Source organism: Sphaerodactylus townsendi, linkage group LG15 (assembly GCF_021028975.2).
Source record: "Sphaerodactylus townsendi isolate TG3544 linkage group LG15, MPM_Stown_v2.3, whole genome shotgun sequence".
In the NCBI taxonomy this organism is placed as follows: domain Eukaryota; kingdom Metazoa; phylum Chordata; class Lepidosauria; order Squamata; family Sphaerodactylidae; genus Sphaerodactylus; species Sphaerodactylus townsendi.
The window spans coordinates 14,979,729-15,116,692 of record NC_059439.1 but is presented as its reverse complement, the minus strand read 5'-3'; the positions used below and the strand labels follow the sequence as shown (position 1 = coordinate 15,116,692).

General features: G+C 44.6%; 3 protein-coding genes across 3 annotated transcripts; 2 read left to right on the top strand and 1 right to left on the bottom strand.

The window, feature by feature from the left end:
* Positions 1-15,941: 15,941 nt before the first annotated feature.
* Positions 15,942-92,424, bottom strand: IGF2BP1 (insulin like growth factor 2 mRNA binding protein 1). Its single transcript, XM_048518130.1, has 15 exons — positions 91,812-92,424; positions 90,218-90,278; positions 37,899-37,947; positions 36,962-37,013; positions 34,541-34,604; positions 31,043-31,324; positions 29,703-29,837; positions 27,892-28,014; positions 27,395-27,530; positions 26,595-26,717; positions 25,494-25,610; positions 23,355-23,429; positions 22,008-22,139; positions 19,769-19,882; positions 15,942-18,197 (listed from the first exon to the last, which is right to left on the bottom strand). Exons 1-15 carry the CDS (start codon positions 91,984-91,986, stop codon positions 18,105-18,107), a joined length of 1,731 nt encoding a protein of 576 aa, XP_048374087.1. The 5' UTR covers positions 91,987-92,424; the 3' UTR covers positions 15,942-18,104.
* Positions 92,425-93,028: 604 nt separating this feature from the next.
* On the top strand, positions 93,029-116,448 carry LOC125444004. Its single transcript, XM_048516443.1, has 7 exons — positions 93,029-93,094; positions 111,386-111,521; positions 112,091-112,186; positions 113,437-113,568; positions 114,290-114,409; positions 115,465-115,557; positions 116,286-116,448. The coding sequence occupies exons 1-7, from the start codon at positions 93,031-93,033 to the stop codon at positions 116,446-116,448; spliced, it is 804 nt and encodes a 267-aa protein (XP_048372400.1). The 5' UTR covers positions 93,029-93,030.
* A 5,610-nt stretch (positions 116,449-122,058) lies between these two features.
* Positions 122,059-136,335, top strand: SNF8 (SNF8 subunit of ESCRT-II). The gene is made up of 8 exons (XM_048517657.1): positions 122,059-122,208; positions 125,775-125,825; positions 128,198-128,336; positions 130,164-130,268; positions 131,241-131,313; positions 132,347-132,488; positions 134,023-134,097; positions 136,114-136,335. The coding sequence occupies exons 1-8, from the start codon at positions 122,155-122,157 to the stop codon at positions 136,249-136,251; spliced, it is 777 nt and encodes a 258-aa protein (XP_048373614.1). The 5' UTR covers positions 122,059-122,154; the 3' UTR covers positions 136,252-136,335.
* The last annotated feature ends 629 nt before the right edge of the window (positions 136,336-136,964 follow it).

Sequence of the window (136,964 nt, the reverse complement as noted above, 5' to 3'; positions counted from 1 at the left end):
ATGAGGAAGACTGAATCTAGCACTTTGCTCATGCGCACCCCGCCTCCCAAACAGGGGCAGGTGCATACAATGCTTGCTGTTTGATTGGGTGATTATTCTGGATTTGTACTGTGTTTTTTTCAAATGGTTTCAATAAAAAACAAATGCACTATATTGCTTGATATCTCACAGAGGCAGGCTGGTAAAAGAATGTTGGAGCGGGATTTCTTCTTTTGGTTGGCTGGACAGGCAAGAACCTGCAGGTCCGCATTGGATCTCAGTCAAGTTAGGAACATTCATGTAGCATCTCCAATTGCAAGGAAGCCATGGTAGGTGATATGAGTGACATCAGACAGAGACCCCTGGAGAGCTGTGGCCACTGTGTGTTGATGATATTGACCTTGACAGACCAAGGAGCTGACTCAGTATAAGACTCAGTCTTATACTTGGTAGGTAGGAGCCATGGAATACTGGTACCAGTGTAGGTAGGAGCCATGGTACGCTGGTAGAGCAGTGGTCCTACATGCAAGAGGTTCCCGGTTCAATCCCCAGCAGTTACAGTTAAAAGAATCTGGTGATGTGATAGGGTGATAGGCCTCTGTCTGAAACCTTAAAGGGCCAAAGTAGTCAGCTCACACTGCATTGGGAGCACAGGCAACTGCTTCTACCTGCTCATTATGAAAATGTGGCTGATTAAAACTATGCACACATTCTGTTTCAATCCAGGATTTAAAAAAAACCCACCTCCCACCTATTTCTCCTTCTCCCAGAAGAAGAATTTGGATTTATACCCCCCTTTCTCTCCTGTAAGGAGACTCGAAGGGCTTACAATCTCCTTTCCCTTCTCCCCTCACAACGAACAACCTGTGAGGTGGGTGGGGCTGAGAGAGCTCCGAAGAACTGTGACTAGCCCAAGGTCAGCCAGCTGGCATGTGTTGGAGTGCACAGGCTAATCTGGTTCCCCAGATAAGCCTCCACAGCTCGAGTGGCAGAGCGGGTAATCAAACCCAGTTCTCCAGATTATAGTGCACCTGCTCTTAACCACTGCTCTTAACTCCCAGGCAGCTGGCCTCAATTTCCTCTTTCCATCCGATTGTTTTTGGATATGGCAAGCTTCAATAAGGTCTCTATTATGGGCGAATTCATGGTTGGACACTTGAATACGTGCACCTGGTTTTCCAAAAGCTGGAGCTGAGTCAGAAGACGATGAGGAGTGTTTTCATGTAGCTGTTGAGAGACAAACCAGAACACAAAGGTGTTTTTCCCCTCCTTTTATTTTTTAAAAAACGTAACAGTGGAGTCAAAGCAGTTTGTGGCGGTAACCAAGCTGGAAGTAAAAATGGAGCCGACGGCCCATCCATAATTGCAACTTTTGAACCTGAGCCAACTAACCTGCCCGATGCAAAAATACAAAGAGGGGAGTCAAAGAACAAGGATGTAGAAAGGGAAGATAATTAAAAATACAGTCAACCAAAGGAAGGAAACAGCTGCTAACAGAGTACAACCGTTCAAGGACAAGGTTTGAACACACAGTGATTTTAAAGGACTTGGAAGACCGGGGGGGAAAGAGAGAAACATGTTTGTGAAGTCAGTATAATAATGCACAGCAGAGACCTTCCCAAATCCACAACAGGCCTTGTGGATCATTATCAGATCCCTCAGACAGTAACAATTGATTGCCGTGACAGAAAATAATCAGCACCCACACCCAAGTAGCAAATGTATTCCACTCCAAGAAATGGGAAGAACGCAGAGGTGGGATCCAACCAGTTCTCACCACTTCTCTAGAAGTGGTTACTAATTTTTTTCTGAGTGCCGAGAAGGGGTTACTAAAGCAACCTCCCTGCCCAATAGGGACTGGAGGTGTGTGTGTGCGGCGGCACCACTGTTTGAATCCCACCACCATCGGAACCTGTTATTACAATTTTTGGATCCCACCACTGGAAGAACATCTGGCTGTTTCTTCCTTACCTGACAGAACTGTAGAGGACAGAGAAAAATTGGAGACATTCACTGAGGATAAGGCCTACTAAATTGGACCTCCATGTTCACAGGTGGCCTACCTGCCTGTTGGAAGATGAACAAAATGGGATGGCAGGTTCCTTTATCCTTCCGACAGACATCTAGCTGATTACTGTTGGAAGCAGAAGGCTTCGAGTAGACAGATCTCCATCTGACCCAGCAAAGTGGTTCATCTATCCTCAGAATTCTCCCCCCTTGCTCAAGTGAATGTTGATAAACTTGAGCGCCGTCAAGGTTATAGGTATTTTAATGTAATGTGGAAGTTTGGTACCCTTGCACGAGGGATGTAAGAGAAGAGATTTCACACTTGTGGGGTCTAAGGCACAATTCAATCAATCGCTGGTAAGCAGCTATCTAAAACCTGTTTGAATTTAACACTTAAGAAAATGAGTCCTGATGGTAGATTTGAAGGGGAAGAAAGGAAACAAATACGGGAGGTTTTTTTTTTAAGTAAGTCATAAAAGGGGGAGAGAGTATGGCTGAGGTTTGGGGGCTCTTACAAACTAACACGTTTTAAAATCAGGTCGGCCAACTTGTAGAGGAGGCGTAGATACCGGCTCTGAGGAACAAGGACTCTACGAAAGGTTTAATGATTGCCCCAATTCAAAGTACCGGTAACTCCCTCGCCAAAGCGGAGTGAGGTAATGAAGACACTTTTGCTCTGCTATGTCAGACTGGAAGCACTAAGACGAGAGATGTTTAGATCCAGGAAACACAGAAACCTGCAGAAACTGGGTTCCCACTAACAGTGGCACAGGATATGCACCACGCACCACATGCGTGGGAGACCCACCTCTAGCCATTAGCTGAGCTGTGTAGCCACTCTACGATCCCTGTGTGCAACAAATCTCTTGGAGGCTGCAGCTGTGGACCTGCACCTGTTTGCTGCTCCCATGAGTCTTTGGATTGGGACCTGCAGCTCACCTGGTGATTTCCTGGTTAACAGATCTGGTTTCCAAGCCGAACCACGAGCCACGCCAGCTACGCTGTTTGGGTAGCTCATAATCTCATAATACTCTGCCGTTTACCAAACCTGCTTTAAAATACAAAGAGAGCCCTTAATTTCTAGGGTTTGATTTTTTTTTTTAGCAGAACAATATTTCTTTGGAAAAAAAGAGTATTTTTCTCCCTACACTACACAGCATTGTGGGATAATCACTACCTATTTATTTCTTTTCTTTTTTTTTAACCTACTGGTGCTAAGAGGTAGATAAACAAACATGAATTGGTTATATTCATATCATATGTATATATGGTCGTCATGCCCCTTGGTTGACATGAAGTGCAGCTCAACAGGCACTTTACTAGGTGTTGATTAATTCATTGGTTGTGGGGGAAGGGGCTTAATTGAAGGTCCCAGATGTAACCACAGGACACCAAGTATTTTTGTTGGTTGGTTTGCTGCTGTAGCAAACATTCACAGCATGGAATGGCTCTGATTAAAAGAGGAGAGTGTCGGATTAAAAAAAAAAAAGATGGCTTGAATTCCTATTTGTGGAAACAAGACTGACCAGGCAGTCTTTCGAAGCGGAAATAAACACAAATGGTAAACGTCGGAGGGTTTCCACGTAACTGGTTGTGTGCAAACAAAGGCTGCCGCGTCTGTGCGTTAGCAAAAAAAAAAAAATGCTCACAACCTTAATAGTCAGGCCAGTCATGTTAAGACACTTGGGTGGTTTGCAGCATCTGATATGCACCCTTTTCCAGACTAACTGTGCAATCCAAAGTGGGGAGGGGGGCTGAAGGCGCATTGGGAGCAGCCGAAGGGTTACACCAGTGTCCATGCCACCGTTGCCTGCAAACTGGCATAGATGCTGGCGCCAAGGGTGACCAGCCACTGCAGCACCCCTACCCAGAAACCCTTGCAGCAGGTGGTTCCCATCAGTCCCCGCGCCAGAGGGGAAGGAGGCATTCCTGGAGATGGATCTGACTTTAGTCAGCTCTCAAAGCAATTTTGGCCCAGAACGCCCTCTCCCTGTGCTGCAAAAAGATGGCATAAGTTGTCTGGAAGAATGGGCTGCCCGAGGACAGGTGAGCATTTTCTCCCTCTCCTTCTGCACCTGTGCTACCAATTCTCCTATAGAAGGCAACGTGGCCAGCGTTGTCCCTGGCTGCTGCTCTATTCCCCTGCCCCTTTGGATTGGGCTGTAAGGCTACCATTTTGACTAACTCTTGGTAAGCATATTCAGTGAATACAGGAGGGGGGAAGTCTTGCGCTATTCGGCTCTCTTCCAAGTCCTTGAAAGGCAGGTCCCTTCCGCACATGCAGAATAATGCACTTTCAATCCACTTTCGCAATTGTTTGCAGGTGGATTTTGCTATTCCGCACAATAAAATCCAGCTGCAAAGTGCATTGAAAGTGGATTGAAAGGGCATTATTCTGCATGAGCGGAAGGGGCCCAGAAAAGGCAAACGTGACCTTCACATAAGCCGGCAAAGACCTATGATTGCTTTTGTCAGTCGAAATAACTCTTTTCAGGACTTTCAAAGCTTTCCTTTGCTTTAACACTGATGAGCTGAGCATGGTGGATATTACTTTGCATGCAGGTAATGAAATGTCCCCAAGCCTTAATTCTCTTAGGAGGATTCCGCATGGGCCAAAAACAGTGGTGTAAAAATGGCATGAAAACAGTGTAAACTCTTTTACACCGTTTTCACACCTCTGTTTTTGGCCCATGCGGAATCCGCCTTAGAAATGGTTTGAGTCACTCATATACTCCCACCATTTATTTTTGTAAAACCCAGAAAAGCATCACTGAAGGATGGCCTGTCTCCCTTGCAACTCTATCCCCGTAGCTACTTAGATTCTGACCGTAGCCATTCCATTCCAGCTGACCTCTTCCACCACCTTTGAAAGATCTCAGCAGCAAAACTGGGGAAGTAGCCTATCATATCCAATCGATCTTTGCCAGAAAGGCAACCAAAGCCAGTTTTTGAAGAACAAGAGTCCTCTTTTCACAATTATGCCTGAAAGCGCTTTTGCCTGTTCCCCGATCACATGCCACATGCCAATCACAAAAAAGAAGAAAAGCAGCAGGCTTGAAATACATAATTAAATGTACCGAAGGGGGCCATAGGTTTGTTTGTTTTTAAAAACAAGGGGTTAATTCTAGATGAACAGGCTATCATGTATCCATGATGTGCAAACATGTCAACGAGTCAGAAGCTAATGATCTGTCATCTTTGATCCAGTGGCTTGAATTCATAATCCACTTCCTTCTTTAGTACAGAGGTCGTGAGAAAATACTATTTGCTTTTAAAGGGGACGTCCCAAATTATTGGCCTTCCTGTAATAAATCCCCACTGGGTAAATGAGTTGGTGCCCATGCTCCAAGCTGAAGACTTCCTCGTTTTTGCATCATTTGGCAAATTCCAGTCTGTCACTACGAGCAAAACGCTTGACGTGAGTGCCAGGGAATGAATCCTGGATCGATTCTTGGCTGCTTGTGTGTCTTTGTTTTTCATAGGGACTTTCTAAACACCCTGCTTGCAAACAACCCCGTCTGCTGCAGAGTGATTTCAGAAAATTCCAAGTTACATGTGGCCGGCAAATCAGCCACCCCAGCACACAAGTGTTTTCATGTTTCCAGGCGCCTTTCCTTGGCTGAAAAATATGTTCCATCTGTACTAGTTCCCAGACTCTGTCAATCTTTTGTCTTCCGGGAGCTTTATGTTTCTGAGCCCCTCTAGGACAGCCATAGATTGAGGAAACTGGGCTCCCTAGGTTCAGGTTTGGTGCAGTTTGTTGTCTTTAAAAACTCTCTCAATTACCAAAGGAGAGGCTGGGTTGTCGAGGGACCTTATTCGGCTCGACTGCTTCTGAATTGTGCTCAGAGGCAAATCCAGTGGGACGTTCTGGGCATGGGCTCTTAAAAGGCGCTTATGCACAATTCTCATTCAAGGGAACTTGCACATGCCATATTGGGCTGTGTTTTCTTCAGCTGCATGAAATGTTCACACAACTGTCATTTCCCATTTGATCTCCTTAAAATTTTTTAATGCCTCCTAGCATGCTCATAATGCTTGGCTTGCAAATGCTGTCAGCTACCCACTTGACATTTGCTGCCATGGATCTTTGGACCCCTTTGACGTAACAGAGAAACACTGCCAATTCTTCAAATCAATGGTTCCCAACCTGGGGTTGATGTACCCGCAGGAGTACGCACCAGAGCGTTTGGGGAGGGGGGTGTGCGAAAAAAAAATGTAACAGGTTTGCTAATGCGGGGGTACAATTTTAGAGAAATGGGTTGCCAAGGGGTACGCGAGTGAAAAAAGGTTGGGAACCGCAGCTTTAAATCCATAAAATCTGCTATCCTGCGTTTGCATCTACGGCTTATTCCCCTCCCCTCAAAAAAGATAAAAAGCAACAGTCTTATGAGGGCATTGGTGTCCTTCTAGATCCGTGGTGGCGGGGGTGATGGGAATTGTAGTCCATAACATCTGGAGTGCCAAAGGTTCGCCACCACGGATCTAGATGTAGCTACCTAGGTCTTGCTGAGAATGATGCATGTTGACCTTTCCAAAAACCTAGAGCCAATCTGGTTCACATGCTCAAGCTGTGTGTGTGTGTGTGAAATCAAAAAGGTCTTATATCTTGGATTAATCTTACATTATCTACCAAATTGGGCCTCGTGGCTAATTGCCCAATTCTAGGCTATATACCACACATGTGAGGCCATTCCCAAACTTTGTGTTTTAGATTCAAAGGGTACCCCTGGCTGTCAAGCAAATTATCTTACATAGCAATGGAAATCTTGTATTCCTCCTTCCGTGAATGACTGGGTCAATGATATGTCAAGGGGGAGAATCACATATATCAGACAGGAAGTTCCTGAGAACTGCTCTTCCATTTGGCAAGGTTTCTTGTATTTGTTTGAGCAGTATTGCCTCACCTTCTCCATTCCTTGCTTAGCCGCATGCATATAACTGCCTCTTATCCCTGCCCCAATTCACACTCATCCCCTCATTTAAAAAAAAAATCTCTACTCTTAGCTGCCTGTATTTGTACAGCTCTTACTTTATTCTCTTGTTGATGGGCCACGTTGGGGAAAAAGGTGGATAGTAGGGTTACATGGAATTTGCTATATGTGGACAAACAATTGAAAAATCTTAACTGGGGAAAAAATTAGCAGCTTGAGGGACCATTCACCAAGTTCTATGGGGAACTGTGTATATCTGTGAGAGGAACTTTAGAATGCAAATAATGATGTCGTGTTTAATTTTTTGTTCATTACAGGCCATGAAGTTTTGAATTTTGCCTTGTAGGAGCCAATGGATCGAACTGTTTTCAATACTTTAAAAAAAATGAAAACAGCAAGATGTTTGGTGCTTGCTCATGGCATGCGCTAACGTAACAGATCTGTTATTTCTCAGTCAGGTTCTTCTAGGATACAGTTGAGCAAGAAGTTCTGCAATGGGACATAATTCTATTACCGAGTGCCACTGTGTGAATTTTCCAGCCTATTTCCCATTACAGCAAGTGGGCCAAGGGTGTCCCCTTTCGCTGTTATTATTTATCTTGAGTACTGAGATGATGGCAATTAAAATGAGGCAACAAAGTCAAATAGCTGGTATGTCAGGGCGTAGCCACTAAGGTTATGCTGATGATTCCATCTGTACCCTGAAAGGCCCTGAATAATATTTTGTAGGATTTGAAATACACAAATGTTTCAGGGAACTGAAGTTAAAGAGCATCACCTCTTTGGAAAAATGGCCTACTCCTGTTATCCACCCTAAAAGCCCATGCCAAGAAATTCCAGCTTCCTGCCAGATAAGCCAAGGTCAACATGTGCTACTAGATGCAGTTCTGACCAACAATACATGTCAAGGTTTAAAATAGCAATGCTGGCCAATCCCATCATTATAGAAATGAGTGTTTATCACCAGCGGATAATGGAGTTTCCTAATTGCAGAACCTTGGATTTGGGGTAACAGACCTCACAAACCAGATGGCATTTTTGGCCCAGATGTTTAATTTTGTTAAAACAAACAGTAGCTCTCTGACCCAAAACCAAAGTGAAAGATCAGATCTTGAGGAAAGGGAAGCCACTTCCGAACTGTATAAACTACACTTTCTACATTTTCTTGAGGTAACTGTCCCACCTCCAGGGGAGGATCTAGGTGCAACCCCAGAGTGATCTTCTTTTACCTGATTCACTTAGGGGTACAGCTTCAGAGTAGCTAACGCCCATTTGTACACTCACATACATCTTCCAATCATTTAAATCCATTATCTCTCTCTGAAGTTTGAGGTAGTTTTTGCATATGTGTAAATCCTGTCACTTCTGACATCTGCATATTCTCTTTGTTTTTGAAAAAGCAATGCAACGGTAGATATCTTTACACATAAACAACCCCTTCTAATCCTATTTTAAAACCCATTCAGTCAAGCCCTTGAGAAATTTTGTGGACATTAGATTTAGATCCCAAGTATCTTTAAGTGAAGATTTTTGGATATTGGTAGTCTTTTTGGGGGAGGTTAAAACTTGGGATACCTTGAGAAATCTTCAGAAAACACAGTTTAAAAAACAACAACATAAAAATAAGCCAGACTCTGGACTCCAAAAAGTGAAGTACAATTAAAGACATTCCAGTTTTGGCCTCAGGAAAGCGACTAGTGTGTGTGTGTGCAGTCAACTTTCCAAAAAGGTATTGGCTGTTAATTTCTACCAAGTTCTGCTTCTATCATTCAAGTTCCACCTGGAACTATCATTCAAGTTCCACCTGGAAATCTAGTCCAATGATAGACTGTAGTTTTTATATTGTGTACGCCTCACATTTCCATTAACAATCTGGAAAAAAGAATCTTTCTTTTTTAACTTTTCAGAAATCTTGGTATTTCCCCAGCAGCACTGATCAGGAGGGAAGCTCACTTAGAGCTTTCAATACCCATAGGGGTTTCTGATTGCCACGGTCCCCATTCAGCTCTCAATATCCCAAAGTCTTTGGCCCCAACTCTTTCAGTTATTCCGTTAGGCCAGATCGCCCTTCTCCCCTCAAGTGCAGCAGCTCTTTTCAGCAAAGAATAATCCAATCAATTATGTAAATTCAAGCCAATGCATGCCAAGTTTCTGCTGAACTTTGTAGCATCTAAATTTTTTTTTGAAACTTTCTCCACCCAGTGGATTCTTTCTGCACCTTGTTTCTCACAGAATCACAGTCCATTTGCAAGGAATTTTGGAGAGTGTTTGAAGGTACAGGTTGAGCTCCTGTACAACACATACCAGACCAGTTTGATCTCACAACTATCCTCCGTGAGCAGAGTGTGGAACCTAAAATACACCCACCACTATGTTCTGGCTGTGCATTCCAGAGAAAGATGTCTTTCAGGAATCTTATATGCTATTCCTGAGGAATTCTAAAAAACTTCCAAGGAGTCCTTTGGTTTTCAAAACCTGGTCTGAAAAGAACTAGTGAAATAAACGCATTGTATATTTATGCCAGGTATCTTAAGTCATGTAAAATTTATTTGAGGAAGTGGGGGTGGGAAGCAGAAATTTCATATCAGTATCCCCCCCCCCCCCCCCACATCTTCAGGGACCTTCTGGCAGTGCAGAGAATTCTGTATTAGAGATCCCCCAAAATCTTCCATGAACTAATATAATTACCAAGGTTCTTGGCAAATGGGAATGACATTTCAAATCATGGCGTTTTTTTAAACATGTGTACTTCCTTCTGATTTCAGTGAGACTTGAGCATAATTTACTTCCTCCAGATTGTCCCCCTGGGAGTAGGATGTTAAGTGACAGGCAGGATCGGCAAAGCAGCCCAGAGCCTGAAATGAGCAAAAGATACCTTTTTCAATCTCAATATCAGGGCAATTTGGGATTGTGAGCAAATAGCAATCCCTGAAAAGGCAGAGTGGAACTCAAGTGGAGTTCCTTTTCACCTAGTGTTCTCTGACTCTCAAAGGTCATAGGTAAGTATAATAAACCCAGATCGACCACACCAACCAATGACTGAGGTCTCTTTCTTACTGAGTGTCCCGAAGGACAAAACGAAAGGATGAAATCCATCCAATTATCTCAGTTAAATTCTGATATGCAGCCAAAATCATTGAGGTATTAACATAACTAGCAGAGTACGATTTCTTCCCCTTTAAATAAGGAGTCAGTTTTATTGGCTTGTCAATTAGAAACTTCTTGCCATATTTTCTTCTTTAAACATTTCCGGCGTTTGTACAAGCTATCACTGAGCCATTGTTAGACTGCTTGATGATTAAAAATGAAGAAAAGGATAGCTGTGAGTTCTCAAAATCACAATAGAAAAAAAATGGTTGAGATATACTAAATGTGGGAAAAAAAATATCCCAGCATCCTTTCTGTCCAAGAGCTTGTACAAAGATTGTTTTATTTTCCTTTTTAAAAAAGCAACCCCTAGAGTTTTTACTCACCAAGCATCAATTGAGGTAAAGCTTGGAATAATACGTGAGAATATGTTGGGGCGAGGGTGGTTATGGGATTTTTGAGCTGGCCGTACCACTGCAGTTACCACCACTACCAGCCTACTGAATTTCACACAAATGTCATTCAAAATGGGGGCGGCGGCAGTGGGCGGAGCCAGGTAACCAATTCATGTACAACAGGCACACCAGTTTGCAAGGAGGTTCAGACAACCTGATTGGATACTTGACTGGAGCCCTATACATCACTCTACTGTGTTGGATACTTATAATGCTATCTTAAGCAGAGCTACGCCTTTCTAAGCCCACTGACTCCAACGGACTAAACTCTGACTGACTTTTGGCAAAATGCCAAATAATGTTCCCACTCTCACCCCAAACAAACTTTACGTATTTGGCTGGACATTCTAAAACAGAGCACAGCAACAATTTGATTCTAATAGGACTGAGGGGACCTTTCCCTCCTCCCAGCTTTAAGGATGTAATTGGAACCCAAATACCCAAATTGCTTGCTGTCAGGAAAAAAAAATCCACACACCTTATTTGCTATGGCTGATGTCTGAATAAAAACAAAAATAAAAAACCCTGATCTATGCAAGTCTGTATTAAAAGCAGAGAAGCCAGAGATTTTTAAATAAGGAAATTAGTTTTCCCCACTCCCCACCCCCTTTCTATAGGGTGAAGAGAAACAAATGGATTTGAAATAAAGCCCTCCCATCAGACCCTCCCTAACTTATATTCCATTTGTGGTTTCCATCTGGCAACTTTTTAGGTTTATCAATGGCCTGGAAACATGATCTTGGCCTACAATGAGATGTTCTATGCAGAAAAACAGGTTAGAAACCCCACAATTTGTTATCAAAGGGGAAACCTTTAGTGTTTTGATAGATCTAGAATCAGGGAGCTTTGAGAAACGGCTTTTCCAACCTCCAGTTGCTACAAGGAAAGGGTGGTTATTCAAAAAATAATAATATACATATAGTGGCCATATACAGCACCCCCTCAAGAACCCAAAATTTCCCAGCATGTAAATGGGTTGAAGACTCTCTAGGCCACACATCAACATCAGCTTGGTGTCTTGCAAAATCGTTGACAGCCAGTATCTTTGAAAACTGTATGTGGAGAGGGTTATCTACTCCATATATGTGACTTTTAATTTTTTTTAAAAAAACCTTCCACATACCTTTCAAAAAATGGCAGCTAGGTTTGCATCTTTTCCGTGAGAAAGTACAAAAACCACACAAAAAGTTTGGCTCTCATTTCTTCTCTATTGTAAAAAAAATAATGGCCTGTTTCTCCTCAGGAAAACTGAGGTAATCTTTGTCAAATATTTCACAGCACCATAGCGGAAAAGAGGGCCCAATATTTAGAAGTTCAAGAGCTGGTTTGAGAAGAAGTCACTCCTGCTTGGCCATTCATCAACCGTCTCTTTAACTGGCCTTTTCCATCTAAATACACTTAACTGGTTGGTTTCTTTGGTTTGCATGCAGAGATAGGCAAGTTTAGGCATTCAGAAACCCACACGGAGCCCCATTTATTTTCTTCCCTGTGGGTGTCCGGTGGTTGTCCCTCATGGTGGCTGGTAGACATTCTGTCATCTGATCCCTAGCACAAAGAACCCATGAATGACTACTGTTTTCAGACGGTTCTCCTCGCATTTTGTAAACATTGGGAGTGCAAACACTTCGGCACCTCCTAGGGATGAAGAACACGCATAATAAGCCCAAATAATCAATGAAAAACCATCCAGAGGGTGGGAAAAATAAGACTTCCCCTCTACACCAAAACAACGCCACCCACATAGATCAACTGCAAACGCATTCTAAATTTCAGATTAAGTGTACTTAGAACCAACCAGTTTACAGACTGCAAAAATAAGTTTCACCTGATAGGCCTTTCCAAAGCCATACAAATTCATACACTATTATTAAAACACCCTCAGGTTTCAATTCATTCCACGTTCCTGAGGGATAGAATATTACCGTTTGATTCCTGTAATAAGGCAACAGTTAAAACTGCTAGTTTGGAAGGGGGGGGGAGGGGAGTAATCCGCCATCTTTTCCGCTACGTCTGATAATCTCCGTCGTTCTCCATAGAGAGCTTATAACACTGCTGACCTGCATAATAACTTCTGGCTCATAAGAAATTATGAAACTTAACTTCTCTTTTCATTAAAAAAATAAAATATTCAAGACTATCAGCTTTTATATAAAATATCAGCAAGCCCAAAAAACAAAACAATTGCTGAGGTAACTTCATACCTTGAGGTAGCTTTTTTTTTTCCTCCCCCATTTTTCTCTCTTTTCTCTTTTTTCTGTTTTTCCCCCTTTCCCTTAAAACACACAGCAATGCCTGACCTATCTGCACATACCACTTTGTTGCAAGGTATAAAAAGGACAGTAATTGCTTCCATGTAAACAGCCAGATCCATGCAGCTGCTTAAGTCAAAAATGTCAGTCGAGTTTTAGGCACATGGAAATACATTGGAAATCAAACTCTACTGCTCTTAAAGGACTTGGGACGTCTGGTGGGTCAAATCAGAACAGAAGTCTTGTCTCTGCTAAAATATATATCAAGGTTTAGCACAAAGATGGTTGCTTTCCCCCCCCCCCCCCCAGGAAATTCCTATTTTCTACCCTTCTTTCTAAAAGGAAGGGTGACATTCAATCCATTACAGGGTGAGACCTGATCCTAAAAACACATAAATACTGATGTTCTCGCATCCCAAGCGAGCATGCCTTAGGATCATAGGTTCAGCCTCAAAACTTTGGTCAACATCATACAACAGGTTTCTAAAGTCCAGTTGCTCCAACAGAATTTTACCACCAGGGTACTGAGGACCCAAACATTCATTCGCCTTAGAATGTTCCAAATTAAATCAACAGGACAGATACGGCAGCCTTGGGGTGGAATTAAGACCTCTGGATATTATTTTCTACCAATTTAGCAATGCTTTATAATAACCAATCCTCTAAAGTTAAAACCTGTTGCTAACTGTCATGGAATAGACAAGTAACCAGGAAAGAAAAAACCCCAGACCTTTTTCATTTCAGTAGGACTCTTTCCCCCGCTCTATCTCAAAGGTTGATTCAATGTTCTTTAAGAACAAACAGCAGAAAGTTTGTTTAAACACCATTAAGGTGGCAATCCAATGCACACTTACTTGGAAATAAGCCCCAATTACTTCAATAGGCCTACTTTCAGGTAAGCAAGTATTAGAAATGTGCTGTAAGGCTGCGATCGTATCCATGCCAACTTGGACGTAATCCTTGAAGTAGTGAGAGGAATATGTCACCACTGGCGTTTGGTTTTTTGTTTTGTTTTGGGGGTGGGTGGGGGGGAAACAACACACTTTTGCTGACACTAATGCAAATCAGTTTCAAATCCAAATCAAGACGGATTAGCAGTGGATTACCTGAGCGCAAAGCTCTCTGGAGTACTGTGGGAAAATTTTCCCTTAAAAGGACGGCCAGATTAACAAAAATAAAATGTCTGTTTAGTGCAGAGACGAAACTTGGTTCTGTGAGCAGGCTGCTATGTAAGCAATTCCTGTCCTCCACAAATACTCACAATCCAATATCATTTTGCACATTTTTTTCTTTCTTTTAAAAATTCGCAATAAGAGTGACTGGGATCAGTAACCGTAATACATTCTTTTGATGTCTATATTTGGTATCGTCTCATAAAGACCTCTTTACGGCAGAAAAATTACCCCCCCCTTCCCATTTTGATGTATATGTTTTTTAAATGTTGATTTTTCAAAAAAACCCACATTTTGCACCAATTTCAGCTTCTTTCCTCCCCCCACCCCCAGACTCCCATAAAGAAATCCAAAGTTTTCCAAACATATTTGTTTAAAAATCATCTGTTATTAATTATTCTTTTTTCTAGGAGACGGATGTGGGCCAAATAGATGATTAACTGTACCTGGCAGCTGGGAGTCAGCTCCTTGAAGTTATCCCTTCTCTAGACAACAGTGTCGTTATCACAAAATTCCAGGTTAGAATTCACTATACCCAATGTCGAAACAGCTGGGAGAGATGAGACTGCCCTTGGTTCCTAAGCAGAGCTATACCCTCCTAAGTGCACTGACATTATTTGGCACAACTCTGCTTCGGATTGCACTGTGCATTTACCAAATAGCACTGCAATGCCCAAAAGATGACTAAGCTGCCCACAAAAAGCCACAAACTGCATATGGTGCTTTCTGCTGCCTTCTGGATCAAGATGGCCAAGCAAGACTTCATTTTCCTGATGGGGTCTAAGCACAGAGGTTCCCTAGAAGCAGGCCGCCTGGTGCTTTAAGAGAGCTAAAGAAGGTTAAACAGAGGGAGTCCCTCCAATTGTGCAGCAATATCAATATCAGAAACTTCTGTGCAGCAATCAGCAATATCAGAAACTTCTGAATAGGGTAAAAGCCCTGGATTTTCCAAATACAGTCACTCTAGGGAAGGAGACTGGAAGATCTAATTCTCATAACCTAGGATTTTGAAATTGTTTATCCAGGGCAAATAATTTGAAAATGGCTATTTAGGGGACATTTAACCCTAATAATAGCAATAAACAATAATATCATAATATGGCATATACGCTAGCCCTTGGATTGCTTTATGTGCAAGGAAAAAGTCATTCCTTAAAGGCAAACGGTGACAAACATAGAGCAATCCAAGGGACTGTGTGCATAATATATTATGGTATTCTGATATGCAAAGGATAACGGCTGCAATTTTACAGGAGCAGCCGTAGAAACTGGTGATCAAAGGTAGAGAAGCTGCCCCTCCGCCCCCAAAATGGCAACTGCTTGATTAATATTTCTTCTCCCAATGTGACTCAGAAGACATTTAAGGTGGCAGAGTCCCATACAATCACTCTTTAGCAACCCCTCCCCCATGCCTGTGTGCATTTACAACTGGGATAGGGGGTGCAAGCTGACCCCTAAGCAATAGCTACAGGCAATTCATTTGAGAGCGGCAAGAATCTAAGCAGGAGCGGCGTCGGGGAGCACCTTCAGCTAGACTTTTGGTATTTTAAAAATAAGTGAATGCAAAAAAAGCGTACGAGGGCTTTAGGCTGCAATTTGTAATCTGTGTGTCTGAAGCTTGTCCAAAGCCTTTGTACAGGTACGTTCCAGCGCAAATTATATGTGCTGAAGTCATTCTGCAATGATTTAACCAAGCAGAGTGACACCCTTCTAAGGCTATTGTCTTCAATATAATGCCCATCTACAGAGAAAGAATGTGTTAGTTGCAGGAAGAAGAATCACCCCTGAAGTGGTTTGGAACTTAGGCTTTGCTGAGGTTTCGTCTTAAGGTGACCAGATGGTCACCTTTGTGATCAGGGACGGGGGGGAGGGGGGAGGCGGTCGCATCCGCGCAGCCGCAGGAGCGCACTGCCTTCTGGGGCTTGCCGTTTGCTGCCCTTTGACAGGGTGGCAAACGGCAAGCCCCAGAAGGCCGTGCTCCTGCAGCCGCGCGCGCGGGAGGCTGCCGCACTGCCTTGCGCCCCAGAAGGCAGTGCGGCAGCCTCCCAAAAATTGGGACAATTTGAAGAACCTGCAGGACGCGGGACAAATTGTTTAAAGGCGGGACTGTCCTGCCAAAAGCGGGACGTCTGGTCAGCCTAGTCTTGATAGGATTGTCACATCAAATCCTGAATCCTCAAGATCAAGAGGCATGATGTCTGAATTGCAAACAACACATTCCCCCTTCTCTTTAAAAAAAAACCCTTGTTATAGCCTTGCACAGCTATGCTTGGTGTTCTTATGTGAAACCTTGTGACCTTTACTTTGAAAATAACAATCAGATAAGAGAGGGAGGGGAAAAACTAATCTGTGCGTCTCGTGCCTAAAACCAAATTAAAATCAAAGAAAAATGCAAACACATTTCTTTTGTTTTTAAAAAAATCTATGCCTTGTAACTTGATAGCTTACGAATATAACAGTTTTCTAGAATTCATTGTCAAAATTTCTGTTTTGTCTGCAACTTGTTTAGCAACTCATTTAAGTTAGGATTCTTATCTACAGGTTCGGTGAATTAAAACGGTGGCATGTTTTCCCAAGTGCTTGGTTTTACAATTGTTTCAGAAGGGGGCGGGCCAGAATTTAACTCCTTGCTACAGGTTTTTCAAAGAAGCTGACATAATTCAGACATCGCACCAGCTTGTATGCTGTGAAACTGAACAGAGGTCCGTCTCAATGTCTAAACTGACAATACCATAATTTGCAAATTTGTGGTAAACCAGAATCAAAAACCATGGTTTCAAAGTAGGCTAACAAGCCATGGTTTGATCTGATGAATGAACTGACAAATTAAAGTGTGTGACACTGTTCCGCCAGTCAGTCCCCAACACTCCAGAAATATGAGTCCTGAAAGGAGACCAGCAGTTCTAAACTACCTTCTGCTGACACACTTAACAAGTCAGACTTGGTTTTCAGTTGTAAACTATGGTTAGTGCAAACCATTGGTTTGCTGTGATGTCGGAACCAAGCCACTGTTTGAAAAACAGAAGAAACAATGTTAAAATAAAAGAAGTGTTATTTGTTTGTTTTCCCAACCTGTTGGCCAATTTGAAGTAAAGGGCGGGGGGAATCCATTAATATGCACAGATAATTCTAGGATCAAAAAAGATAAAAGTGTCAGAAGGATGTACACGCCAAGGGAGCTACACCAGGGTGGAAGATTAGTATGGTTCCACTTCTGAGATATTTATCTGAAGGCATTTTGATCCAGAGGCAGCCTTTGGGTTTCCTTGTGGCCACAAAAACGTTGGAACAAACCAAGCTGCAGAGGCCACTGCAGTGATTTCAGTGCTTTAAATTGTGGTGCCACATCTGGAGAGAAAACCAGCAGCAGCAGCAGCAAAGCAGGATCCTTTGGCCAAGCAATATGCAGATGTTGCAGGGAAAGAGCAATTCATTCAATCGACTGCTCGGGGCTGTTTTTCCTAACACATAAATTCCAGTCCGAGCAAGGTTCTCGTCCCACTGCTCCACAGTTGGGGACAAACAATTAAAACCAGCTCCAGCCCTCTGGAGATATAGTTGAATGAAAAGAGATTCTGGAATGGGGTCCCCCAACCACTACACACTGACTTTTGCAGCCACCAAAGTGTGGGACTCAAACGGAACCTGGCTATCTAAATGGTAGGAATCTAAGGTGTGTTAGCATCAAAAAGGGATCCATTCCCACTCAGTTTCCATCTCCTGACAATTAGTTGTGGTTGGAGGACAGGTAGTTGCCCAAGTAAAGATAATTTTGTTGCTTTTGGGAGGGGGAAGGAAAGGGAGACAAGATTTTACTGTACTCCACTCTTGATCTAATGCACAGCAAACTGTGTGTGGGAATTCTGCCCGCCCCTCTGGACAATTTCATAAAAACACACACATTAATCAACTGAACACAGATTCTGGGGTCTGATTAATTTTTTTCCCTATTATTTGATCCAATTTTGCCCCCTCAAATATATATTTAATATACCACATGCCTGAGGAGCCAATCATATCTGCCTTTGGCTCTTGAGACATTTAAGTCACCCGTCTACGTGAAAGTTACTAATACCCGCCTACGGTAAACTGATTCCCAGACACTCTTAGGATTCCGCGTCAGTGCGTCACTCTTTCTGCTTGGCGTTCGTTTCATCCGTTGTCATTGTCATCCGTTTGTCCATCTTTTTCTTTCTCACACACCCAGGGTAAAGCAATTTCCTATTTCCTTCGCACTTGCGCCTGGCTGTTCTGTCCCTTCTGATGCTGTTGTTTCACCTGAGCGAGGATATCACGTATTTTGCGCTGCGCCATCTGGCAAGAAAGAAGGAGGGGGGGAAGACCAAATGCAGATGAAATGTCTCTCTTCCGGATAAGACTGCCCAGGCATTCTGGGAGTTCCTGGCTGTATATGGATAAATATTTGTCACTGTGTCAACAAACTTTATTATCTGGTCAGCAGACTTCTTTTCAGTAATACAGTCATTAAAAACAAAATAACCGTATTTGTACATGTCTGGTTCACAGAATTCCACTATGTAGGATGCAGTCTCAATGGCTACATTAAAAAAAAACATTCTTTCAGCAATAAGTCCAATTTACCCAGGAAAAAAAGGACAATTAGCTTTTCTGTTGAACGGCCTGGTACCATCTCCATCTTGGGGAAATCAGGGAAAACTGCTACCCTGAACTGCGCCTGCAACAATTCAAACTGGGATCAAAGCCATCAAAATTCATAATTTATGCTCTTGTCAAGTCAAAGCTGACTTATGGAGATCCCACAGGGTTTTCAAGATAAGAGGGGTTTGAAGATGGTTTGCCACTTCCTGCCTCCCCTCATGACTCTGGTATTCCTCGGAGGACTCCTATCCAAATATTAACCAGGGTCGACTCTGCTTATCTGACAAGATCAGACTAGCCTGGGCCTACCTAGGACGTATTTCCATACATTATGACTGGATTCAGATTTCTAATTAAACCAGGGTTAAATAAAAATGTGCACAAACTGGAATGGAGGATTGGTGTCCGGGATGGGGGCTTCCCCTAAACTTTATGAGCCGAAGGGGAAAAATATCTCATGTTCTAATAGTCAAGTGTGGCTTTGTTTGCAGATACTTAAATCTGCAGATCAAGGCTACATCAATATAAAATGGTTTTAAAAACTTGGAGAACCCCCCAGATTTCCAGAGAAATCTAAAAACTAATAAAATTCAGTGTGGGGCTTAATTCTTCCCCAAGACAAGAGCGTTATCTGTGCATGGGCAGACAACACACTCCTTGTTGGTAGGGGCCCAGTGCCACATTGAGACCGACAGTGGCAGTAGAAGGGGATGTTGAGAGCTTCAGCAGTGCCAGTTGCTGATGGGAGTGCAAAGAATGGGCCCAGTAATGAGGGCAAGGAGCTGGCAGTATGTGTGAAGGACAAAATGGTTATCACTTCACAAGTATCATGGGTCCTTTTCTAATTTTCTAAGGGTAAAATTTGAGGGCACAATTCAACAGGCACCAAATTCAAAAACACAGCATTAAGCCTTGCACCATGTTTCAAGATGCCAACGTTTCAAGATGTGACCGCTGTGAAGTGTGCACCATGCGTCATGACAGAAAATCCTGTGATCAGACTAGATTATGTCAACGTAATACACGGGCAGCACCTGGAATTCATTTAGCATCATGTAATTTACTTCTAAGATTCATATTTTCATGCAACTGAGTCTTATTTGTGTGGATTGTTCTCCATAAGCTTCAGGGCTAGAACCCTGCTTTTGGACACGTGGGCAAAAATTCATGTATCATTTTTGTTTTTAAAGAAGTCCCTTTGATCAAGTCATCTTTGACCACGTTTCACCACAACCACTGGGAAAAATGACCAACTGACATCCTACCTGGCTGGCATAGAAATGTCCTATGATTTTAACAATCACTTGCTCGTTCTCATCCGGGGTTTGGTCCCGCGGGACAACTACCTCAGCTGCCGTCAGATTCTGCAGTTCGTTGACCTGAAAGTGGGAAATCAGCAATGAGTTAACTGTAATGAACAAACGAACACATACCGTATGTACTCGAGTGTAAGCCGACCCGAATATAAGCCGAGGCTCCTAATTTCACCACAAAAAACTGGGAAAACTTATTGATTCGAGTATAAGCCTAGGGTAGGAAATGCAGCAGCTACTGGTAAATTTCAAAAATAAAAATAGATACCAATAAAATTACATTAATTGAGGCATCAGTAGGTTAAATGTTTTTGAATGTTTATTTCAAAGAAAACCAGTAAACTAGCTCTGTAAGTGGAAAAGAGGGTCAACAAAAACAATATGGTATCAACAATAACTGTAAATACAAAAACCTTAGCTCAATCAGCAACCAATCTAAAACAGAAGAGTTAAAATCCTCACTCGAGTATAAGCCGAGGGGGGCTTTTACAGCATAAAAAATGTGCTGGAAAAGTCGGCTTATACATGAGTATATACAGTAACTTCTTCTGCCAAACCCTACCACAATGGGGCTGCCAGAACAAATTCCAGCTAGACTGTGTGTTCCATATCTAGCTGTCTTCACCTGATGGGGTAGAATTGAGGGAAGATGGCTGTCAGCATGTAACATCTAAGCTGAGCATTCTCTCTCTCTCTCTCTCTGAAAGTATTTACAGCCTAGGTATGTCCTAGGACAGGAGCTGAAAATCAATAGTTTAAGGCCCTCTACCCTTCAGATTACAGTCCATGGCCTTAACCTGGTGGACATTAGGCCAAAAATACCCTTTGTCTAGGATAATATCTGCCAATTTCTCAATTTCACAAGAAAGTAAGTGGGAGGCGTTTGGTCAAGGTATTGCAGGTGTAACTAGGGGCATCTGAACTGTTGGAATTGTCTTTGGTAACATGATTTTAAATACTTGCCATTTGGTCTTCAATTGTTAACTTTTAAAGTTATTTCACATCTTCCATTATGGCAAGGGATTCCTTGAGTTGTAAGGAAATGCAAATGCCTTAGTTGCAAATGCCTTAGCAGACCAGGTGCTCGGGAGCAGCAGCAGCAGCAGAAGGCCATTGCTTTCACATCCTGCAGGTGAGCTCCTAAAGGCACCTGGTGGGCCACTGCGAGTAGCAGAGTGCTGGACTAGATGGACTCTGGTCTGATCCAGGAGGCTCTTTCTTATGTTCTTATGAAAGATGGGGATGTATACCCTTGAACACTTAAATAAATAGGCCAATTTCAACGTACTGTCATTTCCTCTCAGGTAGTTCCACACACTCCAAAAATAAAACTTGTTTGGGTGTAAATGGGGAGAGTCCCTCAAAAAAAAAACAACAGTACTGCTTAGCCATCAGACAGTTGGGGAACACTGACCTGGTACATTTTCCAGGTTGAAAACAACTAAGAATTCAACACCAGTATCATAACAGTTCTACCCAAAGCAATGCCTGCTCCACACCCCTGCTGATGTGAGATGAATTGGGACTCAATAGGTCAGCAAACCCCATATATCCTGGGTTTCTGAACGCTTATTAAAGTCTTTTTTTAAATCCATTTTTCTGACTTGATGACTTAATTTTTTTTCATCTGCATCAATGGTTTTTAGAAAATATTGCTGGTTTTATTGAGTTGGATGACAATCTGCTTATGCAAGTACTAGGGATATTTCTAGCATTTCCTGACTGTCCTTTCTGACCGCAGGAAAGTTGAGCCCAGGGGTTGGGGATCCATGTGAACTAAAAGCCACGTGGATTGGGGGGAGGGCACATGCCCCCTCTTCCATGAACACAGAGAAGAAGAAGAAGAAGAAAAGAAGAAGAAGAAGAAGAAGAAGAAGAAGAAGAAGAAGAAGAAGAAGGAGGAGGAGGAGGAGGAGGAGGAGGAGGAGGAGGAGGACGAGGAGGAGGAGGAGGAGGAGGAGGAGGAGGAGGAGGAGGAGGAGGACGAGGAGGACGAGGACGAGGACGAGAATTGGATTTATATCCCCCCTTTCTCTCCTGTAAGGAGACTCAAAGGGGCTCCAGATAAGCCTCCACAGCTCAAGGGACAGAGTGTGGAATCAAATCCGGTTCTCCAGATTAGAGTGCACCTGCTCTTACCAGCTGCCCAAGTTTCCAAGATAGCTCTTGACACACCAAACCCTCAACGCACCGTTTTGCCTCCTTTGCCAATGACTCTCCCTGCAGCCGAGGCCGGGACTCGGATGTGTGTCTCTAGCTTCACTTCTTCTTTGGGCCCGAAAAAGTTCTCCTCTTTAAGCTTGCCATAGATTCGTCCTTGAGCCTGCAGAGCAAACAAACGACCAAGTTATTCAGCTCTGCAATTCACGTCTCCTAGCCTTGCTCCATCCAAATGATGCAGGACTGGCTACGCTTTAAACCCTGAGCATTTTAAAACTGCCCACTCTGTTGGTCTCCCACACCTGAGAGGGAGATTGGAATCTCCTTGGGAGAGGGATTTCTCTCACTTTGCTTGTGTGGCTCTGCAAAGCGCCACGAAGATGAATGAAAAAGCGGTTGTAGTCCTACTTTATTTAATCTATTTGACTTTATTGATAGTCCACCTTTCTCACTGGGACTCAAGGCAGATTAGCAGCAATGTAATTATAATTAGTAACAACAACAGTCAGGGCATTCACTAAATTTAAAAAAGCCCTATTTGTTCATGTGAGAATTTTGGTCAATTAATGAATTGTTCAACTTACTTCTGAACTTACTTTGTTCAACAATACTTCTGAAGCAAAAAGCATACTTTTCTTCATTTTTAGAACATGTCCGCATGTGCCTTAGCAAGTGCCAAAATAGGAAAAGCATTTCTTCCTGTGTGAAAGGGAATTGTTCCTTGCTTCTTGATAGTTCTTGCCACCTACTTTGCTTACAGTCCTCCACTTGCAAGACCTGAGCAAGGGTGTTAACAATAGGCCGTTTTGGAAGATGCTGATTCAAGTCGGAAGCGACTTGACGGCATTTCGCTCGTTCGCTCGCTCTTACGCACAAACACACACACACACGCACAGTGTCCATAAGTACGTGTACTGAATATGTGCATGTGTATGTATATGTGTACATGCGGGTGTGCATTTAAAATCCATAGCCTGAATATGACTAATAGAATCGTAGAGTTGGAAGAGACCACAAGAGCTATCAAGTTCAGTCCCCTGCCATGCAGAGACACACAATCAAAGCACTCCTGACATATGCTCGTCCAGCCTCTGTTTAAAAACCTCCAAAGAAGGAGACTCCACCACACTCCGAGGCAGTGAATTCCACTGTCTAACAGCCCTGACAGTCAGAAAGTTCTTCTTAATGTTTAGGTGGAATCTCTTTTCCTGCACCTTGAATCCATTACTCCGTGTCCTAGTCTCTGAGGCAGCAGAAAACAAGCTTGCTCCCTCTTCAACATAATAGATTTTAGAAATATGTAAGAAGCTAATGAAATACTTTATCATCAATGACACTCTGGCAAAGAGCCATGCAAGTTAACATGGAGGAAACAAACCTTGAACTGGGCTTCTGGTGGTCCAGTGATGATCACCATTCGTACTTTTGAATCTGGTGTCTCTGGAGGTGCAATCTGGAACACACGAGAAGGAATCGAATGAGACAAATTGACTCACTGATAATCTAACCAGAGGACAACATTTTTGGTTGGAGGAAGACTGGGTTGGCTGTTCTGCACTGGATCACAGAAATATCCAACAGTGTATCTAATTGTGTATACTTAAGTCTGGAGATTGGGGCCACGGACAAGCACAACAGATCTTTCTATAAACTTGAGAAAAGGCCTGTTTTTTCAAAAAAATCTGAAATCTTAAAAAAATTAGCGTGTGTGCGGGGGGGGGGGGTTAGGGCTCCCCATGATAAAAAGAGCACCTGTAGCTTTAACAAATTGATGCCTTCAATGGCTATAACTAGGCAATAGCAACAGTAGTCAAGTCTTAGTTTTTGTCAGGAAACGACAGGGGGAACAGGGGAGATATTTTCCAGACTGTTTTGGTATTTGAAAGAGGACTTCTTGAGGCCAGGCCCAGTAGCAGCCACTGGGTGATTTGCTACCACACAACGTACGTGACTCACCTAGGTCTGGCTGTTTGCTGCTGTTCCAACAGCAGCCACTATGAAAGCCAATGCAATCCTCAGATTTCAGACTAGGATATGAGAGACACATGTTTGAATCTGCATTCTGCTGTCGAAGCTCACTGGGCGTCTTTGGGATAGTGATATACTCTCAGCCTAACCTGCCTCACGTTTCATAGGGTTGTTGAATTGGTCTGCAGTGAAATTGCTAGATTTGAGTCCAGTAGCACCTTAGAGGTCAACAAAATGTGATCTCTCACAATCAACTGTACAATAGAACAGGTAAGGATCATGTATGGTGCCTTGAGATCTTTGGAAGAAGGTGCTCCATAAATACATATACCAGTTCAACGTGGAACCCTCGGTTTCTCATTGCCTTCGCTGTTTTCTTCATCGGTTTCGGGTTTTCATCCCTATTTTTTTTCAGAAGTGAAAAATTTTGTTTCGGTTTTCTAATCAATTTGTTCCTCAATTAATTCGTCGACGGTTTGCCATCCCGGCTTTCTCACTTACCAATTTGCAAGTAAGGTGCAAGGGTTCTGTGGAGAAAAATCACCTCCGGGACAAAGTTTTCGCGTTGCATGGCCGCGGGTTCTGCAATCTTGTTTCCCACGCTGACAAATGTCTTGCCCCATTTCAGACAAATCTTAAAGAGGCATCAGAAACAGACCTCTTTGGACAGCTTTCTGGTGCGACATTGGTCCACTGGCTCTGAAGCTGGTCCTAGTGTTATTGTTTATTACTGTTTTCAGCATTAAACACTATGTTTGTTCACCAAAAATGTGTTTTTGGTATGTTTTTTGGAGTGCCTCGAATGGATTAATTGGATTTACACTGATTCCTATGGAAACGTTTGCCTCGGTTTTCATCGGTCTCGGTTTTCATCGATACTTTTCGGACGGATTACCAACGAAAACTGAGGTTCCACTGTAGTTAGAAAGGGAAAACATCTGCCAGGAAGTTCTCCAGCACAAACTCCAGTGAAAGGACAGGAGAGGTAAATAAGATGGGATACTATACTCTGTTCCACAGAAAGATGATAGTAGGGTTGTATATTCCTCTGCCACAGAATACAGCATGCCAGACCTTCTTTGTTGTAGAATGCTCTGTCTGGGCCCTAGTGCCTACTTAGCCCTGCTTACCACATCCATTTGAAGTCTGAAAGTAAAAATACATTTTGGCATACATGCTTTTGTATCAACGTACCATGTTCAATAATGCACAAAATATTGGTTTTGACAAAGGTTTTGTCATTTTGACAAAAATGAATGATAATTCTCATATTCGTTCAGGACTATATTCCAATGCGGAAGCATACAGCTTTCTCAACCGCGGCACCTCAACTGACTGAACGATCATCGTTCTGTGGAACAGAGTATACCAGGTTTCCCACTTGTGGAAATGTCGTAAGGGACCCCTTTGGACCAATGAAAAAGCTACATTAAGGATTGTAGGACCTGTGAGTGGACAAAAGTCACTATGTGAAATGGAACAGAAAAGCTGGATCCGAGCCATGGCCCAGGACAAAAGCGCTCAAGAGACACAAGAAAGAATGGAGAACCTTGATTGAGGCACTTGCAAATCTGGAGAGTTGTTTGATATGTTGTCCTTTCTTGCCGATGATCGCGCCCACAGCCTGCGCAGGGATGAAGACGTGTACCGTCTCTTGCTCAGGAGGCTGCCGAGAGAAGATTTTTGCGGCGGTTGATCAGTCATTGATTCCGACTGAACAGCACAACAGGATTTTTAACTGGTTAAAAATCAGCTGTCTGTCATCCAACCCTGCCTACTTGTTGAGTTACTCTGATGTCATAGAACATTTATGGGACACCCTGCCAACTGTGAGAAAAGTAAAATTGCCAGGCCAGGTTTGATCACAGAGTTTCCAGAAATTCCTAGAGCTGCCCTAAGCCTCTTGCGGGTTTTCCCTGGAAGCGATGTAGCGATGTCAGTGATGTCGTACGCCCCCCCCCCTTGTGTCCTTGCCCCCAAGGCTCCTTCCGCACGTGCAGAATAATACACTTTCCTTCCACTTTCACAATTGTTTGCAAGTGGATTTTGCTATTCCACGCAGTGAAATCCAGCTGCAAAGTGCATTGAAAGTGGATTGAAAGTGCATTATTCTGCATGTGTGGAAGGGGCCCAACCCTTCCAATTATTGCCAGGCTCAGCCTAACAACCCTAGAAAAGGCCTTTGGCCAAGTTTCTAAAGAAACAACAACTGAGGTGATAAATCTGTAGTCCGGACTTTATCACTACTGACTGTAAGAGGAAGGCTCATATAACTGGATGATCCATACCAGGGGTCTGCAACCTGCGGCTCTCCAGACATCCATGGACTACAATTCCCATCATTCCCAATTGGCCATGCTGGCAGGGGCTGATGGAATTTGTAGTCCATGAACATCTGGAAAGCCGCAAGTTGCAGACACCTGATCCATACCAAACTCCCTTCCCCCCAAAAATTCCCCGCCCCCCCCCCCCCCCAAAAAAAACGTACCCAGTGAAAAGCTTACGTCAAGAAGGATTTAGCTTATCCTTTCCCCCGGCATGTTAGTTTTCATCCCCGCCCCCATCCCAAATGACAGTCAGAAAATGCCTCAAAAGAAAAAGACTGTAACCAGGTCTCCACATCATAGCAGAGTTTCGGCAGTCTCCTTACCAAAAAAGAACTATAAGGGGCCGCTCCAGAGACGCTACTCGGAGGTGGCGGCACAGCATTGGAAGAGGCAGGGAAGAGGCCGACGGCAGCTAGGTTGAGGCCAGGTATCAGGTGTGACTGCAGCTAAATGAAAGAGAGAAGTAATATCAGATGTGACATGATGTAATAATAAATGTACTAATTTTACATTTTCTCCAGGCCTATCAACACAGAGAGGTTAGGCTTTTACCTTGGACAAAAGTGAATTGCAACTGTGTGTGTGTGTGTGTGTGTGTTTAAATTTCCTATTAAAGGCTCTCTTTCTCTATCTAGTCCTTTTGCAGCCTTTCATTTAGTGCATTTATTAAATCAACAAAAATTGCTAGTCCACAAGAAGTGACGTTGGATGGGAAACCACTGATCATGACTGTGTCCACTGTGTGTGGGGCCTATATAAATCTAAAATATAAATAAAATAAATAAAAAATTATCACTTTCCTAGCTTTTAAGTTTCTGCTTCTTTGGGGTGGGGAGAGGTGAGTTTCACATGTGTTTTTCTCCCTCTAGTGATCGATTCAATATGAACAAGTTTAAGTGCAGCATATCTGCGGGCAGATTTAAACTGCAGGTTTTTACACTAAACATAATCTTGGGTTACATTGAACTGACCACTAGAGGGAGCAAAACATGTGTGCAACTCCCACCCTAGGGAAAAAAAACAGGAACTTAGAAGAAAGGAAAATGAGAATGCAGAAAATTCCTATGTTTTGATCCCAGGGCAGAGGGATAGAGAGAAAGACATTTGACATGAACACACTCACGCTCATGGCCGCCACATCATTCTCGTAGGCTTCCCTCACTTTCTTCATGATTTCCTGTTCTGCTTTGCAGCAGTTCTCAATGGATCCTTTCACAGTGATGGTCCTTTCAGGGTTGTATAGGGTCAAGTCCTGCAGACTGCGGAGGACAAAGAACACTTATTTGTTTGGGAGTTCAAAGAGTTAGAACCCACTTTTTCGTACTCCAAACGGACTGACAATTGACAAATTCCAAACAACGGCTCCGTACAAAAAGTTTATCAGTAGAAACAACTTTTAAGGTTTATGGGACAAAAACAGCTGCTGCATGCCAAAAGATATATCAACACCGACCATTTATGTCCCAAAAGTCCCTCTAAAGAGCACTGTCTCTCCAGCAGGTAGCGAGCTTTTCAAACCTCCTTGACTAAGCAGTTCCAAGGCACTGGGGTCACAGAGGATCTTAGAACGGATCTGTGGTTTGTTGTTGTGGTGGTGGTGTAAGAAATTAAAAGCCTTACGAAGAGATGGTGATCTTTGTCTCCGTGTCCTGCTCCACTTTCTTCAGGTTGCGGCCCTCTTTGCCGATCAGCCGCCCCACGAAGTTGTTATGGGCCAGGATCTTCAGAGGCACTTCATCAGCGCTTGAGAGGAAAAAAATACATTTAGAGGGTTGTCATGGGCCAGTGTATCCTGCTCTGCTGCTGGCCACTCTGGGGCCACCTGTTAAGTCTCAGTTTACTGCGGGAAGAGCAAGCCCCAAATGGTACGGCCCTGACCAAATGGGGCGGTATAAAAATCCAATGAATGAATGAATGAATGAATGAATGAATGAATGAATGAATGAATGAATGAATGAATGAATGAATGAATGAATGAATGCATGCATGCATGCATAACGGGCACAGACCAGGGGGAGGGCAGTTTGAATATGACTCAAAAATAGCTATCACGTGATTAGAGTGAGGAAGGGATTCATCCAGGCCAACAGAGTTACAACACAAGGGTTGGTCCTCATGAGGCAACCAAGGTGGCATTTCTCTCTCTGTGAATCTGCTGACATACCCTCAGCTCCATCCCGCAACAGCTGACTCCAGCTTTTCCAGCTTATTCACTCTTTTTCCCCCTTGCCAACCAGGTCTTTGGAAATAAATATTAAGCAATCTTCATTTTTGTAAACAGACTTATACAAAGGAGGAAAAAGAAGAAGAAGAAGAATAGGAGGAGGAGGTGGTTTGCAGTGGCGTAGGAGGTTAAGAGCTCGTGTATCTAATCTGGAGGAACCGGGTTTGATTCCCCGCTCAGCCGCCTGAGCTGTGTCGGCTTATCTGGGGAATTCAGATTAGCCTGTACACTCCCACACATGCCAGCTGGGTGACCTTGGGCTAGTCACAGCTTCTCGGAGCTCTCTCAGCCCCACCTACCTCACAGGGTGTTTGTTGTGAGGGGGGAAGGGCAAGGAGATTGTAAGCCCCTTTGAGTCTCCTACAAGGAGAGAAAGGGGGGATATAAATCCAAACTCTTCTTCTTCTGTATTTATACCCCACCTTTCTCTCCCATAAGGAAACTCAAGGGGGCTTACAAGCTCCTTTCCGTTCCCCTCCCCACAACAGAGTCCTTGTGAGGCAGGTGGGGTTCAGAGTGCCCAAGAACTGTGACTAGCCCAAGGGCACCCAGCAGGAATGCAGGAGTGCGGAAACACATCTGGTTCACCAGATAAGCCTCTGCCACTCAGGTGGAGGAGTGGGGAATCAAACCCGGTTCTCCAGATTAGAATCCACCTGCTCTTAACCACTATGCCACGCTGGCTCAAAGCAAGCAGGTCATCTGCAAGTTTTCACAATTTGCATCTTTCATCCCAAGTTCAAAACCTGACTTGTTCTTTTTTTGTCTTTGAAGGGAGAACGTGATGTGATGTCATCCCATAGATCAGTAATGACCTGGTGCTAGCACAGGGGACCACTTTTACCTTTAACGGCAAGGCAAATGGGGAACAGAATGCAAACATGGGCATCGGCTTTAGAAAAGCCACTATATCAGCTGAGACTCCCTCTTGGCCTCTGCCCTGCCAATCTTGACACATCAGCTGCCTTGAGAGAAAATAAAAAGGAAGGGTGCATAGCTTAACATGCCCCAAATCAGCTCCTGCCATCTCCCACTGAAACTGTCAAGTAATGACCCTTTGCCCAAATTTCCAAGAACTGCAGCTGGTCAGAGTAGACGGTATTGTGGTGGTGATAAACCAATGATCTGGGCACTCTGGCTGCTTGGGGGAGGAGCGGGAGAAGCAGGCCTTTGTCTCCAGGTCAGACCAACAACAGCCCATCCTTACGTCTTGGTGTCTTTCGCCTCCTTCTGCATAATTTCCAGGATCATCTTGCAAGCTGCAGAGCATCCCTCGGGCGTCGAATGGATGCTGATGGCTTTCTCGGCCGCCCCTGCGTTTTCCTTCCGGTGAACATCGATTCTGTGCAGGATGGGGAGGGTAAAGAAAAACTGCTTGAGTACAGAAATTTTTTTAACAAGCATTCATAGTGTATAAGAGTCAGAAGCCTGAGAGCCAGAGAGAAGCTTCAAATTCTATGCTCCCCTTTAGGGACGGTTATATAATGAGGTAACCAAAAGTTGACTTCCCAACTAAGCCAGCTGCCTGACATGAGCGAATGAGTGCCTTTTAATGGCAGACTCAGACCCCTTCCGCACAGCACAGGAAGAGCGGGCTGAAGGCAGGATAAAGCAACCCGCTCTCCTGTTTTCCCATTTGCATGCCTCCGTGCAGGCAGCGACCGGAGTCCGCAGAAAGAATGCAAGTTGCTGATGTGCCTTCGCACAGATGCTCAGGTTTCCCCCCCCCCCTTTCCTCCCTTTTTGTGTAGCTACGTGGGCAGGCTGGCATGGACCCTCACAGCCATACTGATGCCTGTGACCCTATATGGTAGTGGTTCTCAAGCTGTGGGTCGGGACCCCTTTGGGGGTCAAACGACCCTTTCACAGGGGTCGCCTAAGACTGTCTGCATCAGTGTTCTCCATCTGTAAAATGGATAAATGTTAGGGTTGGGGGTCACCACAACATGAGGAACTGTATTAAAGGGTCGTGGCATTAAGAAGGTTGAGAACCACTGCTGTATGGCTACGCAGCCACAAGGCGAGGACTGTTAAAAACCAGGAAGGGCAGCTGAGGAAAGTACTTCCTGGGGCAGCCGTTCGCTCAGCCGTGGCTGCAATCAGCTTAAAACTAAAGAATTGCTGATAGTGCAATTCTTGAAAACCTGGATTGGGGGCGAAAACACAGAGCGGACTCACGTTAGGAGCGGGATCTATGTGAAGTTTCCCCCCAACACAGGATTTATACCATGGTTAGCCCACGTTTGTTGGCCCATGTGGAAGGGGCCTCAGATTCCAGTTCCTTTCTTCTATTCTTAATAATACCTCAAAAATGGCTTCCTGGGGGGAAAATCACTTTATTGTAGGGCGGCCTTTGGATCCGTTCTCCAAGGCTCTCTGCCTGTCCCCAGTGATTTTGCATAACTGCTCATTCTAAGCTATGGAGATCTTCCAAGCCAGAGCTGCGCTTTCGATGTGTTCATCTGCTCCTAGTGCACTCCTGGTGGTAAAATTAACATTATAGGACAGCTGCAAACAGGAAGGATCGCTAAGCAACTGCCGCCTTACTTGGACTGCGTCTGCTTCGTTATGTTGCGAATGGTGGCGCCTTCTTTGCCAATGATGGCTCCGACATATTGGGTGGGGACGAGAAGTCGGAGGGGGATGTCCACTGGCTGCTGTTTCACAGGCGCCCCCGAAGCCACAGGGGAGCCCTGCCTTGGGGCACCCCGGGTCCCAAAACCGCCTCGACGCCCGTTCTCCGCGCCTTGCACAGTCTGTTCATCCGGGATGTAGGAGACCTTCAGCGCATGGTTTTCCATCTGGTGTCCATTAAGTTTCATGATGGCTCTGAAGAGGCAGGTAGAGAACAAAATGGTGGTGGCAGAGTATGGAAACAGATAAATTAGGTGCATCTCATATATTATGTTCACGATCGTTAACACCTGGCAGTCGTCAAACAACGTCTGGAACAACATTTCTCAGGAATGCTTTAGGTTGAGCCTGCATTGAACAGGGGGTTGGACTAGACGGCCAATTATGCCAATAAAGGTTGTTGAAGAAGTTGACTAGATGGCCAGTAAGGCCCCTTCCAATCTTATGATTCTAGTTTACCAGGATGGGTCACAGTCCAAATTTATTTATTTACTTCATTTAGACCCTACCTTTCTTTCCAGTGGGGATCCAAAATGGCTTATAATGCTCTCCCTTTTATCCTCACAACAACCCCATGAGGTAGATTAGCTTAAGCGTTGTGTAGTGGTTAAGAGCGATGAACTCTAATCTGGAGAACCGGGTTTGATTCCCCACTCCTCCACCTGAGTGGCAGAGGCTTATCTGGTGAACCAGATGTGTTTCCGCACTCCTACATTCCCGCTGGGTGACCTTGGGCTAGTCACAGTTTGCTCTGAATTCTCTCAGCCCCACCTACCTCTCCAGGGGTCTGTTGTGGGGAGAGGAAGGGAAAGGAGTTTGTAAGCTGCTTTGAGACTCTTTACAAAAAAAACCCTGGGGTCTAAATCCAAACTCTTCTTGTAAACATGGCCCAAGGCTACTTACCAACCAGCCTGTATATTAAGGAAATCCAAATGAAAATCTCACAAATAATCTCAGATCCTCAAAAGCTACCAAGAGCCTCTCTGGGTTATCTGCTGCAGAAGAGGACAGCAGGTAAATCTGATTTGCCAGCACACATCACATGACTGCTTAAAGGAATTTATTATTCATTGGAAAGCTTGGGTCTCCATAGAGCAGGGGTAGGGAACCTGCGGCTCTCCAGATGTTCAGGAACTACAATTCCCATCAGCCCCTGTCAGCATGGCCAATTGGCCATGCTGGCAGGGGCTGATGGGAATTGTAGTTCCTGAACATCTGGAGAGCCGCAGGTTCCCTACCCCTGGCATAGAGGATGAATTGGTGACTAGTTTTGTTCCCAGCTTGATCCGACACAAGTGTTTGCAAGTCAAAGCAGCGGTTCACAGAACTTTTCAAGTGTTCAAGGTTCACAGCGGTTCACAGAACTTTTCAAGTGTGACCCACTTCAAGTGCACTACTGCTCAGGAACCAGGGATCACCTACTGGTGATCCCTGGCCCCAAGGTGATCCGGCTGGCCTCTACAAGGGCCAGGGCTTTTACAGCTCTGGCCCCTACCTGGTGGAACAGGCTTCCAGGTGAGATCAGGGCCCTGCGGGATTTACAAAGTTTCCGCAGGGCCTGTAAAACAGACCTGTTCCGCCAGGCATTTGGCCAGCCGGGATGATATCAACTGCAACAAAAAGCAAACATCTAGCCTCCCGTGGGTTCATAAAAGGGGGAATAGAATAGCTGAAGCCATCTTTAGTCTAATTTTATGTATTTTAATTAATTTATATATATGATGTTTTAACTTTATATTTTGTTGGAAACCGCCCTGAGCCTTCGGGGAGGGCGGTATACAAATACAATAAATAAATAAATAAATAATAAATAAACCACAATGCAGTTTTCAGGACCCGCCTGCAATAACGCCATCTGATTCTCTCCATCTCCAACAAAAGCAGCAAGAATCCCTTATCAACCAAGTTTATCTTTTTTAGGTTTAGCTTTTATAAATACAGAGAGTTATCATGCATCAGACTATATTCCATGCCCTAAGCAGAAGCAAACCCAACAACTAAACATTCCATATGGTTGCACTTGACTTCATTTATCTTCTGCCTCTCCCCCCCCCCATAATGTCTCCTCCACTTTATCCACAAAACAATTCTGTTAAGAAAATTAGACTTAGAATGTTTGATATGAGACTGGACTGCAGTTCCCACAAGCTGCCTATAGATGGAGGTGTTGCCATAAACAGTACCTCTTCTTGGGACAACCTGATCCCATCATCTATAAGGGTCTACCTGTAATGACTGTAACTTGAATGCTAACCTCAATATTGCTGCCCTTCGCAGTACTTCTACATATTGTGTTATGGTTAGAGGAGCGAGACAGAGGTTTTGGGTAGGAACAGATCATGCTGTGTTGGTTAAGATTAGGGTTTAACAGATGTGCAGTTTACTGGGCGTAAGTAACCTGTGATCATTATTTTTAATGAGAATGTGAACTGGCAAAAGCCAGTTCAGAACCAAGTGTAACAGTTCTAGGTGTCATGTAGCTTACAGAAGGCTTCACTGCTCTACGTACCCACATAAAATATCTAGGTACCTGAAAATCCTGAGATTTTCTATCTGGGGCTAGTTCCACATTTTGGCTGAGAGATGCCACCTTTGGCACTGCTCACTCACACAATAGCAGACATGTGGAACCAATTTTCCTAGCAGCCGCTTGCAACTTTATCTCTCCCCATCTGAGCACATGGTGGTGGAGTCAACACACACAGGTTCCTCAGGAAGGGCAGCTAGCCCTTCCTGAACTGATGGGAACTGCAACTCTTCTGTGGAAGCATTCTGAGTTACCCGGGGCTAGACACTCTTTCAGCCTAACCTATCTCACAGGGTTGTGATTCTGAGGATAAAGAGGCGGCAGAAAGAACAGTGTAGCAAGGCATTTTGCGGTCCCCATTGTGAAGTAAAGCAGGCTATACACACACACACACAAAATATAATAATAATAATAATAATAATAATAATAATAATAATAATAATAATAATAATAATAATAAGAGGAAGAAGAAGAAGAAGAAGAAGAAGAAGAAGAAGAGGAAGAGGAAGAAGAAGAGGAAGAGGAAGAGGAAGAGGAAGAAGAGGAGGAAAAAGAAGAAGAGGAGGAGGAGGAGGAGGAGGAGGAGGAGGAGGAGTTTGGATTTATACCCCACCTTTCTCTCCTGTAAGGAGACTCAAGGTCCTTTCCCTTCCCCTCCCCATAACAGACACCTTGTGACGTAGGTGGGGCTGAGAGAGAACTGTGACTAGCCCAAGGTCACCCAGCAGGAATATAGGAGTGTGGAAATACATCTGGTTCACCAGCTAAGCCTCTGACACTCAGGTGGAGGAGTGGGAAATCAAACTTGGTTCAGATTAGAATCCACCTGCTCTTAACCACTACACCACTACATCACCGAAAAACTGCAAGCTCTCTTAACTTACTGTCTGGTTTGCTCCCGATTGGCATACGTGACGTTGACAACCGCTGTCTCGCTGTCGGTATTCACTACACAAAGAAAAAAAAGTCTGTTAGTTCAGAGGGAGATTACTTCCAAAAGTATTTATTATGACCTATTTTTTTTTATTTAACATTTCTATGCTGCGTTTCCCCACCACCACTACCACTCAATATATCTTGTGAACCAGAAGGCCTCCTAACACAACAAAAATAAAAAATTATTCCAACGTCACTTCTTCGCTATATAAACAATAATCTCAACAATAATCAACAGCTTAAAACCCAAATGAATTCTCAACGAAGTACCTTACCAAAAAAAAACAAAAACCCAGAAGGAACATTGATTCTACATCAGGTGTCCTGGCATTTGTATCACTGCCGCCGCCGCTGCCCCCCAGCGCTGAGCATGGTTAAGAGCAGCATTCTCAGATTCGATCCCACACTGCTCCACATGAAGCCTGCTGGGTGGCCTTAGGACAATCATAGTTCTCTCAGAACTCTCACTCCACAAAGGCAGGCAATGGCAAACCACCTCTGAACATGTCTTGCCTTGAAAACCCTATATAATGTGGGCGGTCCTGAGGCTCCAGATAAATTCATGGGATCATAATTCCCACTTCGCCGGGGCTGATGGGAATTGTAGTCTATGAACATCTGGAGTGCCATAAGTTCGCCACCATGGCCCTACGGGGTTGCTCTACGTCAACGGTGACAATGGCACTTTCCACTACCCCCACAGCCTCCAAGGTTATGAAATAGGATTAAGCCAAGGCTTAGAATCCCAGTTTGTGAGAAGGAAACGAACACCAGTTTGCCCCCATCACCTGCATTTGGTTACTGACCTGGTACCAAACTTGATGAATTCTGATACCAGGCAAAGATATTCTGAATGTTTTGATCATAGTTCAATTTGAAGAAGAAGAAAAGAAGAAGAGGAAGGAGAAGAAGAGTTGGATTTATATCCCCCCTTTCTCTCCTGCAAGGAGACTCAAAGGGGCTTACAAACTCCTTGCCCTTCCCCCCTCACAACAAACACCCTGTGAGGTAGGTGGGGCTGAGAGAGCTTGGAAGAACTGTGACTAGCCCAAGGTCACCCAGCTGGTGTGTGTTGGAATGCACAGGCTAATCTGAATTCCCCAGATAAGCCTCCACAGCTCAAGCGGCAGAGCAGGGAATCAAACCTCGTTCCTCCAGATTAGAGTGTACCTGCTCTTAACCACTCCGCCAGATGGTCTATCCGTGGCTTAACCTCTATACTTGATGGGTTTGTTAATTCATTCACCACCTTGTTAAGAGTAGGTTTGCTCTGCTATTCTGCCTATGTTAACTTTGGCCCATTTGTCAGTATGTTTACTATACTGGTTCACTTTACTTACACTTGTTTGCAAGAGGCTTTTAACAGTTTTAGTGGGACCACTGCTTTGCATTGCTTCCTCTGTGAGTTTTGGTGAGATCTTAACAGTGATTGTGCTTGTAACTCATCAATGTGTATTCAACCATCTGTGGACTTGAGTGCCACTATCCCGCTTCCCTCTTCTAATGCAGCCCCCTGAACCTCTGTGAAATTTTGTTCTGGGGGAAGGTCAGTGGATGGTCAGGAACAGAATGTGGGGTAAAATGTAACAGTAGGGAGAAATGACCATCCCCTATTCTGCAAACTGCCTTTTTGATTAAGGAACTGCAGTTCTGTGTTGCCCCAAGAACCTCTGGGCTTGAAGGGTGGGATATAATTGTCTTCCCAAATCAGGAACAGTGCTCTTTATGGAGGAAGAAGAAGAAGAAGAAGAAGAAGAAGAAGAAGAAGAAGAAGAAGAAGAAGAAGAAGAAGAAGAAGAAGAAGAAGAAGAAGAAGAAGAAGAAGGAGGAGGAGGAGGAGGAGGAGGAGGAGGAGGAGGAGGAGGAGCAGCAGCAGCAGCAGCAGCAGCAGCAGCAGCAGCAGCAGCAGCAGCTTGATTTATACCCCACCTTTCTCTCAAGTAAGGAGACTCAAGGTCCTTTCCCTTCCCCTCCCCACACAGACACCTTGTGATGTAGGTGGGGCTGAGAGAGAACTGTGACTAGCCCAAGGTCACCCAGCAGGAATGTAGGAGTGCGGAAACGCATCTGGTTCACCCGATAAGCCTCCGCCACTCAGGTGGAGGAGTGGGGAATCAAACCCGGTTCTCCAGATTAGAATCCACCTACTCTTAACCACTACACCACGCTGGAATGGTGGAAGAGGAAGGATACATAGGAGCCGAACAACTGCTTCAGTTTGTGCCCATTACAAACAAATGGGAATATCTTCTGACATCTCTATGCGACCAATGACAAAACCCCTGTTGGAATTCAGTGATACAGTTCCTGGATTTTGCTTCGAGACTCCCTCCCATAAGTTTTCTAAACATTTCCATGGAATCTCTTACCTTGTTCGCAGTTTTCCACAGTACCATACTGAGCAAGCAAACCATCCAGAACCTAACCAATTTTTTTTTAAAAAAAAGAAGGGGGGGGAGAAATTGTGTTATGTGGAATATTCTTGCCAGACACAGTTATAAACAGCAGACATATTCAACTACTGGTCCTGACTGGGAATAGAGGGGATGCAGAAAGTTAGAACAGTCCAGCTGTTACCAGGTTTCCACTGTGTTGGGGACAGTTGTACTAAGAGCAGGGGCGTACCGGCCAGGGGGAATATGAGGTCAAATGTCCCCAGGCTGTGGCCATTTAGTCAAGTGGGGTGCACTGAGCTCCATTTTCCCTAGATACGTCTCTGACTAAGAGCAAACATCAGTAGCCCCTGAACTCCACAACTACCTCTAGGCATACCTGTTCTGCCACCCACCCCCTGCCCAGAAAACCTTCTACCTCTGAGGCCCCTTCCGCAAAGCAAATGTATAGTTGGGATAAAGAAACCTGCTCTCCTGTTTTCGCATTCACATGTATCTGTGAAGGCAGCAATCGGAGTCCACAGAAACAATCCAGGTTGCTGTCGCGCCTTCACATGGAGACGCGTCTATTTTTAAAAATTACTTTCCACACATGCGTAGCTACGCAGGCATGCACAAATGAGCCTCCACAGCCCTGCTGACATCCCCCAATACAAACAGCTGCTCCTGCGTAGCTACGCAGATGCAAGCTGCAAAATACAGTTTTAAGGAAAAGGGAGGCAAATAAAATGCCGCTTGCCTGGCCGTTCACTCGCAAGCGGCTGCAACCCGTTTTTTTTAAAAAAAGGATTGCTTCTTTAATGATTTTTTAAAAACCTAGGTTGAAGGTAATAACATGGAGCAGACTCGTTTTGGGGGCGGGATCTGTGCAAGGCAGATTCTAGACCACAGACGTTCCAGTCACCTTACTTACCTCCCATCGCAGCTGAGGAGGGATGTTTCGTATCTGAATCTTGCGGCTCCTAAAATAAACAGGGGAGAAGTTTAGATTTCTGCCCCATTGTTTGAAGCTATGTCAGAGATTCGACTTCAACTGACTTTTAGTAGGCAGACCCACGAGACATAAAACAAAGTACAAAACGGAGCAAAAAAAAAATCTACACGCTTCTTAAAGCAAAACTTGAAACCAGGACAAAACACATCAGACCAGAAACAAAGAGGTGAACGAGCTTCCCTTAAGATCTTATCCCCATGGTGACGAACCTTTGGCACTCCAGATGTTATGGACTACAATTCCCATCAGCCCCTGCCAGCATGGCCAATTGGTGTCTTTCTAAATAGATAGATCGACCGTATATTTCAGATAGAATTCCAATTGGCCATGCTGGCAGGGGCTGATGGGAATTGTAGTCCATAACATCTGGAGTGCCAAAGGTTCGCCACCACTGTCTTATCCTGATCACCTCCAACAAAAATTCAGCTGTTTTTCCAGTTATCCCACCGTCACTGTTATTCAGCAGGTGTATTGTCTTTATATGCTCAGAACAACCTATTTTATTCCCTAGTGCCGGGGCAAGTAATGTCAGACATAATGTATGATGAAGAGATGGGCTTATAACTCAGTGTCAGAGGAAGTGTTTGCAGAGAAGGCTAGCAACTCCAGGTTCAGTGGCTAGCAACTCCAATTAAAAATATTCCCAGGACCAGAAAGACTTTTCGATCCCTGAAATTGTACAAAATGGACAATACTGACCAGCAACAACCAAAACAACTCTGTGTACTCTACATATTTTCGTCTTGGAAGGAATTCTATCTGAAATATACGGTCGATCTATCTATTTAGAAAGACGCCATGGTGTAGTGTTTAGTTAGGGTCCCTTCTGCACAGCTCTGGGAGAGTGAGTTGCAAGCAGGACAAAGTAACCCGCACTTCTGATGTCCCGTTCACATGCCTCTGTGCAAGCAGTGAACGGAGCCCACGGAAGCAATGCAGGCTGCTGTCGTGCCTCTGCAGAGAGGTCCGTGTTTTATTTTTTTAAAAACCCTCACTTCCCATGCTGCGTAGCTGCGCAAAGGGGACCTTTAAAAACCGGGAAGCAATTACGAACGTTCGCTCGCGAATCCGCGTTACAACTAAAGAATGGCAGATAGTGTGATTCTTGAAAAACCTGGATGGGGGAAGGGAATGGAGCGGACACACATTAGAAGTGGGATCCGTGTGAAACCCCCCCCCCATGGGTTTTATCCCATGGTTATCCTGTGTTTAAAGGGCCTAGGATCAATTCAATTCAATTTATTACAGTCAAAGACCAGCAAATTACAGGCAGGGACCGACAAATTCTATACAGCAAATTACAGTCAAGGATCAACAAATTCTATAGACACTCTCAACCTTGTAATTCCCAGTGTAATTGTAATATATAAAATACTCTAAAATCAACACTGAGGCCTAATTTGTTTCACTTGTCCCATACATACGGTAACTTAGCGTTAACTTTTTTTCCTGGAAAGAATTCATAGTCTCTGCAGCCTTTTTTTCCTGACATTATTAGTAAATTTAGCCCTTATTACCTAATCCCGTGATGATGGCTTCCATTTATTTACCGTAATCCTTTTCCCTTGCCTGCAATAACTTGCATATCAAACTCTGGATGATCTTTTATAAACAGTTTTAAGATAGTGACCACCATCACATTCTGTTACCACATCCTTCGATATCGCCATAAACTTTTAATCCTAAATAGAGTTATGGCCTTCTGGGGCCATTAACTTCAAAGGTGGTCTTAGATGTGGAACAGGTTCTTTGACCCAGTCTCAAAATTATCCTGCAAAATAGATTATTTGATACCTTTTTGAAAACGTTGGTCAGAACATAAGCTGTAACAATATCGGTTTTCATCAGGCAAGGTTTTGGGTCTCGCAGAAAACCACATCCTGGAGAGCCAAGGCATCGTTCAAACTCCTCTCCTAATGCTTTAAGGATTCGGGATCTGGATCCTCGTCTCCTACAACCCTCTTGAGCTTTCTGAAAATGGCATCCGTCGGAAGGAGATGGGGCGCACAAAATTACACTCGGAAAGAGTCAGTGAGAATCTCAGGGGATCAATAAAGAGAGAGAGGATCTCTATAAAGGGCCTAGGGGTTGTCTATAAAACATGCTCTCGTTTTAATGGCTTGGGAAGATTGAGGCCGAGGGGGGAAAAAATAAAAACAAAGATTGGCAGCAAAAGATTATGAAAAGGGCTCAAAGGACAAGGGCGACTAGCTACACTTCTTTTCTTTTCTCATTTCACTCTTCCCAAATCCTGCCTCCCGAAATAGAATCTTTGGGAATTTTCAATGCCAAAATTAACCCATTCCGCTACAGCAGCTGCTGCACGCAACTACAGGTGGATTGTGGATGCTGCCTCCGCCTAGCTGGACATTCCTGAATTCGCCAAGCGGCTGTAATTTAGGGGTGATGAAATGTAAATACCGTAATAGATCCTTGGTCATGTGGGGCACAACCTGCTGTGACTATTTCACGCATGCAATCCCATAGTTTATCTCTCCGTGTCCGTCACATCCTAGGAGTTCTGCAGCCGGCCGATCATCTCCTCCCCATCCCAAATTCTGAAAGGAAACACCAGCTCTATTTGAAAGACCGGGTACAAGCAGGGCTCAAAAGGCATTGCAGAGACGGCCATTCCAAATTGTTTTCTCTTGCTCTCGTGGCACGGTTCATGGCGCCCAGAGCTACATCCTCCTGGGACCACTCAAGGAAATGGCCTTAGAGGGGCACACTTCTGTTTAGGACTGCATGCATTTGTAAAAAGCAACTGGGGCTCAAGAGGTTCTGAAAGTCAAAGTCAATCGTGTAGGGTTGGATTAGGTGGCTTCAAACTGGGTTAGGAACATTCATGAAGAAGAAGTCTATCAGCGGCTACTAGCCACGGTGAGCAAAAGGAAACCTCCACATTCAGAGTCCATAAACTTCTGAATACCAGAGATAGGAAGGAACATCATCAGTGACCTCTGGATCTATTTGTTGGCTCTCCAGGGCAACTGGTTGGCTGGCTACAGTGTGAAACAGGATGCAAGAATAGATGGGACAACGGGTTTGATCCAACAAGGCATCTCTTACGTTTTAGGCAGGACATCTGACCAAATCACAGTGGCGTAGCTTCCATGGGGAAGGGTGGGGTCAGGCGCCCCAGGCGGACACCGTCGGGGTCATGTGAGAGGCAGAAAATCACCCCCACACCCCTACTCCTTTCTCCCTCACTCCACCCCGCCAGGCCTGGCAGAGGCTTCTGCCAGGCCAGTCTCATCTGGCCAGGCCAAGCACCCTTGCCCGGCCCCACCCTGCCAGGGCCGGTGGAGGCCACTGCGTACGCCCCTGCCAGGCCCTGCTCCACCCCGCCAGGGTCAGAGGAGGCTGCTGTGTGAGACTCTGCCTGGCCCGCCAGACCCCACTGCCAGCTAAGGTAAGTGGGCAGATGCCCCATGGGGGGCAGAAAACTCAGAGTCTGCCCCAGGCTCCATTTTCCCTAGTTATGCCCCTGACCGCCTGTCTCAGAATCATAAAACTAGCCCAACACTTTGGAGTATGAAAGTTGAAGCTCAAGCATCTCTGAGAGATGGTTGTCCAGCTCCAACTCCTCTTCAGGTAATGCCAATGACCAGAACATGGACTTGTCAGACAAAGGGACCAAGAACTCAGATGTGGACAGGCCCGAGCACCTGAAACCACCACAGAAGAAAGCTGTTGAGATATCCCCAGGAGCCCACTGATGTGCTTAAGTAGCCCCAGGAGTCTAAGTCAACCCTTTCAATGTGGGGTACAACCCTGGCTTCTGACTGGGACTTGGACTCTTGACCCCAGAGCCCACTGCAGCACCTGAGCTCACCCCCAACTGACCTCTCAAGCCTCTCAAAGCCCTGAATCACCGCGACTCTATGGCCCTTTCCACATAAATCACCTAAAACATCTGTAAAACGTTTTCAACCCCCATTTACCACAATGTTTGTCTGCACTCACCCCCTCAAAATGATTCATGACTGCCATTGGGTTCCCCCCACTTTTAAAGTTATTTGTTGAATCAATGCATCTTGCTGCGATTCTCTTTTACATAAAATAATATGTAGCATTAATTATGGTATCTCCTGTGTATAAATTAATTGTTTATAATGCACCTAATTTGGCCCACATTTAATGTTATAATGCATACGATGACAATACACTCATGAAGACTTCAGTGTGCATAAAGTTTAGTGTTATAAAGTTTAATTTTATATTCAATTATGTCGGTAGTCTAGTTTTTGTCCAAATTATGTTATTTTATTAGCATTGGGTAACTTATAATTATGCTTGGGGAAAATGAAGAGAGCATATCCAAGTAGATCTACTTAAAAATAATGACGGACGAGTGCAATATGATCTTGCTCATTGGCAGAATAAATGAGGACATCATCCCAATACAGTACGACTCCTTTGAATAAAAACTCTTGTAAGACCTCGTTTATGAGGCTCATGTACATCCCGGGAGCTCTGGACAAACCAAAGGGCATCACTTGGTACTCAAACTGACCATAACGGGTGTTAAAGGCAGTTAAATGTTCAAAGCCTTCAGCAATGCAAACTCCTGAATAGGCTTCACGTAAATCCAACTTGGTCAAAATCTTGCCCTCCCCCAGAGAAGCCAAAGGATCCTTAATGAGGGGAAGCAGGTATTTGTTGGAGGCAGAAACAGCGTTTAAACCATGATAATCCGTGCATAAACGAAGGGAGCCATCCTTTTTCTTGACAAATAAAATCGGAGCCGCAAAAATACTTTCGATTGCTTTCCAAATAAATTGGCGCGCCAAATCCTTATCCAAGAACTCCCGCAAGGCAACATCCTCCAAACGACTCATCGGGTACAATCTGCCTTTGGGGAGTTTGGTTCCCAGCAACAGTTCAATTTTACAGTCAGTTGGCCTACGCGGGGGCAACATCACATTCGGCCTCCTCAAATACACGATGCAAGTCTTGGAATGGCTCAGGAATGCAAGATCCAGCAATCCCCTGGGCATTAGAGACAGGTGAAGGGAATGCAGACTCTGCAGGTTTAGACAATATATGGTCACCCCAGGGGGGTTCTGTAAACCGTACGATGCGATCCACCTACTTGATGATAGGATCGTGGTCTTGCAGCCAGGACATGCCCAACACTACAGGGTGTTTAGCTATGGGAACCACAATAAAACTGCGTCATTCCCAGTGTTGAGCACTTTGGAGTAAAACTTTTTCCATCTTGAACATGGGTGCCACCCCCACCCCACCCCACCCCCAGTGGGATCCCATCCATTTGGAAAAAGTGAATGGGTTGTCGAAGGGGAATAGTATGTAAACCCAATCCTTCTACCACCGACGGGTGCATAAGACAATGAGAACAGCCAGAGTCAATAAGAGCAACAGAGGGGTTGGTGTAGCGCCCAGACTTGTAGCAGAGTCGTCCCCGTCGTAGGTGGCTGATTTGTTGGCAGGTATAGCAACTGCTTTAGCTGTACCTTTCTTAGTGCTTGGGGTTTTTGCTGTTGGAGCCTTAGTAGACTGAGATGACTTGGGTAAGGATTTGGGTGCGCCCGGTTTGGCTGGGCAAGCTGCTGTCATGCGGCCATGCTCTCTGCAACACAGGCACAAGCCTAGATGTCATCTCCGGGCAGGTGGTTGAGTGAGAGGTGCCGTAGGTTTACAAGGCGGAAGTACGACAAGGGCCAACAGGTTTAGATTCCAACACTTTGAAGCGCCAAAGCCAGATATCAGCATTCACTGCCATAGTGATCCATTTCGCCAAGCACATCGGCTCGCCTCTCATAAGGATCCATTCTTGGAGCTTTGGGTTTAGACCTTCTGAAAAGGCAATAGCAAACATCTGGTCAGGCCAATCAGAAATCCGGCTTGCTGGAATATTCTGCACAAAACATAGAGCCTTGTCTCAGATTTCTAATGTCCTGTTTGGCCTATTCATCCATGTGGGATTGTTCAAACCATTCACAGAGGGTCAGCAGAAAGAGAGGTAATGTGAGCTCTGGAGCAGCCCACATACCATTCCGTTGCATCACCCTTAAAGGTAGTAGCCATATCTCGAACTCGCTCACCATCATTGCGGTAGTACTGGTCAAAATCATGCATATAGGTATCGACCTGGATCAAAAAGTAGGGTAGTTTTGGGGGGTTACCATCAAACCATACAGACGACTTAGGGCGAATTGCAGGTACCACCAGGGCCCGCTGCACATATTGATAAGGTATGCCCATATGAAGTAATTGCTGATGATGATGGGGCATCTGCTGCGGAACGAAGGTACTGAGGGTCCTGGGGATCATTTGTGGAATTGATTGTGGAATGGGAGCACTCCGGACGTGAGCACTCTGGGATGGATTGGGGTAGGCTGAGGCGAGGTCTGCGCAGGTTTGCTTATGGAAGCACGGCGAACCGACTGTGATGCAGAACTTTGCCGGCTGCATTCCAACACCTTCGCCTCTGTGCTCTAGCCTCCATTTGTTCCAGCTTAATTTGCACGTCGAGCAGTTGTAGTTCCAATTCCCTACGACCGGTTCTGTCAGACCCCTCCGAGTCACACCGAGATGGCACTTCCGAGAAGCGCAATCCCCGACCCACAGACATTCTCGCTGGAATATCCGAGCGGTTGACTTTGGCAGAGCACCTCCGGGAAAATTGGTGGAGAAACTAACACTCATTTGTTTGTAATCCACAATCTGCGTAGAATGGCCTCCACCCGGATTCAGTAGTGAAGGTTCTGTGGGCACCGAGAAATCCACCAAGGGGCCCCCGCCAGTGTCCGTGAAACGATAATCTGATGGAAGCATGGTCAGCTGGTGATCTCGAGTCACAGAAGGAGGCAAGTCAGCCGGGATGTCTATCCCAGGGTCGGACCACGTTAATGGATCGTAGGATGAGCCACCAGTAGCTCCGAGAAGCTGTGGTCCCAGATCAATTCCACTTGCCACTCACAACACCGGGCGAGAGGACTGAAGAACCGGATGCCGCACCCACCTGGCCACCGGTCCCGATTCAGTTTGATAGCCTTCAAACGCATTACCGAATTCCTCCCTTGCAAGGTCCTGCAAACCAATCTCTCCCCTCAGGTATTTCCCAGCACGTATGGCTGAGAGAGATTGTTTAGTGTCCTGGTCAGGACACAAAAGGGGAAACTCTGATGAATCCCGAGAATCAGAGCCTTGAAGGAAAAAAACATCCAACTCCTCCTGAGTTGGTTCCATGATAAAAGATGAAAAGGGAGAGACGTCTTAATGTCAGAACATCCTTAAACCAGTCAATTGAAACAGTTGTTGATGAACAATGGTTCCTTTGTTGCAGGTCAGAATAGTCCAGTACAGTACAAAGACATCTCTGGCTGCCCCAGCCAGGATGTATCTATTTTAAAGCAACCAACATGCCCATTGCCCACACCCTCCATACAATCATCCCACAGCTGCACTACAGACCAGAGTATTTGGCCTTCACTAGCTGAGCGGAGGAGAGATAAGCAGTCAGGAAGCAACCGAAGAATAGCTTCAAACAGCAGATTCACACAGACCAGAATTCCCATCCCCCAGTACTCGGGCCACCCCAACAGCATTTCTCCTGGCCACTATCGCTGAAGCCATGGATCTTGCAGAAAGTACCAGGGTGTCCAGAGTAGGATCAGCTATGAAGGAAGCGGCTATCCTGACTATCTAGGCCAGAGATGGTGCCAGAGGTGCCTCTCGGTGGGCACGTGCAAACAGAGTCCCCCCCCCCTCCCCACACACACACATCTAGGCTGGCCTAGGCTGCTGGGCTCGATTATTAGCATTAAACTTAAGACCTAGTTTTGGGGAAGCAGTGTAGGTAACCCTGTTAAGTGCTGTTAAACCCCACTGATTTTCATGCAAAGAACTAAAGTGCAATCCTTTTCCTGGGAGTAAGCTCGGTTGCTGGCAATGGGGCTTGCTTCTGATTAAACCCTCCTAGGGTCATGATTCACCCATTGGAAGAGTTGCATGGTTGCTTCAAAGCAAAGCCACTGACTACCACCAAGCTTACTCCCGAGTAACGCATGCCTCTGAGCCAACCGTTTCAACGTTGAAGGCACACTGATATTGCTGAAGATGTTTTTCGGTTTAGCCAAAATATTTGTTTTCACCTCAAAGCAGGGGAAGTTGCCTATGATGAGAAGGAAAGATATTGCCACTGGTCCCTGAAAGGCACATTATACAAAACTGAGATGGAAAAGACCCCTCCCTCCAGCAAGCCTGGCCTAGCATACTTGTCCGACCATGCGGCTGAAACAACATATTTGAATCTTTAAAGATTTTAGTTGAACAACTGCACTGCTGAAATCGATGCAGGCTTGTGGTCCACACTAACAATGCAACCTTCTGCACAAAGAACACCCCCAAAGAGCAAAGTTGGAGAGCAATAAGAGATGTTGAGTAAAGAGATTCTATTTCTGTGCTCTGAACTGCATCTTCCTTCTCTGGCTGGGGTAGGAATTGGTTATAGACACATGTTTTCCTCGATCAGCTTAAATCCTTCTGACCCCCTTCCTATAGCACGGCATTCTTTGCATTCCAGACGCCTTAAACAATGGCTCCTCCATTCATTCAGGGACACCGAACAGCATTCAGGCTACAGATTTCGTTACAATTTCCATCCCCCACTTTTTAAAAAAAGGAAGGGGAGGGGGGAAACTCGTGAAAACGAGACAAAAATCTTTGTTTCCCATCCCTACCCCTACCCCCTCCATCCCAACCAGAAACACATTTCTGGTTTCTTTTTCATTTTATACTAAAAGACATTCTTAGACTACCGAACGTATCTTTAAATTTTGTGGAGTTTTTTTTTAAAGGCTAGTTTAAACAATCATTTCAGTGTTTGTAGAATTCTTGGTGCATCCACAAATATGGGGAAGTGTGAGACGAAAAAAAGAATTGCACGGAGAATATTTAGAGTGCATCCACATGGCAAGGATTCTCACGGCCACCACAAAATGCAGAGGCCTTCACACTGAAAATAAAGAAAATCACAGTTTTGTGTTCACTTCCCTCCATCAGCCACCATTTTATCTGCAGTTTGCCTCCGGCATGAAAAGCTTTTTCCAGGTACTCTAAAATGCTATTGCACTGTGGCGTTGTAAATAACCATCTAACGCCACAAACAATTACTGAATTCCCAACTTTCATTTAAAAATCTCCACCTGTTTTTGTTGTGGAGTATAACAAAAGGGTCAAGAGACTTTTAAAAAAATATGAAAACAAGGTTCAGAGGAACTAGCGGATCATGGCAGCAGGACATTGTAATATTATTTCGCTATAGCGATCTGAACACCAGTTCTAAAAAGGAAAGTTCTAAACAGCAGTTCTAAAAAGGAAGAGAAGAAACTTTTTAAAAAGTTCTCTCATGGTAGTCAAAATTACATATGCATTTATCACACATTAAAATCATCTACACATATAAAAAGCCCTCAGTAGCCTACCTCATACATACAAAATAACCCTTTACAGTAAACAGAAGGGTCCAACAGGACACTTTTTTGACCCTAACAGACATGTTTGGCCCAACAGCCTTCCCCAACGGTCAAAAGTAATACATTAATGTAGTGTCAAGCTTCCGGACTACAAATAGCAGTTATAAAGCCTTTTTAAAAATGACTGAGACCAATTACTTATAAAAAAACAAAAAGGGAAAAAAGACCATCAATTAGTTGTACATTAGGTGGCTCTTTAAACATTTTCTTCACCTTCTAGGTATTTAATCTATGGATCGCTGTGTGGTATCTCTGGACTTTCCTTTTTAATTCAGAAAGAGTCAAATCACACACACACACACACACAAATGTACAAAGTATTGCTCATACACATAGTAATAGGGTTGTCTGAACCTCAGTGCTCACAAACAAAACCTTGGCCCCTTCCGCACATGCAGAATAATGCACTTTCAACCCACTTTCAATGCACTTTGAAGCTAGATTTCACTGTGTGGAATAGCAAAATCCACTTGCAATCAATTGTGAAAGTGGATGGAAAGTGCATTATTCTGCATGTGCGGAAGGAGCCTTGGGGGCAAGGACACAAAGTGGGGGTGGGGGGGCGTGCGACATCACTGACATCACTACATCATTTCCAGGGAAAACCCACAAGAGGCTTAGGGCAGCTCTAGGAATTGCTGGAAACTCTGTGATCAAACCTGGCCTGGCAATTTTACTTTTCTCACAGTTGGCAGGGTGTCCCATAAATGTTCTGTGACATCAGAGCAACTCAACAAGTAGGCAGGGTTGGATGAGACAGCTGATTTTTAACCGGTTAAAAATCCTGTTGTACTGTTTAGTTGGAATCGATGACTGATCAACCTCCACGTGCATTATTCTGTGTGTGCGGAGGGGGTCTACACTTGCACATAAAGCAGCAAAGTAGTGCAGCCAGCATGTATACCTTTCCATCATAATTTTGTAGCATCAATGATTGAGCATGGAGCGCATTTGTGCAATCTTCAAGATGGAAACACCTCTGAACCAAGTCAAGTGTGGACCATCAAGTCACCATACTTGCACGGTAGAACAAAGAAGACACTAACTCCAGTCTCAGAACCAACCCGGCAAACACAATAAGCTTGGTTTTTTAAAATGTGTTTCCATGTGGCTACTGAAGATGAACAAAAAAATTATGAAAACACTGAAGACCATAATCAAACTGCAAGAAATGTAAGAAGTTACAGAAAATGAAGATTATATCGAAGGTTTTATTTGTGCCATGATTATGCAAGAAGACATAACAACATAAGAAAGAGCCTGCTGGATCAGACCAGAGTCCATCTAGTCCAGCACTCTGCTACTCGCAGTGGCCCACCAGGTGCCTTTGGGAGCTCACATGCAGGAGGTGAAAGCAATGGCCTTCTGCTGCTGCTGTTCCCGAGCACCTGGTCTGCTAAGGCATTTGCAACCTCAGATCAAGAAGGATCAAGATTGGAAGCCAGAGATAGACTTCTCCTCCATAAATCTGTCCAAGCCCCTTTTAAAGCTATCCAGGTTAGCGGCCATCACCACCTCCTGTGGCAGCATATTCCAAACACCAACCACATGTTGCGTGAAGAAGTGTTTCCTTTTATTAGTCCTAATTCTTCCCCCCAGCATTTTCAATGGATGCCCCCTGGTTCTAGTATTGTGAGAAAGAGAGAAAAATTTCTCTCTGTCAACATTTTCTATCCCATGCATAATTTTATAGACTTCAATCATATCCCCCCTCAGATGTCTCCTCTCCAAACTAAAGAGTCCCAAACGCTGCAGCCTCTCCTCATAAGGAAGGTGCTCCAGTCCCTCAATCATCCTCGTTGCCCTTCTCTGCATTTTTTGTATCTCCTCGATATCCTTTTTGAGATGTGGCGACCAGAAGTGAACACTGTAAGACAAAAATAGCTTTAAAAAACACAGTCCTGGTTGGAGAATTCAGCATGTCAAGAATCTCAGATCTGTTTGTTTTTAAAACAAGTTTCCAGCTTGAATGGCATCAAAGAGTTGACTGGAAGTATCTGTACACCTCTCAGTATAACCTCAGAAGGCAGAAGCTGAAAGAGATCCCAGAGGGGTTGGTTCTAAGGTGTCAAACTCTGGTCCTCCAGATGTTCATGGACTACAATTCCCACCAGCCCCTGCCAGCATGACCAATTGGTCATGCTGCCGGGGGCTGGTGGAAATTGCAGTCCATAGTCCACACTTGAATTAAGAAGATTCTTTAGACAAGAATTGTTTCTAATTTTATTTATTGCAAATTGCTGGCAGCAGGACCCACTTAATAAATGCAGGAAATGTTTTCTCACAATTGTTACATAGGCAGACAAGATCACTTAACATGATCCCCTAATGTCCTTTAATCATCCTGCTTTGCTCCATCATTGTTGTAAAAAGAATCAATTATCTATTCTTTTGATACATTCATGAATCTGAAGACTGAGATTCTAATTCACATTAGCAATGCTGAGCATGAAACCAGAATGTAATCTTGTGGCTTTGGTGCATGTCTACCAGCTGTTGATGCATCCTCAGTTTGCAAACACAGCACACTATCCATATGCAGTTGTTGGGCAAACAAAATGCTAGGTTTGTGCTTGGATACCGAGGGACAAGATGCCCGTACGCGTCCTTACAGACTGGGTTGGAGCCCACAATCCGTCAGCAGAAGGTACCAACCGTTGTGGATCTTTCTCAGATTTTCCTCCCTCCCAAGTTTATCCTTGGGGATGTAGAACCTGTGTGGTCTAACAGATACATGGTTCAAGATCCTAGACTGGGGACAGCTAAAAGGAAGAAGAAGCAGAGTTTGGATTTATACCCCACCTTTCTGTCCCATAAGGAGACTCAAGGTGGCTTACAAACTCCTTTCCCTTCCTCTCCCCACAACAGACACCTTGTGAGGCAGGTGGGGCTGAGAGAGTTTCGAAGCCCAAGGTCACCCAGCAGGAATGTAGGAGTGCGGAAACACATCTGGTCCACCCGATAAGCCTCTGCCACTCAGGTGGAGGAGTGGGGAATCAATCCCGGTTCTCCAGATTAGAATCCACCTGCTCTTAACCACTACACCACGCTGGACAAAATCACCTTGCCTCCCCCATTAGAGCACTTCTGCTGATGGAAGAGAAGAGGGTAATTTCACCCCCTTTTCCTTCTCCAATGCAGTCTCCTTAGCTCCGTGGCAATTAGATCATGCGGGTCCAGAAACTCTAGGGAAAAAAACTTTCCCAGGTGCAGAAATAACAGGGGGAAAAGACAAAACTTGTGTCTGTGAAACAAGGGATCCAACCTGACATATTCATGATGACATGGCTATACAAGAATCAGGTGCATTCATCCCTAATGGTGGACAGTGCCATAAAGTCGTAGCTTACTATGGCAAACCCTGTAGCATTTTCAAGACAAGAGATTTCAGAGGTGTTTTGCCATTGCCTGCCTCTGAGTACTAACCATGGATGGACAGCCTTGGTATTGCCCCATCCAGTTACTAACCAGAGCCAACCCTGGTTAACTTCTGCGACCAAACAAGATTGAGTTATCTGGGCCATCCGGGTCAGGCTGTTTTTGTGGGGAAGGCGGGGAGGGTTTGGGGGGTGTTTATTGTTGTTGCCGCTGTGCAGTTACAGCTGAGTTATGGTGATCCCAAAGGGTTTTCAAAGCAAGAGACCTTCGGAGATGGTTTGTCATGGCCTGGCAATAGGTCAGGACCCTGGTATTCCTTGGAGGTCTCCTATCCAAATACTAGCTAAAATCAGGGCTGAGAGTGAGTGACTGGCCACCCAGCAACCTTATGTGGCATGAGCAGGGGTTTGAACCTGGATTTGCCATGTCCTAGTAGTCTGACATCTTAATCACTGGCTGTCACTTTCCTCCTTACTCCAAGTTCAACTTGCAGAACTGATCAAGGACGTGGAGAGAAAAATATCACCATCCTTTCATCCCACCTGGAATGGTACTCCTGCATTCCCTCTCTTACAGATGCCTCCAGCAAAGTGGTTGGCTCTAGGACCGTAGTGGCAAACCTTTGGCACTCCAGATGTTATGGACTGCAATTCCCATCAGCCCCTTCCAGCATGCCCAATTGGAAGGGGCTGATGGGAATTGGCCATGCTGGAAGGGGCTGATGGGAATTGCAGTCCATAACATCTGGAGTGCCAAAGGTTCGCCACCACTGCTCTAGGAGATTCTACCGTGCCCTCTGTAAAAAGAGGAGTAGAAAAGTAGAGAGAAAAGACATAAATTTTGAATCTAGTGGGTACAACATCAGACTTTCTTCTGAATGTCAACGTTTATATGTCATTTATGCAGAGGCGTAGCTACCATGGGGACATCCGGGGACATGTGCCCCGGGCGCCACCTTGTGGTGGGCGCAAAAATTGCAGGTTCGTTTGTGGCTTTTTCTATTTTTCAGGTTTTGTTTCATTTTTGGCCTGCAGGGGGCGCAGTTTTTAGGCTAGCGGCACCAAAACTTCAGGCTATTGTCAGGGTGACTCTCACTGAGTGATACCAATAAAATCTGGTTGAAGTTTGCGTTCAGGGGTCCAAAGTTATGGACCCCAAAAATGGGTTGGACCCGACACTCATTGTTTCCAATGGGAGCTTCAATAGTGAAATGGGGCTGCCATTTTTGAGGGTCCATAACTTTGGACCCCCTGAATCAAACTTCACTAAACTCTAGGTGGTAATCATAAAGACAGTCTCCTGCTGATACCACCCTGGTTTTGGTGAAGGTTGGTTCAGGGTCAAAGTTACTTGGACCCCCAAAAGAAATGCTTCCCCATCCCCCATATTGTTTCCAATGGGATCCTAATGGTAAATAGGGCTTACCCTTTTGAGGGTCCATAACTTTGGGGCTTCCTGGAACCAAAACTTCACTAAACCTGGTGGTTTCATCAGTGAGAGAGTCTCACAATGAAGATAGCCCTCAAAAAGTTTGGTGCCTTGTTAGCTTAAACATTGCTCCCCTGACAGGCACCCTCAAATTTTCCCCAGGTTCTCTCTTTGGAGTGGATTTAAAGGGAGAATCTTGGCTCTCCCTAGATTAAAAAAAACCGGTATTGAAAGGTATTGTTGAAGGCTTCAAAGCCAGATTCAACTGGTAGTTGTGGGTTTTACAGGCTGAGTGGCCGTGGTCTGGTATATCTTGTTCCTAATGTTTCACCTGCATCTGTGGCTGGCATCTTCAGAGAGTTATTATCCACAAAGACAGAGTCTGTTATAAGAGAAGGCTGGACACAGTGTGTAAGGGCCAGACTTCTCTCTGTGATGCACCTTTGAAAATACCAGTCACAGATGCAGGTGGAAACATTAGGAACAAGATATACCAGACCGTACTCTGCCACGCAGCCCAGAAAAACTCCACAATAATCAGCTGGCCTTGAAAATGAAATTGCTGTTTGGGGGTGGGTAGTCTACCCTGAAACAGCATCACTCTCAATGCATTGTTTAAACTAGGGAGTCTTCAGAGTATCCCCTTACAAGGTGGATTTAAAGAAAGGAGAATCTGGGCTCTAGTGGTTTAAAACAACATTAAAAAGTGATACTGTTTCAGAAGGGTGGATCAACATTTCAACCCTCAAAATAACATCACTTTCAATGTTGGTTTAAAACTAGGGAGCCCTGGGTGTGTTCAGGATTTGTGTGTTGGGGCATGTTCTATATAATGCGATGGTGACTTTTGGAGGATGACCTGGTGCAAAAAATGTTGTTTGTTCGGTGGTTGGGGGGGGGGGAGGGGCTGGTGCTGTCTCATTATGAGGGGGGGGGGGCGAAAACTCAGATTTTGCCCTCGCTCCATTTTACCCTAGCTACACCCCTGTCATTTATGTATATTTATGGCTATCAGATAGTGCAGTATGTTGAACTCTTGCAATAGTATTGTTTTTAGTTAAAATTAACATAGTATTGTTAATTAACACAGTATTGTTAAAATAGTATTGTTTTTAATTAAAAATTAATTAAAAATTAAAAACAATAGTATTGTTTTTAATTAAATTAAATATTCTAGGGTTATGATCAGTTACAAAGAGAAAAAAGATTTTAAAATTTCATTATGTGTACATGATTATATGTCATTTACAAATATAATAAAATATGTTTAAAAAAGAATAGTTGAGACTGTGTGTGTGAGTGTGTGTGTGTGTGTGAGAGAGAGAATGGCAGAGAGCTTAGAGAGAGGGAGAGAGAGCGCCAGCATGGCCTCTATATCAGGGTCTGGTAACCTCTGGCGGTTCCCAGATGTTCATGAACTACAATTCTACAATTGGCCAAGTGCTGGCAGGGGGGCTGATGGGAATTCGGTAGACCATGAAACTATCTGGGAGCGCCAAAGGATTCGCCACCACGAGAATATAGTGAAAGTTCTCAGCCTGGAAGTGGGTACCACCCAGCTTGGATTCATGCCTCCCCCCCATTAGAAAAAAACAACAGTACTTTAGTCGCGAAAATGCAAGTCACTTCGCCCCTGGATCCCAACTGTGTGTTCCGGTTTTGCCCTGACCCCTCTAGTGTTACAAATCCAGATTTCTTCAGCCGTTTCCCCTCATTTCCCTACAAACACCCTCCGCACATGTGAAGGGGTCAGGGGAGTACCTCCCAGGGGGACATATGGGGTCAAATGCCCCTGGGCTGCAGCCACTTAGTCACATGGGGGTGGAACATTCCCCCACACACCCCTCCTCCTCCCCCCCACCCGGGTCCATACACTGACTTCAAGACCTGATGCAAAAAACATTGTTTGGTCATGTAGGGGAGGGGGGGGGGACTTAGATTTCACGCCAGGTTACATTTTTCCTAGATACACCTCTGGTAGAGGCTGATGCTGGTCCTCTGCTGATTCGCATCAGGGATGCCTTGTAACACAGGATGATGAACCATAAACAAATAAAAGAGGCTTAATGCCATTCATGCAATCTGCTTGGCTCTGAACCCCCCCCCCCCTCCCCGAAGTCAGCTAAATTAAGTACCAGTCATGGCACTTAACATTCCACACACGTTATTGGGCACCGCCTGCTGCAGAGAGGAGGAATCATGATCAAATCTTGCCAGGAGCTGGATTCTTATCTGCCAGATGCAACCAGACAGGGCTGGAACTAGGGGGAACTGTGTCCGGGGTACACGTTTGCCCTGTGCCCCTGCTACGCCCTGCCACACCACTGCCATGCCCCAGAACGCCACAAGACCGGGTAAGTGCTTCTGTGTAATCACACACCCACTGTCCCCTTGGCGCTACGCCATTGCAACCAGATGATTTTACAGGGGAAAGGTGGTGGTGGTGATGAAAAGTCACATCACTGTTGGAAAAGCTCAGCTTGGCATTTCCAAAGCGACGCAGATGAAGAGGAATAAACAATTTACCTGGGAATCTGCAGCTGCGTCCCTCTAGCTCACCATCCGGCAAAAATTTCTCCCAACCCTTTTGCTCTTTGCAGCTCCTCCACCCCATCTCCATCTAGGAGTCAAGTTTAGTTAAATTACTTTCTCCCTTCCTTCCCCCTTCCTGCAGTGCAAACCTATCCTCCAAGTTATGCCAGCTGGAACTGGGATAGGATTGCAACTAAATCCCTCATGATGGCACAGTTCCAAGTTATAATGCTGGCGTAACTCTAAGTGAGTCCAGTGCAGATGTAAGGAGGATGGGTGGAATTAGGAGCATGGTGAGGGAAGAATGGAGGTGCGGTCAGCTTCACAGTGCCTCCTTAGGGGGTACCTGCCCTCTCCACCTAAAGTGGCACAGAGAAAATAGCCAATAGAGCCAACAGAGTCAGTAGAGCCAACAGAGAAAAGACCCAGATCCAAGAAGAAGAGTTGGTTTTGTACCCCTCTTCTTCTCTACCTTTAAGGACTCTCAAAGTGGTCTACAAACACCTTTCTCTTCTGGTTGTTGTGGGCTTATGCCATGTTGTGGGACAGAGCTCTGGTAGGATCTTGTTCCTAACGTTTTGCATGCACAGCTGTGGCTGGCATCTTCAGAGGTGTATCACAGAGAGAAGTCTGTTATAGAGAGAGCAAGTCTGGACACTGTGTATAACAGGAGCTTCTCTCTGTGATACACCTCTCTGAGAGATGCCAGTCCCTGGCTAAGCAGCTGCTTTGGAGGCGAAACGTTAGGAACAAAGATCGATCCTACCAGACTACGGGTTAATACCAGTCCACAAAGCTACTAGCAAATAACCCAGTTGAGTCCAATGGGCCGCGGAAAGCTCTTTGATGACAATATACATTTGAACTCCTTTTCTCTCCTCTCGGTTATAAACTTGGCACCTCTCTGGAGGTAGGTGGGGCTGATAGGAATCTCTGAGAGAACTATGACCTAGCCCAAGGTCACTCCAGCAGTCTTCAGTATGAGAGGCAGCAGGAAATGGAATCCAGTTCATCAGAATAGTTGGGTGACTATGGGAGGGTCTCTCTCTCTCAGCGTAACCTACCTCACAAGGTTGTTGCTGCAAAGAGGCGGGAAGGACGATCTTGTAAACTGACTGTGTTCAATGGAGTACAAGTAAATAAAAAAATAACATTTTAAAAATGAGGTGGAAAAGAAGAGAATGAGACGGTGAAGAAGAATTATTTGGATTTATATCCCACCTTTCTCTCCTGTAAGGAGATTCAAGGTGGCCCTCATAAGCTCTTCCCTTCCCTCCTCTCCCCAACAGACACCTTGTGAGGTAGGTGGGGCTGAGAGAGTTCAGAGAGAACTGTGACTAGCCCAAGGTTACCCAGCAGGAACGTAGGAGAATGTAAGAAACACATCTGGTTCACCAGAAAAGCCTCCACCACTCAGGTGGAGGGAGTGGGGGAATCAAACCCGATTCTCCTAGATTAGAAGATCCACCTTGCTCTTAACCACCACACCACGCTGGATTGGAGGAGAGACAGCAAGGAAACAGGGAAAAGTAAAGAAGCATAAAAAATAGGCAAGAGACAGGGGACACATTCGGTAATCCTTCACGGTATTAAAATGGTAATAAAGTAAAATAACCAGAGATCTGGGCCCACATCCAAACAGATCTGGTGAAAAATCCCAGCCCCATATGCGTTGGTCAGCCCCAAAGAGGAAGCTCTGTTCTCTCCATCCCTCAAGCCTATGTTCCTGTGAAAAGCTAAATAAATACATAAACCATCACCATTTTTAAAACCAGCTGTAGTGTGGGAGTATTTTTTTCATGCGCTTGCACTGAAACCATATTTGCGTATACCAATGAGCAATTGGGGGTGGGAAATTTGTGGGGAGGCCATTCTCTGAAAATCCTACCAGCTAGAGACAGAAAGAGCAGTTCTGTGGGATGCACAGGGCAGAAAACAAAGGCCAAGCTATAAATCTCTAATACGCCCACTGCAAAAGCATTGCCTGTGTATGCTGTTAGTGCATGAAATGACACAACATGGCACATGTTCAGAGGCAGATGAAAAGGGGTCCCGAGTCATGATCCACATGACTAAAGTAATACTTTTAATGAAACAAGTGGGAAGGTTAAAATAAATGCAGCTTCTTGTCTAGCAATAAAGCCAGAGAGGTCCGTGTGCGAGTCTGCATAAAAAACCCAGGAATCTCATGGCCCATTAAAGACTAACAAGACTTTATTCCAGTATGATTGCTTTTGTGGCCCAATGTTCGCGGGGAAATAAAATCTTTGTACTGGTTGTTTGTGCGCTTTCCGGGCTGTGTGGCTGTGGTCTGGTAGATCTTGATTCTTAATCGCCAAATGACCAGCGACACCCCGGAAAGCCCCTGGCAACCACCACAGTTGAGTCCGGCCGCGGAACGCTCTCTCTAAACAACAAATACAAAGTCTTTGTAGTTTTCAAGATGCGATGAGGTTCAAAATGCAATGAGATTCCCTTCTCTTCTTGGTTAAGTAATGCCTCATTTGCACTTTTTTCTGTATGTGAGCCTTCTGAGAGGTCTGAGGTCTTTGGAAAAGTAATAACCAAAGTGACCCCGGTTCAGGCCTTTGAGATCACCACTCCCAAGAACCCCGGTTTTAAGGGCTTCCCCTTCCCAGATGGAAAAGTTGCATGGAAGGCGCAAGGCAAGGAAATGTCGGGGCGAGCAAGCTGCCACTCCAGCGGGCTGGGATAAACTGAATGCTCTTGCCTGGTGAGCAGCCCAGCTATTTCATGCGGATGGAAAGTAAGCCCCAGCTGTTGCTGGACAAAGAAAAGGGAGGGCTTCCCGGCTGACCCTTGGAAGCCCGCATAAAGTGACCTTCAGGTTAAGGGGAGAAAATGCGGCTTCCCTAGACTTTGCACGCACCTATAATGAAGAGGCAAGCTGCTCCTTGGGATAATTTGCTGTACATGCGCTTTGGAACAGGCACAGAAGGGCATCTCCTTCTTAAGGTCACTGCCCCTCCCCCTCCTGAGCCAAGCCGATGAGCGGACAAGACTCGCCTCTCGAAGAAGGCCAGGGAGAGCGGCTGGGAATTAATCCAGCTGCCCTTCTCGAATGTGGGGCACACTGGCCAAGCTGTTGCCCTGCAGGGCCAATCTAACGATTGCCTCCCACTGGAGGCCAATGGCCTTCCCCTTGATGTTGCCTCCCACTCAGGAGGTTCAAAACGTGGAATACATTGATTTCCTTTCGCTCTAGGGTTTGCCGTTTAATTTGGGTTTGGGGAAATGAGAAGGGAGGGAGGGACCAAATGGTAGGGTATAATGCCACGCAGCCCACCTTGAAAAGCAGCCATTTTCTCCAGGAGAGAAACAAGAAAGAAAGAAAGAAAGAAAGAAAGAAAGAAAGAAAGAAAGAAGAAGAAAGAAAAGAAATGGAAAGAAGAAGAAAGAAAAGAAAGAAAGAAAGAAAGAAGAGAAAGAAAGAAAGAAAGAAGAAGAAAGAAAGAAAGAAGGAAGGAAGGGTAGGAAGGGAGGGTAGGAAGGAAGGGAGGGAGGGTAGGAAGGAAGGGAGGGTAGGAAGGAAGGAAATGGAGGGAGGGTAGGAAGGAAGGAAGGAAGGAAGGGAGGGTAGGAAGGAAGGAAGGGAGGGAGGGTAGGAAGGAAGGGAGGGAGGGTAGGAAGGAAGGAAGGAAGGAAGGAAGGAAGGGAAGGAAGGAAGGAGGGGGGAGGGGAGGGGGGAGGGAGGGAGGGAGGGAGGGAGGGAGAGAGAAAGAAGAAAGAAAAGAAAAGAAAAGAAAAGAAAAGAAAAGAAAAGAAAAGAAAGAAAGAAAAGAAAAGAAAAGAAAAGAAAGAAAGAAAGAAAGTAATCTGTGAGCAGCTGTATATAGTGTTGATATGATAAAGTGTCTGTGGAGACTGAAAGCAAATCCCACATTTTATATACTACATTGATGCTACTGAAGTGTCAGCGGAGACTGAGAGACAAATCCCATATTTTGGTATACTGTGCTGATACTATTTAAATATCGTAGCGAAGACTTGAGGAATAAGTCCCACTCAATTGTATACGGTGCTGAAACTTTGGAGATTTGTATTGTATATACATGCCCTCCACATCCCCACCCCCCTGCATTTCCTTTGTGGGGTCCGTAGCTTTCGTATCATACCTCCCTTTATGTGTTTCCTCGTAAATCAGAAAGTCCTCACACACCTCCTTAAAGGGAAACGTGGCGCCTCCAGCCCTTTCAAATGGCCATCTCACTCGCCACACCTCCTTCTACTTTCTCCAGCTCTGCAATATCTTTCTTTCCTTTTTTTTAACATACAAAAGCTTTAACCAGAAATGCCAAGTTCTGACCCTTGGACTCTCTACATGCAAAACATGTGCTCTATCAGTGAGCTACGGCCCTTGAACCCACAACGGGGTCCGAAAAAGGCAAACATCAGGTGCCCAAATACTCGATGGGACAACGAGGAGTTTGGCTGGAGGCTGGGCACAAAAAAAAAAGCCCTGCCAGATGGTAATGTTGATTCCTGTGATTCCACACACACTAACTCCCCCCTCATCCCAGCACCTCCAATCATTAAGCGACCAGCGCTTGGGTTACCACAGCTGTTACTTATGAGTGCAACACTAGGCATCACAAGCAAAGTTGCCTTTAGCTCAGCAGCACAGGGAGGCTTACGTGACTCAGAGAGAGCAGAGTCAGGGTGTTTAGTGGTTAGAGGGTAGGACTAGGACTGAGGTGGCGGACCTATGGCACGGGTGCCAGAGGTGGCACTCAGAGCCCTTTCTGTGGGCACGTGTGCACAGAGTCCATCGTGTGGAGGGGCGAAAAATCACCCCCCACACACACATCTGGGCTGGCCTCGGTGTGATTGTCTACCTGGGAGTAAGCTCAGTTGCTGGAAATGGGGCTTGCTTCTGAGTAAACCCTTCTAGAATTCGAGTCGATTCACTCCATTTGAAGCGTGAAGCTTGGTTTAGCCTTCACCAAGCTTACTCCCCGAAAATGCGTTTCTAAACTAAAACCCTCAGTATTCAGGTTAAATTGCCGCGGTATTGGCACTTTGGCGATAAATAAGTGGGCTTTTGGGTTTGCAATTTGGGCCGGTCTCGGAAAAGGTTAGTTGCCATCACTGGACTAGGATCTCCGGCGACCCCCTGCAAATCCAAATCCTCTCCCAGGAAGTTCCCCAGGTGACCTTTGATCCTCGGCTGACTCTTTGTTCTCACCTCTAAATCTTCCACTCTATCACCTCTCAGGGTTGTTGTGAGAATGAAAAGGAAGATTGATGCTATAAGCTATTTGGGGAAGGAAAACAGGAGGAAAAACAGGATGTACACTCTGAATTGCTGTGCAGCTCTCAACTGAGCTGCAACCCACTTAAAATCTGGCCCCGTTTTTACATGATGCTGTCACAACCGGGTCTACAACTGATAACTAATCGATAAAACTCATGTTCATATGTTAGAGTGAATTAACAAACATCTGACATGTACATGTGTCTTCATCTCTTTGTTGGAAAGAGCCAAAGTACTTCCACTTTGCAAATGAAACCAGGGACCAGTAGCTGGATAAAGGTGCGGTTTCAATCACACGTTCCAGTTGATCGTAACATAAAAATTTTAAGCCATCCCATGGGAATTCAAAAACCAGATTCACGCACATTTTAGGGTCACATCCTCTCTCTCATGGGTAAAACCTCCTTCCTAACATCTCTTTCCTTTCTTCCAGTGGAATTAGGTAAACAATACAGCTTTTCTTACATTTATGCCTCGCGAGTGGTGAAATGGTTTAGAGCAGGTGCACTCTAATCTGGAGAACAGGGTTTGATTCCTCGCCCTGCCACTTGAGCTGTGGATGTGGAGGCTTATCTGGGGAACTACATTAGCCTGTGCGCTCCAACACATGTCAGCTGGGTGACCTTTGAAGCTCTCTCAGTCCCACCTCACAGGGTGTTTGTTGTGAGGGGGGAAGGGAAAGGGGATTGTAAACCCCTTTGAGTCTCCTTATAGGAGAGAAAGGGTGGTTATAAATCCAAACTACTACTACTACCCTGTTTCCCTGAATATAAGACATCCCCTAAAAATAAGACATAGTAGAGGTTTTGCTGAAGTGCGAAATATAAGGCATCTCCCAAAAGTAAGACATAGTAAAGTTTTTGTTTGGAAGCATGCCCGACAAACAGAACATATAGAAAAAATAAGACATCCCCTGAAAATAAGACATAGCGCATCTTTGGGAGCAAAAATTAATATAAGACACTGTCTTATATTCGGGGAAACACGGTACTACTCCTCTTCCTCCTCTCCGCGTGCTCCCTTCCTCTACTCTAGCTTTGCTGAAATCATGCCAAGTTTTTGATAATGGTGAACCTTGGGAACAAATTCAAATATGCCAGATCTTGTGCATACGCACAGGGGGTTTCCTCAACAACCACTGATTATGCTCATCCCTTATTTCTGATCTGCCATTTAAATGGTACATTTTAAACGAAATTGATTATAGAACAGTGGTGGCGAACCTTTGGCACTCCAGATGTTATGGACTGCAGATGTTCCCATCCCAATGTTCTCCAGCAGCATGGCCAATTGGCCATGCTGGCAGGGGCTGATGGGAATTATAGTCCATAACATCTGGAGTGCCAAAGGTTCGCCACCACGGTTATAGAACATTGGAGATTTTCAATACTGAAAATGGTCTGAGACAGCCACTCTGACACCCTTAATATCCAAGTCAGGGTGTTCTGATCTGTAAGATGTGAACACACAGACCTTTCTTCCAAAAAAAGATGAAAGAAACCAGTTAGGAACTAGAGACAGGCGAAGGAGACACACAGAAGCAATGAGTCAGTTGCAATCGGCATTAATAGGAATCGGAACGTCGCAGCTGCCAAGTTAGTATAACTGGAGGCCATTACACGCTGGGAGGAGCAAGGGTTGTGGCAGCCGGCTTGCCAATCGTCCTCCGGAGTTCCTCCCAGGCATAAGGGGCAGTGTTTGGGGAAACTGGATGGCAGCGTACAGCTATGCATGTCATGGCATCCAATGTTGCAATCCCACAGGAAGCCACAGAGCTGCCCAGACTTGGCAGGGTTCGAGAAGCCAGCTGCAGCTGAAAAGCGGGCACGTGCCAGGCTGCAAATCCAATCCACGGCACGGAACACTGTGATCTCTCTCTCTTTTATTCTCATTCCTCTGTGAATAAAGCCAAGTTCCGCAAAGTGCAAGGCAGACCTCTGGAGAAGAGACGGGCAGCTGCTAGGAGAACGGCTCCAAGGTCCCCTCTGGCCCTTCTTGGCTGTTATGTATACTTGGCTCTTTTATGCCAGATTAAGTTAATGTGTCTAAAATTTTGAGGTCCCTCTCCCTTCTCAACAGCAACCTCCCAGCCTTACGTACAATGCCAACTACAAATAGCAACGGTAAGAAAGTGGTTCTGTGTATACAGTCTGATGCGATACATGAAGACTTAGTGAGTTATGAATCCCACCACTGACATCAGAAAACCATATCTCTCTGACCTCCCCAAGTCAATGTATTGTCGATGCCAAGTCAACGTATTGTCGATCTGAAGATGCCAGTCACAGATGCAGGCAAAACGTCAGGAGAGAATGCTGCCAGAACACGGCCATACAGCCCGGAAACCACACAGCACCCCACTTCCCAAGTCACTTTGGAGCAGAGGCGAATCTAGGAAAAATGTAGCCCGGTTTTCTGCCGCCCCTACCCCCCCTGCTCCCCCGGTATGGATAGCCGCCCTCCCCCACCATGACCAAACAACGTTATTTTGCACCAGATCTTGAAGACAGTGTATGGACCCAGGGGAAGGAGGAGGGGTGTGGGGGCAATTTTCCACCCCCCTCATGAACAAATGGCCGCAGGCCCCATATGTCCCCCTGGGCAGTATGCCCCTGCTTTGGAGATGATGGGGCAATTGAAATGCAGTCATCCCCACAGTCCACCCCAAGTCAGGGAGGATCCTCTGCTCTGAGGCATTCATCCCACTTAGTGATAAGAGGATAAAATCTCCTATTCATGAGCTCCACCATCAACCAAAAAAGGGACTGCGACTCAGAAATCAGAAGGAGATTCAGACTGAGAAGGGCAGCCATGTAGGAGCTAGAAAAGATTCTTAAGGGATTCTTAAGGATGTGTCACTTGCAACCCAGATCTAATTGATTGATGCCATAGTCTTCCCTATTACCATGTATACCTGTGAAGGCCAGACAATGAAGAAAGATGACAGGAAGAAAGTAGATTCCTTCGAAATGTGATACCGGAGGAGACTTTTACGGATACTGTGGACCACCAGAAACAAATCAAATAAGTGGGTTCTAGATTAAATCAAGCCTGAACTGTCTCTATTATTATTATTATTATTATTATTATTATTATTATTATTATTATTATTATTATTATTATTATTATTATTATTATTATTAATTAATTAATTAATTAATTAATTATTTTTAATTTAATTTAATTTAATTTATTATACCGCCCTATCCCCGAAGGGCTCAGGGCGGTGAACAATATAATACCATATATAAAACATACAGCTGAATTAAAATAAGCATATTCTAAAAACAGTATCCCACAAAAACCCGCATACAACTCGCCCAGAAAGCACAGTGGGTCCCAAGATGTTAGGGGCCCCTGTATGGCAGAGGGGGAGGGGGGGTCTCAGCGGCTGGTCTCTCCAAAGGCCCGGTGGAACAGTTCAGTCTTGCAGGCCCTGCGGAACTCTCCAAGGTCCCGCAGGGCCCGGACAGCTGGTGGTAAAGTGTTCCACCAGGCTGGGGCCAGAGCCGTAAAGGCCCTGGCCCGAGTGGAGGCCAGCCGCGTCATGGAGGGGCCAGGGATCTCCAGTAGATTGGCCTCTGCAGAACGCAGAGGTCGATTTGGGACATATGGGGTCTAGAAGCTAAAGCTATTGGACCGAGGCTGTTGTACATTGGTCACATAGTGAGAAGAGCAATACTATTAAGAAAGGTTGAAAGCAGCAGGAAAAGAGGAAGACTCAACATAAAATGGATTGATTCTGTAAAGGACACCAGGCCCCTCGGTTTGCAAGACCTCAGTAAGGCAATTATTGATAGGACATTTTGGAGGACAGTGATTCATAGGGTCGCCATGAGTTGGAAGCAACTTGAGGCACTGAACACCCAACAGACATGATCCTCTCTCCTTCTTATGGAAATCCTGAAATCTCCTCCGAGAACCCTACCCTCCCTTAAAGGAGGTGGTGCCACGGGGTGAGAGACACCGGATTTGCAGCCTTCATTGAAAGAAAGGAGAAGAATGGGTGGGATTTTCACGTCCTGGCCAACCGCCCATCTTCTATTGGCCCACTGATGAAGCTTGCATATCTTGATGGCTATATGTAAGTTTCTCCAATGGACCAAACAGAAGAGGGTCTTTTTTTTTTGCGGTGGGGGGAGGAAATTCCAGGTTAGGACAATGTCACACAACAAGAAGAGGATTCTGCTGAAGGCCCTTCTCCCTTGTGCAACCTCATCCCAACCTGAATTAGGCCGGCATACACCAGAGAACTGAGCTCCCAACATGAAACTCCAGCCACAAATTTGACCCAAAGTCTTTGTGGCACCCCTGTTTCAACCTCATCTATAACAGATGAACAGGCCTTTGCCCTTCTCACCAGGGTATGATCCTGATATTTCCCTGCCGACATTTTAAAAACACATCTTAATGCCAGAAAATGGTGAGAGACATAAAACTTCACTCTGTGGAAATGGTCCGAGACCTGGGTCCCTCGGTTGCCAGGATTTTCCCAGCATTCAATGCTTCTAACTTGACATGCCTGTAGAAATCTGATGGCCATTTCACTAGAATCTTGTAAAGTACAAGAAAGAACATGGTTTTAAGCCTGAAAAAACGACCTGGAAAAAAAAATTAAATTTGCAAGACGTATTTTTTTATCCCCCAACTCTACAAGGATTTTCGATCGATCTCTTGGTAGCTCTAATGTTATTCACTTCACTTTCATTGCATTTGCGGACCCTGTTCCCACTGAGGGTTAGATACCCTCTGGATTTCTCTGGGGCAGGATTGTATCCACAGTAAAACGGCCAATTCCTCAGCCAGTTTCTGTAGCTGTATTTTTAACAGCAGCATGAAGGGATCATTTTTACCTCTCTATACTCTGCTTCCTGATTCAGTCCCAGCTGAGCAACCCCCTCTTCCTTTCAGCTTTCCACAGCTTTTAATGGGGACATCAGATGGGCAGGAAGTAGCTAAGCCGAGAATCCCCTCCCAAAGGAGCATCTTTATTGAAATGTCATAAGTAGCAGCTATTTGTGAGCATCCTACCACTCTATAAACGGAACAAGGAGTTTCCCCACGTTCCTCTCCGGTTCCTGCTTCCCCTTTCTGACCCCCGGAAAGATCACACCCAGGGCTGTAGAATCAAGGGCTGATGTGAGAAGGCATAAAGGAATGAAATTGCTCTTCCTTTCCCCCCACCCCACCCCCCCACCCCCAATACTAGAACCTAAGGGCATCTAATGAAACTAGTGGGCAACATGTTCATGGCAGACAGAAGGAAAACATTTGGGTGCTGTGTGGTTTCTGGGCTGTATGGCCATGTTCTAGCAGCATTCTCTCCTGACGTTTCACCTGCATCTGTGGCTGGCATCTTCAGAGGATCTACCGAAGATGCCAGCCACAGATCCTCTAAAGATGCCGGCGAAACGTCAGGAGAGAATGCTGCTAGAACACGGCCATACAGCCCGGAAACCACACAGCACTCCAGTGATTCCGGCCGTGAAAGCCTTCGACATTACACAGAAGGAAAACACTTCTTTTCATAATGAGGGATTAAAAAACATGGACTTCACTGCTGCAGGGTGGAGTGATGGCCCCAGGCACAGATGGCTTTGAAAGGGGATTCAACAGATTCGCAGAGGATACCACTTATCAGTGACTTCTCCCTGTGGAGACTGCAGGAAAGCTCCACATTCAGAGGCAATAAAACTCTTAATAACCAGTGTCAGGAGGCAACATCAGACTATGAATTCGGGGGATGGATTCTGCCTCTAACCACTGTTGTTGGCCTTCCTTGAGAGCCAGTGTGGTGTAGTGGTTAAGAGCAGGTGGATTCTAATCTGGAGAACCAGGCTTGATTCCCCTCCACCTGAGTGGCAGAGGCTTATTTGGTGAACCAGATGTGTTTCCACACTACTACATTCCTGCTGGGTGACCTTGGGCTAATCATAGTTCCCTCAGAACTCTCTCAGCCCCACCTGCCTCACAAGGTGTCTGTTATGGGGAGAGGAAGGGAAAGAAGCTTATAAGCCACCCTGAGTCTCCTTACAGGACAGAAAGGTTGGGTATAAATCCAAACTCTTCTTCTTTTCCAGCGGAAACTGGATGGCCACTGAGTGAGACAGAGTGCTGGACCAATGGTCTGATCCAGCAGGGTTCCTCTGATGTTCTATGCCAGTGGTGGCAAACCTTTGGCACTCCAGATGTTATGGACTACAATTCCCAATAGCCCCTGACAACATGGGTAATTGACCATGCTGGCAGGGGCTGATGGGATTTGTAGTTCATAAGATCTGGAGTGCCAAAGGTTCGCCACCACGGTTCTATGCTCTCTTCTGCCAGGACAGCTCTGTAAAGGAAAGGGACTGATTTCATACCTTTCCTTTCCCCACTCTAGTCCACTGACCTGCACAACTGGTACTCCACAAGGATACCGTGGCCCCAGGAATGACCTTTCCAGGGATTGGAAGGGGCTGCAGGAAGAGAGAGTGACTGTGCGCCTGTCACTTGGAAGGGAACTAATTTTGGGATGACAGGCCAAAACAATAGTAGTAATAAATCTATCTGAAATAAAATAAATACAATCATTCCTGCAATACCAAGCCGCACTTACAGTCACAGCTACAAGGTCCGGCTCAAAGCCTGGTAGCCCTATGCTCAGGGCACATACTACACACCCAGAAAATACGTTGTGACCTTCATACAGAACCGCTAAAGGATCAAGGAACAGGACCAAATTAACAATGCAATGTGGAAAGTACTTGGACCCCCCATCCCATTACTTCAGACATCCACACCACATTTAATTTACATTTTGAAGCCTTTAGTCCATGAAAAAGTATAAAACTCCCATCTTTTCAGCTAAGTTTGCTTCTTGGAAGCCCTTGGAGTAATAACATCATGCTAAATGTAGCCCCATAAGGTATATATGTACCATAACTAAGGGGTAGAACGTAATTAAATCCCTTGTCCCACCATATTTAATCTGACTACAGTGCATGAGAAAAGGATGAACCCATCAACTGTTCCTCTTGAGGAAGAGAGAGGTGTTCAGTATAATTTCCTCTGTGTTGCCCCTTTGGCACTAATTCCCTCCTCTATGACAGGAACTTCCTGTGATAACTCAATGGACTTTGCTAGAGCCATTTCTGTTTGAGGAAAAGTAAACTCTTGTGGGTCTTTTGTGGGAGAATCTGAGAAAATAAGCCATATTCCATAAGCAGAACTGGGTTCTTCTTTCCTTTTTTAAAAGCTAAGACTGGAGCAGAAGGAGATGTGAAAGTAGGATCCGGTGGATTCACAATGTGACCAAGCAGTATCTCCGGGAGGGGAATCCTTAAGACATGAATCATGTATCATATCTGAGCACAAGGTGTCTGCTGTAAGAAGGGTAAGGAAGGAGTTTGTAAGCCGCTCTGAGACTCCTTACATTTGAGAAAAGCCGAGTATAAATCCAAATCCTTCTCTTTTTCTCCAGGTTTTTGCACAGCCACTCAATCTACACAGATAAATCAGCTGATAAACACAAGGGCTCTGTTTCTCCGATCAGAAAAGAAGCATTTCCCCCACAGTTTCATAGACCACTGAGTTAACAGCAACGTGTAACTCCGCCATGAGCTTTTTTGCAAACGTTATGGCTAGGGCAGTGGTGGCGAACCTATGGCACGGGTGCCAGAGGTGGCACTCAGAGCCCTCTCTGTGGGCACGCACAAACAGAATCCCCCCCCCCACACACACACACACATCTAGGCTGGCCTGGGCCACTGGGCTCGTTTATTAGCATTAAACCTAAGACCTAGTTTTGGGGAAGCAGTGTAGGTAACCCTGTTAAGCGCTGTTAAACCCCACTGATTTACATGCGAAGAGCTAAAGCACAATACTTTACCTGGGAGTAAGCTTGGTTGCTGGCAATGGGGCTTACTTCTGAGTCGTAATTCACCTGTTGGAAGAGTTGCATGGTTGCTTCAAAGCAAAGCCATCGACTACCACCAAGCTTACTCCCAAGTAATGCACGTCTCGGAGCCAACTGTTTTTTCTAAACTAAAACCTCAGTATTCAGGTTAAATTGCCGTGTTGGCACTTTGCGATAAATAAGTGGGTTTTGGGTTGCAATTTGGGCACTCAGTCTCGAAAAGGTTCACCATCACTGGGCTAGGGCTTCACTTGTTGTCCCTGGACCCATATGGGGTCCATGAATTTGCGCAGGGACACAAATAAACAATTTCTTCTTCATTGTCTACTGGTTTCTTTGCAAATTATCTTTATGAATAAAAATTCCGTGTTTTTTTAATGTCAACGTTACTTCTGAGCAGAATTAAAGGTTACTTTTTATTTCTTTGCACAATATGGATTTGTTTCGACAGTTTTTCAGAAAGTGGCCACTAATTAAAATAAATTAGATGTGAAATGCTGTAGGTATATGTTTAGGTGCTTTTTTTCCTGAGGAGACCTATACCTTTCATCATATTCTCAAAGGGGTCTGGGACCAAAAAAAAATATTAAAAAGCACTGGGCTAGGATTACACATCCTGACCCCAATGTAGCACTCTGCCCACGTTAAGTCTGCCTTTATACGCGGAGACTTACCACAGAAGCCACAAAAACAATTTATTTCATTGTGGAGCAGGACTCTCAAGTGTCTCTAGCAATAAAATAAATGGCCCATTTCTTGAAAGATCAAAAGGGCTGCTGGCGAAGAATCTCCTCCTTGCCTCCATTTTTGAAAACAAACCTGAGTTTTACCTTCTATTACATCAGGCACAGAAGGATTAAGTTAAACCAGAATCCCACAAATGTAGGATGGAAATGCACAGAATTGAGGAATCTGGGGACCACGGAGGATGGAAAAATAACTAAGAGGAAACTAAGTACAGACCACAGACAAGAAGGGTTGGATCCGTTTCAGTTTGTTTTATCTTTCCTCTGAGGAGTTCAAGGAAACATATTTGGTCTCCTCTTCTCACAATGAGCATGCAGGATAGGTTAGAACAGGGGTAGGGAACCTGCGGCTCGAGAGCCACATGCGGCTCTTCTGCCCTTGCGCTGTGGCTCCACGAGCCGAGCCGCTGGCCCCATCCTTGCCCGCCCTGCAGGCAGCAGGGCGGCAATAATCCAACTGCCCGTGGTCGGCTGGGCTGCGCCACGGGCTTCCCCTCTCGCCCGCCCCGTTGGAGTGGGGCAGGTGCTTTCCCGGCGGCCGGCTAGGCTGAGCCACCGGCTTCATCCTTGCCGCACATCCATGCGCTTCTCAGAATGAGCGGAGTAAAAGGTTTAAAAAACCCCAATATATATAGTGTTATCTTTATTTTAAATGTCAAAAATTATTTGCGGCTCCAAGTGTTTTCTTTTTCCATGGAAAACGGGTCCAAATGGCTCTTTGAGTGTTAAAGGTTCCCTAACCTTGGGTTAGAATGAAGGACGGTGACTGGTCCAAAGTCACCCACTAAGGTGGAGATTTGAACCCAAGCCTCACCAGTCTTAATATTCTAACCCTATGATCTTCAGTTAATGTGGGCACCAATGTGCTCATCAATCTGTTTCCCGACACCCACTTCCTTTCCCCCCACAGCCAAGAGCCCATCCTGCTTTCAACCTATTGCATTGAAGAAAGACGTGTTTTGAAAGTACCAGGAGGCACCATCTTTGTGTCTAGCTATTCCGAAACAGCTGCATCTATCACAAAAGGACACTTGGCTTGGAATCTCCCGCCATTTTGTGATTTGATTCAGTCCCACTGGCCGCCATTTTAGGACTGTCTCCCCTCCCAATGGCAGCTCTTTGTTTCAGAACCTCAGGCTCAATAGCATTTCCGCTTTTCAACTAGGTAAGGTCCTCTTTGACCTCTCAAAATCTGGAGATCACAGGAAAAAAACTTTACGTAGAATGGAGTCTAGTTAGGAGTGCTGGAGAAGGGCAGAAGCATGTTGCCTTTTATGATGCCTACGAGACAAAAAAATCCCAACTTTCAGTATATGATGATGGGGTTTACACTGGCTGAAATTGAGAGGGGTAAAGATCTTGGGGTTGTCACAGAAAGCTCAATAAAAACGGAAACTCAGTGTGCGGCTGCAGTGATGAGGCAAACCACCTTTGAAGGTCTCTTGCTTTGAAAACCTTACGGGGTTGCCATAAGTTAGCTGTGACTTGATGGCAAATCACAAAAAGAATCTGAGACTTCACAATTTAAAAGAAAGACAACTGAGGAGAGGCACAATTGAGATTTATAAAATTATATATGGGATACGGATATTGGATACAGAGAAGGGGTAGAAATAGTGGATACAGGGAACTTTTTCTGCCAATGAAGGTGATGGGCAGTAGATACAGAACAGACAAAAGGAAGTACGTCCTTTACTCAACAAATGATTAAAATCTAGAATTCACAATAGTAATGGCCACAAACATAGCTAGCTTTAAAAAGTGATTTAATATATTTCTGGAGGATAGGATCATCAGTGGCTACTAGCTGCGGTAACTTAAGGGTCCCTCAACATCCAAAAGCAGTACATCTCTAAACACCAGTGTTAGGAGGCAATCTCAGGGGAAGCTCTTGGCCTCTATATCCTACAGTTGGCCTTACAAGATAACTGGTAGATGACTGTGAGTCAGGATGCTGGACTAGATGGACCACTAGTATGACCCAGCAAGGCTCTTCTTGTGTTCTTATGCTAGCCTGCCCTGCAATCCTTCCTTCCAACAGCGACAACACTCAAGGCCATCCATTAACTTAAGGTAGGCTGACCAGCCGTCCCGCTTTTGGCGGGACCGTCACGCCTTTGGACAATTTGTCCCGCGTCCCACGGGTTCTACAAATTGTCCCGATTTTTGGGAGGCTGCTGCACTGCCTTGGGGGGGCATAAGGCAGTCGCGGCTGGCTTCCATCCTCTGATTGCAGAGGGCGCATGGCCTTCTGGGGCTTGCCGTTTGCTGCTACCTGTCACACTTAGAGGCTGACAGCTTGGCGAGCCCCAGAAGCCCGTGTGCTTCTGCGGGCACGCACGCGGCCACTTCCCCGTCCCGAATCACAAAGGTGACCATCTGGTCACCTTAACTTAAGGGTCCCCAATGTGGTACCATGGCACCTGTTGATACTTTTTCTGGAAGCCCAGTGTTTTTAGGAAGTAAGTGAGGCCAAGTAGAGCTTTTGTTCAGCAAAGCTTCTGACTGACCACTGGAATTTTGATTGACTGTGCTTTGGTATCAGCTGCCACCACAGCACAAGGATCTTCATAGTATGACTGAAGTTAAGCTGAGGGAATCATTTTGTGGCTAGTACCGCCTCCTGTGGCAGCCATTTTGTGGTAGTGATTTTGTTGCTGTGCCAACCATTCTTTGTCAGAATTCCACAGGCTCAAAAAGGTTGGGAAACCCTACTTAACCAATCTCACAGGTTCTTTGTCAGGAAAACACTGACTTTCAGGGAACCATCAGATAACTCCAGAGTGCTTTGGATGGTCTTTTCAGGAACATTAGCCTAAATAAACTCAAAAATACACACGATGTACTCTGGCTGTGTCCAGTCTTATATACTGATCTTACATATAATTAAACAACTTAACACTTCTATTTGTATTTACATTTCCTTATTTCTCTGACAAAGTTCTTGGACTAAGTGATTATTTATGTTTAGTTATAAGAGTTGGAAGACTTATGCTGTATCTTTAAGAACTTTGTCAGAGAAATAAGGAAATGTAAATACAAATAGAAGTGTTAATTTGTTTAATTATATGTAAGATCAATATATAAGACTGGACACAGCCAAAGATAGTGGTGATTGCTTTTCAGGAACATTACATAGGCTGATTCTACATGGGAAGAAAACAGCGGTGTGAAAACGGTGTGAAAATTGGGTAAACCCTTTTACACCATTTTAAACCCTCTTACACCGTTTTGACACCACTGTTTTTGGCCCATGCGGAATCTGCTATATAGATTTTTAACTGTACATTCACCAGAGGGATACAGTAGAGGATCTTAACCACTTGGAGCACCAGAAACTGACTGAGAACTGCTGGCTGGCTGGCTCAGCAAAAAGTTGAATTTTTATTCAGCTGATATGCATAAAACCTCACTCAGGAACATTGCTTTCTTTGATGCTGTGCTATTTGGCAGAACTAGCTTTAAAACAGTGCTCTGTGTTATGGACCAATGTTTTTTTTCTTCCTTGACAAAACCTGTCATTTGGTTATGATTCACGACCTTAAAGCCAAGGAGACTTATTTACTGAAACCACATATTAATTAAGTGTCTGCAAGACTATCCCATAAAGGCTAAAAATGTGGTTTACTTGAAACTCATCATCTGTATAAACCCTATCACAGAGATCATGAGTGCAAGAGTTACCTTCTTCTAAGCCCCATTCACTTCACTGGACTCAACCAGGGTCAGAGCTTTCTCGGTCTTGGCCCCTAACAGGTGGCACACCCTGTCTGGGAAGATTCCTACGGGATCTAATGCAATTCCGCAGGGCCTATAAGATGGAGCTGTTCTATCAGGCCATAGGTGTTAAACTCAGGCCCTCCAGGTGTTCATGGACTACAATTCCCATCAGCCCGTGTCAGCAGGGCCAACTGGCCATGCTGGCAGGGGCTGCTGGGAATCGTAGTCCATGAACATCTGGAGGGCCTGAGTTTGACACCTATGCATCAGGCGTATGGTTGAGGCAGCTGTGGTAGGGTCATCATTAACTCCCCTCCCCTTTCCTATTCCCTTACTTCTTTCCCTTATCCTTTTTTATCCCTTCCTTCCTTCGTACCCTGTTCCCATTTCCTTCCCATTGTCTTCCTCTGTTATTGCCCCCAACCAAAATTAACAGCAGATGTTATCAGGAAGATGGGGCTATTCAATTCAGACTAGATTAGAATGTAGATTAGAATGTGTAAGTTTTAAGTTTTAAATTATAGATTAGATTTGTATTGTATTAAATTATAGATTAGATCATTTTATATAGAGAGTCATAGACCAGATCATAAAGGTAGTTAACAAAATATACAACCTATCAAATACTATGATGTCTAGACTGGTTAAGACTAAAATGAAAGATGTAAAACCATATAAAACATCAGTTCATAGTACAAAATATAATAAAAACATATATTCATTCAAACTGTTGAAAAAATAATTTAATTAAGCTAAAACCATTATTATAAGAATCATTTCTTGTTCCTTTTACAAACACTCCAGGAGAATTTAGCAACCTTCAGCATTACCCCAACATCCGTTCCAGCGACCAATATTGAAATAAAGGTTTTTTCTATCCCTCCCTGGGTACTTACATAGAACCGGACTAATTAAATTCCTCCTTTCCCGTTCTAAATCCTTGCAAACAAAAATATGGATCCATCTTGGCATGAGCATAGACATTCTTCTGTCGGTCTCTCATTATATTTGCCAACTAAGACAGCCGTGGCCATTTTAAATTATATTTATATTGTATTTTCACGATGATATGTTTTATGAAAAGTCGGAAATCATCCTGAACATGAAAAGGGAAGGGTGGTCTAGGAATTGCATAATAAAAAAATAACAGGTTGCAACTCTGCAGCCCAGGAAGCCTTTCAAAATATTTTAGCCACCTTTCTATACGTCTAAACTACTTACCAGGCTAACAGTACAACAGGAGCGGAACCACACCCTTCTAATTCCACTTAATGGATTTGGAAGGGTGTGACTCTGCGTAGGACGACACTGTAGGAAAGCAATCCAATGCAGCATTACTCCTGTCTCAGCACACTGATTTCACTGAGTTCAGCCTGGAGTAACTCTGTGCAGGACTGCACCTGCAAATATTGTAATTATAATACATATGAAAAGGAAATTGCTGTCTGACAGATCCCAACGTTTGGGGGCTCAGAAAGAAATCCTCACAGCACTCACTCCATGGAAAAGACAGACGAGTGACCAGCTGACCTCTGGGCATTTGTATTCATCCTCGGTCTTGTTGAGTGGTGCACCCCTGACGCCAACTCTTTGGCCTCTTCCGCACATGCAGAATGATGAACTTTCAATTCACTTTCAATATACTTTGCAGCTGGATTTTACTGTGCGGAATAGCATAATCCACTTGCAAACAACTGTGAAAGTGGATTGAAAGTGCTTTACTCTGCATGTGCAGAAGGGGGCTTTTATTGTTCTGGAGCAGTGTTTCCCAACCTTTTCGAGGTCAGGGTACCTTTGACCTCACTCTTCATATCTCACAGTACCCCTGCCGCCACCCTCCACCTTCCCCTCCCGTTGCCCCTGTTTGCCACACCCCCACCTTCCCCTCCCAGGGTGAAGGGAAGCACTGGGGGCGGTGGTGGCTGCTGACCTTGTGGCAGGCCCTGCCCCATGGGCCAGCTCCATGTCCTTTCTGGCGCCGGTGGGAGACACCACAAAAATGAGGGGGGGGGGGCAGTAGTGTTGCCGCGGTACCCCTGGGACATGCTCACGGCACCCCAGGGTACCACGGAACCCTGGTTGAGAATGGCTGTTCTGGAGTGTGGCCATGCAAACTGATCTGCAGGAAGGGGAAGGATTCTGTCTCTTCATCCAGGGTGAAACGAGATGCCCTTACAGCTTCTTCTTCCACAGATTTCCTTACTTCTCAAGTTGACTTCACACAAGGTCCACGGGGAATTTGGAAGAACCCACTCAACATTACACTCCCGCAAAGCATTTAGGCTCATTCCGCACATGCAGAATAATGCACTTTCAAGCTGCTTTCATGGCTCTTTGAAGCTGTGCGGAATGGCAAAAACAGTTGTGAAAGCAGCTTGAAAGTGCATTATTTTGCGTGTGCGGAATGAGCCTTAGAGAATTTGGTTCAGGACACATTATGGGCAAAGGCAGTGGTGGGATTCAAATAATTTAAGAACATAAGAACAAGCCAGCTGGATCAGACCAGAGTCCATCTAGTCCAGCATTCTGCTACGCGCAGTGGCCCATCAGGTGCCTTTGGGAGCTCACATGCAGGGTGTGAAAGCAATGGCCTTCTGCTGCTGTGGCTTCCGAGCACCTGGTCTGCTAAGGCATTTGCAACCTCAGATCAAGGAGGATCAAGATTGGTAGCCATAGATCGACTTCTCCTCCATAAACCTGTCCAAACCATAAATGAATACTCACAGTAAAAAGTCTATTTCCCTATTTCCTCCCTTGACCTGAATTGTCATGAAGAAACCCTAATTTTATCGGTTGAAACTAGACATTCCTTTGCTTATCTGCTGATTTCATTTTAATGCATTTATAAGAGAAGCAACATCCACCTATGTTGCCAATCAGATTTAATATACCTCACCTTTGGGAATGTAAGCAGGATTCCCTGCGTTACCATGATAAAAGGTATCAGATTTCTAAGATCTAAAGCAGGTCTAAATTTAAAATATAAAGATCTGAATTTAACAACCGGTTCCAGTGGTGGGATTCAAATAATTTAACAACTGGTTGTTTACAAGCACCGGTTGTGCCAAAGTGGTGTGAACCTGCTGAATCCCACCGCTGGGCAAAAGTCAATTCTTATCTCCCTAGTCTTACTATCTACCACATGGAAGAAGGGATCATACTAGAGAACAATAAATTATTTATAAGATTCTCCCATGTGGATATGCTTAATCCCCATTCCCCTCTGTTCACATGAAGAAGAGCTGGTTCTTACACCCTGCTTTTCTCTTATTTAGGGAGTCTCAAAGTGTCTTACAATCACAATCCTTTAATCTCCCCACAACAGATGCCTTGAGGTAGATGGGGCTGAGAGAGTTCTGAGAGAACTGAGACTAGACCAAGGTCACCCAGCAAGTTTCATGTAGATGAGTAGGGAATCAAACTCAAACTCTAGAGTTCACCACTCTTAACCACTGCGCCACACTGTCTCTCAGTATGTATAAATCCTCTCTGAACACGAGTACAACTGTAGGAAAAAGAGCCAACACGCATTAACTTTACAAGTGAAACTTAGGACCAGGCTTGGTATCAACTGTTGACATGAGAATTACTCAATGCATGTGCACAGAACAACGATGTGTACAGGGAGGTAAGGAACGGGGGGAGCGCCTCCTGCCAGCAACCTGCAATGTTTCCGTGGGCTCCGGTCACTGCCTGCACAGAGGCATCCAAACGGGAAAGCAGTAGAGCGGGTTACTTTACTTTATCCCGCCTGCAACCCACTCTACCTGTGCTGTGCAAAAGGGTCCACCCTGAAACAAAAAAGGCAGTTCGCTGGAGGGAGCGCTCTTGGCCTGCTCTCCAAAGTTTCTGCCATGCTGCCCACCATAGCAGATGGACAGAGGAAGGTACTGCAACTCTGCAGTCTGCAGAAATCAGGTGGCACTGAGTTCCACCTGCTCCTATAAAGGACCCTCAAGCTAAGCAATTTTTTGCTCAGGTAAAGACTGATGTATTATCAGAATGTTGCAGCAGTTATTGAGATCTGGGATTAATTCCCACCCCCATCTATAAAACGCACAGGGTGATCAGTGGCCGATCACTGTTGTGCAGATAAAATAAGGATGGAGAACAAGAATGTCTTAACTTGATTGAGGTTTAATAGCCTTTAGCAGTGGCGCAGTGGTTAAGAGCAGGTGGATTCTAATCTGAACCAGGTTTGATCCCCCGCTCCGCCGCCTGAGCTGTGGAAGCTTATCTGTAGAATTCAGATTAGATTAGCCTGTACACTCCAACACATGCCAGCTGGGTGACCTTGGGCTAGTCACAGTTCTTCGGAGCTCTCTCAGCCCTACCTACCTCACAGGGTGTTTGTTGTGAAGGGGAAAGGGAAAGGAGTTTGTAAGCCCCTTTGAGTTTCCTATAGGAAAGAGCGGGATATAAATCCAACTCTTCTTCTTAGGATATATAGCAAAACGAATTGAAGGAACAGAAGTACCAGCAAAACGAAATTCAGGCACGTCAACTGTGTCGTTCTTACTACAGCCACTTAAAAACGGAGGACAAAAAATTGCTACCTTGAATTGCTCGGAAGAAGGGCGGGATGAAAATGTGATGGACAGATGGGGGTCACGCCCACCTGTCTCTTTCCAACAGCCCACCCCAGTATTGTTTTCCCTGATCCTTTCTGACGTGTTCTCACCTGAGTTCCTGAATTTCCTTTCCTTGGCTCCTTTCCCACCCTTTCAGTGTGAATGAGCAAACCCTCTGACCTATGGCAAGGAGACACATTCATTCAGTGCCATGCTAAAAGAACACATGTGTGAGAGCATCTGACCCTCAGTGATTCAGACTATTCTCCCCGACACGCCCCACACACTGACTCAACCGCTCTGGAACTTCTCACCACGAAAACCTCAGGTGCCAGCCCTCAGTGGAAAACAGAGAAAGACAGCTACTGTTATACTTGAAAGACCTGTCTTTTTAATGTTTTTGCTTGTTCCAAGATGGGGCCCCAGTCTGTGAAGTCACTGATGCAACGAACACTGGAACAAAAAGTCTCGAAGGGTGAGCATGGTTTTCTTAAGCAGTGCCTCCAAAGAACACACACGCGCACAAAAAGTGCAATTCAAGGACGCCAGAACCAAATGCTTACATTTAGGATTTGTTTCAACCTATGTAATTCCAAATCAGCCCTACTCACATTGCAACGGACATACAATATTATTATTATTATTATTATTATTTATTAGATTTAATATACCGCCCTATCCCAACAGGGCTCAAAATTATAAGCCCTGCAAAATTATAAGCCCTGTTCACATTACAATGAACACACGTACAACGTGCATCTAGCGACAGTAATGGATTCACGGTACAGGAAAAGAGACTCCACTTAAACATTAGGAAGAACTTCCTGACCGTCAGGACTGTTCGACAGTGGAATGCACTGCCTGGGAGTGTGGTGGAGTCTCCTTGGTTAAATAGAAGCTGGATGAACATACGTCGGGAGTGCTTTGCTTGCATGTTCCTGCATGGCAGGGGGTTGGACTTGATAATCCTTGGGGTCTCTTTCAACTCTATGGCCCCTTCTGCACACGCAAAATAATGCGTTTTCAAACCACTTTCACAACTGTTTGCAAGTGGATTTTGCCATTCCACACAGCTTCAAAGAGCACTGAAAGCAGTTTGAAAGTGCATTATTCTGCGTGTGCGGAATGAGCCAAAGATTTTATGATTCTACATGTGAGAAACAGCTGATTTGCTTTTTTTAACAAATGAAACTGGGGACCAGTACTTGGTGTAAATCACATTGTTGCATGTGTTGAATGAAACATGAGAATTGCTGAATACTTATATAAAGAAAAATCAAGTGTACACTGTACACACAAGCCCTATTCATAAGTGAGCACACATATAATTTATCTATAGTGTACACTTGATTTTATTTTGTGTGTTGAGAAATGTCCGTGTTATGTTCACTGCATGTATAGTTCACTGTGTAATTAAACCCCTCATTAATCCAAGTATGGATCCAGAGGAGGGGAACCAAAATGGTAAAAGGTCTGGAATCCATGCCCTGTGAGGAGAGACTTAGGGAGCTGGGGATGTTTAGTTTGGCGAAGAGCAGGTGAAGAGGTGACATGATAGCCGTGTTTAGATCTTTGAAGGGATGTCATGTTGGTGAGGGAGCAAGCTTGTGTTCTGCTGCTCCAGAGACTAGGACCAGGAGTCATGGGATCAAAGTGAAGGAAAAGACATTCCAACTAAACATGAGGAAGAATTTCCTGACCGTCAGGGCTGTTCAATAATGGAATTCACTACCTGGGAGAGTGGTGGAGTCTGCTTCTTTGGAGGTCTTTAAAGAGAGGCCGGATGGCCATCTGTGGGGAGTGCTTTGATTGTGTGTTCCTGCATTGCAGGGGGTTGGACTTGATGGCCCTTGGGGTCTCTTCCAACTCTATGATTCTAAGTACTGCTCACCAGTTTGATGTGTGAAGTGAACACAAGGTGGCTCTTTCTTCCCAACAGATGCATGCATATACTGGCGAGATGGGTGTGAATCCACTGTAATATGGGAACAGTGCTTGATGTTTATGCGTGAGATGCGAGTTTTAAATGGCATCCATGCTTATGAGTAAAATAAAATAGGTGTCTAGCGTCACCTTAAAACCTCATTTCAGCATAGCGCTGTTTGATCCACAGTCGAGCCCAAAGAATTTCTTTTTTCATAATTAACAGGAAGCTCCTATGCCTGATTACTCAGTGACTGCATTCAAATATAACGAAGAACCTTACAGAAAATATAGTATGTATTTTTAGTGATTTGCTTGTGTGTTCCTACATTGCAGGGAGTTGGACTTGATGGCCCTTGGGGTCTCTTCGAACTCTATGATTCTAACTATGTAAAAGTTCAAATTCCAAGTTGGGCCCCATACTGTCATTACAATAGTGAGCCTAGGACTTTAAGACTTACTCAGTGACTTGGGAGTTACCCAGGGTCCTTCTGAGTACCATTCCCCAGTGTGGCACACATTGCTTTTTTTCACCTTGGCAAACTCACTCTCTTGCCTGAGCTAATGTGCCTCATGCTGAGGAGAAGGTAAAGAGCAAAGCCCCTCACCTCACCCAAGATACGCAAGACCTGGCTAAAGAGCCAGTGTGGTGTCGTGGTTAGGAGCAGGTGGATTCTAATCAATATTAACGATATCAGAGCCAGCGTGATACAGTGGTTTAAAGCAGCACATTCTGATCTGCAGAATCAGCTCCTTCATTTGAAGTCTGCTGGATGACCTTGGGTTGGTCATAGTTCTCTCAGAACTCTCTCAATCCACATGGAGGAGGAAGAAGAATTTCTTCCATCACAGCACCCCGACCAGTTAGACTTGCATCTGTTGTAGTTGGGAAGGTAGAACTGCTTGCCCTGCTTGATGTCCTTCAACCTAAGCCACCAGAGCAGGTGGCTCCTGACCAGCGCTGGAACCATTAGTGACTGGTCCATCTTGTGAAAAATTTGATATTGGTATGATTGAAGGAACTGTTGCAAGGGTCAGGAGTAGTCCCGACCCCACTGAAGTGCAGCCAAATTGGATATGAGCCAACTACAAGGCCCATCAAGACAAAGTTCTGCTGGTTGTGGTGGTTAAGAGCAGGTGCTTGCTAATCTGGGGAACCAGGTTTGATTCCCCGCTCTGCCACTTGAGCTGTGGAGGATTATCTGGTGAACCAGATTAGTTTGTGCACTTCAACACATGCCGGCTAGGTGACCTTGGGCTAGCTAGTCACACTTCTTTGGAGCTCTCTCAGCCCCACCGACCTCACAAGGTGTCTGTTGTGGGGAGAGGAAGGGAAAGGAACTTGTAAGCCCCTTTGAGACTTCTTATAGGAGAGAAACATGGGATATAAATCCAAACTCTTCTTCTTCTTTTAATTAGCAGCCAAACCATGCCCCTGATCTTTTGAGCCTTCTGGTCTGTCATAAACAGTGCCCCCTTCATGGTGTCAATCATTGTTCTAGGTGTTCCTCGGATTGAACCAGATGTAATTAATATGCGGAGTGATCCACCAAGAATCCATGCTGCTCCAGACTTTGTAAGGTCATTTGCATGTTGACTGTTGCTTGTTGAAAAGAGTGATACTCGGCCTGTGTGATGCTTTTGCCACACACATGCACTGAATTAGTTGAAAGATCCAGACGAAAAAAACTACAAGAAAAATTAAGTTATTGTGGATTTGCAACCCAGAAAAAATACCTTCTGTGACTCCATACTTAACTGCAATCCAGACAAAGGTATGCCTCAATCCCCTAAAACCATTGGGCCTTATTAAGTCCACTTAAGTGCTTAACTGTGGGTTTAAATCCCATAGATTTAAATAAGGTCCGACAAGACTAACTTCCTCTGAATGTTTCTGACAGCAGAAGTAATAAACAGGTTTAAATTGTAGTATTAGTTAACTGGATTGTGGATCTGGCTGAATCGTAGAACTTCTAGAGCAGGGGTCTGCAATTGGCCAAGCTGGCAAGGGCTGATGGGAATTGTAGTCCATGAACATCTGGAGAGCCGCAGGTTGCAGACCCCTGTTCTAGAGCAGTGGTGGCGAACCAATTGGCCATGCTGGCAGGGGCTGATGGGAATTGTACTCCATAACATCTGGAGTGCCAAAGGTTCGCCACCATGGTTCTAGAGGGAATCTAGACCCAGTGAATCATGAGACCAGCGTACGATTTAACAAACTGGCAGCGTACGATTTAACACACTTGTTTAAAGCCTTCAAGAATCTCACCTGTTTTAAAGGGGAAAATGTTATGAAGGATTCCGCCCAAAAGAAGAGGTACTCTTCACAAAATTCTTCTGATACGCCACAGAAGCATGAGAGATGACTGCAGGATTCCCTCACATGCAAAACCACTCTCACCTCACCTTGGCCTTCCAAAAAAAAGTTCACCTTAATATCAGTTGGTATGACCTAGCTCTTCAATCACTAGAGCAGAGACTGGGGGGATCCATTAGCAGATATTTGGTCCCGTTCCCATGCAGTTTGCTCCCCGCCTTTCTTTTATATAGACCAGGGGTAGGGAACCTGCGGCTCTCCAGATGTTCAGGAACTACAATTCCCATCAGCCTCTGTCAGCATGGCCAATTGGCCATGCTGACAGAGGCTGATGGGAATTGTAGTTCCTGAACATCTGGAGAGCCGCAGGTTCCCTACCCCTGATATAGACTCTTCAGCACTCTATCATTGCGCTAATTATTTAAAGAGCTCGTCTGTTCCGCATGATCGTAGGCTTTTTACAAAAGCAAGGTGAAATGTATTCGCTTCTGAATACTTGAGAGGTAAGTTCAAAGGTGTTCCTTTCTCACTTAGAGTGTGCCCCATTAATTCTCAGGACACGGAAACTCTTCAACACATAATTTTAGCCAGTGTAGTATAGTGGTTAAGAACAGGTAGATTCGAATCTGGAGAACTGGTTTTATTCCCCACTCCTGCATCTGAATGGCGGAGACTTATCTTGTGTACCAGATGTGTTTCCGCACTCCTACATTCCTGCTGGGTGACCTTGGGCTAGTCACAGTTCTTCAGAACTCTCTCAACCCCACCTATCTCACCAGGTGTCTGTTGTGGGGAGAGGAAGGGAAAGGAGCTTGTAAGCCACCTACAGTCTCTTTACAGGAGAGAAAGATGGGGTATAAATCCAAACTGTTCTTCTTCTTTTAGACTGTAAGTTGTACCATCATGAGCACCAGTTAAGGATTTTTCCCCTGTTGTCAAACCTGACAGGAAGCTCAGCTCAGTTCTGTGTTTACTTTCTGCTAGAAGGTTAAAGCGGCAGGATTTCTTTGGAGATAGCAAAAATTTTGGCTGAGGTATTCAGACTGAAAAAACAGAGAACCCCAGGTGCAGATTCCTAGTGTAAATTGTTGTGTTTTAACACTTTGTATCGTGTGTAAGCAAACCTTTCTGAGCAGTACTTTAAGTACAGTAGCAACATTCATTCAGGTTTTTTAAAAAGTTAAGATTTTTAGGCATCAAACAAACTGCTTTTTCTGGGAGATCCACAGGTGTCCTGTTAACTTTTATAATTTAAAGAGAAAAATGGAGATTCACATAAATACATATTATTAATTCCACAGAATCGTAGGGCTGTTACAGTCTTGCTTTAATGGAAAGAAGGAGGAAATATTTACTGCTTTTTTGTCTATGATGTTTTACTCTCCACCTGGAATTATTTCATTCAATATCGCAGAAGATGTATTGAAAACAAGGACTAAAAATCTGAAATTTCCAGGCTCCAAAAGTGGCATCCCTATCTATTTCACACTGGTTACTTCTTGAGGACCTTAAAGATCCAGAAAATGGCACACTCTACCAAGACCCGAACAAGAATGGCACATTAGATATTTGAAGGGATGTCATGTTGGTGAGGGAGCAAGCTTGTTTTCTGCTGCTCCAGAGACTAGGACCAGCCAGGAGTAATGGGTTTATGGTGAAGGAAAAGAGATTCCACCTAAACATCAGGAAGAACTTCCTAACAGTAAGGGCAGTTCGACAGTGGAATGCACTGCCTCGGAGTATGGTGGAGTTTCCTTCTTTGGAGGTTTTTAAAGAGAGGCTGGATGGCCATCTGTCAGGAGTGCTTTGATTTTGTGTTTCTGCATTGCAGGGGGTTGGACTTGATGGCCCTTGTGGTCTCTTCCAACTCTATGATCTTATGATTCTATGATCCAAGGGGCATCAGGGGAAAGTATTTTCTACATAGCAAGCCCCCCCCCCCTTTTTTTTTCTGCACAGAAAATCACAGCTGAAGCTGGTTGCAAAAGTATGGGGATATGGGATGAACTCTTCAACAAAAAAGGAGCAAAAATTCCACTGCCCCAGGTTGAACTGAAATTATTGCTTTGACCTTACCATATCTGCTTCCTTAGAACATAAGAACATAAGAAAAAGCCAGCTGGATCAGACCAGAGTCCATCTAGTCCAGCTCTCTGCTACTCGCAGTGGCCCACCAGGTGCCATTGGGAGCTCACATGCAGGACGTGAAAGCAGGATTCATTTTCAGAGGTTCCTTCCTTTCTTTTACACAGGCCCCTTCTCCCATTCCTGACTTGTAAGTAAGACTACAAATAGCCATTTGGCTAAATTTGGTGTTAAGCTCAAAGCAATTTACAACCAAGAGACAACGTTTGTGTTTCAAAAACTCTCCCCATCAGAGTGAACCCACAGAAAGCCATAGCTGAGTTTAGGATTACACAGAATCATGCCATCCTTTCCTCATCGGTAACCGCAGAGAATTCAGTTTCAGGTGAGTAGCCACGTTAGACTACAGCAGAAGAATCAGATCTGAACCCAGTAGCACCTTAACAAGGTAAAGGTCATAACTGACCCACGGATGTCACATCACAGCATTTACTGGGCAGACCATGTTAACAAGGTGGTTTGCCATTACCTTCCCCACTAGCACCTTAAAGACTAAAGATTTCCAGAGTATAAGCTTTATCTTGTTCATCTTTAAAGTGTTACTGGACTTGAACCTTGATCTCCAGAAAAAAGTAAGGCTGCTTCAACTTAAGTGGCACTTTCAGAGCTTGACATCCAATTCCCCTCTAAATCAAATGATCTTATGACGCTCAGGATAGCAGGAAATTGTAATTTTTCCTAACCAACACCTGACTTAAAATAATAATACATTCCATTAATAAATGCAAAACAGTGTGCTGTAGCGGTGAAGAGCAGGTGGATTCTAATCTGGAGAACTGGGTTGGATTCCTCACTCCTCCATCTGAGTGGCAGAGGCTTATCTGGTCAACCAGATGTGTTTCCACACTCCTACATTTCCTGCTGGGTGACCATGGGCTAGTCATAGTTCTTTGGAACTCGCTCGGTCCCACCTGCCACCCAAAGTGTCTGTTGTGGGGAGAGGAAGGGAAAGGAGCTTGTAATACACCTTGAGTCTCCTTACAGGACAGAAAGGAGGGGTATAAATCCAGACTCCTTCTTCTTCAAGGGAAATAAGTTCATTAATGGCCCCATCCACCAGTGGATGCAGCACACCGGACGCTGCGACAGCATCCCAGCGCCCCTGCCACCTTCCTCCCAGTCATTCGCCACTTTATGCAGGAGGAGGGGGTTTATGGTGCCCCATGTAGGCTCAGGAAGGCTGTTTTGCTTTGCAAGCTTCCCCACAGAGCCGGAAAGCATCTATGGGAGTGGCGGGCCAGCATGACGGCAGCCAGCCCCCTGGCCCCTCGGATGGGGCAGGAAGCCAGCAAGTAGATGGGGTGTCTAGCAATACAATCTTGAGCAGAGTTCCACCCTTCTAAAACAGTGACTTCAATGGGCTCTGAAGGATTTAATCTTGCACTGTTGTTAGCTATCGCTGTCCTACCTACATGGGACTGAGGTTTAATTCTGTCTTGATTCTTGGATTTTCAAACTCTGAATCCACGCTACTTTTCAACCGTTTCTCCTGTTTCCCGAAAGCGTACAATTCTGGAAAATATCAAGTGGGAAAGGGTAATTCTGCGGTTCTTCGAAGAGGGGAAGTCATTTATTATTTCAAATTTGTTTCACCGCTAACCCAAAACAGTTCTGTTTTCATTCCCTCGCGTATCTTTCTTCTTCATATTAGCAAAGAAATTAACTTTTTTAAAAACCAGAACAAAAACGGTAAAATTCCACCCATCTACAATTGCCCATTATTCCTCTAATCGGTTTAAATCGATAGATGCTAAAAAGGTAGGAAGATTTCCACAAAATGTCTCTCCAGCTCAGAACTGGGACCAGAAGAATACAAGACTGGAAGAGACTAGTTTAGAGGGGAATGAAGATTCCACCAAAACATTAGGAAGAACTTCCTGACCTTCACGGCTCTTCGACAGTGGAATTTGCTGCCTCGGAGAGTGGTGGGGGTCTCCTTCTTCGGAGGTTTTTGAACAGAGGCTGGATGATCATATGTCGGGAGTGCTTTGATTGTGTGTTCCTGCATGGCAGGGGGTTGGGCTTGATGGTCCTTGGGGTCTCTTCCAACTCTATGATTCTATGATTCTAAGTGGGAGCCACACAGCTTTTTAGTTCAGTCTTTACGACAGCCCTGGTCCCACTTTGGTTTTGTTCATGTAGGTTCCACGATCCCCAGTATAGACTTTTTAGGTGGTCCAAGCAAACCCTTCCTTCTTTTTTCACCAGCAGAAAAGCTGGTGGAACTCAATCCTGAGTCTCCAAGTAATCCAGACCATTCAAAGAACTGTGCCACCTTCCAGTGGACATTTGTCTTATCCCAAAGAAACACAACCCAAGTGGTTTCCAAGAGGAAGTCAGATGTAATTTCCTGCCTCCCCGAAGGCAACATGGGAAACACCCACAAGATGACCTCTGGTTCAGGGGAGAACTCTTTGCTCTACACTGTATCGGTACACATTAGATGTAATCCCCCTTATGACTCTCCCTGCCAAATCCTACGCAATGGAGCACAATTCTGTGCACCTATTATCTCATCCAGGTAAGTATGTACAGGATTGCAGAAATCTGGCTGTTTGATTGACACTACTTGACTTTTTGTCATTGTTGATAAGATGGAACAACCCTCCAGGCTTATATCTGTCTGAGAACAGTTTTCCGCTGATCTTGCAGTTCTGCGTTTTGATTTGAATGCAGCTATTACAAAAGTTCTTGATGCCTCCTGAACAAAGCCAACTATGTTTCTCTTACAAGTTTACTCTTAATACTCTTAAGAAGTTCACAAGACAAGCTATTTTGATTGCCTGTACAAAAAAGAAGGGGAAGCAACATGGAACAAGCAAATCTACCAAAGGTTTTTGCAGAACCATTACAACACAATTATAGGTCTAGTCTATTTAAGGAGAGTTTTTAGAATGATCCCAATTTCTCATCCTTTTTGCAGGAGGAGGAGAAGGAGGAGGAGAAGAGGAGGAGTAGTAGTTTGGATTTATATCCCCTCTTTCTCTCCTGTAAGGAGACTCAGAGGGGCTTACAATCTCATTTCCCTCCCCCACCCCACCCCCAACAAACACCTGGTGAGGTGGGTGGGACTGAGAGAACTCTGAAGAACTGTGACTAGCCCAAAGTCACCCAGCTGGCATGTGTTGGAGTGCACAAGCTAATCTAGTTCACCAGATAAGCCTCCATAGCTCAAGTGGCAAAACAGAGAATCAAACTCGGTTCCCCCGATTAGAGTGCACCTGCTCTTAACCACAACACCACGCTGGTTCCAAACACTTTCTGCTGGGGAATCAATACTGAGGATTGTCAAAGTTCTCCCTCTAAAGTTTTTTTAGGGGCTCATTTTTACCAACATAGTGCAAAAACTTGAGAGCGTCACTACATGCATATCTATCATCAGGTCTCTTTGAGCACTTGATATGACCTCGGCAGCACAATTTATGAGCCACTAAGGCAAGCACATCTGAAATTGTGAAATCAGGACAGGGAGATTTGTTAAGTAACTCTCAGACCACAAGACACAACTAGTGTGCTGGCTTCGTGGGCGATAAAATATGTGGTACCATTATAAAGCCATGAATGTTTCTAACAGGGGCATCCTAAACATGTGCACCTATGTTGACCTACACGCTAACTGCACAAAATGTCTTTAATCAACGTGATCCTAATCCAACAGAAATGAGTACCAAACACTCCCCCCCCTTAATAATTAACAAGTGGGGTAAATCTGTGGAATCAAATCTTAGACCTGTGGATATCCTCACATGTGATAACCCCTGATTTGCAGGGATTTGGGCCAGTGAAGTATAATCAGTTTTCTCAGTTACAAAACTTCCTTCCCCTCCAAACTAGTCACTTCCAGTCTTCATATTTGGAATGTTTGCTTGATGGATTCACTTAATTTTCCCCTCCTTCGTACCCATCCAAGGTTTGCCTTCCCCACCCATTCCCTTCACTTCAATCTCTGCAGTCTCAAAAAACTCACCCCTGCCCTCCACACTTCTTAAAACATTCTTGAGCCTTTAAAACATATTTGAAGGTGTTTCAATTAATCCTTTTTTCTCAAAGACCTTCCCTGATTTTTACAGAAATAAGTGTAAGTTCTCCTTATGTCCCCTAAAAATAAATGTATACTGGGAACACTTGCACCAAACATACAAGGTATTGGTTTGCTCAGTTTACCCATTCCTACATTGTAAGATCAGACCAGAGATCCTTCTAAGTAAGTTCCTTTGAAATCAACGGGATTACTTAAGGTAAATGGAGAAAATGCCCACAGCCAAAGAAAAAAAGGGCATCTCACTTACCATTAAATCATTTGTTTGTGCACAATTCAATTTTCTGAAGTAGAGAACCACTCATATACGCAAGGCAGTTGAAAGAAACTAAGACATAAGTCAATGTTTAGCTGTTGAGCTTCAAACATGATTTTTAAAAAAGATACTGTAGGAATCAGATCTTTCTAGAAAATGAACTTCAAAGTGAAATATTAAAACCATTCCCCAGTTCTGGTAGAAATCTGCCCACCCCCCCTTCAACCCTTAGTTCTTCTACAGGACTTTATGCATATGTTTTGATTCTTATTTAAACCAGTCAAATAGAAAGATGGCAGGACAGTTTATGAATGGTCAATATTCCATATCAAAGACATCAGAATCCAATTTCTTTTTTTAAAAAAAACAGTACCATCTATCTCGCTGGGCACTCTTTTTAATTTCTGGTTAGTGAGGCTGAACAAATGAGCCAGTTTTCATATTTATTTTATTTTTAAATTAAACAAGCTCAGTGCGATTTTTAAAAAAAATATCTGAAAAGAACACAGATTAATATCCCCAGTGTTTTATTTATAAAATGACAACTTTCACAGGCATAGTAGGACACAGTAGTGCCTCTCGGTACCCACATGTTACTGAGAGTCTGCAAATCATATTTAATTAACTATTTCTTTCACTGTGCTTAAGCAAAACAATAGAAGAATCAAGTCCTGTGACTGGAACACACACAGTTCAAAATACTACCCAACACAATCTCACACTTACAATAGAAAGAGGTTGAGGAAGATCTACCATGAACACACTGACTATGATTTCTTCTAACAACTTGCCAAAAAGACTCAACTTCGCCTTCCCTGCTATCCAAAGCAAAAAAATGACCCCCCCCCCCAAAAAAAAATCTCCTTTGGAAAAGGATTTAAAGTAACTTCGCCACACAAGCTTAGAACATGGTTTTAAAAATGTATGTTCAGAGAATCTACAAATAAAATCTTTGGTATGCATCTAGTGATGTCATCTCAAAACCTTTAAGGAAGACTTTGAAAAACTCCCAACATGGCCTCCGTAACTATAAAGAAGACAGAAGTTGCAGACACATGGAACAGACTAGATGGATTACAAGTTCTGGGAACAGGTTTGGTTATTTTGATTGCTCCAAAAAGGCATTTTTGCCTAAGCATCCTAGTTTTATCTCTCTAGTTTATACAATTAACTGCAATAGGCTTGAGTTACACACATAAACAGTCACAAAGTTTAAGTGAATAATCAGTTTCCTAGGAAGAAGCTAAACTTGGTAATCACTGAAAAACCCACCACATTCAACACAATATTTTTCAAGGAACCAGGAGGGCAAATGAGACTCATTCCGTCCCTCTTTCCCTCCCCCCTCCAGCCACCAATCCCCTCCCCCTCTCCCCCAGTATTTATTATGCTTTGTTTCGTTATGGAATTAGCTTTACAACAATTTTCTTTCTCCCAATTGTCACTGAAAGCCTCTGCTACCTATTTCTACAAATCCCTGTTGCAAAACATATTGATCAGTCATTACATAAGACCTCTGCCTGTTGCTACAAATAAAAAGAAATTATCTAATAGATTCTGGGATCTTTCCAATCCATAGAGGGAGCTGCAGGAAGCCATTCATAAAAAAATATTCTAGGCTCCCTCAGCACATTTGGCTTCAAAAGTCTGAAAAGTTCAAGAAATCCCATACACAAGGGAAGGAGCTGTATCTATCAGACACACAGGGAGATAATGCTTTTAGCTAGAGCAAATAACAGCTCCATTTTACCCCATTTTTAAAAACTTCTTTCTACAAAACAGGCTGGAAAAAACGTGTTCACACTAAATTCTGGTAGAACGGTGTTGTGAATGTTGTGCTTAGTTCCTGGGTTTCTCATGATTGAAGAGTTATTTCAACTTTTCTGTAATGGAGGGTGCTACATCATGCCTACTCAACTCTGCCAAACAGCATCCAGGCAACACAAATATTGAACAAAGACCAAAAAGAGATGAAATATGGCAACTCTTCTTGAAAGCATGGTGGAAAACCTCTCCACAAAAATGCATCGTTTGAAAACGTTTCCTCCAGCAGCAGGAACAAACAAAACACAACAACACCGCATTCTTTTCTACTTCAAGAATTTGGGCTCACAGTTTCTTTCTCCGTTGATTTTAGAAAGAAAATTAAAATGCAAGAAAGATAAGGATTTTTTTTAACCCTCACACACCTGAAAGCTTATTCAAGAAGACACAGTTGTACAGTACATGGGTTCACAATATGCAGGACACACAACCTCCTTACCACCAAATTCTCACTGATTACACCACAGAACACAGCTAATGATTTCTACGTTACAACTTCCAAAGGAACTTTACTGAGAAATGTACAAGCAGGCCACCAGAGTTGATTCCGCTGGGGAGATCTTCAAATATTCTGAAGACCTACCCGTAGCTTATCAAACATGAGACTTTGTTTTAAAAAACCCACTTTTTTAGCCATTTCTTTTTACCAAGATAAAATTTCAAAGAAATAAACCACTGGATTACCTTTGCTTTTTAGGTACTGAATGTTCAATCTCTAGATGTTTTCCAAGCAGTTCCACTTTGCCTAAAAACACAAATGTCTTTTTAAAAAAAACAAGTAATAAAAGAATCCGAACACCATTCTCATACACAAATTAACTGCTTCAACGCCTCCCATTTTAATTCACGTTTATTACATTGCAGATGGAGTTCATCAATAAATCACACTGCTTAATTTAATTTTCCTTCTTTCTTTCTTTTTTTAAACGGGGGTTTTTCGTTCACAATAGAAGGCACCAAGCCTTGTCCAGGAGCACATGTCTGAGGAGATTTCACCGATTTCACATTTGGGTGCTACAAAGATGTGGTCCCTCAAAAGAAAGCCAAAACATTTCGAGGCCTCCTCTTGGTTTCATACCGCCACCCCGCCCCCAACCCGTGTGCTTGTTTTTCTGTGTCTTCCTGACTGTTTGTTTTAAAAGGAAATCAAGGCAAACTCTCCAGTTGACTAGAAGGACTGTGAAACTAACAAAAGAGGAGAAATCTAATGTAGGTGGAGTTCGTTTTGAGCAAGGAACCAAACAGGTTTGCTCATAGCACAAGTCGATTCCAGAATAGCTGTTGAATTTCTTCTCTCTGAGCAGCATGGCGACATCCACGAAAATTATGCACATCACATGGGGGGGGGGGGGGGGATTAAAATCAAAATGGCCAGAGGCCAGAACTGCTCCCCTTCCAGCCACATTTCTCTTTTAGGGCCCCCTTTCCCCATCCCCCCAAATCACCACCCTCAAAGAGTCCCACAAAACCAAGCATTTTGGTTGCATGGGAAATCCCACAAGGTCTTACAAAAATGGGCCAGGGGGTGTGTGAGAATGGGTTGTTAGATCCTCAGTAAATGAGAATAACTCCCCCCCCCCCCCGCTTTCCATGATCTCTACATTACTGAAGGGGGGGATCCAAACAGGAGGAGTTTGCTAAGGCCGCCAAACAGACTTTCTAGCCTCCTGTTTCGAAAAAAAAATTGTTTCTATTGCTTGGAGAAGACTTGGCAGTGCCTTTAAAGGAGGATCTCACCCCACGGAGTATTATTGCACAAATGTAAGAGCCCAGCAAGGGCCATTGAGTGGGATTCTCCAGAGGCATCCCCGATCCTTTAAAAACAAACCCATAAAGAGGAAGAGGGCACACCAAACGCAGGCAGATGGGAAATCCCAGGCCTCCACGCCTTGTTTATTAATTTGCCGTGGAGGACACCCACCTCTCTAGATCTGGGTTGCAGGCCCAAGATCTGATGGCCAAAGGGGGCGAGAAGCAGAAGAGAAGCAAATTGTGTGTGTGTGGGGGGGGGGGGATTCTCAGTTGTGTAGGGTGGGAAGAGGAAATGAAAGTGAACTTTCATTGATAACCCAAAGAAAGAAAACAGGGCGGAAGAAGCATGCCTAATGGGATCTGAACGCATCTTTACAACCCTTTGCCAAATATATATATATATTGGGGGTGTCTTTTTTGGAAGAATCTGGAAAGGAGTCGCGCTTTGCTCTCCCCCTCTCTTTTTATTTGCAAAAAGGGAGGGGGGCGTTGGTGGCCAACAAGAAAAGAGACCCGTTTGGCTTACCCGAAAAAGTTTCGATGGCTTTCATGGCCCACTGGTCATCTGGGCAGTCCACAAAGGCGTAGCCCGATTTCACCAAGAACTGGCCACTGAAGGAGATCTTGTGGTCGTTGAAGACTTTTTCCAGGTCGGCCGGAGTCACGTTCTCGTTGAGGTTGCCAATGTAGAGCTTGTTCATGGCTGATGCCTTTTCTGCACAAACGTCGGGTCGGTCAGAAAGGGAGGGAGGCGGGAGGGAGAAGAAATTATCTCACATGCACCGGGTGGGAAAGGAGCGCAGCGCGCACGGGGCGTGCGGAAACTTTGCAAAGAGCCCCCCGGGATCTAGGCAGCCCCCCTCCCCAAAAGATTCCTCCCACCGCCCTCTGAGGCGAGGAAAAGTTTCTCATTCAGTCTGGGTGGGCTGCAAAGCGGAGGAAGCAGCTCTTGGCGGGGGGGGGGGGGGGCGTGGGGAGAAAATTGTGCCCCGTTTGGTCAAATCAGTAGGGTGGAGGGGATGCAACTTGGTATGGCGGGCTTGGGGGGAAAAAAATGGCTCGCTTTTTTCTTTCCACCCCCCCCCCCCTTCTCCCCAACTCCTTTTGAGTCGCAACTCGTGTGTCACACACATACACACACAGCCGGGACGTCTCCTGGCCCCGCCCCTGAATAAAATCGACCTGGAAAAAGGAGTGAAAATGTTTGCAAGAGGAAGCCACGTGGTGGAGCTGGGCGAGGACCGCCCCTCCAAGAGGAGGAGCCGGCTATTTTTTTTTTTAAGCTGCAAAATTTACTATTGTGTTTACCTTTTGCCTTGGCTTCCGATTAATAAAAAAAAAATACTTTGCAATGGGGGGCATCGGATGGAGACTTGCAATTCTGGTTTTTCCGACCCAAACGAGTCAGCCACACCCCCTACCAGCCCCCCTGGGCCGTCCCCTCCTCCTTCCCCCCGCCTCCTCCCACCCCTCCCCCCAGGAGCTCCTTCGAGTTTGAATGAGATTTGCTGGGTGTAAAACTTAATCAAAAAGGGACCTCTTGGGACCGGGGGGGGGGGGGGGAGAGAAAGGAGCAACCCGGGGGCGCTTTGCTGAGACGGAAAGTTTTGCACTGAGTTTGCACAATTTGGGGGAGGGGGCCGCGCAATAGGGGAAAGAGGGGGGGGATTAAAGGCGAGCGATGGTTGCAATGGGGACAGGGGCGTGGGTGGCAGGGAAAGGGGGCTTGAGGATGGACGAGAGCCATGTTGGATGCGCGGGGTTTGCGCAGAGAGATGAAGACGCGGCAGGGAAGCTCCCAAGCTAAGGGTACGGATTGACTTTTAGTCACATATCACACTTGCGCGCGCGCGCAGCCTCTATTAAATCTGCCACGTGCCTCGCTGCAAAACCCAGCCGTGCAAAAAAGTGAGCAAAAGCACTTGACATATTTGTGCAGCCTTTTTTTTTAAAAGGGGGGGGGGATCATTTTGCTGGGCGCTAAAGAACTAGAGCGCAATGCAATTGCGTGCGGACGGCTGGGGGTGTTTTCTCCGGCAGAGACCTGTGCTTTAAAAGTACCTTTTGAAAAATCTCCCTTGCGCGGATCATTTCGAAGGACCTTTTCTATGGAAGGACCTCCCCCTGCCCCCAATGCTCTAGGGAAGCGGGGAGGGCGATGGGAATGGATTCCAAGGGAATGAATGAAATGCAATCGATATGTTCCCCCCGCCCCGCCTTTGGCTCTGCTGCTTTTACATGGTGTGTGCGTGTGTGTGTCCCCCCTCCTTTCTGCTTTACATTTTAAATAATCTGATTTGCCCTTTCTGCCCAGCTTTCTCCCCCTAGCAGAGGGGATCCAGAAGAACATGGTGGTTTGTATGAATGGAAGGACACAGGCTTGAATGGAAATCGTTGGGAAGCCATCAACAATATATATATATATATTTCCTCTCTCCACCAACGAAAAGGGCTTCCGCTTAACCCCTTGTCTGGCACAAGGTACCATGTGCGGCTCGCTTTCTATTCTCCCTCCCTCCCCCCCAAAAAAAATCTTTCCCCCCCTCATTGCTCAATTCCCCGGGAAGAAACGGGTCCAATGATTGGAGAGAAACGAAGAACAGAACTTTTGGACTCTGGGCAAGAAGGCAAAGGAACAACCCCCCCCCCCTCCTCCTAAATGCAACCTTTGGCGCGCTCTGAACCCTGTGTGTGTGTGGTTGGGGGGTGTTTTTAAAGGATCAAGATGGAGTAACTGATATTGCACTGGCTGGCACTTGCTTCTGAGTAGACCTGCCTTAGTGGCAGCCTGTGCGCCTCTGGGGAGCAGCCCAAAGGAATTAGACCGGGGGGGGGGGAAGGAGAGAGAAAAGGAAGGGGGGAGATGGATCCCTTCCCCCACCACCCCCCACACACCCCCTTCCTCATTCTGAGCGGCCTTCCAGGACAAACACTCAAGTGCATCTATGAGAAGCTGGAGGTGCAATAGCCGAATTGGCTCAGGGGAGGCGCCAACTGTCCCCCTGCCATTGGGAAGCAGGGCTGGGGGGGATGTTGAAAGCATGCCATTCTCATCCCACCCCCCACCTATCCAGAGGGTGGGGGGCTGGAGGAGGAATTGCAGGGTGGGGGAGGGGGAGGCAGCCCGGTGCATGGTTACAACGTGCTGGCCCTTTAAATGGCTGCTTGCGCATGGCCACCCAAAAAAATAAAATCTCTCCTCTTCTTTTCTTTTCTTTTTTTGTTCCAACTAAAGAATCCCCCTGCAGCAAAATGATCGGATTTGGCATCTCGCCTTGAATGGGGAGAGTCTGAAATCTCATCATTTCAACGGCTCTCCACAACAGGTTTGCAGAGCAAGCCATGGTTTTTTCTTTTCCTTTTTAAAGAAAGAAAGAAAGGCGATCCCATCAAAAATGGGGGCTGGGACCAGTGTGTGGGAGGGGGATCAATTTTCCTAATCGAACCGGACATTTGATACCCAAGGTCCTGAAATTCCGTTCTGTTAAAAAGAGGTCTTTGGCATTCTTTAAACTGGAGCCAGAGTGTCTAATAGATTTTGCTGGGGAAAGAAGGAGCCATTTAATTCATAATATGTAAAGAGAGACACAAAATAGCCCTTTAATTTCTCGTGGTTTTGCTTCCATGGGAGGCCACCGATTTCTTTCTTCCGAGCTCACAAGATTCATTTCAGGATCTTTTTAGAAAGTCTGAGACCTCTGAGCTCATGTCTCGATTGCAACTCAAATAGGAGGAACCCTAAAATGAAAACACTCCTTTTAGTTTGGTCAGAGAACAACAACAGAAAACAAAGGTTTTTATTTGTTTCTTTTAGTTAAAACTTTTGTGTTGAAGGTCACTGTTTAATTCACTTTTCTACCCTCAGATATGTTAGATATTGTTCAGAGAGAATCTAAAACTAGAATAGGATGTAAAAGTTTTGGGGAACCCCTAATAATACTGATCCTAACTTTTTACTTCAGAGGTAAACTTGAATGCACAAATATTAAAAGTCATTTTGAGAACTATTTAAATCTAGCAACTTTAAAAAGTTCAGTCACAGGGTTTTTTAATAAAAAATCTGGAGTTTAGAGCAACTCGATATCTAAATAATATTCAAGTAGACAGACCCTTTTAAATACATACTAGAAAATAACTATCCTGAGTAAAATCTGAAATATTTTTCCCACATTCATTGATTTGACGGGATCAAGAGACATTTTATCTACCTTTCTGCTGACCTTTTAAACTTCATAATCAATGGTTTATATAAAAATTGTTTTTCCTAAAATATGTTACAAATTGATATGTTAAAAAAGTTTGAAATTTGCACACAACAAAAGAACAAAAATTGGGCAGAATTTCCTAAAAACAAAAATAATTTATGCAAGCAGATGCCCCAAAAATCCTTCCAAATCTGATTATTTTTTTCAATTTATATACATTTACACATGCCACGCACATTATGAAACTCTTTGCATTTATTCTGAAATCCAGACAAACAGTTTTTAAAAACAATTCAGACATCCTTCCCTACTGTAGAAAACAATTGTTTTGTGTTTTGTTTCCCATGTGTGAATATACACATGTACACACACATGTATATGTATATACACACACACACACACACCTGCCTGGCAGTTTACAAAAGCTTATGCCACAATAAATTTGTGAGTCTTTAAGTTGCCACCAGACTGTTATTTTTCAGCCAATCAGAAAAGACTAAATCAGAATACATTAGAATAAATCAGAAGTATCCCCTTGATGGAGGCATTCCAGATCCAAAATAGTTAGGAAAAAAACCCATAGAAGAGGCAGTTAAAATGATTTTGGAGGTGGAGGGAAATTGACTTCATTGAAAGGATATTAGCAAGATGAAATGGACATCTGTCCCAAAATGTGACCTTAACAAAGACTGAATCCATATTCCTCCATTCTTTCTATCCTTCTCTTTTTTTTCACCCTCAACTTTCAAATGCTGTCTGGAACTGCACCAGAACTCCAATTTAAGATCCTGAGATAAAGAAATATCCTAAGAACTCCGCTGTGGTCTTCAGGTTCATTCAATCCCTGTTCTTTTTCACTTCTCTAATTTGGTTATATTTTTAAAACCATCTTGGGCAGGTAAAAGAGACATAACCAGTTAAATCAGAGCTCCTTTCACTTAAAAAAAAACCTTTGCTTAATTATTTTTTACAAAGGAAAATCCTTCCTTTTATGATTTCTTTCCTGACAGAGATATATGTGCACGACCATCTTGTCTGCCTTACTCGTCAATTTGTTAATAAGACTGACAGAAGTCATAAACATGGTGTGACTCTTTTGTACAACTATTTCCTAACACCACCTTTGCAATCAACCCTTATCATAAAATTGTACCTGCAAAGGTGTGCACTAGTTACAAATCAAATATTTCTTGTATATTTGAGCAACCTACAGAACTGACTACTTAAGCAGAAGCAGGTACTAACCCATTGTACATAATTTTTGAGGTTTTCTTATAGAAAATAATCCTGTAAACATAATTTAGCAATGGTTTTAGCAAACATTTTCTAAAAGCCTGTGATCAACAACTAAGTTAAAATATCCCCTATACAAAGAATTTTTGATATTTTTGGTTAGTTTAATGAAGATTGTAAATTCTGCCATACTTTTCAGTACAAAAATTCAGATATAAAACAAAAATATATTAAAACATTAACAGATGCTTCAGTTGAGCACAGTTTGTTTTGCATTCTGTGTGGAATGTAAGGAGTTAAAGCTGGGAATTCCCAGAATTACATCATTTGATTCTAGACATTTGTGAGACATCCATCCTAATCCTAAACATGTTTATTTCATTTTTGCTGGATTTATTTCCAAGTATATATTCTTAGGATTGCAGCCTGAATGTAAGTCTACTTCTGAAAACCAATAGCTTGTTTTACAAAATATCATTTTCTATTGATTTTTCAGATCTCTCTCCCCCCCAAAAGTTAATAAAATTAGTGAACTTTGTTAGAAAAAAGATATAAAATATTAAAATTTAGAGGAATGGAAACAGCCAAAGAAGAGTTACATATATTTTGTTATTGCTTAGAATGTTTCAGATTAAAAGCTAAGTGAGTAACTAGCAGGAAATGAGTAACTAACAAGGATTTGAAAAAATGGTGGGGGAAAAGATTATTTATTTATTTAAAATAGTCCTATCCCACTTTTCCCAGTAAAAACCTCAATGAAAACATAAAAAGGAAAAAAATCTAGATGTTCCTACAGTGGGAAACCTTCTTTCCCCTCTTATGCTATTAAAACTACCTTCAAATGTTTCTTCCCTAAATCCAGCTTATTAACTGTGTGGGGTTGAATAAACTTAATTCCTGGGTAAGATTTTTCACCTTCAAAGAACCAGCTTCTATATTTTTGGAAGACGGTGCCATAAAACATCTTTTCCTGTTTACATTAAGCCTCGAAGACTATAACCTAGTAAAGATTGTATTGCTTAAGAACTTCCTAAAACAGGTTTGAAAGATTCCTGACAAGTGGTGAGCCAGCATCCACAAGTGTGTTGTGCCTGTATGTTAGGCTTCTTGGTTACCAGCGGTAACAATAGCTGCTTGTGTTTATTTAGCTTCAAAACAAAAACAGGTTAGAAATAAGGATAGAGATTGTGTGTCTTTGGTAGGTCTGATCTCTAACAGTAGTAGAAGTGGTTTCAACGGGTACAGCTTCCCTCATCCCATCATGGTAAGAGTGTTCTACAATTCTCTCCTTCACAAGTGCTAAAATTGCCAAAGCCATGCCTTGCTCTGCATGTGGTAATCTAGGAAGAAAAGGAGGAATATATAACGTGAGTATAATGTCTCAAGTTGTGAGATCTAGCCCAGATAGGACTGAAGACTATTGCCCTAAATGACAACCCCCAAGACTCTCCACTTTCTATCTGAAAGAGTGAGATGAAACAATCTAGTTTCTACCTCCAACTCCCCAATTCTCCAGAATAAGAAATCCCATGACTTTCCTGTCACTGGATTAAATCCTACCAGTGTTTTTTTCTTTATCTTACCTAGAGTCCTTCCCTATTCTATGTGCCTTTGGTCCATGAGGGTTTCACAATCCACACCATAAACTTGTTGGCGGTCTCTTTTTTTTTTTTGCTAGCTGGTAAGATCCAGTCCAATTTGTTCTGGGCACTTTATCTGCAAGCCTGCCTCTATTTCTTCTCCTGTCCCTCTTGCTTCCTTACGATTGCAACCTCACTTTCAGGAATCTACCCTTTGCTAATAATACAAAGACATTTGAAGATATCCATTTCTTGTTTCTTATCCATTTCTCCCCCTACATCATCAATGGCTTCATACCTAAACATGATAGCAGTCCCTCATGGGTCTTCTATGGTGGAACGTTACCATCATTCAACCCTCACCCTTCTGACCCTGCAATGAATTCCACAGAGATATTGGTGGCATTTCTGATACTAGATAGCAGGAAAGTTTTATGGCTATGCATCCCAGCAGCCTAACTGTAAAAGAAGGTAATGCCTACACACATTTAAGGCATTTCCTTCAAGTAAAGCAAAAAATGGGGATGGGGAGTAATCTCCAGACAGAAACAACATGTCCTTTCTTGCACGTTCAAATTGTGATGTGACTGCAAATCTGGGCAAAAGAGCACTAATTTTCCTCTTTCTGTTTAAAAGATAGAGGATATGTTTTATGTTGTGTATACCATCCAGGCAAAATAGTTCTTTAAAATCTAGTGGGGCAGACCTCAAAGGGACCCACAATCCTGCCCATATAATTCTCTGCTCCCCTTTGTACTGCTAGAATGACTGAGGAGGGAAAGAGCAGAAATCCTCTTCTCACTTGCGGATTTCTGTGTTTTTCTCAGTCTTATCCTATTTTTCTATCTCTTTCAAATTCAGGAAAAGGGGGATGCCAACTGTTTGAAGCAGAACCCCTTGCCTCAGCTGTAAACGGCAGGCTGTTTTGTAAGGCAAGTTCTTCCACCAATACGGCAATATTTCGCCACTTCGACAAACTGGCACCAATGGCATGGCCGAAGTTACCGTCCATCTATAAAGATGTGTTTCACAGAACCAACCAGCAAAATCAGACTTCAGGGAATCCCCTGTTTGATTGGTCTGACAAATATTATGGCAAATGCTAGTGTAACCCTTTTAGCTTTAAAAGGGCCATCGGTGGTCCCATCATTGTGGATGCCCCATTCAAAACCAGAACAGCATGTCAATGAATAACTTTTATTTAAAGATGGGAAACAAGGGGTTCTGAACTGGGAGTTTGAAACAAAACAGCGTGGGTAATAAATTATATTGAGCAGCCCCTGAAGTCTGAAAATAGAAGGAAGTCTCTTTAGTTTCTGGGTTGCGACTCATAAATTGTAGACAGGCTGTGTTGTACACTTGGCGGGGTTTCTCTTCTCCACAAGCTCTGTGAAGCATTTTTTCCCCTCAGTCACAGCCAGAGATGTCCCACAAACACTCAGGATCAAATGCTTGCACAAGAAGATGGCCACACCTCTGCCAACTGCCTTTCTCTGTCTGCACAGGCTTTTTAGCTTCTGCAACTTCTTCAAAAATTCTCCACATGCAGTGCTGGACATTTTTCTCTTTTCTTCTTGTCCTGTTGCCCCCAGCCTCTCCGTAGAATCCCCTCTCTCTAGAAGGCAGTGTTTCCAGACCAAAGCCAACTGTGCAGGTGAAAATATAGAGACTTTTAAATAATAAATAAATATTTTCCCCATGCTTATAAAGCAAGAATCCTTCCCCATTTATGTTCCCAGGTTCTGCCATTTAGAGATGTGTTGTATCCTACCTCTCTGCCGAGTTACAGTTGACGTCTTCCTCCAGATCAAAATGGGTTCTTCCTCAAAAACAGCCTTTTGCACCCCAAGAAGGTTTTGGGGGTTAGGTAAAATCCCAAACCTCTCAACATGGAAGGTCCAGTTTAGCTACCATTGTTCTGGCTATTGTAATATCATGTTGAGGCAGCTGACAAGTGATCAAAATTGCGCACAGTATTCTAAAAGCAGCCAAATATGATGACATTATGAAATGGATAATCTTATTTTCCTACCCTAGTCAATCCCAATATGGAGTTTGTTGTTGTTGTTGTTGTTTTTACTGAGGCTGCACACTGAATTGAAAGGTCCACCCAGATCTCTTTCCTGGGACAGTACTGGGGAAGTCAGACCCCAACAGCATATATTTGAAATAAAGTTTTGTTTTGGGGCCCCACGTGCCTCAATTGGGAGTTACAGGGCACAGAATTTGCTATTATGTTATTCAGTCTGGTGAGAATTCTTTCCTGTATGTTTTCTATCCTCAAACTTAGCTATCTGTACGCCCATCGGGCTAGCCATGACGCCGGCAATCGGAAAAGAACCGCCATAGCGAGCTGCCTCGCACAAGAAAGGGCGAGGTGCGCGTGATTCGCCACGCGAACGCTAAACCGGCGCCAAGACGCCAGATAGAAAACGCTTTAAACCACTCTTTTTCCCCATGCATCGACGGCGCACTCGCGAACAGTCAGCCGTCCTCAAACGAGCCTGCCAAGCGATCTCCACGCAGTAGCGGCGGCCATTTTGGGAGGGATGAACTGCTCCAGCGGCCATGATGGTGAGGTCAGCAGCCGCTTTCGCAGCGCTTCCGTGCGAACCGACATTTATCTGCGGGGCTGCGGACGCCCGCAGTTCCGCCTGTCTGTGCGAACGCTTTTTTTCGGAGGCGTCGCAATTTGCGACGTCATCGCGTCGCTGCTTTTGGCCGTGCGGAAACGGCCTAAGAGAGTCAGCGTGGTGTAGTGGTTAAAAGCAGGTGCACTCTAATCTGGAGAACCGGGTTTGATTCCCCGCTCTGCCACTTGAGCTGTGAAGGCTTATCTGGGGAACTAGATTAGCTGGTGCACTCCAACACATTCCAGCTGGGTGACCTTAAGGTAATCACAGTTCTTCAAGCTCTCTCAGTCCCACCTATCTCACAGGGTGTTTGTTGTGAGGGGGGAAGGGAAAGGAGATTGTAATTTGAGTCTACTTACAGGGAGGTATAAATCCAAAGGGGGGGTATAAATCCAAACTCTTCTCCTTCTCTTATCACTCATTCCTAAATTCAAAAATGTTATTATTTGGTTAAATACCAATACAGATATTTAGAGGATCATAATGCTTCTTTCCCTCCATTTCAAAACATGTTCATGTATTCCTAACTTGTGCTCTGTATTCTTTAACTAGTTAATAGTTGATAAGAGAATCTGTCCTCTTACCATGTGACATCAAATTTTAGGAGTCTTTCTTTGGTGATGCACTTTGTCCCTATAGCATATGTGCTGTCTCATCCCTGACAATATGTCTGGGGACATTTTGCTAATCACTCTGAATGTTGCTGATACAAGCCTTCTGTTGAATATTAATAGTAATCTCTACCTATTGTCCTAGGACAGGCGAATTAGCCTGCAGATTCCCAGATCCCCTTAAATTCTCCTTTACGGATTGGGGTTCTAGTGGTTTTCCTGCATTCCTCTGGTAAAGAAGCTGATTTGTCAAAACACCAGCAATTTCCCTCTGAAGTTATTTCAGAACTCTTCTGACCCAGGGGAATAGGTTTGACAATGCTAGGAGTTTCTGCTTTGTTATTTAATTGGTGCAATGGAGTTTTATTACAATGTTCATATAATATATTATCCTCTCAGTTATAACACTACAATCTGCCTTGATACTCCTTGAGTCGGAAGGAAGGAAGGAAGGAAGGAAGGAAGGAAGGAAGGAAGGAAGGAAGGAAGGAAGGAAGGAAGGAAGGAAGGAAGGAAGGAAGGAAGGAAGGAAGGAAGGAAGGAAGGAAGGAAGGAAGGAAGGAAGGAAGGAAGGAAGGAAGGAAGGAAGTTAATTAAAGGCAGTACCACACAACCTCATTTGTTACCAATGTCTCTTTCTGTCACTTCCACCTCTGTTCGCCATTTCTGCTTACCCTTCCACATTTCATAGATGAAAACTGAGATGCTTGAATACTTGTGATCCCCCTGCTGGCAGACCAAAGACCCCAGATTAAGCACTGCTCGACTGCTTTCCCTAAAGACCCATAGTGGGTCATTTTGTCTTCACTGTGCTAAATTACTTTTGCTACTGCCTACCCTCCACTGGTTCTGAAGCAGGGTGTATTATTGGAGCCCACATTATATTTTATGTGGGAGATCCATGATTCATAGGATGAGGGGTGGCTGTAGCTCAGTGGTGGAGAATCTGCTTGGCATGCCAAAGGTCCCAGGAATCCCCTGGAATCCCCAGTTAAAAGGATGAGGTAGTTGGTGAACTGAACGATCTCTGCCTGAGACCTTTGCAAACTGCTTCCAGACTGATTAGACAACACTGACCTTCCTGGACCAATGATCCTGTATAAAGGAGTGTACCACTCCTGTGAGTAAGTGCCATTTCCTGTGAGTAAGTGCCATTGAGTCGATTTGGGTAGGATTCTGAATAAAGAAGAAGAAGAAGAGTTTGGATTTATACCCCACCTTTCTCTCCTGTAAGGAGACTCAAGGTGGCTTACAAGCTCCTTTCCCTTCCTCTCCCCACAACAGACACCTTATGAGGTAGGTGGAGCTGAGAGTGTCCTGAGAGAACTGTGACTAGCCCAAGATGACCCAGCAGGAATGTAGGAGTGGGGAAACAAATCTGATTCACCAGATAAGCCTCTGCCACTCAGGTGGAGGAGTGGGGAATCAAACCCGGTTCTCCAGATTAGAATCCACCTGCTCTTGACCACTACACCACTCTGCTCTTTACTTCATTTTTCCCCAATGGGGACTCAACGCTGCTTACATTACATCTCCTCTCCTTCCTTTTATCCTTGCAACAACCCTGTGAGGTAGAAGTTAGGCTATGGGAGAGTAACTGGCTTAAGATCATCCAGCAAGTTTCCATAGCAGAGTGGAGATTCGAACCTGAGTTTCCCAAGTCTTAGCCTGACACTCTTATGACTACTTCGCATTGGGCTCCCTCTGTAGCTGCTCTTTAATCCAGAAGTTCAGTCACGGCTTTTCCATGCAATGGGTCAGACCCATCAATGCACCATCAGAAACACAGACTTAATGCAGTTCCATACAGAGAAGATCTTCGGCAACACGCTACACTTTGTTTCCTATATATTATAGCATCCTTAAGTTGGTTGCACAATATCTTGTGCAAATGGAAACACAACGGGATAAGGGATGCAGTAAGTTTTCCAGTGGACATTTTGTCCAATCCAATTTGTGGATTTGCTCCTAGTTAACTGGCTGGAGACCGCTTGTTACCAGATATGCTACTTAGCACAGGAGGATCTAACTAACACTTACAAACTGACAATAAAGTTTCCCTCAGCTGAACACTGAGAACTGGATCCTGTGGCAACCTTCAATTGGGTCTTCCTGCAAGCTTCTTTCAACAAAGCAAAAAATTTGTCCAACAGATGAAGGCTTTCTCCACAGAGGGAGTCTTTCTCCTTTGGATGATAGCTTAACACAAGACAGTAATTGGATCCAACTTGGACAAAGAGAAGGGATGCCAAATTCCAAGTGTGGCCTTGATTTTCCCTAAATTTACAATTGATTTTTGGACTACAGAGATCAGCCCTGGAGGAAACGGCAGCTTCAGAGCACAGAGTCCATGACGACACATCCTGCTCTGTTATCCAAAGTAGGCCGTCTCCAGCTTTACTTGCGGGAATTAGCTCTGGGAGGCAGAGTTTAGCAAGAGGGGGAAATGGACAGTGGTGTACCTAGGCAAACTGGAGCCCTGGGCAAACCCTGAGCTTGATGCCCCCCCTCCCATGGGCGGCCACCCTCTCCCACCGTGACCAAACAATGATTTTTCCCACAAGGTCGTTTCAAAGTCACCATCACATTATAGAACATGCCCCAACTCACAAATCTGAACACAGCAATGGGCCATGCCACACAGCAGAAATATTTTTTCGAAAACATTTTCAAAATGCTTTCAAAATGTTTTATTGCTGCTATGAAAACATTTTATGGTGTTGTATCCAGTCCCCCCAATTGGGGGGAACAGCATCACTTTCAATGTTATTTAAACTGGGGACCCCAGATTCTCCCTTTAAATCCATGCCGAAGGGGGTGGATGTTAATAATAATAATAATAATAATAATAATAATAATAATAATAATAACCACAACCTTTATTAGGCATTGAGAGAATAAAAGAAAGAAAGAAAACAAGCATTGGCAGAAAGGGGGTGGATTTAAAAGGAAAATCTGGGGAAATTTAGGGGGTGCCTGCTGTCAGGGGTGCAATTATTAAGATAGCAGCACCAAAATTTCAGAGTATCTTCGTGAGACCCTACTGATGATATCACCCAGGTTTGGTGAAGTTTGGTTCAGGGGGTCCAAAGTTATGGACCCTCAAAGGTGTAGCCCCCATCTCCTATTAGCTCCCATTGGAAACAATGGGGGATGGGGCACGCCCTTTGGGAGTCCATAACTTTGGACTCCCTGAACCAAACCTCACCAAACCTGGGTGATATCATCAGGAGAGTCTCCCGAAAAATCCCTGACATTTTGGTGCTGCTAGCCTAAAATCTGCGCTCTTTGCAGGCCAAAAACAGAAAAACGCTGAAAATACAAAAAATCCCACAAACAAACCTGCAGTTTTTGCGCCCCCCACAAGGGAGCGCCTTGGGGAACTGCCCACTTTGCCCAATGGGAGGAACGCCTCTAATGGATAATCTGTAACCTGGGTCTACGAGGAGGGTCCAGGTGAAATCTCTTAAAGGAGGAGGCCATTATCAAATTAACAATTAATAAAATAATGAAAAACAAGGAATATATTTTCAGGCACTGAAGGCATCCAAGAGCTAATGAGAAGAAGAGGTAGGAAGTGGAATAGAGATTCAGAGATGGGTGATATTTACCAATCTTGCAGATGAGGAATCTAGCAAAAGAAGCAACTGAGAGGGGAAAGGAGCCCACATGAACATGGGGGTCTGGGCAGGGATCACACACACACCCACACAATCACACACACACACATACTATGAATCTCCACAGGAGTTATGTTTATAGTCAGAAATTAGTCCTGAGGCAATATGAGGTAAGCAGACATGAAGGCAAGAGGCAAACAATTGATGGCTTTTCCATAGTTCCAAGATGGGGAGGCTTGAAGAGTTGTTAGGATGCAAGAGCAGCAGCAGCAGCAGGCCATTGCTTTCACATCCTGCATGTGAGCTCCCAAAGGCACCTGGTGGGCCACTGCGAGTAGCAGAGTGCTGGACTAGATGGACTCTGGTCTGATCCAGCAGGCTAGTTCTTATGTTCTTATGTTCTTAAGGGAATCCCTGCACTATTCTAAATACTGATTAAGATTGTGATGGGTACAGATGAATGCTGGAATGGGTACGAGTTTTTCACCTGAATACTGAGTAATTGCTGTGGAAGAATCAGCTCGGAGTGTTGATGGGCAGCCCAATCCAGGTGGGGTTGAATCCCCCCCTAAGAATTTTTTTAAAAAAATAATACATAGAAACATAGTTTGAAGAACTTATGAAATGCAGTCAGAAGTCCAACAGGTGAGCATAATATATAGTTTTGATATCCAACTGATATTCACCTTATTAAGTTGTATCGGATCACTATTTTGTGCTGTGAGGGTTTGTTGTGATACTTGTTTCATTGCTTAATATATGTTTCTTCAAAATTTCTTTTAAAAATCACATGTCCTTTTCTTTTTTCATGCCGTTTATGCAGATTGGGGTTAGATAGATTGCTCTTTTTGTAGCTAATGTTTTGTTGCGATCTTTCTCTTTTGAGTTGGGGTTGAGTCCCGCTCTCGAGCCAGCACAGCTCTGCGCTGGCAGAGGTGCCGCCAACCCCACTGGCACAAGAGGAAAATGTTTTGGTGGGGGGGGTTACTTACTCAATTCAATTAACCTTTATTGGCATAATAACACAATAGCAGGATACAATAAACCCCTTTATGCACATTTGTCGATGACAAAACATACAATTTTTGCTTTCGGCTCCAGAATCTCCGTACAATCACCATTCAAAAGGAATATAATTATTTGGTTATCAGCGTGCTCTTCAAGACCCATCCGTAAGGAGCAGCAGTGGCGTCGGAGGTTAAGAGCTCGTGTATCTAATCTGGAGGAACCGCGTTTGATTCCCAGCTCTGCCGCTTGAGCTGCGGAGGCTTATCTGGGGAATTCAGATTAGCCTGTACACTCCCACACACGCCAGCTGGGTGACCTTCGGCTAGTCACAGCTTCTCGGAGCTCTCTCAGCCCCACCTACCTCACAGGGTGTTTGTTGTGAGGGGGGAAGGGCAAGGAGATTGTAAGCCCCTTTGAGTCTCCTGCAGGAGAGAAAGGGGGGATATAAATCCAAACTCCACCTCCTCCTCCTCCTCCTCCTCCTCTTCTTCTACTTCTACTTCTTCTACTTCTACTTCTACTTCTACTTCTTCTTCTTCTTCTTCTTCTTCTTCTTCTTCTTCTTCTTCTTCTAAGGGTTCTAAATATTTGCTCCTAGGCCTGTTGTCAAGGGGGCAGTACAATAAAACACAAAGAACTGACTCTTCACACCCAGTTCCACAGGAACACGTTCTTTCATGATGGGGAATTCCCAAGCCCCTCCCCTGTAACATTACATCTGTCCAGGGTCAAGGCTCTGCGCCATCTGGCCTCGAGGTGCCAACCCCACTGGCACAAGGGGCAAACACTCTGGTGGGGGGTACTTACTCAGGAGGCCAGGCACACACGGCTCGGTGGAGCCCAACCTGGAAGCTGCCGCTCACCCTCAGGTCTTCCAGTACAAAATGCTGCTCTTGCATGGTGAGAGCATTCGGGAGTCAGTCCAGGGGGTGCAGCTGACCATAGCCACGCTGCACTGCTCGCCCTGTCCCTTTGCGCCAGCGGAGCCAGCAATGGAGATGCACCACATTTTTGGTGGCTTATCGCTGTTATCCCCTGTGGGGAATCCTCTGGTAGTTTTTTTTCCCCTTTTCCTTTTTTAGTCTTTCTGCAGCACAGGAAAGCCCTTTGGAGACAAGATGTGTGGAGCAGTGTCTTGTTCTCATGCCAATTCCTGTTCCCTGTGCAAGTCATGTCACCCTATGAAGAAGAAGAGTTTGGATTCATACCCCACTTTTCTCTCCTGAAAGGAGACTCAAGGTGGTCTACATGCTCCTTTCCCTTCCTCTCCCCACAACAGACACCTTGTGAGGTAAGTGGGACTGAGAGAGTTCTGAAGAACTGTGACTAGCCCAAGGTGTAGGAGTATGGAAACACATCAGCAGGAATGCAGGAGTATGGAAACACATCTGGTTCACCAGATAAGCCTCTGCCACTCAGGTGGGGAATCAAATTTGGTTCTCCAGATTAAAATTAAATCTGCTCTTAACCACTACACCACGCTGGCCTTCTTCTCTTCTTCCCCTCCCCCCTTTTTAGGGGATCTATTAGTAGGACGCCATTGCTTTACCTGATGTTAGAACGCTGCATTTTAATGGGGTTGATTTTAAATATGTATAGAGCCGTTATTTAATGATTACTGATTTTATTGTGCTCTATCTATTTGTTTGTTCACCACCCTGAGCCCTTCGGGGAGGGCGGTTTATAAATATAATAAATAATAATAATAATAATAATAATAATAATAATAATAATAATAATAATAATAATAATAATAATAATAATAATAATAATAATAATAATAATAATAATATAGAGGGGGTGGGGTCTAGGACCTTACGGCTGAGCTCTCTCCCCTGACCCCACCCTCCCCAGCTCCAGTATCCAGGAATTTCTCAAGCCTGAGTTGGCAACCCTAGCAAGGGAGTCATGTATTTATTTGTTTTGTTTATGTACGTCACTAATATTCCTCCTTTCTCTCCAATGGGGACCCAACTCAGGTTGCATCATCTTCTCCTCCTTTAACCCTCACAATAACCCTATAAAGTAGGTCAGGCTGGGAATGTGTGATTGGCCCATGCTCACCTGGCAAGCTTCTATTATGGCCCCTTCCGCACATGCAGAATAATGCACATTCAATCCACTTTCACAATTGTTTGAAAGTGGATTTTGCTATTCCGCACAGTAAAATCAAGTTTCAAAGTGCACAGAAAGTGGATTGAATGTGTGTTATTCCGCATGTGCAGAAGGGGCCAAAGATTAGGAATTTATACCTGGATTTCCCAGGTCCTAGTCTGACACTTTAACCACTACATCACGCTGGCTTTGAAGGACTCTATTATAGACTTGGGTTTGCAACTCAGATGCATCCCACAACTTTTCCTATTTGACTAAGTTATTGTGCGGGGCGGGGGGCGGGGGAGAAGCAGCGGGGGGAGGATTTGCATTTTGCATGACTGACACTCCGTATCTTTCGCCTGCATGTGGGCTATTACTGTGTAATCCAAAACCAAATTATGCCCTCTAAATTCCTTGAAGTCATTGGGCTTAACTCTGGCCCCTTCCGCACATGCAGAATGATGCACATTCAATCCACTTTCACAACTCTTTGAAAGTGGGTTTTGCTGTCCTGCACAGTAAAATCCAGCTTCAAAGTGCATTGGAAGTGGATTGAAAGGGCATTGTTCTGTATGTGTAGAAGGGGCCTCTGTCTAGGACTGCAGTGTTAAAGATATCCTTCATCTTCATCCAATTCAAAGAGTTAACATCTGGAAGGCTCCCAGAGGAATGAAAAATCTAGGACCCATGTTCTCTAAAATGATGGAGGAAAGCTCCTTCAACTTGAGGGCTGTCAACTTTGCTGAGAAGAGCAGCACGATACAAACCAGTATTCTTCCAAGGACATTGATTTATGATTTATTTGTGACTGATTTAATTGCCTGTTTAAACAACCCCCTGGCTAACAGAGCAGTGGTACAGAAAGATGGGTGAGATGTAAAACTTGATAAGGCTGTGTGAGAATGCACATGCACAACAGTCAGATTGCTCTGGGAACATGGTGGTGAAACTTAGCAAAGGGTTTCACTGTTCACAGAGCAGACAAACAGCGTATTGAAAAACTGGTTCCCTGTTTGCCATTTTGCAAACAGGATATGGGCTGATCTGGCAAGTGCCTGAGCATCCCTGTAGTTCAGTGGATTTTTGTGCCTGCCGTTCAGTAAGTCGAACACTCAAATGGTCACATATGTTTTTCTCATCAGAGCCACGAACAGGTGAGGGAGGAATTAGCAATCGTCTCAGAAGGGCTCAGGGGAGTGCAAAATCAAATGCTTCCAGCTTGCCAAGAGACTTCTTTCCCCCGGGCGTGATATTGAAAGGATGCGATAAGGTGTTTGAAAAGCAGGTTACCTTTCTGAAGCGAATCCTTCCACCAATAAGATGAAAAGGGCAAACGATAGCTCCCAACAGCAGGCTTGTATTTAATATTGCTGGATATTTATTTCATGCGATTAACTCCCCATCTCACCAAAGCACTTAATGAAGGGAAAACAAATGCGCAAGTAGCACTTTGTGGAAACGTGATCCTCTGAACACGAGGCCATAAAGTCATTGGGGCTAAACGCTTCCCACTAATTGATTAGCAACCTGCTTATAGGATGGCAGTTTGCTCATTTTGTAGCAGCTACATATTCTGGCATTATCACAGCACCATTGAGAGGCAGGTGAGTCAACCACTGCAGGCGGCAGAATGCTTAATTTATTAATACGGTAATTGACCAGACACACAGATAGAATAATTACATTTGAAATCACAAAAGCTCTGAATAACAACTCTACTGTATATATAGATTGTCTAGAATGCAAGTTCAGCATAAGAGGGGGGGAAATCTAAAATAAAGGTAGTTTGTAAAATAAAGTTTATAAAAGATATGATTTTTTAAATTAATTTTTTATTAATTTTCACAGTGTAATTGACAAACACAGTAGAAAAAATATGTAACAGGAAAAAAGGGAAAAGGAAACATTTCAAAACAGACGGAAACAGCAGAAAAAAGAACCCAATACATTTACCCAGAACTGCATTGATATAACCATGACACGTTGGATCCCAAAGCAACAATCTAGAACAGTGATTCCCAACCAGGGTTCCGTGGTACCCTGGGGTGCCGTGAGCATGTCCCAGGGGTACCGCGGCAATGCTGCCAGCCCCCCTCACTTTTGCGTGGTCTCCCGCCGGCACCAGCAAGGATATGGAGGTGGCCCAGGGGGCAGGGCCTACCGCAAGGTCAGCAGCCACTTCCTACCCCCCTACCCCCACACCCGTGCTTCCCTTCACCCTGGGAGGGGAAGGTGGGGGGTGGCAAGCAGGGAAACTGGGAGGGGAAGGTGGGGGGAGGATGGCAGAGGTACCGTGAGATCTGAAGAGTGAAGTCAAGGGTACCATGACATTGAAAAGGTTGGAAAACACTGATCTAGAATAATCGAAGAAGCCACTACGAAATCTTAAATTTGCTATCTTCTGTCCATTGACTTTGCAACATGACTAATCAGTCTCTCATATCTTTATCATTATCAAATTAGTAATCTTCCACTTGTTATTGTTTTTACACAATCGATTCAGCTTCACATAAGAAATAAAGTTCCCATTTTCTCATCAGATCCATCATTTTGTGAGCTGGCAGCTTTATAATCTTTTGGTTTTCTTTCAGTTTATTTCTCACAGGGACCTGTTGCAATCTTTTCGCAATCTCAGATGCACTCGTGCGTCCAATCATGTTGAAGGTATCTGATGGTTACACATTAGCAACCTGTTTTCCAACAGTGAAATTGGAACAGTTTGCCATAATTTTAACAAAGTTACAGTGTCTCAAGAGCGATATTGTGATGGAGGTAAAGCGCTTTGCTCTGGAGTGTCCCTAACTTGCCGGCTGAACAAGGGAAGGCCCCAAACATTGGTGGAAAACAGGGAAACACAAGATATGACAAAGCTCAGACAATTTGCATGGATGTCATCTATAGGGACCTGCTAATTAACCGAGAAATGGTTCTGGAGAAATCTGGATGGTTAATGGCTTTAATTATAGAAAACATACCGGATCTTCATTTTAGTAGCGCTGCGCAAGTTAAATTGCCATGAATGTAAACATACTTTAAAAGGGCATTTTCATGCTCCATAGGTCAGCGAACCTTCTCGCAGCCGATCTAAATTGCTTTTAATCTGGTTTGATTAGGTGCCAAGCTTCCTGTTTTGTTTCACGGCAATGGCTTCACTTTGCGGCCCCCTCGGGTATATAAAGAATCCTCAAGGTGCCTGTTAGCTGCCAAATTCGCTCTACTTCTCCAGAACGGCTCCGAAAGACTCGACAGGTAAGATTCCCAAGTTTGATTCATCAGTTGGAAGCCCAAATTAGGTCTCAGATGCCAACGCTTGGCTTCCTAGCTCATTGACCCTTTTGGAAGAGGGAAATCCGCTTGCAGAGGGGGCAATTTGGAGTGGAAATCTGGTGAGCAGCAAGAAAACTCACCATTTTCTCTTTCTAGACTTTTGCAGCTGCTCTGCCTGCGATCTTAAAACATCAGCCGAGAGGGTCAGAATCTCGTATGTACAAGACAAGAGTTACAGGGCTATTACTCCCTCTATCTGCATCTAGCTTAGATCTGGTTTCCCAGAGTGTCTCTTCAGCTGAGCTGAGACCCCATGGCTGATAGGCAAGAAAAGGGCAACTTGCAGAAGATGAGAACCAAGATTATTAAAGGGTTGGAGCACTCTCCCTATGAGGGAAACAGAAAATCTGGTTGGATCCAACACCATTAGGCTTACTACGATAGCTAACCTCAGGGTTCTCCCGGATTACACATTGCAGCATTAGAATTTGTGATACCCTGCTTTTGTTCATTCAGTTCTATTCCCAAGGACGCCATATGCTGTGTTTCAGGCACAAGGCTAAACCCGGGAACAGGATGCCTTTCCAAGTGGTCGCCCTCCTCCTGGTCTCATTGAGCTTTGTGTTGATGGAGGAAAATGGCACCAGGTAAGTCTATAAAACAATGATAAGAGTGCGGGAATTTCCCAAGCCCTGGTTCATGCTGCATTCTGCCTAATGCTCTCTTGCTAACCTCTGTTAAACAAAACACAGTCTTGTTTTACACTGTTGTGATGGACAAACCATGTTAACTAGGGGCTTCTGTGAGGACCGGGGCATTCGTGAACTTTGAAAACCTTGCATTTGACTCACTCCTGTCTTTATACCTTGGAATAAACATGAGAACCAGCATAGTGGGGTGGTTAAGAGTGGTGGCCTATAATCCAGAGAACTGTGTTTGCTTCCCCACTCCTTCACATGAGCAGTGGACTCTTATCTGGTGAACTGGATTTGTTTCTCCAGCTCCTGTACATGAAGCCCGCTGGGTGACCTTGGGCTAATCCAGGGGTAGGGAACCTGCGGCTCTCCAGATGTTCAGGAACTACAATTCCCATCAGCCCCTACCAGCATGGCCAATTGGCCATGCTGGTAGAGGCTGATGGGAATTGTAGTTCCTGAACATCTGGAGAGCCGCAGGTTCCCTACCCCTGGGCTAGTCACAGTTCTCTCAGAGCTCTCTAGCCTCACCCAGCTCACAAGGTGTCGGTTGTGGAGAGAGGAAGAAAAAGGAGTCTCCATACTTCTTTAAGTTAGCATAATACCTGTAGTAGGTAGCAATCTATATTTGTGTATTCTCAGTCTCTTTTCTACACCTGATTGTCCCACAAACTAATGCCTTTTAGTATTGGGAAAACATATTGATATTTCAGAAGTATGAGGAAATTTGGAAGAATCAACATATTGGTTCTATAGAAATTGTGAGTTGATCCAGCCAGCCTTTTTGCTCTATGTCACCCAGTGTTGCTCCTTACTATACCCAGTGGTTCTCAGCCTTCCTAATGCTGCGACCCTTAAAGGGTCCTCAAGTTGTGGTGACCCCCAACTTTAACATTTATCCATTTTACAGATGGAGAACACTGATGCAGAGAGTCTTAGGTGACCCCTGTGAAAGGGTCGTTCGACCCCCAAAGGGGTCCTGACCCCCAGGTTGAGAACCACTGCTATAGCCCCTATCCCACATAGCTTTTGTCCTGTCAGGGTCCATGATCCCCAGTCCCTCTTGGTTTGTTTAAAGGGGACCCCCTTCTGTTTTTCACCAGCAAAAAGCTGGTTAAATCTTTCCAGCTGTTGAAGAGCTAGAGACATGGGGATTCCCAATCTGTTTGCTCTGTGCGGACATGTTTCCTCTCTGCTGCCAGGGCAAACACAAAGATCTTGCAGAGGCGGTATTCCGAGGGGACGATAGTAAGCGATTACAGTAAAACTCTGGACAGCATGCTGAAGAAGAAATTCGTGGACTTGCTGTTGAAAATAAGAGAAAACAGGATGGAGTAAGTCTACGGTCCAAGTTGATCTAACTATACACACTCAGGAGAAGGTGATCAAACTGACATTTAGAAGACGAGGGGTGGGGGAGGAGGAGAATAAACCAAATGAGAAGGAAAGAGTCTTTCTCCAGTGCTCTCCTTCCCATCCCTGGCTAGCATTCTCACGCATGCGCCAGTCTTACCTCACTACACCCTATAATGTTCCTCCAGTGATAGAGAGTTGGGGAGGTAATTGAACAGACTGAACATCCACCTTTCTTTTTTGAACCAAGAACTCCCCTTCTCTCCAGGAGCCAGTGCGGTGAAGTGGTTAAGAGTAAGCGGACTCTAATCTGGAGAACTAGGTTTGATTCTCCACTACTCCACATGAGTGGTGGACTCTTATCTTGTGAACTGGATTTGTTTTCCCACTCCTACGTTCCAGCTGGGACAGTCACATTTTGTTCAGAACTCTCTCCCGCCTACCTCACCAGATTCTGTTGTGGGGAGGCGAAGGGAAAGGAGTTTGTAAGCCCCTTGAGCTTCCTAACAGGAGAGAAAGACAGGGTATAAATAAAAACTCTTCACTCTTCTTCAACTTACCACCTTGCAAAACGTGTGAAACAGTAATGTGTTCATCTAGACCCAGGGAAAACAAAGACATATTTAGTGGTCTGCAATAGAAATATTTAGTGCTCTCTAATAGAATCCTAGAGTTTTATCCTCCTGCACGTTTCTTTCCCAGAAACAGCATTGACCCATCCAAGAGAGAAGTTGAATCCCCAATATTCAATACAAACTCTCAAGGATTTGAAGCTGGATCTCAGGGGACAAAGGATTTCTTTATTTGCCTTCTGCAACAAAGGTAAAATCAATGGAATTATTGGTCTGTGTAATCTGACTACATTCCAGAAGTTAGTCATACTTTTAATGGGAAAATGAAGACGCGACCAGAACGGCACAGATTCAAACTAATTAATAGGTCGGTTTTGGTTTAGCTTAATCACATTGTTGGCTCACTAACTTGGGGACTGCTTTGATTCTACAGAAGGGTGGCTTCAGTCAGCTTCACAGTCTGATATGTGAGGCTGTGCTGGCTAGGCAGAATAGCAAATTTTGCTTGGGACGCTGATATACAGGCAAGCAGTGCTACAAACCTGGGACAGGATATGGTGACTGGAGGCAAAATTTTTGCTTGTACCCCCTACTTAACTATGCTCTGGGTAGCCCAGGTTCAAATCTTCACTCTGCCGTGGAATCTTGTTGGGTGGCTTCCATTTAGTTCCTCTCTTTCATCCTCACCTACCTCCCTGACAGAGGGGAGAACAATGTAAGCTGCAGTGAGCCAGCGTGGTGTTAACAGCAGGTGCACTTTAATCTGGAGAACTGGGTTTAATTCCCCGCTCTGCCACTTGAGCTGTGGGGGCTTATCTGGTGAACTAGTTTAGCTTGTGCACTCCAACACATGCCAGCTGGGTGAACTTTGGGCTACAGTTCTTTGGAGCTCTCTCAACCCCACCCACCTCACAGGGTATTTGTTGGGAGGGGGGAAGGGAAAGGAATTGTAAGCCCCTTTTAGTCTCCTTACAGGAGAGTAGGGGGGATATAAATCAATTCTTCTTCTTCTTCTTCTTCTTCTTCTTCTTCCAATGTATACATACATAAGCAGTGTATAAATGCCTATGCAAAAGCGGTGTATAATTACCTAAGCAGTGTACAAATATCTGAGCAAAAGCAGTGTATAAATACTTAAGTGAAACATACATTTTTCAGTTCTTAAGTACCGGCACTAAGTTTTTAATTCTAAGCAATCCAGCGCCAGTGATATCTTCCAACTTCACCCATGCAATAGCACCTTCACATCTTTCAATTCCCCTCTATCTTGCTGATCACTATAATGTCACAATATCGCTCTTCCAGCCTTATTCTGCCAAACGGTTCCAATCAGTGGAAGGACCTCTTGAAGAAAGAATTTCTGGATTGTCTGATTTCTGCTGACCTCTGCAGGCCAATGTGAGTGAATCACTCTTATTTTTTCCCCCCTTCAGATTGTCCGGGCTGGTTAGATTACACAGGCAACCCAAATAATCATGGAGGCAATCCATTAGGGGTGCGAATGAAGCAGAAGGAGTAGTAGTAGTTTGGATTTAAACCCCACCTTTCTCTCCTGAAAGGAGACTCGAGGTGGCTTACAAACTCCTTTCCCTTCCTCTCCCCACAACAGACACCTTGTGAGGTAGGTGGAGCTGGGAGAGTTCCTAAGAACTGTGATTAGCCCAAGGTCACCCAGCAGGAATATAGGAGTGTGGAAACACATGTGATTCACCAGATAAACCTCCGCCACTCAGCTGGAGGAGTGGAGAATCAAACCCGGTCCTCCAGATTAAAATCCACCTGCTCTTAACCACTACAACATGTTGATTCTACACCACTACACCACGCTTGTTGAGAGATGCAGTGTGGGTGACTCTACTGTTGATAAATTGACTGCTGGCCATGTTGGCTTTCAGATATTGAGTTAGATCCTACTAGCTTTTCTATTGGAGCAAGAGGGAGGAGGTGCTATCTGGCCTGATTTTCTTCCTTGGCCGTTTCCGCACGGCCCATTAATGACGGCCTGGGGGCGGTAAAAACACCGCCCCCAGGCCGCCGTTCGCCCTGACTGCGCTTCCCTCCCCCCAGGGCGACGCTGTCTCCCGTCCCCGCCCCACTCACGGTGTCCTCATCGTTGCCTGCTGGAGTGGAAGCCCCGCCCACACTGTCACCTCCCAACCTCCAGGGCCTGGAGGGCAGCGTGGCGAGGGCTGCGACGCCCAGCAGGCTGGCTTAATGGTGACACCTCGTGAGTGGGCGGGATGTGGAAGAGGCGGCGACTCCGTGCGGAGCCGCCACCGGGCCGCCTAAGCCGTTTTCCTCCAGCCTGCCTCGTTCATCGCGAGCGAACAGGGCTTGCGCCCCCACGCCGCCAGAACTCTTGGCGGCGTGGGGGCGCATCCTGGCCGTGCGGAAACGGCCCTTGCTTCATGCTGTTTGGGGTTTTTTGCCTAGGAGGATCCTACAATCCTTAGGATGCCAGCTTCCAGGTGGGACCTGGAGATCTCCTGGAATTATAGTTCATCTCCAGTCTACAGGGATCAATTTCCTCGGAGAAAATGAATGCTTTGGAGGGTGGGCTCTGTGGCATTGTGTTGCCTTGATGCAGCCCCGGTCTTCCCCAGGCATCATCTCCAAATGTTCAGGAATTTCCCAATCTGAAGCTGGCAACACCCCCCCCCCCCCATGCTGGTAGCTGGGGAGAACTGCAATCCTATCCTCAACGTTGCCTTGCGGTGTGTATCCAAAAATGCCAGCATGGTTTAGTGGTTGAGAGCAGGTGGATTCTGATCTGGAGAACCGGGTTTAATTCCTCCACTTGAGCGGCAGGGGCTTATCTGGTGAACCAGATGTGTTTCCGCATTCCCACATTCCTGCTGGGTGACCTTGGGCTAGTCACAGTTCATTCAGAACTCCCTCAGCCCGATTGACTTCACAAGGTGTCTGTTGTGGGGAGAGGAGGGGAAAGGATTTTTTAAGCCACCTTGAGTCTCCGTGCAGGAGAGAAAGGTTGGGTATAAATCAAAAATTCTTATTCTTCTCTTCTTCCGCTGCCAGCAGAAAACCTGGTAGGATTCAACCCACTGTCAAACATTATTACTTCTGAAAACTCACTGGATTGCTGGCTGTGAATAGCAGCCATTTTCTCCAGAGGAATTGAACTGTGCCGCCTAGAGATCAGTTGTAATTCTAGGGGTTAGCCAGTCCAGACTCACAATTTCGAGACACTCTGTGTGCGTAGTTATTTAAATGAAAACAAACCCCACGGTAGCTTACTGTGAAATAGAAAAGGACAAATATATATTGTTGACTGAAAGGAAATGCAGAATCATTTTGAGAATCTAGATGGAGGGTTGATTTCAGCCCTATTGGATACAGATGTGATTAATAATGATTGTCTACTACAGTGGTTCTCAATCTGGGGGTCGGGTCGAACTAAACTTTCACAGGGGTCGCCTAAGACTGTCTGCATCAGTGTTCTCCATCTGTAAAATGGATAAATATTAAAGTTGGGGGTCACCACAACATGAGGAACTGTATTAAAGAGTCGCAGCATTCAGAAGGTTGAGAACCACTGGTCTACTAGGACAGTCAGAGGAAATCCAAAGCATTTCAGTACTTAATAGTGGGGCTATAGCTCAGTTAAAGAACACCTGCTTGGAATGTATGAAGGTCCTGGGTTCAAATCCTGGTATACCCAGTTAAAAGGCAGAGGAGACGTGAATGACTTGAGACCCTGGAGAGCAGCTGCTAATCAAAGTAGATGTACAGGCTTTGATAGACTTTTTTCTCTTTTCTCTTCACATTATCAGCCTCTGTATAAATATTTTCCTCCTTCAATTTCCAGGGGTCGGTAGGTCCAGGGCTTCCTCGGGGCAGAAGATGGATTCACTTCTATCCCTTCTTCATTTTGTACCTTTTGCTAATGAGAGTCGTTTAATAATGATGATGCAAAAACAATAAAAAAGAATCTGTTCTCCTGCGAAGACGTGCTTCAGAGATTTATTCAGTGAAAACAAAGTATGTCACTGCTTGTCAGGCATTAGGTCATTGATTAACAGGTTTTGTGGATCAAGTGGTTTGCAAGCCGGTGAGGTGATATTGAGGAAAGGGGGGAGAGGATCCCCCTTCAGCTATAAAGCTCACCAGGTCGCTTTGATTGCCAGTTGGGATCCAAATTTAGATCCAGTCAATTGTACTTTGGAGCAGTGTGGTGTAGTTGCTAGTTTGAAGCAGTGGACCATGAAACCCCCAGATCCTGATCCTTGCTCAGACATACAGATTGACTTTATAAGATTTAAAACCTTCATATTACCAGTTGACAGGGGTTTCTTTTATGGCCATTTCCAAGAGCCACCATTTTGCCCGCTTGTTGCTTCCCCATTATTTTTGTGCAACCTCCATTAGGGAAGGTTGCCTGCCACATTTTTTTTCTGCAGCAAAAGTCACATAAACCTGCCACACAGCTCGCTACAATATTGTGAAGCCTGCCCACATATGGGAATTTTGATCTTTTATATTAAGACATATCCCAAATGTTCCAGGGGCTAGGTAGAGAAGATATTCTCAAGTTTGCTCATCATATTTGTTTGCTTGTTTGTTTGTTCGTTCCATTTAATATACTGCCCACCCCGAAGGGCTTTGGGCGGTGTACAATATCATACTAAAACATCACAATGTAAAACCTCATAAAATATCATAAAACTATAAATGATTGAAATGGTAAAAATGCACAGAAATCTACAGGTGGCAAATAGCATTTCGTTCCGCGGGGCTGGTCCAGAAGGTACAAAACCACAGAATAAAAACACAGGGTAAGATAGAACAGATTACAGGTTATAGGGATGGCACAAAATCAACAGCTGCCCTTTACAAAAGCCTGGGGAAATCATTCTGTTTTACAAGCCCTGCGGGATTATTCAAGGTCCTGCAGAGCTCTAATAACGAGTTCCAGCAGACAGGGGCTATGGTGCAGAAGGCCCTAGCCCGGATGGAGGCAAGCCGAATCACGAAGGGGCTGGGGACCACCAATAAATTGGCCTCTTCAGAACGTACAGGCCGTGTGGAGACAAATGATCAATACTGCCAACAATATTGCCTCTGATGAAGCAGATGTTACTCTGTGAAACAGGGAAGACCCAGAATGTCTCATCCAGTTAATCCTTGGAACTTCGCACTTTGCACAATCTCTGGAGACCACTGAAATTACCTGGACTTACCTGGTTGGACACATACTTTTATTCTCCAGTTCCTATGCTTTTTTTCTTCTTCTACAGTGTGTGCGTTATGTTTGCCCTGTGTCAGCTGTGTTTCTGTTTACTCCTCTGCTTGCAGCTTTTTGTGTGTTGATATTATTCCATCTAAATTATATTGTAGCATACAGTGGCAGGTCTATGTGGTTTTTACCATTTTTTCTGCCTTCTTAGTTCTAGTGTTAGTTAGCTAGATCATGTCAATTTCTTGTAAATTTCACTGGGTCTATCGCTCCAGTGATAGATCTTCAGCTTGAATATAATGATAATAAAAGTAAGTTCTTTTGATCTTTCTGAAATAGTGGCCCGAAGAGAGGGAGGAACAGCTTTGGTGTGGGTGGGGGAAGGTGGAGGTGCCAGAAAACCCAAAGAAAGCTAAATGTATGCTGATCTTCTTTGCTTTCCCTGTAGAGGGAGAAGAAAAATCGCACTTTCACAGCTTTGGGAAACCATAGGGATTCTCTGATCTGAAGGCGGGATGAGGAGAGGCTGCAGGGTTTGGGACTCTTTAGTTTGGAGAGGAGACATCTGAGGGGGGATATGATTGAAGTCTATAAAATTATGCATGGGGTAGAAAATGTTGACAGAGAGAAATTTTTCTCTCTTTCTCACAATACTAGAACCAGGGGGCATTCATTGAAAATGTTGGGGGGTAGAATTAGGACTAATAAAAGGAAACACTTCTTCACACAACGTGTGATTGGTGTTTGGAATATGCTGCCACAGGAGGTGGTTATGGCCACTAACCTGGATAGCTTTAAAAAGGGCTTGGACAGATTTATGGAGGAGAAGTCGATCTATGGCTACCAATCTTGATCCTCCTTGATCTGAGGTTGCAAATGCCTTAGCAGACCAGGTGCTCGGGAGCAGCAGCAGCAGAAGGCCATTGCTTTCACATCCTGCAAGTGAGCTCCGAAAGGCACCTGGTGGGCCACTGCGAGTAGCAGAATGCTGGACTAGATGGACTCTGGTCTGATCCAGCGGGCTAGTTCTTATGTTCTTATGACTGTGGAAGAGGGGGAAATGTGTGCATAACCGAGAATCAAACCCAAAGGAAATGCAAAGGAAACCACAGATGCATTAATGGCCACATTCTCCCCTTGCCTGAGGACTGCCACACCTTTTGGTAACACCTTTATTCCTTTACAGTTACATGTAGTCTCTATGCACCTGACCCTGACCAGAACAGCAAAGAAAAGTCCATGCCCCAGGAGATATCAAGACTCTATTTTGGAAAAAGATGAGGCGGTTGATCGGGCAACAACACCTGACAGGAGAAGTTGCAGTAAAACAATTGATATGTTGAAACCCAATAAAATATTCACTTGCACAATCCTAGTGTGTTGGCACATTACTTTTTAGCTCAGCACCCAGTTGGAATTTTTGATAACCCAAAGTATATTCCTCTTACATGGCTAGAGCAGAGGAAATCAACCCAGAGGAAGGAGTTGGGGAAGAGGATTATAAATACTTCCATAAATAAATGAATCGCTCCCCATTATCATTACACCTAGCAGTGACATTTAAGCTAGTACTGCTTGATTTCTGCCCGTTTGCAACAGGGTCAGAGCTGGGTTTGACAGCATCAATGCAAAAAACCTTGCATTTTCGGAGCTCCATAATGGTTCTCTTAGGCAGTGGTGGCGAACCTTTGGCACTCCAGATGTTATGGACTACAATTCCCATCAGCCCCTGCAAGCATGGCCAATTGACCATGCTGGCAGGACTGATGAGTGCTCAGTCATAACATCTATGAGTGCCAAGTCGCCCTACTGATAAACCACCCATTTTATGGGAATCCACCACGGCTCCTTCCGCACATGCAGAATAATGTTTTTTCAATTCACTTTCAATGCACTTTGCAGCTGGATTTTGTTGTGCAGAAGAGCAAAACCCACTTGCAAACAATTGTGAAAGTGGATTGAAAATGCATTATTCTGCTTGTGCGGAAGGGGCCCAACCCTCACTTGCACATGGAAGCTGTTGGGAGATTTTCATTTAAGGAAAGGTCCCCTAGAGGGCAACATTTCAGCGCATTAAACCCATGTCGTGCCGAAAGAGAGAAGGCACGCCTCCTCCAAACAGAGTACATTTGGGTTCTGGTGGGTTTTGCGGGCTGTGTGGCCGTGGAAAACCCACCAGAACCAGTTGAATCCGGCCGTGAAAACCTTCGACAATACAGAGTACATTTTATCACTACTCCACAAACCTTTCTTTATAAAGTGCTGTCTCATCTGCATTGCAAAGCTAAAACACCGCCCACTGCAACCTCAGCAGCTTTTTCCCAAGCGTGCAAACTTTGAACACTGCAACGTTTGTGCCCCTTTGCACAGCAAAGACAGCAGTTCCAGCTAGCAACGCCCCGGGGAACAGGCGCGAGCTTCTGTTATTATTTTCAGGACATATTTGCAGGGGATCCCTACAGATCTTTGCACATTTCAGAAAGGGGACCCTGCTTTTTATCTTTTTTTTTTAAAGCCTTGCGGCTACTTTGCAGATTTGCTTTTGGGAGCTTTGCTCTGCAAACCTTGCAGAGGCAACAAGGACTCTGGCGTTGCATCAACCCCAAATGTGAGGATCCGTACAGCGCATCAACGCCATGTGATTACCAGGAGCCAGCCAGCAAGCAACCACGCCCTTCCTGGCTGTCGCAGGCTTGTGACGACAGTGGAGGGGGTGGTTTTGCAAAAAACACCAGCTGCATCGTTACACTTTCCTGGTCCCCCCAAGCAAGCGGCTGCGGTTAGCAGATCCTCCTGGAAAGATGCACCGCCGGGGGGTCGGGGCTGGGGCCATCGCCAAAAAGAAGCTGGCAGAGGTGAGCTCTCCCTTCTTCTCCTGCTCTCTTGCTCTGCCCTTGCAGGTGGAGAGGGATCCACTTCCCCATGTTGCAAAGCCAAATTGTACCCTAATGATTTCTCGTGCCCTTAGTGGGAGACAGGGTGTGGGTTCGAAAAGGAGGCGTTTTTTCCCGAGCAAGAGCAAAGGCAGGGCGTGTAGAAAATGTTGATTCCTTAAGGACTTCGTGTATCTGTAAAAGTCCTTCCAGCTTCCTACTTATGGGAGTTTGCTTTCCACCCACTGACTAGAACCATGCATACCTGTGTACCTGTGTCTCAGGAAGTTGACCATTTGGACTTGATTTTTTTTAAAAAAAACTATAAGGGTCCAGCTAACTAATGCTTTGTAATCAAAATAAGTATGTAATGAATGTGCACATTCTGCAAATTTGACTTGATTTTAAAAACAAGATAGTAAAGGACAAAATTGTACCACAAGGCTGCAGCTTAATGCTGGCAAAATAAATCCTCCATCTGGAGTGCAGAACAACAGACCTTTTGCTTCTGTATTTCATTACAAACTTAAATGAATGTATTGTCGAAGGCTTTCACGGCCAGAATCACTGGGGTTGTGCGTGGTTTCCGGGCTGTATGGCCGTGGTCTAGCAGCATTCTCTCCTGATGTTTCGCCTGCATCTGTGGCTGGCATCTTCAGAGGATCTGATAGTTGGAAAGGTATATATAGTCCACTTGCTATAGTTGGAAAGGTATATATACTCACAGGTATATATACTCCACTGTCAGATCCTCTGAAGATGCCAGCCACAGATGCAGGCGAAACGTGAGGAGAGAATGCTGCTAGAACACGGCCATTCATCCCGGAAACCACACAGCACCCCAACTTAAATGAAAATGCACAAAAGTTTCCGTAACAAACCAGCCATCTATACAAGGACAAACTAGCTGGAAATCTAGACTCAATGCCAATCTAATGAAACTTCAAGGCTCATTAAACCAGAGTAGTACTTTTTTTTAGTACAACTTGTTCACAATGAAACGGGATAATCAAAAGGGGCTGCACTCTGCTAGTTTAACTCACGTTTCTCGCAAAGCTATCAGGGTCCTGCTAACTCCAGTTCTTTACAATCAAAATAAGTACCGTATATACTCGTGTATAAGTCGACCCGCATATAAGTCGAGGCACCTAATTTTACCACAAAAAACTGGGAAAACTTATTGACTCGCGTATAAGTCGAGGGTGGGAAATGCAGCATCAATTGAGGCATCAGTAGGTTAAATGTTTTTGAATATTTATTTCAAAGAAAAACAGTAAACTGGCTCAGTAAGTGGAAAAGAGGGTCAACAAGAACAATATGGTATCAACAATAACTTTAAAAGTACAAAAACCTTAGCTCAACCAGCAACCAAGCTAAAACACAAGAGTTAAAATCCTTCAAAACTGGATTCATAATCATCATTTTGTATGTCCAAAATGTGACCCAACTTAGATTTTAAGAGGGATATTATCGGAAATGAAAAAATCTGCCTATTAGCTGTTGTAAACAATGGGGGGATGGGGCATCCCCTTTGGGGGTCAATAACTTTGGATCCCCTGACCCAAACTTCACCAAACCTGAGAAACTGGTATCGTAAAGAGACTCCACCGATGAGACCAGCGGGTTTGTCGAACTTTGGTCTAGAGGGTCCAAAGTTATGAACCCTCAAAAGGGAAGCCCCATCTACTAATAACTCCCATTGAAAACCAATGGGGAATAGAGGCACCTCCTTTGGGGGTCCATAACTTTGGACCCCCTGAACCAAACTTTACCAAACTTGGCTGGTATCATCAGGAGAGTCTTCTGAGGGTACCCTGAAATTTTGGTGCCTCTAGCATAAAAACTGCGCCCCCTGCTGGCCGGCAAAGTAAAAACACACAAAATTTTTAATGACCCGCATATAAGTCGAGGGGAGCTTTTTCAGCATTAAAAATGTGCTGAAAAATTCGACTTATACATGAGTATATACGGTATATAATGAGTGTAGACATTCTACAAAACAAGAATAAATAGTTAAAAACAAGGGTTCTGGAAACTACGGTAGATCCCGGTGTATGTTTTTATGGTGAATTTTTATTGTGTAAGTCGCCTAGAGACTTGGTATAAGGCAGGGTATAAATATTTTAAAATAAATGTAAATAAATAAATAATGTGTTGCAAATCAAACATCCAGTATGCAACTGAGGTGTTATTACACATGCAGTTGAGGAAAATATCAAACAGCCAGCAAAATCAAATGTGTTTCGGCCCCTCATTGCAATTTACACTTGATGTAACAGCCCTTTTTCTCCACCTCCAACCAAATTCAGTTTTTCCAATAATGTGTCACTTGGCTATTATTTAAATAAGGCTGCATCACAATCCAATCATTATCACTCTGTAATCATGTAAGGAAGGAGCACACAAGCAGGTTTTGTAGCAAGGTATATTTTAGGCTAAAAGTTACCCCTTGGAGGCAAATAAAATTTGTCTCTGGTCCAGTTCTCTACTCGCAGAGTAGAGATGTAGGGATGGAGAAGTGGAAATTATAAGTCCATCTGACATGATTCAGGTTTCATTTTGGGTTTAAAATATCCCCAGTAAACAAAAAGCACCGCCAGTCTTGCTTCTTAAGAACACAAACTTTGATACTTATTAATTTACTAAGTGAATTGGAAAGTGAAAATAAGTGCACTACTGTCTAAAACATCTATGAACAAAAAGTTGCAATAAATGCAACCACTAACAATATATACACTAACAATATGTACATACAGAAATTACAATAGTATACATAGGAACAATTAAGATCTAGGAATTCTTTTTGTTTTTTACTGTGTAATGAAACACAGATGTATCGAAGTTTGTATGTTTGTGTTCCTAAGCAGCAGTACTGGGGGTGTTTTTTTGTTTATTGTTAATTGCTATTCAGCATGCTTAAGTCCTATTTGTAGTTTAAAACATCCCCCCCCCCCCCGAACCCAGTTGTGGAAACAACACAACTTTATTGCAGTGTCCCAAGACACACCAACCCTGTTTCCCCGAAAATAAGACATCTCCTGAAAATAAGACGTAGTAATGGTTTGCTGAAGTGCTAAATATAAAGCATTTCCCGAAAGTAAGATGTAGCAAAGTTTTTGTTTGGAAGCATGCCCGTCGACCAGAGCATGCAGCTGTGGAGTGGAAAAATAAGACATCCCCTGAAAATAAGACATAGCGCATCTTTGGGAGCAAAAAATTAATATAAGACACTGTCTTATTTTTGCGGAAACAGGGAAGAAAGCACTATTGTCTGGAAGAGTAATTGCTGCAGACCTGATCCAATAAAAATGGGTTTAAAACCATGCCTCATGGCTGTTTGCTGAACTTCTAGCGGGAGAGAGAAAACCACAGATTTTGTGCCATGAGAGGGAAGGCCACGTTCCAGGTTCTTCTTGCCAGTACCAACAGCTGGGACTTTTGTGCTTATGAATTTGGAACTCATGGGGGAAAATGTGTTTTGAGGCCATTGTGTAATTGGTGGGGGGAAATCCAGCAACTTTCTGTTTTGTTTTGTTTTCCTTATGTAGGCCAAATACAAAGAACGGGGTACAGTTTTGGCAGAAGACCAGTTAGCCCAGGTGAGATGGGGGCAATACTTTTTGGAGCTGGGGGGAGAGTTGTTGCTTGCAAGTAATTTAGGCTTATGTACTTGATGCTTAAATATCCTGTGGAACTCACTGCCACAGGATGTTGTAGGACTAAGGGCAGGAAATGAAGAAAAGTCCACACAAATGATATAAAAATGTAGGAAAATAACCAACAGGTAAAATGAATTGTACATTTTTAGTAATAGGCTGAAATGCATTTGCTTTTCATTTTGTCTCTTGTATCTAGATGTTTTATTTTTCATAAACATTTTGCTTGAACAACTTGATGTTTTGGTGAGGTTTCAATCTCTGTGTTAATATTCCTGTTTTGTGATGATTTTCTGGTTTGCAACCAATTAGGTATTTTCTGATGTTCGGTCGATTGTTTGGACTTCTGTTTCATTTTCTGCATTGGCTTGGTTGAAGGCAGTTCCTTCCTTCTTTTGATTGCATTGATGAGGGTTAAGGGTGTCTATGATTGTGAATCATTCCTAGAGTGGGCACTTCCCTCTCACCTCTCCCATGGGGTGCAGTCGGCCATAGGGGTGCTGAGATTTAGATGAACCATTCTGATCCAGAACTTGCCGCAAACGACTTTTCATTCACTTTTATCGGGTCTCCCTTGAGAGAGGTCACCTGGGCTGCCCAAACTGGATTGAATCCACCCAGCTTTTCCGCTGGAGAAAAAGGGAGCAGGGATCCCTATCGACCACCAAAAAGGTTACTCTGGAGATTCTGAGATCTGCATGGACAAAATCCATGTGGAGTGGAGTCTGTAAGTAGCAGAGGAACTGGGCATATCTCAGTAAAGAAGCTGGATGGATTCAACCTATTATTTTAATTGGGTTGCACTTTCTGGTGTATGGGGGGGGGGGCATATCATTGGTCAGGAGCAACATAGGTTTAACTGTTGAGGCCCAGCGGCTGGAAGGGAAGAGAAAGAGGCTCATTCCGCACATGCAGAATAATGCACTTTCAAACTGCTTTCAGTGCTCTTTGAAGCTGTGCGGAAAGGCAAAATCCACTTGCAAACAGTTGTGAAAGTGGTTTGAAAACGCATTATTTTGCGTGTGCGGAAGGGGCCAGAGTGAAAGATTAATCCACGCAATGGTCACTTCTAGGCTAGACTACTGCAATTTGCTCTACTTTGGTCTACCTTTGGAGTTGATCCGGAAGCTGAAAGTTGTATAGCATGCAGCCAGGCTCCTAGCTGGAGCTTCTAGCCGGGACCATATAACACCTGTCCGGAAAGACCTACGTTGGCTGCCTGTCAAATACTGGATCGTCTTCAAAGTCTTGGTGTTAACCTTTTAAGGCCATTAGCGGCCCTGGACCTGCATATCTGCAGGACTGCCTCTCTCCATAATGCCCTCAAAGATCCCTCCGGTCCGCGAAGGGGAACTTGTTGGTGGTCAACTGGCTACAACATGGGCCATGGCTTTAATGGCCCTGGCCCCGGCCTGGTGGAATGCTCTTCCTGGCGACATTCCTGTGGAGTCTGCCTCAGTTCTGCAGGGCCTGTAAAACACAGCTGTTCCTCCAGGCCTTTTCTGCTGGGCCACCCGGGCATCCCTTCCTTTAAGATCATTTCTGGTTCTCGTCTGGATACGGTGCGTGCATCTGTTTTTATGCTCCCATGTTAGGTTTCTTTTTATGCCATCTGTTTGTCATCTGTTTTTAAGTCTATGCTGTTTCGAATGTCAAAATGTTTCTTTTATGTTATTGATTGTATTGATTGTTTTATATGTATTTTATTGTGAGCTGCCCTGAGTCCTGCGGGAGATTGGCAGGATAAAAGGGCAATTAATTAATTAATATGGAGGATGTTCCCTCTGCCGTCTTCTTTACCCGCTGCTAATCCCAGGATCTCTGCCTTTTGGCAGGTCCTGTTAGAGGCTGCAGAAACTGATGTAGCTTCTTCTGTTGGGTTTAATACACCTGGCTGCAGAAATGGACCGACTCCTTTGAGCTGCTAGTTTGAACTAAATAGTTCAGCACGATGACATGGAGTGGTGGTTAGGGCGCTACACTAGGACCTGCTTCTACTCTGCCACAAAACGCAGCAGACAACCTTGGGCTGGTCATTTTTGTTCAACCTGGCCTACCTCATGGGATTATTGTGAGGATAAACTGACAGAGGGAGACTGATGTATGGCCCCCTGAGCTCCTTGCAAGAAAGACAGGGTAAAAATGTTTTGATAGATTGGAACAATAAAAGGCTTTGGGAACCACTACAAACCAGATAAATGTCCTATAATGAAATACAAGTCTGTTACAACTCTCAGAGGCACAGATGGAGAGAACAGTATTTCAGATTAGCTGGTTCAACGTTTCTCCTTTCTCTTCCACATCCTTGTCTACAGATGTCCAAGCAGCTGGACACTTTTAAAACGAACCTTGAAGAATTTGCCAGCAAACACAAACAAGAGATCCGTAAAAACCCGCAGTTCAGAGTCCAGTTTCAGGACATGTGTGCGACAATCGGCGTGGATCCGCTAGCGTGTAAGAAATGAGAAAGGCCCAGGGCGGGTTGGAGATGAGTCTGAAAGTCTGCCGAGCGCTGACTTCTGCGGGCTTGAGGGGGTAATTCTGGCCCCTTCTGCACATGCAGAATAATGCACGTTCAATCCACTTCCAATGCACTTTGAAGCTGTGCGGAATAGCAAAATCCACTTGCAAACAATTGTGAGAGTGGATTGAAAGGGCGTTATTCTGCATGTTTGGGATGGGACTGTTTGTATCCTTGCTGTCAATCTAGCTTCCTTGCGAGAGGCTCCTCTGTATTCCAGTAAGAACAGCAGGAGAGTTGCTCTGACCCCAACCTGGTGGGACACTCATTAATGAGACACAGGCCTTGCAGGACCTATCACAGTTCTGCAGGGCGTGTAAGATGGAGATGTTCCGCCAGGCCTATGGTTGAGAACAGTGACTGTATTTATGCATCCTAGCTGGCCACCTTTCCCCTGTCCCTTTTCTTTCTTTTTGGCTGATCTGAAAACCAAATGATCTCTGTGGAATTGACTTGCCCGTTCTTTACTAGGGTTGTTTTTAGGCATACTGAATAGCAATTAATGACAAAAAACCCCAAACACCGCCTGTCCTGCTGTTAAAGAACACAAACTTCGATACTTACTACTAGTTTACAACTAAGTGAATTGAAAAGTGAAAATAAGTGCACTGCTGTCTTAAACAGCTATGAACATACATAAATGCAAAAAGTTACAAATAATACAAACCACTAACAGGGTACATATACAGGAAATACAATTGTATACGGAGGAACAGTTATGCTCTATGATTTTTTTTTGTTTTTGCTGTGTAATGAAACACAGATTGAATTTAAAGATTCAGTCCTTTACTGTCCGCATACATGAAGGACTCAGTGGTTACAATAGCAGGACCTTCTTTAGGAGTGCAAAAATATCCAGAATAAGGCATTCTAAAACAAAATTCACGCTAAGACGTTTGTGAGGTCTTACTCAGTAGAATGCTGTGACCATTAGGTACAGTCGTAGTTCTCTGTGCTGTAACAATACAAAGCAAAACTAAATTGTACAATATTCCAAACACAACAGAAATATTACTATAATTTCATGCACATGAACTTACATTAGATAATTCAATGCCACATCAACCCCCTTGCTGGGGTTGTTTTTAGGCAACGTGGCTGATTATATTGTATTTGCATTGTATTTATATTTATATTGTTTTTTATATATTTGTTGTGAATCAGTGTTGGAAATTGCTCTGAGACTGTGTTAACACAGGGGAAGCAGTATAAGAACTGGATAAATAAACAACTGATTTGACTTGGGCTTAGTGCCGTAGTTAGCACATTGGCCTCAGACGTGGAGATCAAGGCTGAGATCTCCACTTTGTGGGGAAGTCACAGTTCTCTCGGAACTCTCTCAGCCCCACCAACCTCACAACATGTGTCTGTTGTGGTGAGAGGAAGGGAAGGAGTTTGTAAGCCACTTTGAGACTCCTTGCCGGAGAGAAGGGAGGTGGTATAAATCCAAACTCCTCTTTTTCTTCTGGATTACAAGTTAGAGTACCATTCAGGGAAAGCCTTGTCTTATGAAAATGAATATCTCTCAGAGACACAATTTCATAACAATAGATTTTTTTAAAAAATTCTAGTCCTCATGATTCAGAAACATCTACGTAAGTCTTGGAATCCTGGAGGATTCCAAGACTTATGTAGATGTTTCTGAATCATGAGGACTAGAATTTTTTTAAAAAATCTATTGTTATGAAATTGTGTCTCTGAGAGAATATGGAAATATGCAGCCCTAATTCACATTGTCCCTTTGTCCTTTTTTTCTGCAGCTGGTAAAGGATTCTGGTCCGAAATGTTAGGTGTTGGCGATTTTTACTATGAGCTGGGCGTCCAGATTATTGAAGTCTGTCTGGCTCTGAAGCACAGAAATGGAGGTGAGGTTGTTGGATGTGCATTTACATGGTCAATATTTCTGTTTCTGTTGTCGTGACTCTCTTTTTTTTGCCTGTTCTCCACTCTTTGAAAATGAGCATGGCTCAGTGGTTAAGAGCAGTGGACTCTAATCTGGGGAATTGGGTTTGATTCCCCACTCCTCCATAGGAGCGGTGAACTCTTATCCATTCAATCAAGTTTGTTTCCCCACTGCTACATTCCTGCTAGGTGACTCTGGGCTAGTCACAGTTCTCTCAGAACTCTCTCAGATGTGTTTCTGCACTCTTACATTCCTGCTGGGTGACCTTGGGCTAGTCACCTCTCTGACCTCTCTGAGCCCCACCTGCCTCACAAGGTGTCTGTTGTTGGGAGTGGAAGGAAAAGGAGTTTGTAAGCCAACTTGAGTCTCCTTACAGGAAAGAAAGGAGGGATATAAAACAAAACTCTTCTTCTTTTTCTAAGACATGTCTGGGGCCCTACCCTTCCTGCCATCCCATACCCAACGCTTGCCTGTGATAGAAAGGGAGAAGGTTTGCACGCACTTTATCCTTCCCAATCTGCCACAGCCATCTCCCTAATTGTTGACCACTGCCTGACCCCTTTTAAAGAGAGCATGGCACGTGTCAGGGCTGGATTTACCTATAGGCTTGGCAGGCCGAAGCCTTGTCCCTCAAAATCTAGGGGGTCTCCAGCCGAAGCCTTGTCCCTCAAAATCTAGGCCGAAGCCTTGGCAGGCCGAAGCCTTGTCCCTCAAAATCTAGGGGGCCTCCAGCCAAGCTGCGTCATAATTTTGACTGTGTCATAGATCTTATACATGCTGTCATCACGTACTGTAGTCGCTACAATAATTTCCCTTGCACTCTGTTTCAGAAGAATACTGTCTTAAGCTGATAACACAACACTAGCATTGATTTCTGTATCGATGGTGAATTGTCGGGATTTTAAACATCATCCTGTCTGTTGGTTCTCATTAGGATTAATAACGCTGGAGGAGCTTCACCAGCAAGTGTTGAAAGGCCGGGGAAAGTTTGCTCAAGACGTCAGCCAGTAAGTGTTGCGTCCGAGACACTGTGTGCTCGGATTGTACAGACAGTGTATACAGTGGGGGATCTACGCTGCTATACAGACTGGCTTGAATGTGACTCAAGCCTTCCTGGGGCCTGAGCAGTGGAGCGACTTCCATCAGGGGACGGCTCCTCAAGCTGGAGATGGGCTTCAGACTTGGCTGGACAGAGTGGTGATATCCGAGCCAGTCAGCTCATTTTGCAAAATCATGTTTGCAGAACTCTTGCTGGGAAAGCGCCGGGAGCAGCAGGGGACAAAGTGCTGTACACCTTCAAGCAGCTCCCACTTGTGTAAATGGTGGCCCTGCTGCTATGAAACATGAGCACTGCGTGGGGTTTTTCTTTCTCCCTCTCTCCAAGTCATCCCATGACCTCTGAAAACCAGTGTGGTGTAGTGGTTAAGAGCAGGTGCATTCTAATCTGGAGAACCGGGTTTGATCCCCTTCTCTGCCACTTGAGAGGTAGAGGCTTATCTGGTTAGCTTGTTCACTCCCACACATGCCAGCTGGGTGATCTTGGTCTAGTCATAGTTCTTCGGAGCTTTCTCAGCCCCACCCACCTCACAGGGTGTTTGTTGTGGGGAAGGAAAAGGAGATTGTCAGCCCCTTTGAGTCCCCCTACAGGAGAGAAAGGGGGGGATATAAATCATAAGAACATAAGAACTAGCCTGCTGGATCAGACCAGAGTCCATCTAGTCCAGCATTCTGCTACTCGCAGTGGCCCACCAGGTGCCATTGGGAGCTCATATGCAGGAGGTGAAAGCAATGGCCTTCTGCAGCTGCTGTTCCCGAGCACCTGGTCTGCTAAGGCATTTGCAATCTGAGATCAAGGAGGATCAAGATTGGTAGCCAGAGATCGACTTCTCCTCCATAAATCTGTCCAAGCCCCTTTTAAAGCTATCCAGGTTAGTGGCCATCACCACCTCCTGTGGCAGCATATGGTTAAAATCCAAGCTATTCTTCTTCTTCGGTGCCCAGGTGTTAACCTAGCCTCCCTCTTCTGCCCCGATTCCTCAGGGATGACCTCATTCGAGCGATTAAGAAGCTGAAAGTGCTCGGAAATGGCTTTGGGATCCTTCCTGTTGGTGGGACGTACCTGATCCAGTCTGTGCCTGCTGAACTGAACATGGATCACACCGTTGTGATCCAGCTGGCTGAGGTACTGGAAAAGACCGTGCAGAATGACATCGGACTGGCTCTCGTTTTAAGTCAATGGACACTGGACTGGATGGGCCAGTGGTCTGATCCAAGCGAGCTGAAATTGTATTCACAAAACTTGTATGGTTGATCGGTTCTGGTGGCCTTAATAGAAATGGCCCCCGATGCAGGGAAGGGATAGATTGGCCGTTTTCAAAGAAATTGTGCGAGTGGAGCTTTCAGGAGATTAGAAGTCGACATGAATAGTCCAGCTTGTGCAATATTTCTCTCAGGCCCCTTCCACACATGCAGAATAATTCACTTTCAATCCATTTTGCAGCTGGATTTGACTGTGCGGAATAGCAAAATCCACTTGCAAACTATTGTGAAAGTGGATTGAAAGGGCATTATTCTGCATGTGCGGAAGGGGCCTCAGTGAGCAATTACAGGAGAAGGCTTCTCTGCATGGAAACTTTAAGATGGACAAACTCAGGACTATATTCATGCATTTGCCTGATGCCGCAAGAAAGAGGAAAGATCCTGATCGGCCTTTTGGGCGGGAGTGTTGTCATTATTTAAATAGTCTGCAAAGGTCATTTGGTGCCATCTGTATGCCGTTATGGAATATACATTTCCAAATATGAAAGAGAGTGTAATGTGGCATCACCTGTACAAGATATGCATGACTGTGTTCCAAAGCATGAAGCTCCCTTGTACCAAGTTAGCATATTGGTTCATTCAGCTTGGCACTCTCTCTTCTGGCTCTTGGCAGCCCACAAAGGTTTACCTCTGGATTCCTTTCCCAAGCTTCACCTTGAGAGCCGGCATGATTTAGTGGTTAAGAGCAGGTGGACTCTAATCAGGAGAACTTGGGTTGATTCCCCACTCCTTCACATGAGTGGCAGAGTCTTATCTGTTGAACCAGATTTGCTTCCTCAGTCCTACATTCCTGCTGGGTGACCTTGAGCTAGTCACAGTTCATTCAGAACTCTTTCAGCCCCACCTACCTCACAAGGTGTCTGTTGTGTGGAAAGGAAGGGAAAATAGTTTGTAGGCCGCCTTGTGTCTCCTTACAGGAGAGAAAGGCGGGGTGTAAATCCAAACTTTCCTTGATTTTCATGTGGAATATTGCAATATTCTGTGGGTTGGTCTTTGTCAATAGATGGTGTGGTGTAGTGGTTAAGAGCGGGTGGACTATTATCTGGTGAACTGGATTTGTTTCCCTGCTCCTACACACAAAGACTGCTGGGTGACCTTCGGCTTCTCTCAGCCCCACAAGGTGTCTTGTAACGGAGAGAGGAAGAGGAGTTTGTAAGCTGCCTTGAGACTCCTTATAGTTGAGAAAAGCAGGGTATAAATCCAAAGGTGTCTCCTCCTCCTCCAGGTAGAATAACCTCTCAGCCATGTGAATGCAAACTCTACCACTGACCCTATCAACTGGCTTGCATTAAGCATCTCTTCTCCATTAAAGCAGAGCTCAGAGCCTTCTGATTTGTGTTCGCAGTCTTTGCAAATAACCTTTGACATCAACCTGTTTGCTTCGCTCTCTGTTCCAGAAAAAGGGATACGTGACCATCAGCGAAATCCAGTCCAGTTTGAAATGGGAAGCGCAGCGGGCCAAGCAGGTGCTGGTAGGTAAACTATTGGATGGTTGCTAGAAAGGGAACCCCAAGTATAGGAGAAGCACATGTCACATTCAGAATATAAACTATGAAAGTGCAGTAATGCTTAACATGCGGATAGCTCTTCCAGTGTCCAAAGCACATTGCCGCTGTTACCACACTCAGGTGGTAAGCAGCAAGTGTTATTGCCCTAATAACAGCTGGAAATCAGAGGGCTTGGCAAAGGCTGCTTGGCGAGTTTGGGACACTTGAGATCTTCACAACTGCAGCTGCTCCTCATAGCCACCTCGCTACGCTACCCCTGTTTTTTTCCTGTAGAATCATGGACTTGGAAGAGACCCCAAGGGCCATCAAGTCCAACCCCCTGCAATGCAGGAACACACAATCAAAGCACCCCTGACATATGCTGATCCAGCCTTTGTTTGAAAACCTCCAAAGAAGGAGACTCCACCACTCTCCGAGGCAGTGAATTCCATTGTCAAACAGCCCTTACGGTTAGGAAGTTCTTCCTAATGTTTAGGTGGAATCTCTCTTCCTTCACCTTGAATCCATGACTCATTGTCCTATTCTCTGAGGCAGCAGAAAACAAGCTTGCTCCCTCTTCGACATGACATCCCTTCAAATATTTAAACATGGTTATTATGTCACCCCTTAACCTACGCTTCTCCTGTACTTAAAGCATATGATAAACCTGGTGGTAGTAGTGCTGCCTGCTTTAAGGCATGAGAGTAGAGACAGGAGTGAGCTGACGTAGTGAAAGAACACACACTGAAGTACCCTGAATTGGACTGTTGGCCTTTTGAGGTCACTGTTGCCTACTCTGATTGGCAGCAGTTTCCTAGGGCTCTCAGCAGTTCCCTAGGGCTTTGCTTGCTACCAAAACGTCTGGAGCATACCTGTTTGTTAACTCTGATGGAATAAACCTGATTGCAGTGATTTCAGTGAGTCTGATTATTGGGAGGTGGTCGACGGGCACAACATATTGATGGATCCAACATTTCCCCATTGGGCAGCAATGCAGATCCCCCACTATACGCCCCCTCCTTTCAATGGTTCTCCCAAAAGTTAAAGTGCCCTCAGGCTGTGCTGTTCCTCCAAGGTCAGATCCCTGATAAGGCCCAGGGACTTTCAGGTGAGGGTGGAAAACCCGTTACTACAACTATCTAAGAGAGCTACCTTGGGCTAGTTACAGTTCTTGGGAACTCTCTCAGCCCCACCTACCTCACCAGGTGTCTGTTGTGGGGAGAGGAAAGGAAAGGAACTTGTAAACCATCTTGAGTATCCTTACAGGAGGGAAATGGGGGGGGGGGGGTATAAATCCAAACACTTCTTCTAAACAAAGCAAGTGTTAGCACAAGCTGGGATTCATTGATGCCACTATCTTCGGACTCCCCTGGGTGCCCCATGGCAAGACCGTGAGGGGAAGGGGCTTGACAGACTGGGAAAACTATATGGATTTATTAATCAACATACCAGCTGTCTGGAATGTTACACTGTACAGCTTCAGCAATTACAGGAGGATGTTCTATCTGTTCTGAATGGTGATGCAGTTTGGCTCTAACTATAAAAGAGTGCAGACCCTTTCCATAGGTTGTTAAATATGAAGCCTAACCAGTGTCAAGAGCTCTACTGAGAACCAGCGTGGTGCAGTGGTTAAAAGCAGGTGCACTCTAATCTGGAGAACCGGGTTTGATGCCCCGTTCTGCCACTTGAGCTGTGGAGGCTTATCTGGTAAACCAGGTTAGCTTGTGCACTCCAACACATGCCAGCTGGGTGACCTTGGGCCAGTCGCAGTTCTTCGGAGCTCTCTCAGCCCCACCCACCTCACAGGGTGTTTGTTGTGGGGGGAGGGGGAGAAGGGAAAGGATATTGTAAGCCCCTTTGAGTCTACCTCCAGGACCTTTTAATGAACCGGTACCACTTGTGACTGACCTCTTCTCATCTGTATTAGAAATAAATTCTACGGTGGCCTGGAGAATCACTTCCCAAAATATATATATATATTTTTATTGTGTGTTTTAACAGGACCACTTGTTGAAAGAAGGGATGGCTTGGCTGGACACACAGGCCCCAGCGGAACCTCAGTACTGGCTCCCTGCCCTCTTCACAGAGCTGTACTCTCAGGAGATCACGCCAGAAGAAGCCAAAGAAGCTTTGCCCTGACAGCTGAGGAGGACAGAGATTTACCTGAGCTTCATTTAATGGAGTGGTGCTACTGTTGGTTGTGAACCAAATGAAACAAAGCAACTCTCTAACTCTGTATCTAACTCTCTGGATTTATACCCCACCTTTCTCTCCTGTAAGGAGACTCAAGGCATCTTATAAACTCCTTTTCCCTTCCTCTCCCCACAACAGACACCTTGTGAGGCTGAGAGAGTTCCGAGAAAACTGTGACTAGCCCAAGGTCACCCAGCAAGAATGTAGAAGTGGGGAAACAAACCAGGTTCATCAGATAAGAGTCCGCCACTCATGTGGAAGAGTGGGAAATCAAACCCGGTTCTCCAGAATAGAGTCCGTCTGCTCTTAACCGCTACACCAGGTCTTACTAAGATAATGCTGTATGGCATTCTTACCTTTTAGCAGGCATAGCCCAGTAGCAACTTAAATGAAGACGTAAATGAATCCATGCCCTACGAAGAGAGGCTTAGGGAGCTGGGGATGTGTAGTCTGGAGAAGTGAAGGTTAAGGGGGGACATGATAGCTATGTTTAAATATTTGAAGGGATGCCATGTCGAAGAAGGAGCCAGCTTGTTTTCTGCTGCTCCAGAGACTAGGACCAGGAGTAATGGATTCAAGGTGCAGGAAAAGAGATTCCACCTAAACATTAGGAAGAACTTTTTGACCGTCTGCCTCGGAGAGTGGTGCAATCTCCTTCT

What these genes read in the sequence shown, in the direction of transcription:
- IGF2BP1 (XM_048518130.1), bottom strand. Translation starts at nt 91,986, where the DNA reads ATGAACAAGCTCTACATTGGCAACCTCAACGAGAACGTGACTCCGGCC. An exon ending in TGTGGAAAACTGCGAACAAG is followed by an intron (nt 34,605 to 36,961) that starts GTAAGAGATTCC and finishes TTCTTTGTGTAG; the next exon opens with TGAATACCGACAGCGAGACA. An exon ending in AATCGGGAGCAAACCAGACA is followed by an intron (nt 31,325 to 34,540) that starts GTAAGTTAAGAG and finishes CTGCCTCTTCAG; the next exon opens with AGCCATCATGAAACTTAATG.
- LOC125444004 (XM_048516443.1), top strand. Translation starts at nt 93,031, where the DNA reads ATGTTGGATGCGCGGGGTTTGCGCAGAGAGATGAAGACGCGGCAGGGA. An exon ending in GGGAAGCTCCCAAGCTAAGG is followed by an intron (nt 93,095 to 111,385) that starts GTACGGATTGAC and finishes TGGTTTGATTAG; the next exon opens with GTGCCAAGCTTCCTGTTTTG. An exon ending in GGCTCCGAAAGACTCGACAG is followed by an intron (nt 111,522 to 112,090) that starts GTAAGATTCCCA and finishes GCTGTGTTTCAG; the next exon opens with GCACAAGGCTAAACCCGGGA.
- SNF8 (XM_048517657.1), top strand. Translation starts at nt 122,155, where the DNA reads ATGCACCGCCGGGGGGTCGGGGCTGGGGCCATCGCCAAAAAGAAGCTG. An exon ending in CGGCGTGGATCCGCTAGCGT is followed by an intron (nt 128,337 to 130,163) that starts GTAAGAAATGAG and finishes TTTTTTCTGCAG; the next exon opens with CTGGTAAAGGATTCTGGTCC. An exon ending in AGCGGGCCAAGCAGGTGCTG is followed by an intron (nt 134,098 to 136,113) that starts GTAGGTAAACTA and finishes GTGTTTTAACAG; the next exon opens with GACCACTTGTTGAAAGAAGG.